At 37.3% G+C, this 132,420-nt stretch overlaps 3 protein-coding genes and 1 long non-coding RNA gene across 4 annotated transcripts; 2 read left to right on the top strand and 2 right to left on the bottom strand.

Annotated features, from left to right (window-relative positions):
• Positions 1-15,165: 15,165 nt before the first annotated feature.
• On the top strand, positions 15,166-35,221 carry ERO1B (endoplasmic reticulum oxidoreductase 1 beta). Its single transcript, XM_034428298.3, has 16 exons — positions 15,166-15,717; positions 19,526-19,645; positions 20,500-20,583; positions 21,182-21,223; positions 21,983-22,065; positions 22,799-22,872; positions 23,810-23,930; positions 24,022-24,068; positions 25,484-25,495; positions 26,154-26,180; positions 28,144-28,236; positions 28,343-28,589; positions 31,567-31,636; positions 32,468-32,554; positions 33,027-33,160; positions 33,950-35,221. Exons 1-16 carry the CDS (start codon positions 15,607-15,609, stop codon positions 34,008-34,010), a joined length of 1,413 nt encoding a protein of 470 aa, XP_034284189.1. The 5' UTR covers positions 15,166-15,606; the 3' UTR covers positions 34,011-35,221.
• Positions 35,222-39,102: 3,881 nt separating this feature from the next.
• On the bottom strand, positions 39,103-59,791 carry GPR137B (G protein-coupled receptor 137B). The gene is made up of 7 exons (XM_060692367.2): positions 58,689-59,791; positions 51,391-51,440; positions 50,357-50,579; positions 47,277-47,430; positions 45,803-45,927; positions 40,900-41,024; positions 39,103-39,827 (listed from the first exon to the last, which is right to left on the bottom strand). Exons 1-7 carry the CDS (start codon positions 59,055-59,057, stop codon positions 39,716-39,718), a joined length of 1,158 nt encoding a protein of 385 aa, XP_060548350.1. The 5' UTR covers positions 59,058-59,791; the 3' UTR covers positions 39,103-39,715.
• Positions 59,792-67,046: 7,255 nt separating this feature from the next.
• Positions 67,047-77,550, bottom strand: LOC148116864 (uncharacterized). The gene is made up of 3 exons (XR_015731456.1): positions 77,431-77,550; positions 73,364-73,564; positions 67,047-68,407 (listed from the first exon to the last, which is right to left on the bottom strand). It is a non-coding gene; the product is annotated as an uncharacterized LOC148116864 (long non-coding RNA).
• On the top strand, positions 77,514-132,111 carry NID1 (nidogen 1). Its single transcript, XM_034428300.3, has 20 exons — positions 77,514-77,807; positions 90,701-91,000; positions 91,736-91,965; positions 92,757-93,172; positions 94,580-94,729; positions 95,412-95,663; positions 96,885-97,085; positions 99,452-99,694; positions 101,505-101,648; positions 102,826-102,954; positions 111,705-111,848; positions 112,714-112,836; positions 114,849-115,064; positions 117,986-118,158; positions 120,197-120,323; positions 123,904-124,075; positions 126,932-127,089; positions 127,809-127,932; positions 128,244-128,356; positions 129,971-132,111. The coding sequence occupies exons 1-20, from the start codon at positions 77,613-77,615 to the stop codon at positions 130,090-130,092; spliced, it is 3,732 nt and encodes a 1,243-aa protein (XP_034284191.2). The 5' UTR covers positions 77,514-77,612; the 3' UTR covers positions 130,093-132,111.
• The last annotated feature ends 309 nt before the right edge of the window (positions 132,112-132,420 follow it).

Raw genomic sequence — 132,420 nt, 5'->3', positions numbered from 1 at the left:
CATTAAGCATAGTATCTCCTTTCTTCAGTATGTAGCTATTTGTCTTGGTTGGTAACACAACCCTAATCCTGATTTCTCCATTAGACATGTCCCAGATGAGTTTTGCATAGGATTGCAACCTAAATGAACTTGTTTGAAAAACATTTATGGAAATTGTTATTACACAATGTAGTCTTCATGAGATAACTGTTTCTGCTCCTGCTTTCTCTATTCAATGAATGCTAAGCCAAAGGAACAAGTTATGGATTTCATTATTATAAATGCCATGTCTTTCATCTTTTTTTTATAACAGCTGCAAATGAAAATGTTTTAATCATTTCTCTATGCACTTTCTAAGTCATGAAGGTGCTCACTGATCTTTATAATTTCCTTTTTTTTAAAAGAGTCATATTTCCTCATTCAATTCATTTACAATGGTAATCTGAATATCTGAGCACTGGAAAACTATAAAACCTCTGAAAGTCAAGAAATCTTTTGAATAGCAGTTCCCACTTTTCACTGTGGTTTGGAGATATCATTTTTCCATCTGCAAAATTATATGATCTGTCCAGGATAGAATTTGTCTTTAGATCAGGGGGCCTCAACCCCTGGTCTGTGGACCGGCACTGGTCCATGGAGTTCCAGAAACCGGGCCCTGCAAACAAGTAAAGCTCCATCCATGGGGTTCAGGCAGCATACGAAACAGCACTCCCTCTGGTCCACAGGAAAACCGCTCTCCATCGAACTGTCCCTTGTGCCCATAAGGTTGGGAGCCACTGCTCTAGATTACTATGGAGCAGCAATCCTATATACCGGTATATTTGCTGGAAAATATGCAGCTCATTGAACCCAGACAGTTTTTCAATATATAGGAAAGGGCTGTGTCTACAGTCTCCAGAATCTTAAAGATGAATTATAAAATGAGAAAAAGTTATAGATCTGATTTAGAATTTTGAAATAAAGTGAGTGAGAAACATGAATAATATCAACAATTTCCGTAAATATTATGCTTAGATTGTCACTGTATAATGCCAAGCCCTCTGTATCAGCAAATAAAACAGTGCCCTCTAGTGATTCTCAATCCAATAATACTGGCAAATATAGAAAATTGTAGTTTTGGGCTTAAAAATAAAAATGTCTTTTAAGATTTATTGTTTCAGATTAATTTTTAAAAATAAAATTAAGCATTCTTTGTAATTAGCCATTATTAGAAGAGTAAGATATAGTATTCTAAATAGTCTGTCAGGCTCAAAGAAGGACACTTGTGTAGTTCATCAGTAGACAAAAATATCGCTCTGCAGTCCCAATCTGGTGGCACAGAGTCTAAAACAATGGGGGCACTGGAAATCCATTCTTGTAGTAATGGTGGATGTTATTCTATGATGCTGCTCACAGTTTTCTATCAGTTTTTGGTGGCACCTGTCTTCAAAATTGGTAGGCACTTCATGGCACAGGGCTCGCTGGCAGGGGTGAAATCCAGCAGGTTCTGACAGGTTCTGGATAACCGGTAGTGGAAATTTTGAGTAGTTTGGAGAACCGGCAAATACCACCTCTGGCTGGCCCCAGAGTGGGGTGGGAATGGAGATTTTGCAGTATCCTTCCCCTGGAATGGGGTGGGAATGGAGATTTTGCAGTATCCTTCCCCTGGAGTAGGATGGGAATGGAGAATTTGCAGTATCCTTCCCCTGCCATGCCCACCAGGCCACGCCCACAGAACCAGTAGTAAAAAAATTTGGATTTCACCACTGCTCGCCAGTATGTTCTGTCTGGAGCTACAGCTTCTAGCTCACTTGGCTGAATGTTAAAAATGGCAAATGGGTTACTTTTAAAGCATCTATGTAATGCTTGCATGGTCAGCCTTGAGGTTACTTGCCAGACTCCAATGCACTGTAAAAGCAACTGGTGAGCGATCATCCGGCGCCCCGATATAGTCAGCAGGTGCCATCGTTGACTATTGGGGGTGAATCTTTGCCCCCCACGGAGAGGGCTCGCAATCTGGGTGTCCTCCTGGACGCGCGGCTGTCTTTAGAAGAGCATATGACGGCCGTGGCCAGGGGGGCCTTTTATCAGGTTCACCTGATTCGCCAATTGCAGCCCTTTCTGGATCGGGACGCCCTGCGCACGGTCACTCATGCCCTTGTTACTTCCCGGTTGGACTATTGTAATGCTCTCTACATGGGGCTCCCCTTGAAGAGCACTCGGAGGCTCCAACTGGTCCAGAATGCGGCCGCGCAGGTGGTTATGGGCGCAACCCGATGTGCCCATGTGACACCCCTCCTGCGCGAGCTGCACTGGCTCCCAGTGGACTTCTGGGTGCGATTCAAGGTGTTGGTTACCACCTTTAAAGCGCTCCATGGCATAGGACCCGGGTACCTCCGAGACCGTCTTCTGCCACCAATAGCCTCCCACCGACCAGTTCGCTCCCACAGAGAGGGTCTCCTCAGGGTGCCATCGGCCAAGTTATGTCGGCTGGCGACACCCAGGGGGAGGGCCTTCTCTGTGGGAGCCCCAGCCCTGTGGAACGAACTGCCCCCGGAAATTCGTAAGATCTCCGACCTCCGGGTGTTTCGCTGCACACTGAAGACCCTGTTGTTCCGCCAGGCCGGACTATCAACACAATAGTTTTAAATTGGGGTATTTAAATTTTTTGGGGTTTTAAATCTGAGCCAATTTATTTAATTATTTTAAATTTTACATTGTTGTTTTGTCTGTGTTTTAAATAGGCTGTACACCGCCCTGAGTCCTTCGGGAGAAGGGCGGTATAGAAATAAAATTATTATTATTATTATTATTATTATTATTATCCATTCCGATGACATGTCCCACCCATCTCACCTAAGTTCTGATAATCAGGCACTCAATGCTGGTGGACTCTATATGATCCAAAATCTCCAGGTTGGAACACAGTCATGCCAACAAATGCCAAAGATGTAAAGGAGAGCACACATGTGAAATTTCTTCAGTTGATTGATGTGCCTCCGATACAGAGTCCAGAAATCACATTCCAATAGGAGGGGTGGGATGACCATAGCTCTGTAGAATTTTAGCTTTGTGGAGATATTGATGTTTTGTTGATGAGCACTCCAGTATACAGCCACTCGTGTGCCTTGCTGGCCTTGCTAATCTGAGAGTCAATTTCTTTGTCCAAAGACCATCACCCAAGATGATGTTTCCCAAGTATTTGAAGCTGTTTACATTTTAGTTAAGTGTTGTCAACAGTCATCAGCTTCTAACCAATGACATTGTAAGAATTTTCTTCAATTAAAACATGAGACTAGTTCTGCTGGATCAAGCCAAAGCTTTCTATGATCCCTGGTTGTCTCTTTCTGCATCTTTTCAGTTCTTATTGTGATTTTCAAATGTGAAGCCTAAACTGTGTATGGTAGATAGTATTGCAATCACAGAGGTATCTGTTTATTTAAGAGCTTTATACTGTTAGCAATTTTAAAGGTCTTTCCAAATGATCCATACTATGGAATTTGCCTTTTCACAGCAGCCATGCACTGAATCAAATAAGCTATCTACTATCATCGCTAAATCTTTTTCTTGTTTACTTACAGTATATAGAACTTAGTCTCTCTTAATCTATATGTACAGTAGTTTTTGCTCAATATGTATTACTTTATATTTAAATTGAACCACATTTATTTCCAGTTTGAGAACTTTATGGATGTCTTTACAATCATCCTTGGTTTTTACTATTCCAAAATGTTTAGCACCATCCAAGCCTCGGCTAGCTCCCTGCTTACTTGTAACTCAAGATCCTATGTAAGTACATTCAAAAGCACTGGTCCAAAATCAATTTTTTGAAGAAATCCACTTCTTATAACTATCTATTCAGAATGTTGTCCATTTATTCCAATTGGCTTCAATTTTTAAACCAGTTCCAATCCATAAAAATATTTTATCTTATTTAATAAATTTTGACAAGGAATTTTGTCAAAGACTTTTTGAAATTCAAAGTTTACACTGTCAGCAAGATATTCTCCAGTCATGGGTCAGCTAACATTCTTGAAAAGCTTTAAAAGATTGATGAGGAGGGTTAATCTTTGCAAAATCTATCCTGATTTTTCCTTTAGAAGGAAAAAAATGCTTATGTATTTTTAAATTATTATTTATTTCAACATGCTTGGGATAAATTAAGCAGACCAGCTAATAATTTCTGGGAGTGCCAGTCATTGATGCCAATGAGGACTATTATCATCATCTTCCTAGCATTATCGAGCACTTTAAATTGCATCTGGAAGTCTATTGGTAACCAGTGTAGAACTCATAGTAGAGGTCTAAAGTAAGGCTATCAACAAGCTAACATATAAGCACTGCACTTTGAACCAACTGCAGTTTTCAAGTGATCGTTAAAGGCAGCCCTTTAAGAGTGCATTACCAATCTATGTGGTAATGACAAGGTCAGAGTTATAGCAAGATCCTCTTGCCCCAGATAAGATCTCTGGAAGATGAAGTGGGCAGAAGCAATGCCTTTACAGAAGTAACTACAACTATCTGAACTGTTTTAAAATTCTTATTGAAAATATAAAGCATTCTGTGTTACTTTATTATTTGTAAAATCAACATAATCAACAATTACAGGGCAGATCTAGAAATCTGATTGTATCTTACAAAACAAATCTTAAAAAGTAATTTTATTGTGCATAAACACTTTAAACAATGCAATAATTGGGGTAAAGCATACAGATAATTAAAATAATGAATTGTTTTACAAGGGGGAAAAGCAATTTACAATTATTTAAAGCAAACTCTAATGATTGAATTATTAAATGACTAAAGGAAATTGGGGAAAATCTTAAAATGGTAAATTAGGTTTGTTTTATGCCTGGTACTTGAAGATAATTCACTAAAGAAAAAAAAGCTATCTATTAAATCTGCCTATAAATTGTAACAGTGAACATTTGCAGAAAAGTAACATCCTACCTTAGCTCTATTTGTGCATCAGTATACTCTTCATCCAGCACTTGGAAATAACATCCAATGACACTTTCTGCATTGGAAACTATAGAAATACTACTTTCCCCCCAAAATTATTTTGCCTGTTTTCATTTACAAAAAGCCTGCTCAAGATTTTGCCTCTTCGGGAAGCAAAGGGATTGTGGATCACATAGAGGTATGCCAAGTCCCCTTGTTAAATATTTTGTAACCAACCATCCAGCCATAGGGGAAGGACTTAAGCCTCAGTCCTATACCAGTATAGACTTGTCATAAGCATCTTTTAAAACGTACATTCATGCATGCCAGGCAGAAAAATGCAGAAACTGAATTTAAATTCTGTGAGGTAGGATAACAATAAAGATAGTGTTCCTTTGGTCCTGTGATATCCTGCAAGTAATGAATAAGAGCAGGTTCTAAACAAGGGTCTTGCCCCTTGAAAAATGCTGGGAAGTGCAGACAAAAACAGTTGAAGGAACTTTTTCAATAGCAATTGCATTTCTAAAAATTGAAACATTGAGAGACACAATATTTCCCCCCTTTGGACTATTATATTTAATCACTCTTAAAATACAGGTGTATTAGTCAATCCAATATATTATTCCTATATTAAAAATGAAATATATGTATCTCATAAAGATATGCTGTGTTCCCACTATCTTTTTGTTTTTATTTTACTTGGATGAATTATTTTTATTTGGATTATTAATAGTTATTTTTATATTTAATATATTTCCCATATTCTGAACAAAATTGTCCTCAATGTGTTATCCATCAGAGGTATTAGACTGCATTTCTTATACCATCTGCAGCCAACTTGATTATACAAGATGGAAGTTGTGGTTAACACAACTGAAGGCACTAATCTGTACATAATGTTTCAGCATGTCTTCTTCTATACTTTCGTATTTTCTCTTTCTGCAAAGTCCATTTCTGTAGCAAGATCTTTTCCAATGAAACATTTACATCATGATGCAGTTTAAAATTATCATTGTGGGCAGCAAGATGTTATCACACAGAACATAATGTTGCTTAATGTTTAAATGATCATTGCACTCCTACTAATGATTAGTCAGCATGGAAAGAGGAATTAGATCTATTGATTTACATTGTTTATTCAGTTAACTTTAAAAATAAATACTATATTTTAAGTACTGGTTTAAAATCCTTTTACACTTTAGGTTTTCAAACTATGTGTACTATTAACCGCTTCAAACACCTATTGCCTTGTTCCTAAAAAACTTAATAATATTAAAGTAATAAAGTGACATGCACTGGAATAATGTTCCTAGTTTAAGAAAAATAGTTTATTGCCATGATGAAAATGAAGTACTGCTTAACATAAAAATCTATACTGGAGGCACAGAATGTAACTTTATGTTCTGTTCTTTTGGGTATCATTCAAAACTCAGGATATTTTTTCCACTGGGAGGAAAAATTAAGTTGCAGAAGGCTGCCCCATCTACTACATACCAGTTAACCTATATAATAAAGCTAAATCAAGTATTATTACTCTCAAGGAGTTTCATATTTGGAAAAAATAAAAACACCAGCCAAACAATATTGTTATAGTTTATTACAGCTGGATTGAGTAAATGGCTACTTTAGGTGCACTCATAGTTATGTCTGCATTTTTATTTCTAATTAAAAGTTAAATAATTTACAAATGTTTCATAAATAATTTTCTTGTAAATGACCATGTCCCTACACACAATAGTGCTTCCTATGGGCTTCAAAAAGTTAGAGAGTAACTGGATAACTACAAACCAGGAATAAATTCTAATCTTTTAATGCTATGTAGTATTTATTTAGATTTCTGCTAGCCAGATAAAGTAACTGTATACACATACACACAAATACCAAAGGGAAAGAAAGAAATCAACCGTGAATTTCCATTTCCAACCCTATTATTTTTTAAGTATCTGGATAAATATTGCAGTCCTTGTTTTCAATTGTATAGTAAACTCCTCAAATCTCATAAAATGAAAAAAAGATTACACATTAAGGAAACATACACATTAAGGAAACATAACATAATACAAAAATATTTTGTATTATGTTAATCAGAAGCAAGTGAATGCCTTATTTTGAGTATCTGAGTATCTGAATAGTGACTATATATATAGTCTATATATATCTATATTCTGAATACTTTGACATTTTGTAGAAAATTTTTGATTTGACAGCATAAAAATGTCTGTTTTCATTATAATGGAAATTTCAACTTAACTAAAAGTGATGTTAACACCTGAGATTATTTTAATTTACTAGTATAAATGTTTCTGAAATGTAAAGACAATGCTTAATATAGTGATATAAAGAAATAGTTAATTTGAGATTTAAAATATTGTTTCAAAGGTGCTTTTTCAAAAGGCACCTGGATTTTTGTTTTTCCTTGAAGACATTTTGCTTCTCATCCAAGTAGCTTCTTCAGTTAAAAAGCACCTTTGGGACAACTGTGAACTGGATGACTGAGAATCTCAATAAATATTGAGATTAAAATATTCCATCCATTTGTCATAAAAGTACTGTTTTAAATGAGTCTATCCTGCTTTGATTGGGCCATATGACTCCTGAGTTTGCTCCTTTCCCATTTAATTTTCATTGGAGCCAAACAAATTAAAAAGTACTGCATGGAAGAGCACTTAATGGTGAAGGATTAAAATAGTCTATTTAATATTCATAGAGGTATATCACAAGTGAATGAGTTTTAACTAAGCGACATAGCCATTAAAGAGAGCTTCACTGCTGAACTATATGTAATAAAATGTAAGCAACTGCACCCTCCAGGAATTGCAGCAAGTAAGAAGTTGTTTGCATCCCATTATATGGATTCTACACCATTAGATTCACATGATGTGCTGAACATATTTACAGGTTACCTTAAGTTATTCAAGTTGTTTAATAGGGATGCACATCCACCATTATTTTACTCTCTGTCCCATATAACTTTTTAACCAGTAACTGGCTTTTCTAACAAAAAGGTATAACTATGGCTGTTCTCTTTTGCATGTACACACTGTGTTTGAGATTTGCTATACAAAGCAAAAAAAATGAGCTTTATATACTTTAGCAAATATCAGATGGATAGTTAAGAGAGAAAGAGAGATCAAATAAGTAGTTTACTTTTGCTTTATTTATCACAGCAAAGTTTTTGTGGTTGGGACAAAATGTTAAAACATTGAGTGCTTGTAAAATTTGACATTATTTTTCATTAGAAATGGACCCTTTAGAGCTCTGTTCCAGGAGTAGGCTATTCCACTATTTAATAGCATTTATGATCAGGAAATTCTTCATTATTTGCATTTGGATCTCTCTCTGTACAGCTTTCATATTTTTTTTTACTCTTAGGCACTATGCAAAACCTTCTGTGATATTTAATGTTTAATGAAGCAAGAGGAAGAGGAGGAAAAGATAGAAAGTTAATTCTAAATTTAAGAGTTACACGGTCTCTTAACTTCTGAGAATTAACAGCCAGAGAAACCTAAAAATAAACAATTGATATAGTTGTATAAACACTCTTTTCCAACAACTCAAGAGACAGCTCTACACATGGACATCACCAGATGGTCAACACAGAAATCAGATTGACTATGTGCTCTGCAGCCAAAGATGGAGAAGCTCTAAACAGTCAGTAAAAACAAGACCAGGAGCTGACTATGGCTCAGATCATGAGCTTCTCATTGCAAAATTTAGGCTTAAATTGAAGAAAGTAGGGAAAAGCACTAGGCCACTCAGGTATGAACTAAATCATATCCCTGATGAATATACAGTAGAGATGACAAACAGATTTAAGGAATTAGATCTGATAGACAGAGTGCCTGAAGAACTATGGACAGAGGTTTGCAACATTGTACAAGAGGTAGCAAAACCATCCCAAAGAAAAAGAAATACAAGAAAGCAAATGGCTGTCTGAGGAAGCTTTGCAAATAGCTGAGGAAAGAAGGGACGCGAAAGGCAAGGGAGAAAGAGAAAGATACACCCAATTGAATACAGAATTCCAGAGAATAGCTAGAAGAGATAAGAATGCCTTCTTAAATGAACAGTGCAAAGAAATAGAAGAAAACAATAGAATAGGGAGGACCAGAAATCTCTTCAAGAAATTGGAGATATGAAGGGAACGTTTCATGCAAAGATGGGCATGATAAAGGACCAAAATGGCAGGGATTTAACACAGGCAAAAGAGATTAAGAAGAGGTGGTAAAATTACACAGAAGAACTATACAAAAACAAGCTTAACTTCCCTAATAACCACAATGGGGTGGTCACTGACCTTGAGCCAGACATCCTAGAAGTCAAATGGGCCTTAGGAAATCTGAGCAAGAAAGCTAGTGGAGGTGACAGTATTCCAGCTGAGCTATTCAAATCTTAAAAGACAATGCAATAAAAGTGCTACAGTCAATTTGCCAGCAAATTTGGAAAACTCAACAATGGCCAATGGATAGGAAAAGGTCAGTTTACATTCCAATTCCAAAGAAAGGCAATGCCAAAGAATGTTCAAACTATCGCACCATTGCACTCATTTCACATGCTAGTAAAATTATGCTTAAAATCCTACAAGGTAGGCTCCACCAGTATGTGGATCGAGAACTACCAGAAGTATAGGCAGGATTTCGAAGAGGCAGAGGAACTAGAGATCAAATTGCCAAAATGCGCTGGATCATGGAGAAAGCTAGAGAGTTCCAGAAAAACATCTACTTCTGCTTCATTGACTATGCTAAAGCCTTTGATTGTGTGGATCACAACAAATTACGGTAAGTTCTTAAAGAGATGGGAGTACCAGACCATCTTATTTGTGTCTTGAGAAACTTACATGTAGGTCAAGAAGCAACAGTGAGAACTGGACATGGAACCACTGATTGGTTCACAATTCTGAAAGGAGTTCGGCAAGGCTGTATACTGTCACCTTGCCTATTTAACTTATATGCAGAGCACATCACGAGAAAGGCGGAGATAGATGAATCAAAAGTTGGAAATTAAGATTGGCGGGAGAAATATCAACAACCTCAGATATTTAGATGATACCACTCTAATGGCAGAAAGCGAAGAGGAATAAAGAGCCTCTTGATGTGGGTAAAAAAGGAGAGTGCAAAAGTTGGCTTGAAATTCAACATCAAGAAAATTAAGATTATGGCCCTCTCAATTCCTGGCAAATAGATGGGGAAAAAATGGAGGTAGTGACAGATTTTATTTTCCTGGGCTCCAAGATCACCGCAGATGAAGACTGTAGCCAAAAAATTAAAAGACACTTGCTCCTGGGGAGGAAAGCTATGGCAAATCTAGACAGCATTCTAGATTTGTCATAGTTTTGTTGACAGAGACATCACCTGCCAACAAAAGTGCGTATAGTCAGGGCTATGGTGTTCCCAGTTGCAATGTATGGCTGTGAAAGTTGGACCATAAGAAAAGCTGAGTGCCAAAGAATTGAGGCCTTTGAACTATGGTGCTGGAAAAAGACTCCTGAGTCCCTTGGACTGCAAGGTGATCAAACTGGTCAGTCCTAGAGGAGATCAACCCTGACTGCTTTTTAGAAGGCCAGATCCTGAAGATGAAACTCAAATACTTTGGCCACCTCAGAGAGGGTTCGCAACTTGGGTGTTCTCCTGGATGCACGGCTGTCTTTCGAAGATCATATGACGGCCATGGCCAGGGGAGCTTTTTATCAGGTTTGCCTGATACGCCAGTTGCGTCCCTTTCTGGACTGGGATGCCTTGTGCACGGTCATTCATGCCCTCGTCACGTCACATCTGGACAACTGTAACACTCTCTACATGGGGCTACCCTTGAAGAGCACTCGGAGGCTCCAACTGGTCCAGAATGCGGCCGCGTGGGTGATTATGGGGACGACACGTCGCACCCATGTAACACCTTTCCTGCACGAGCTGCACTGGCTCCCGGTGGTCTTCCGGGTGCAATTCAAGGTGTTGGTTACCACCTTTAAAGTGCTCCATGGCTTAGGACCTGGGTATATACGAGATCGCCTTCTGCCACCGATAGCCTCCCACCGGCCAATATGCTCCCACAGAGAGGGACTCCTCAGGGTGCCGTCAGCCAAACAATGTCGACTGGCGACACCCAGGGAGAGAGCCTTCTCTGTGGGGGCACCTGCCCTCTGGAATGAGTTTTTTTAAATCGGGTGTTTGTTAGCTTTTAACCTTGTGGGCCAAATTTTATATATTTGTTTTAAATTGTTTTTAAATTTTGTGAGTTTATATGTGTTTTAATATGGCTGAACACCGCCCTGAGTCCTTTGGGAGAAGGGCGGTATAGAAGTTTAATAAATTCAAATTCAATTCAATTCACCTAATGAGAAGGAAGGACTCACTGGAGAAGAACCTAATGCTGGGAAAGATTGAAGGCAAAAGAAGAATGGGATGACAGAGAATGCTGCCATGGAGAATGCTGGATGGAATCACTGAAGCAGTCGGCGCTTAAATAGACTCCAGAGGATAGTAGAAAATAGGAAGGCCTGGAGGAACATTGTCCATGGGGTCGCAATGGGTCAGACATGACTTTGCAACTAATAACATGGTTGTATACTCCCCCACTTGGCCAGTCAACATTTTGCTCTATTAAAGAGATAATCATAAACATCCCACAGTAGTCTACATTCTAGAATTCAAGAAAATAAGAATTTTGGATCCACATGCAATAGAGAAAAAGGGTAATAAATGCCTGAATTATGAGAGAAGACACAGAATACACACACATGCGTGCGCACACACACACACACATAGTACTTGCCATGGCCAATGTGCTAGAGCAACCTTTTTCGGACCGAGTGCCTAAAGCGTGTGCGCATATGCGAATGCGTGCACGCGCCCCTGGACCCCCAAATACTATATGCATGCAGCCCCAGACATGTGCTCCACCCCCCATGCATGCAGGTGCGGTATGTCTAATTTAATGAAAGAAAGGACTAGGAGTGACATGATAGCAGTATTCCAATATCTCAGGGGCTGCTACAAAGAAGAGGGAGTCAAGCTATTCTTCAAAGCACCAGGACAAGAAGCAATGGATGGACACTAATCAAGGAGAGAAACAACCTAGAACTAAGAAGAAATTTCCTGACAGAACAATTAATCAGTGGAACAACTTGCGTTCAGAAGTTATGAATGTTCCAATACTGGAAGTTTTTAAGAAGATATTGGATAACCATTTGTCTGAAGTGATGTAGGGTTTCCTGCCTAAGCAGGGGGTTGGACTAGAAGACCTCCAAGCAGGGATGAGATTCAGCCAAATACTAATTTTACATCTGGTTTGCCGAACCGGTAGTTGCAAAGACTGGTTAGCCTCGCCCTTCCCAGGAGTCTCCACATGGCCTGTTTTGGATGCCAGGTAAGTGCAGGGCCTGTGCAGAGGCTCTGGGAGGGCGAAAAACGGGCCTCCCAGAAGTTCCAGAAGTCTAGAAATGGGCCTATTTCTGGCCTCCAAAGGGCATCCAGAGCCAGGGGAGGCCATTTTTGCCTCCCAGAGGCTCAAGAAAAGCCTCTGGAGCCTGGGAAGGGCAAAAAAGGGGCCTCTGGGAAGTTCCAGAAGTCCGGAAACAGGCCCATTTCTGGCCTCCGGAGGGCCTCCGGAGCCCAGGGAAGACCGTTTTCGCCTTCCCAGAGCCTGGAAGAAAGCCTCCGGAGCTGGGGGAGGGTGAAAAGGCCCCTCCCACCATGGTGCAGGCTGAGTAGGCCACACACACCATGGCCACACCCACCCAGCAATCAGGTTGCTAAAAGTTTTGAATCCCACCCAATTCCAAGGTCCCTTCCAACTCAGTTATTCTGTTTTCTGTTACTATATATCTGAGATATTAACTACTCTATTCTCTGCTGGGTAAGTGATTATTAAGTAGGAAAAAGAGGGAAGTCATTCTGAAATGATCTACCCTTGACTTAGAATCAGGGGTGTCAAACTGGCGGCCCACAGGCCAAATATATCACGCACAAGCCATGCCTACCCCAGCTCCACAAAGGGAAAAAAGTTGCGAAATGTCACATCATGGCAATGTGATGCTGCAAGTTTGACACCCGTAACTTAAATTGTATTGTTATCTGTATCATCTATTTTTAAAGTGTAGTTGCAAAGAAGAATCAGTATGGTTTTGTACTTAAGACTGGACTTTGAAGAAACAGAACAGAAAGTCTATTGACACCTTTGAATATCGGTGTGAAAGAAGTCTTCAAATAATTCCAGGGTTAGCAAACAAAACAAATAAATGGATCATCAAAGAAATCAACTCAGGGTTCTCATTGGAAGCAGAAATTTATTTTTCACATTTTTGTATTGCCGCTCTCCCTCAAAGATTATACTTTAAACACTTATATGAAGACAGAACTTTCTTGACAAATTTGTAATGCCAGGAAAGGTGGAAGAAAAGAGGACAACATTAGCATTAACTCAGCTGTAGCACTAATGCATGCACCATTGGAAAACCCAAAGGACCAATAGGAAGAGCCTTGGTGGCGCAGCAGACTAAATCACTGTTAAGTAACACCAGCTGCCTGCAATTACTGCAAGTTCAAATCTCACCAGGCTCAAGGTTGACTCAGCCTTCCATCCTTTCGAGGTAGGTAAAATGAGGACCCGGTTTGTGGGGGCAATAAGCTGATTTTGTATAAAAAAGAACACCGCTGGGGGGGGGGGGCAAAGCCCTACTAAGCAGGTATATACAAAAGTATGAAGGCTATTGCTTAACGTATTGTAAGCCGCTCTGAATCTCCGGAAAAGGGCGGCATATAAATCGAACCAATGAATAAATAAATATGGTGACAAATTCTCATGAAAAAATTATATTTAGCTGCTAAGAATTAACATTGATTCAGAGCATAATCAATTAATGTTTAATGGTAGACTAGCAGTAAGGAAACCCAGATGAAAGACTTAACAGCATAAGAATAGGCTGAGAAAAATGTGTTTCAGGGTTAAATACATATAGAATAGCAGAGAAAAGGGAGACTATTAGAATGATAACTTGTCTGGAAATATTTATGTATAATAGGGAAAGTAACAGGTGCAAAAATATGAAGTTACCTTTAAAACTATCAAAATCAAGCAAACAATAAATTTAGAAATTCACCATGGCATTTGTCCAACACAAATGCTCAGGTTCACTAAGAAAAGGGATGGAAAAGAACATCTATGAAAAGCTTTTTCTTTTTAAAAATACAAAAGATTTGCTTTTTCTCCATAAATGAATCAAACACCAAATAGGGTTCTAACCCATGTTAAGGCTGCTTCAGGATATAAACTTTATTTAGTATTATGTGGCAGCTTCTGGAGCTGCACACCATCATCTACACCAATTGTAGGTAGTCATCAACTTAAGACCACAATTAAGTCCAAAATTTCTGTTGTGAGCAAAACAAGTTGTTAGGTGAATTTTGCCCCATTTTATGACCTTTCTTGCCACAGTTGCTAAGTGAATTACAGAAGTTAGTAACACAGTTATTAAGTGATTCTAGTTTCACCATTGCCTTTCCTTGTCAGAAGGTTGCAAAAGGTGACCACATGACCCCATCATAAATATATACTAGGCATCCAAATTTTGATCACATGATCATGAGGATGATGCAATGCTCATGTGAAAAATGGTCATAAATCACATTTTTCAGTGCCTAAGTTGTAAATTGAGGACTACTGGCATTTTATTAATTTATATTCCACCCTCACAAGTGGGAAGTTCATAAGGAGGTATTTCCACATATTTGATTATCCTCCTTAAGCACACTAACTTGTGTTTGGTTGTTGTGCACACATGAACTTTAAAAACTGCAGAATTCCAGAATTGCAACAGAATTTCCATCTTTGATGTGATATTATTCCAGTGTTTTGTAACCACAAAATAATCACAAAAGCTCTTTTATTTTATCAGTATTCTAAAATTAAATCGAATGTCTGTTAATAGAATCCCTAATATTGGGAAAAATAATTTAATAGAATATGTAAATATTCCTAAAGAGCCATGAGAAGGAAATCATCTATATAAGCTAGTGACATATTACATACTGATGCCAAAGAATGTTTTACAGAAATAGGCAGGAGGATCGTATTGCACAAAAAACGTTTCCCCAAAGATAATGACTACCTAGCCTTTCCCGCGAGAGCAAACCCCACCCCCGCCCCCCAAAAAATCCCTCTAGACTGGAGACCTTTTACCTTCTGTTGACGGTTATAAACTGCCTCCTCTTGTTTTGAAGGTGCGCGTGGTTCTTTCCTATTGGCCACTCTCTCCGCCCCTCCTTTTTCGTCATTCGAGTACACTACTGTGGAGACCGAAACATAAGCCGACGTGAAGAGAGATGGTTGGTGTACTACGTTTCCCAAAAAGCTTTGCGCGGACGAAACTCTGTGATTGCTGCTGCTTACTGCTCCTCCTCCTCCTCCTCCTATGTAAAGGAAAGCGCTTGCAGGGGAAGCGCGCGTCTACTCTCCTTTCGCAGTGTGTGTGTGTGTGTGAGAGAGAGAGGGCTGGCACCGGGAAAGGAGCTAGGGCGGCGGCGGCGGCGGCGGCTGGAGGAGGTGAGCGCATCGACCCGCTCGCCTGACAGGTCCCTTTCCCGGCAGAGTAGGGGATCGGGACTTGGAAGGCATCCCCGCCAGTGGTGCTGGCGGACATTCCGTACTCCTGGCTGCCCAAAGGCGGCGGCGCGGGGCACGGGCCCCCCAGGACCTCCGGCAAACGGTTTCTGCAGCATGAGCAGCAGTGGAATCGTCCGGAGAACTGCAGCGGAGAAGGATCGGGCGGCGCAGTTCTTGCTGGCAGCGGTGATTCTTGGCTGCCTTTGGTGTGCGATAGAGGCCCAGGTGAGCGGAGTCGCCCGTTGGGGAAGGGAGTTCGTGGGGTGTGTGTGTGTAGGAAACAGCCATAGGGGGGGATTTGGAGTGCCTTGGGGTGTCGGAAACCTTCCGGCTGGAGTTGTGATCGGAGAGTTGCGAGAGAGAGTGGATTCGTCCTCTGCTCGCTCGCTGAGACCTCCTGGAAATCTTCTCTTCCGGGGAGGGGGGGGATTCTTTGCTCTAGGTTAGCAGGTGTTTAATGCTGATTTGTAATTATGTCAGCCAGGATTATATTGTACCCTGTAAGGAAAGGAGCAGAAAGAGGGAGTAGGAAGGACCTTTATGTGAAAGGGGTTGGCTGTATTTCTGTGTGAATGAGGTGCAAAGCTTGCTCAATAGAGGAAGGAGAGCTTTGAGTGCTTAAATGTTTATTATCTTGTTAAAAGTTCAATGGGTTTTGTAGAAACTCCAGATTATGTCACGAAAAGGTCTGTTTAAAAGTCAAGGGAGCAAAGAGCTAGGTGGTGAGAGCAGCCCCATCTTTCTGGCTGTTTGATCCAGTTCACTCTTTGGGGAAACAGATGCTTCTAAGAAAGCTCAGCTCTCCAAGTCAGGCAGACGTAAGGTGAAGGATGCTTGCTTAAAATGCAATATTTTTACATAAAGCCCCCTGGCCCTGCTCAAACTATTGAGAATGTTATTGAGAAACTTATTTTTAACCATGCTTTCCTATTAGAAATACTTTGTGGATGGGGAGGGCTCTTGAAATGTAGCATATGAATTCCCAAAACAGGTTAAAGTATGAATAGTATTGCACAGTCTGTTCATTGTCTAGAGACGATCTCCCTCCTGAATGTAACCTGTGTGACATGCAGATTTATAAACACAGTTTTTATAATAGCTGCTTAAAACAGCACAGGAGTCATTGTGTGAAGGGCACTTTAAATTTGCCTTTAGTTTTGTTGTATAGAATACATCAATTTTTTCATGAAACTGTCTTCAGAAGCATATGCAGCTTACTTGAAAAGCTGATAAGTGAATATCTTCATGGTAAATCATGCTAATCACAGTGGGGATTTTTTTCCTCCAGAACATAAGAGCTGTGGTGGACCACCCAAAGGCCTATCTACCACACAAAGACCATTCCTTTGTCACAATTCAATCTGTGTATCAGTAGGGAGACCACAAGCAAACCTTGAGTGCAATATTCTCTGTTTTATTCTCTGGCTACTCTTGTTGAAGGCAACAAGAGTAGCCTTCATTAATATGTCTCCTTTTTTAAAGCAGTTCAAGTTCATTACTGCAAGTATATCTTGCAGATGCCAATATAATATGCGTTATATAATATGTATAATATAATATAATATATGAGATATTGACTTTTTATCTATTTTGAGTCTAGTCAGTGAATAATTGGAAGTGAGTCATTTTTTTTCTTGTAAAAAGGCTACGTTTCCTTGCTTTGAAGGAATGTGGTTATTTCTTATTGGTTGTTCATTAAAGCACCTTAGGGTTTTAGCTCAATCTGCCCATATACTCAATAGAGCTGGAAATATTCTGGGAACTTCTACCAAATTCATACCTGCCAACCTTACACAGAGCTAAAGAGATTGTTGGACTAGCATTTCTCAAACTTTTTGCCATCATGAAATGTTTGGAAAATGTAATTAAATTAAACAATAAAAAACGTGAGTGAGTCCTAGGTCCCCATAATTAAATGCTGCCATCTTGTGGGACCTAGGAAGTGTGCCCTCTGTTGTGGCCACTACCCTCTGAATAGTATTTATGATTTCATCATTTCAAAACAAGATGGGTGGCAAATACATTTAATAAATAATAAATAAAATTTTATATATCACATACAAGCAACACCTCTAAGCAAAAACATGCTCATCATTCCTGAAATCCCATTTTCAGTTATTCCTCAATGTATTTCCTGCTTACATTTGCAAAAACTTCATCTCATGTAGCACAGAGGATGAGCACTTACAGTTAGTAACCACACTTAGGATCTGTTTAGTATTGACTGCTGTATGTATGTTAATACTCACATTATTACTTGGGTTATGACTCTTCAAAGAACCAGTTTTCAGTCACTGATCCATTCCCATGAACCAGCTGGCCGTGGGCACAGGAAGACAAGTCTGAGACAGCAAGTGGCTTTGTTTAGCTTACTGTCGACATATGAGAGGGGAAGGAGTGAGGCAATGAGCCTCACTCATCCCAGAGATGAGAACTGAGGCAATGAATGGGCTTTGACCTGGGCCACCAGATGGACTTCTGCAGACAGTTGCGACTGCCGAAAATCATTTAAGTACTATAAAACTTACAGATTAGAGATGAAAGAAGGCTTGGAAGATCTATTTTTTTCTTTACTTATTTCCTAATATTTACCCAACAGGATCATTCTAAAGCAACAGCATACACCTTTATTTGAGAATTTGAAGTATTGAATGAATAATCCTTCCCCACATAATACACTGTTCCTTAAAGCTATCTATATTACTATCACAATGTTATGCTTTGCGTAACATGTCAGGGGTCATTTTGTTGCTAGGCAAAAGGAGTTATTTTCCTATTTGCAAATTAATGAGAGATCAAACAGTAGATCCACATTTGTTTTCATGCCAGCTCTGTAGATATTCATCAACTTTGGCAGTCAAAATGGTGGCTACAACGGGCAACACATCCAAAATGGCTCAGTCACATAGATGTAACCACTATTTCAACCTTTTTGACACCTGTAAATGCCCCTGGTCTCAGCCATGATATTCTTCTTGAGTACAGTTTCCACTTAAGCTTTAGCATTTAAAATTTCATGTGATAATAATAATAATAATCATGTGATAACTGGAGATTGTTGAAGTATTTCCATACATATTGGAAATATTTTTGTCTAATTAGCTCATACCAACTGATATCTAATAAGTGCTTTATTCTTTTAATGTTTGGGGTACAAGAACAGGACAAATGTTTCAAATATTTTAACATAATACTGCTTATTTCAAATTTAGCTACATTTTGAATTCATTTCTTATAGTTAAACATTGTATAAAATATTAATCTACATACTACTAAAACTCTCATTGTCATGACCTTTAACTGGGAGAAAGAGTGTATCATAGGGCAACAATTTTTGAACCAAGCTACTTCAAAATGGACTAACTTACAATATGTGTCCAAAATCCAAGATTTCTGATTCCCAGCAGAATCAAATTTGGGAAATTATGGTTGCTTCAGTACTACTGACTGCTGCTGGACTGATGCCATGGTCACACGTTCTTCATTTTCAGTGTTGTGTAACAGTTTCCCAGCCACTGGCAATCCCTCCTTCCCTCCCTCCCCCACCCAGCAGCAGCAAGCCATTTGATGCTCCCTCCCAGATTACCATTAGGAAATTCAATGGGAAAAATGGCAGGATATCGGAAGTGACTCCTGCACCCACTCCTGCACTGCTTTTTTGCCTGCCCTTGGTCATTCTGTTTCTCTAGGTAAGGAAATTTCTTTGAAACGATGACCTAACAGCTACTAATTAGTTACTGTGGTTTAGTACTGTGGATAGTTTACACAAATAAAGACAGGTTTCATTTGACAGATGCGTTGTAATGAAGAAAGGGAAGACCAATTGTGAAACATTTTCTTTTTATTTAAAAGTAAAGAGACCAAACTATGTAGCTTCCCTTTTTTTAGTTTTAGATTTTATAATTTAACCGAATCAGTTAAAATAAATTCCTACCTAAATTGCTAATACCTCTTACTATTTTTAATTCTTTCTTCTTGCAGCCTAAATCTCTAGCATAAATAACATTTCTAGCTGTTTTTTTTCTTTTCATAGGTAACAGGATTACTTGATGACTGCTTATGTGACATAGAAAGCATAGATGACTTCAACAATTTTAAGATCTTTCCAAAAATACAGAAACTTCAAGAACGAGACTACTTCAGGTATTACAAGGTAAAGTAAAAATGGCATATTATTATAAAGCTGATTGAAAGCTAGCTTTAATTCTCCAAAGAAAGGAATGAAATAAGGAGTAAGATGTAAAGAAATGAGCATTTTTTTAAATATTTAAAAAAATGAGGTCCAGGCAGTGGGGAAAGAGAGGACTAGGGCTATGCAACACATTTGCTAGTGCTCTCCTTAGGCAGCAGCTGCATCCCCTGGAAGGTTCCTTGGAGCTGTTTCCAAGTTTTGTGGGTGTGCATGAACAGATGACCCTTTGGGGCAGCCAACAAAATACTATAAAGTGGCTGTGTGTAAATGTGCCCAAAGCGATAGGCAGGAAAAACCTTCAAAGCAGCTGCATGAAGCTTGTGAACAAATGCAGCTGCCTAACACATTCTGGAAGATTACTTCATTTGTGGCAATGAAAATCCATTGAGGGTGAAATCGATAATATTTGGAAACATTACACTCAAGGCAAGATATTTTCAAAAGTTGCTTAAAGGTAACTGCTAACTAGTTTGAAACCTATAACTAGTTTAAAAATTATATTGTTTTTCTTAGTGAATTAATGAAATACACCGTGTATATAACTGAAGGACTGAAGGGAAACACAACAATAAGTAGCAGTTTGTTGCTGGAGATTATAACTCTCAAATTTTAAATGGATATGATAATGCATTCATAACTATGAGGAACTAGATCTTTGGCATGAGCTGCATTTCTTCCTCTGTTACAAATGAGCTCTCAGAAAATCTAATTATTTCCAATGACCTTTTCCCTTTTTGTTCAGCTTGTTTAGTCTCATAATTTTAAAACACTTCTTAAATGAATATGAATGAGATTTTAAAAAATTGTTTTTTAAGGTTAATCTGAAAAGACCATGTCCATTCTGGGCTGATGATGGCCATTGCTCTATCAGAGATTGCCATGTAGAGCCTTGCCCTGAGGTAAGTTTCAAAACAAAGGAGAAACCTGAAACAAGCTATTCTCTATCACTGGTGATGATATCTAGGTAGGTAATGAAACATCTATAAGCAAACAACCAGGCTCAGAGAGTATGAAGAACTCCACAGTTCAATCCTGAGCTACATATATTCTCTTCTATTAGATTAACTATTCTGCTGACAACATAATGTTTATTGTTACTATGGGGATTTTATATAAGTGGATGTCAGTGACAGAATGATGATTTAAATGCACATTCTCTTGCATAAATGCTGTGTAGACTTTGGCTATAGTATAGGTATTCCTAATATAAATGTTAATTGGATTTATCATTTTTTCTTAAGCATTTTATAGGGAAGTATCTTTGCCTTTGGTTGAATTTGACTCCCTTAAAATAAGCATGCAGACATCAAAACCTGTCAGATCATAAATGAAAGTTTCTTAAGAGTCAGTTTATTTGTCTGGGGAATTAATGCACAACTAGTCTTCCTGACTGTTTGGCTCCAATTCTGAATTTTCTTTAGTTCATTTATTTTGAGGGTTGAAAATTGCTTGAGAAAAAATAAAGATAAATGCTTACATTACTTGTATTTATTTTAGAGTAAAGTTCCAGTTGGAATTAAAGCTGAAAGTGCTAACAAAGTAAGTAATTTCTTTCAAAATAATCTGATCCGCCCTCTCATATATGGCAAATAGTAAATGTATAAAACCTAGAGTTTGCTGTCTCATGACACTCCTAAATTCTTATGTAACATTGTGCTATGTTACTCAGTGGTGCAAAACTAGTGCCAGCATTTTTCTTGCTGTTTGTATATTGCTTTTCTTTTCTAATAGAGAAGAAGTTGTAGCTGGCAGTAATATATTTCATTATGCTTCCTTGTCCTAGAAGCAGAGTTGATATTTTTGTTCTCCTTCCACCCGCACCTGCCTCTCTTTTTTTCTGTTTTCAAAGGTAACAAGAGACTAAATAGAACTATTGTAAATAGAACAGGATAGGATAGGAAACTGCTTGAAAGATAACGTGATGTAATTTTTAGCTTATAAGCACTGGAGTAATTATATTATTCTATGCTATGTTAGTCTCTTGAAGTAAATATTGCAAACAGTTTTGCAGTGCTTTAAAAACTCAGGGAATTCCTTGTATAATCTTCATTTTTTTAAAAAAAATACATTCATGTCTGGGACTTATGGGACTAAGAGTTTTATGATAATTCTTTAGTACAATGAGGGATTTGGGGGAACACATGCAACAGAAAGTTCAGGATTTGGAAGAGAAGATAGTAATGTATTGAAAAATTAAGTACTATTTTGAATCCAGTAATACTTTAGATAAATAACTGGCAAGTATTTATCTAAAATATTGGAATTGGAGATATAAAGATTACATATTTTGTCTTTCAGTATTCAAAGATAGCAAACCATACCAAAGAACGTGAAGACTGTGAACAGGCTAACAAACTGGGTGCAATTAATAGTACATTAAGGTAATTATGCTTTCAATATTAGTGGAAGACATAATTCTTATTTAATGGTTCTCTATATTTTTTATTCCTTATGTTCTGAGGAAACAAAATAGTTTCATATTTGATGTACCTTTTGTTTGAAACATTTGTATCAGTTCAATTTAAATTATACATGGGATGAATACATGCATCAGATAGCTGATAGTTTCTACAAAATGACTGCCTCTTAATTTCTTAAAACTACTCTGGTGTTATATATGATAATGAACTTCAATATCACTTTGACTCATAACCTCCTTATTACCTTTGGTCAGATGGTTCTAGTTTTAGATATAAACTTTCTTAATTTTATTAGTTCAGAAAAAAATTATAGAACAACAATAATGAGAAATCAGTTATTTATTGCAACAGATGTAGCATGAATATGTAATCTAATTCTGCTGCATCTGTACAGTAACTATGCAATTCTAATGGTTATTGCAAATAGTTATAAGAAAGTGGTTGCTGGCTTTGTTGCTACATGGAAAATAATATAGGTGTTTATGCTGTTCCTATTATCTTGTCTTCATCTATTTAATTTTAATCATTACTGTTTTTACGAGCTTCTGTGAAAGCTTGTTGGGACTATAATAGATACTTTTTTCAGGCTCATCTTAATAATTTTATCTCTGATTTCTATGTAGTTTGAGAGTGATATAAAAATAAATGCATTCAGTCTATAGCTAATATTTTTTTCTATCTCTCTTTCATATAGTAACCAAACTAAAGAAGCTTTCATTGACTGGGCCAGATATGATGATTCCCAGGACCATTTTTGTGAATTGGATGGTAAAATTTGAGCCATATTTTCTTTACTGTGTAACTAAGTAAACAAAGTTAGAATAAATACCCATACACTTTAAAAACAGAATGTGTTAAACACTCTTACAAATAGTTTCATGTGTAATAATCCTCCAAATGTAAATAAACCTTGAGCTTAATGTCTCTTATTGTTTTCTTGGCTAATGTTAAGTATAACGTTAATTGCAAACACTACTAATCCAGTATGTTAATCTAAGGGGAACCTGGTTGGCAGAATAATTAAGAGAATGGAAAGCTAGCTTGGAAATTATATTCAAAGTGATCATCAATGAGTCTTCATAAAATTGAAGTAAGGTATTAAATGGGCTGCTATAAGATACAACCAAAGATGCATATTCTTCAACATTTTAATGAATACTTACAAAAGTACTTACAGAAAAAGTACATACAGAAACATTTCAGATGCTTGGCAACTTACTCATATTTATGACAGTTGCATTGTCTTGGAGGGTCACATGATCACCTTTTGTGACCTTCTGACAAACAAAATTACTGGGGCAGCCAGATTAACTTAATTATGTTACTATGGCAAGAAAGTTCATAAAATGGAGCAAAATGTATTTAACAAATGTCTCGCTAAGCAACAGAAATTTAGGGGGTCAATTGTGGTCGTAAGTTGAGGACCATCTGTACTTTGTTCAATTGTATATAAAAATTAAAATAAAATAAAAATATCTCATATTTAAAAATATTTACATATTTACCTTTAATATCAATTTTATTTACAATACACATTTGAAATGTAAAAATATAAAATGCACAATGTTAATTTTTTCATAAATGCTTTTATACGCTATTGCTGTAATTTGCTCTTTTACATCAAAACAGCTCCTTATACTGAATGTGTTGGCAAGTTGCATGTTCCAGTTCATAATTAAGCAGCACGGTTTTTCTTTGTTATTAGATGAGAGATCACCTGATGCACAATATGTGGATTTGCTCTTGAATCCAGAACGATACACTGGATATAAAGGGCCCTCCGCATGGAGAGTATGGAACAGTATCTATGAAGAAAATTGCTTTAAGTAAGTGAAAATAGAGGGCAAAATTATTTTGTATTGAAATTTAAAATTCCTTAAATTGACAAATCATAAATTACCATATTTTTCTCATTAGGCCACGATCTGTATATCGCCCTCTAAATCCACTGGCACCAACCAAGGGTGAGTCATTAAATCCTTTGTAATTGTAATATATCAATTCTGAATATTAGTTGTTAAATAAAACATTATTGTGGTTTGTTGCACAATCAGCCAAATATTTAGACTGAATTTTGCATTTTTATCCAGCTAAATTCTTCCCAAGGACCTGGAGTAGGCTGATGTTGTTGTTTGAAGGTATTGGAGATATTGTCACTAACATTTTTATTACTATCCAAGCTTTTTATTTTTTAATTTGATTTATATGCCACCCTTCTCCGAAGACTCAGGACGGCTTACAATGCGTTAAGCAATAGCCTTCATACTTTTGTATATTTATACAAAGTCAGCTTATTGCCCCCACAATCTGGGTCCTCATTTTACCTACCTTAGAAAGGATGGAAGGCTGAGTCAACCTTGAGCCTGGTGAAATTTGAACTTGCAGTAATTGCAGGCAGCTGATGTTAATAACAGTGCTTTAGTCTGCTGCGCTACCAGGGCAGCAGATTAATGTCTATTTCAGGGGTGTCAAACTCAATTTCATTGGGGGCTGCATCAGGGTTGTGTTTGACCTGGGGTGTGGGGTGTGCGTGGCCAACTTGATGTCACTTGTGTCGGGGTCATCTGTGGTAGCCCAAGTGCTCTGCCAGCGAAAACAAGTTCCCAAGCTCCGTTTTCGGCTGCAACAGCCTCCTGCAACCCTCTGCCAGCAAAAATGGAGCTTGGGCTCCGTTTTTACTGGCAGAGGCCCTGCGGGCCAGTTCTTCACTATTTCCAGGGCAGCCCGTGGGCCAGATCTAAGCACCCCGGGAAGCACACCCAGGCCGCCGGCCTTGAGTTTGATACCCCTGGTCTATTTGTTTAACTCAACTTGACAAATATACTTTCATCAGTTAATGAAACACATTGAGACCTAGCTATATAGAATAGCTGTGCATAATCAGCAATTACATCTGAAACCACAGTTCTGCAAACAATAATTCCGATTTGAATGGAAAGGCATTTCTTTATAAGAAATCTGTTCCATTTTTCAGTTAAATAAATGTATCCGAAATAATGCAACTAGTCTGATTTAGTAAAAAATAATTACATCCAATCATCTGTTCTCAATTCATGTTGTTTAATTGGATATTTTTATTCTGGGATGTGTGAAACACATTCTTTTAAAGTGACCTATAACTTGTAACAAAAAGCAAGAAGAAATAACACATTTTTAAAAATTGAGATCCTTTACAATCTTGTGCCAGTATTTTCCCATTTTGTTATGGATGGCAAATATATCATTATTTTAATCTTTAACTCTTGAGAAAAATAGTGTTGGCATTAATTACAATCAGAAAGTTCTGATCATTTTAACAGACACAGTATATTTTTGATACTCTGTGCAAAAATAAAGATGGAATAAATTATAATACTTATCTTTTATAACTTTTTTTCAGGAGAGGATGATGGTAAGTTTTTGTGACATAATATTCTTTCACTGTATTATTTAAGATTCTGGAAAAAAACTTAATGAATGGGAAATCCCCCAGGATTTCCCATCACCCTACTGTACCTAATGAATAAATTTTAGTGAGAGATATAAAGTAGGGAAGAGAAAAAAAAAGTTTAACAAAAGTTTATTGGTTATATTGGAACACAAATGTTATCTAGGACTACTATTCCTTTTCTCATGATTAATAGATGCTACTAATAATTGGTGATATGCATAAACAATTGCCATTAATTCTGTTATTGTCTAGGAATCATTATTAAACTTGTGAGGTCCAGCAAACTAGATTAAAATGATGATTAGGTTTTCTGATGTTCTGTTACATTCCAGGGATCTTTACATAAATTCTATTACTATGCCTTGCTTTGAAATAAGCATAAATCAGATTTAAAACACCTGAACCCTGTTTTCAACTTGAAAAATAAATATTTAAGAATGTTAAATGAGCAGCGGTGAAGTGATACATCAAGATTCAGTTTATCACAAATTTTTAGATGGAAGGGCTAGATAAGTTTGATAATGTATTTTGGAATATGCTGCAAATTTAGATTTTCAAAGTATTTATTGATTAGATATGTCTAGGCCTTGTTTGAAATTAATTATTTCTATGTTCACAGGAGAATCTTTTTATACATGGCTAGAAGGTAAATTCAGTATTGTATCAAAATTCTAATGAAAAACTGCAAACTCTCTGTGCAATAAGAAAGTTCTGTGAAATTTAAAGATTAAGTAATGCATTCAAGGAAAAAAATGTAACAGTCAACCTTTTAGCTAAAAAAAAAACTTGTTGATTTTGCAAGACAATGCTTTCAATGATGAAATTAATATGTACCATTACTTTGGGCTCTGCAAAACATTTAAAAGACATGCCTTGCAAATCATGTTAATTGAAGAAAAAACATCTCTCTTCAAAGTCTTAAAGCAACCATGGCAGCCAGCGCAGTTCTTTTGAAGGCTGTTCCCAGTTCTCTGCATGTATCTGCCAGGATAGCATTTGAAATAATGCTTTCAAGTTTCAGCCTTTAAAAGGATATGGCTGGCTGGATGTTTCCAGCAGTGTTTCACTCAATCTAATAAGGTTTGCAAAGCACCTTCTTTGCAAATCACCTGTTTTGAATGCTTTGTGCAGCTGTTTTTTTTAACCTCCAAGCTCTAGGTCAGGGCTGTCAAACTCCCAGCGTGCGGGCCGGAGGCATCACATGCTGGCCACGCCCACACCCATTTTAGTGAAGGGGGGGAAAGTCCCGATATGTCACGTGATGCCACCGTGACTGTGAGTTTGACATCCCTGCTCTAGTTCAATTTTGCATAGGAGCCACATATCACACTCACATATAAATGGAAAAAAATAGTAAAGTGATTACTACACTTCTGAATGAAATATAATAGTACTGATTTTATTATTCAAATCAAATAAATATTATCTAAAATATTACAATATCTCCTATACTTAAGGTATGTCTTATCAGTGGATTGCTTTGATCAATTTCTCTAATCTGGCAATGTTCACCCACTTTGGATCCATCTTGTTGTGTGGTTTAAATATAAAACAAAACTATTGTTTTCCATTATGTGACAGAACTCTAATGAACCTTAGATCTGGCCACTACCCATTTCTGGTCTTTGCATGCTAAAGAAAAAGATCCACTAGCATTTTTAACACAATGTGCTTTCCATAAGATGTTCTAACTTGGAAAATGATTAGTGGGAATAAGGCAGAATTTGAAATAATGCTTTATTCTCTAATTTTTCAGGTTAGCTTTGAATGAATGAAAAATATTTTGCCAGTCATAGAAAGCTTTTGATCTGCTAGAGCAGTGGTTCTTTTTCTTCACTATTGACCCCCTTTAAATACCTTTTGTGGCCAGACTTAACTAAAAATTTAAATAATCTTCAAGCTTTCACAGACCCCCTGTGATAACATCACAGACCCCCCAGGGGACCACAGACCACAGGTTGAGAACCAGCATGCTAGGGGATCCAATTAGTAGAAATGGACAGAGGAAATCTTTACTGATTCTTCCTGCAATTATCTGTGCTGTTCTAGATAATCCTCATCAGTTCTCCAGAACTCATCTCCATAAATTGCAAAAGTTGAAGGGACCAAAATTTCCCTTTTGTATCTATCCCAGTGGGATATTGCCAGTCTCAAAAAGCAAAACTTCAGATTTCTTCAAGAATTTCCAAAGGTGGAATTATTACAGGTAGTTCTCAATTTACGACCACAGTTGAGCCCAAATTTTTTGTTGTTAAGTGAGACATTTGTTAAGTGAGTTTTACCCCATTTTACGACCTTTCTTGCTACAATTGAAAATCACTGCAGCTGAAACTCACAAAAGGTAGCACATGACCTTGGAACACAGCGATGGTCATAAATATGAGTCAGTTGCCAAGCATCTGAATTTTAATCACATGATCATGAGGATGCTACAAAGGTCGTAACTCTGAAAAATGGTCACAAGTCACATTTTTCAGTACCATTGCAACTTTGAACGGTCACTAATGAACTGTTGTAAGTTGAGGACTACTTATATAGCAAAATACTTTCTAACTGGATTATTGAATTATTTTCTAATTCAGTTTTAACAATATTTTTATCTCATCTAGGGCTTTGTCTTGAAAAACGTGTATTCTATAAACTTATTTCAGGACTTCATGCAAGTATCAACTTACATCTTTGTGCAAACTATTTACTTGAAGGTAAATTGCCACCTCTCTTTTTATTATTGTGGGAAGTTAATTTTTCCACTATTCCCATAAAAATAATTTCAATATTTACTTTAAAGCATTGCTTTTCTTTGTTCAGAAACATGGGGAAGACCTCGTTGGGGATCTAATGTCAAAGAATTTGCCCATCGTTTTGACCCTACTGAAACAAAAAGTGAAGGACCAAGACGACTAAAAAATTTATATTTCCTATACTTGGTGGAACTGCGTGCATTGTCAAAGGTTGCATCCTACTTTGAGCGTTCAATTGTGGACCTTTATACTGGAAATTCACAGGAGGATACAGAAACCAAGTCTCTCTTGTTAGAAATCTTCCAAGATACAAAGTAAGTGTACTTTTCTTCTCCGCCTTTATTATGTATTCAGATACAGACAACTGAATAAAGTTGATTTCAGAAGATGTTTAGGGAATTGCAGGTAAATGAAGTTATTAAAACAGACCTAAAAATAAGGTTGAATTCACATGTCAGATTAAACTATTGTTTAATCATAATTTATTAAATCAGCCCTAGTTGGCTGGGTTTCTTTGTATCCAGCTCCAGTTTAAATTGTGCAAATAATTAATACCTGTTTTCTTTGAATCCAAAAGGAAAAGGGAACATAAGGCTTTAAGTATTGATCTTGTCTTAAATCACATAGTCAAATGTATTGAAGCAGATAGCCAAGTCATCAGGATTATGACAGATACTGGAAGAAATGCAGGTGGCCAAAAAGGGCCAAATGAAACATTATGCTGAAATCACACATGTGGTTAACACATACAGGAAATTAGTTTCAGGTTCCTGACAAACTGGCTGGTGATAAACTCAGCCAATATATAAGAATATTCACTATTTTATCCTTTGGCATTTTTTGATTCTTCCTTTGAATTAGTTAATCCCAAAGATGGAGTATTTGGATTAGAAAAGTCAAATTATTGAGAAGGGTGCCATGTCAAGTGAATTCAGTGAACTAGTAATCTGTTATACTATATTGTTTTTGTGGACAACTGCTGCATCTTAGAATGCTGAGCCGTTTGGGTTACAGGATGTTGGGGTCAGAGAGAACAATAGCTCAGTGGAAAAAGCTAGAAGGTCTGGGTGAACTTCAGTAGGAGCCATGATGGCGCAGTGGTTAGAATGCAGTATTGCAAACTAACTCTGCCCACAGCCAGGAGTTCAATCCTGACTAGATCAAGGTTGACTCAGCCTTCCACCTTTCCGAGTTTGGTAAAATGAGGACCCAGATTGTTGGGGGCAATATACTGACATTTGTAAACTGCTCAGAGTACTGTAAAGCACTATGGAGCAGTATATAAGTCTAAATCAGGGATGTCAAAGTCAAGGCCTATGAGCCGGATTCAGGGTGGGCCATGGGCCGGAACCATGGGGTGCTTAAATCTGGCCCAGGAGGCTGGCCTGGAAATATCAAAGGCCGGCAGAGGCCAAATATTTGGTATTTCCAAATACTACTGGCCAAATATTGCTGGCCAAAACAGGCCACAGGGGAAGCATGTGGTTTTTGGCCTCTCGTGCCTCCAACAGCACTCTGCCAGCCAAAAATGGGCAGCGCAAGGCCCCGCAGGGCCTTTGCACGGCCTGTTTTCGGCCGGCAGAATGCTGTAAAAGGACTGGATTGGACTGGATAACAATTATATGGCCTCAAGTAAGTGCCTGATCTGGATAGAAAACAAACAACATTCTATGTTAATACTACAGTTTAATGCCAGATTTTACATATTGTAGGTCCATTTAATCTACAATCAACAATCTATAATTGAGCCTGTGTCAAACGCCCACCATGACCACGCCCACTATGCAACACCCACACACCCACACACACACACGGCCCTCAGAGGTTGAGAAATCCTCTCAAACAAGCACATCCCTAATTTACACAAAGATAAAGTAAGGGAGGACAAAATACGATCAGACTTGCAAGTTTCTATTACTGTACCTATTACAATAAAACAGGTGTCAGACTCTATTTCATTGAGGGCCACATCAGGGTTGTGTTTGAGCTCAGGGGGGCTGGGGTGAGTGTGGCTGGCTCAATGTCACTTGTGTGGGGTGCCTGTGGCAGCCCGAGCACTCTGCCAGAAAAAACAGGCCCCTGAATTCTGTTTTTGGCTGTGACAGCCTCTTGCAAGTCTCTGTCAGCGAAAACAGAGCTCAAGAGGGCCCCCGTGACTGTCGCATGCTCCATTTTCAGCTGCAATGGCCTCCTGCAACCCTCTGCCAGTGGAAATGGAGCTCAGGAAGGCTGCCCTTAGGCCAGGTCTAAGCACCCTGTGGGCCGGATCCAACCCCCAGGCCTTGAGTTTGACACCCCTGCAATAAAAGCAGTTCTAACCTCTATAACAGGGGTGTCAAACTCAATTTCATTGAGGGCCACATCAGAGTTATGTTTGACCTCAGGGGGGCAGAGTGGGCATGGCCAGCTCGACATCACTAATGTCGGGGGCACCTGTGGTGGCCCGACAGCTCTGCCAGAGAAAACGGGCTCCTGAGCTCTGTTCTCGGCTGTGACGGCCTCCTGCAACCCTCTGCCAGCAAAAACGGAGCTTGTGGACCTCCTGAGCTCCATTTTCACTGACAGAGACACTGTGGGCCAGTCCTTTGCTGTTTCCAGGGTGGCCCCACGAGCTAGATCTAAGCACCCTGTAGGTCAGATCTGGCCTCCAGGTCTTGAGTTTGACACCCCTGCTCTATAGGATTGGTTTCTTAGTCAAATCTACTCTGTTAGACTAACAAATTCATTCTGGGGACAATAGCTATAAATAGCAGAGTTGTTAAAAGACCTGTCAGATATCATGATGTACATACAGTATGTAGTTTTGGATGAAGTTCTCTCTATGTCTTTTGAATAATAATATTCTCTATTGTCAGAAAGTTAATTTATAATTGTTTGTTTATTTCTATTTAGCAAGGGGAAGGATATAGTGACATACTACAAAACCCACAAGACATTACATCCAGATAAGAAAAGGAAGAGTTTTATAAAAGAGTTGGCAAGAAAGACAAAATTGAGAATTGTGGCTAAAACTGCTATGTAATGAAGTGTTTCATGTTATTATTTCTTTTGGGATATTTATTAAGAATCCTTTGAGAAAAAAAACATAAAAATAACATTTCTGCATTGCTTATAGAGTTGGACAAACCATGTAACTAGGAATGCCTGTAATATATATTTTGGCTCTTGAACTATATTGTAAACATTTTAGGTACTGTAGATATTTCAAGTAATTTTAGAAAGTGGAGCATTATTAGTAGTATCCAAACAGTTTTGTTAAATAAGTCTAATTCATTATCAAAATTTATCTAGGTCCTTTCCTATGCATTTTGATGAAAAGTCCATGTTTTCTGGAAACAAAAAGGAGGCCAGATCTTTAAAGGTAAACATAGTTTTTACATTGACAATTTATATGTACAAATGAAAGACATTTTCAATTAGATTAAATCATGTTTCTTTGTTTTTGTGTGTGCATTTGATTATTTTGCTTTATATCTGAGGCAACATCATCAGTAAACATCAAGCTACTTTTAAGTTCTTACGAGTAATATTTCAGAAGAGTAGCAAGCAAGTCATTAGAATGTGAGATATTGGATTAATGTAAGATACATTAATCAGAATCTCTTGTCATGCTATCTACTTGCATAATGTTGAGCCATCTTTGTATTTCTACTGTTGGTTTACAGCTATACTTTATAGCTTTATGTTAAATGCCAATTCATAAGCTACTTTACTACATGAAAAAAATGAAACTTTTTCTTTTTATGAGAATATGAAAGAAACACCAGGAGCAGAAGCATCCAGGGGCGGAGATCAAATGATGGAACAAGTTATGTCATTCCAGTGCATATTCCACCTCTTTTTTAGATATGTTGTTGCACACATGTACAAAAGGTGCAGAATTTCACCACTGCAATGTTCATTTCATCCTTTTGACAAGATATCTTTTTCAAAGCCAATAGTACTTAGTGAAACTGACATAGAATTTATAGAATAACTATGGATACATTCAGTCAGCTTGCCATCAGATTAAAAGTGGTTGCAAACTATGGTTTGAACTAATTAGTTTGAAGAATTGGTTACCTCTAAAATGAAAACGATGCAGAAAATTAGGAAGTAGAGAAACACTGAGAGAAGAGAGTGTTGGCCCATCATCTTTAGAATCACTAATGCCATTATAAAAAGTTTTAAATATGTTTTTCTGTATTGGTAGGAAGAATTCAGATTGCATTTCAAGAACATATCTCGCATAATGGATTGTGTTGGATGTGATAAATGTCGGTTATGGGGAAAATTACAGGTATGTGATTTTTTTTTTCATGTTTTAAGGCTAACATTCTTACATAGCAAAACAATTTCTCACACCAGGTAAACTATTTCCTATACTTTGCATCTCTAAGGCCAGTTAATATCAATATGATAAATTTTAGCTTTACTACAAAGGCAGATATTTCACATTTGCTATATTATGACAATCAAGCTATTCAAATTGTACATGTCATTTCACCAATTATAGAATACAATTTCTGTATAGTAAGAATACATACCCTAATATGCAAATATTATTCAATATTTATATTAAAATACTGTATAGCAATAGCACTTACTTATACCGTGTTTCCCCCCAAATTAGACCTAACCAGAAAATAAGCCCTAGCCTGATTTTTAAGTGTGCTCCTAATATAAGGTCTACCCAAAAATAAACGTAGAAATGCCCAAAGCTGTTAATGTATATTGTACTCTTGCTATTTAATATATTGGTTCTCTTTCAGACTCAAGGTTTAGGAACTGCTTTGAAAATCTTATTCTCCGAAAAAGAAATAAAGAATCTTTCTGAGAACAGTCCATTCAAAGGTTTTCAATTGACACGGCAAGAAATAGTTGCTCTTCTGAATGCATTTGGAAGGTAAATTACACTTGAAATTTGTTATAGCTATGTAGCGATAGGCTGGGCTTTTTCTTCATGTGATATGGACTTTAAAAATATGTATGTACAAGTAGTCCTCAGCTTATGACAGCAATTAAGTCCAGAATTCTGGTCACAAATCATTGCAATTATTAATTTGATTCAATTTTATGATAATCTTTATGACAGTTGTTAAGCTAATCTCCATGGTTGTTAAGCGAATCATGTGGTCATTTAGCAAATCCAGCATATCAATGGGTGTTTTTTGTTGTTTTCTGCTGAAATCCATAAAAGTTGTTGCAAATCAGAGTCACGTGACTGTGGTATGCTGGAAATGGTGGTAGCCAAATATCTAAAACACAGTCATGTGACAATGGGGGGGGTTAGTACCTCAGTCGCAACTTTGAAAACAAGTTTGTAACTGTTTTTCAGTCTATTGTAGCTTCAAGCAATTGTTAAGATGCCAGTTGTTAAGTCAGGACTACCTGTATTTTCTCTAAAAGCTATAATGTCCTCTCACAGTAACTTACACAGTGCCAACATTCACGATAAAAGGGAATCTAGTCCACTTTAGTCAAATTAAATAATTCTAGACTTTAAGTTCATCAGACACACACATAGTGTTGAAGGTGGATGAGATAATTATTTTAATGAACTGTAGTACTAAGTTTTCAATCAAATTGCTGATTTGATCTAAAATTCAAGTTGGTGTTTCATGCAGGAAGAGCTTCCTTCTTTTAATACTGAACTTCTGTAGACTTGATCCTTCTTCCCTTCTCTTCTTCACAGACTTTCTACAAGTATACGAGAGCTACAGAATTTCAAAGTCTTACTGCAACAAAAAAGTTAACGACGGCTTTGTACCTACTGGTAGAAGAAGCCACTAATTTAACACCAGGCAAAAGGAATCTTCATACAAGACTGTTCTAGAAAGGCAAGAATATATATAATTCCAACTTGAATATTTAAAATAGAAAAGGTTACATTGGACAAAATATTTATGGATAAAATACCTGGCTTTAATTATGTAAATTATGTTTGTTTTCAACTGTTTCACTATTCTTAGTCTCTACTACTTTTGTTTCATCATCATTCAAAAGAACTGTTGCCTCTCTTGCTTTACATCACCATGCAGGAACCTCATCCAGCCTGCATTGCTCACATGGAAAAGATTCTTCTAAAAAATACCTGGTGGAAATGCGGCTTTTTAATGTTTATTTGGAGAAATTGATATGTAAGAAAAATGTTTTCTTGCATTTGTATTTCATTTGTTTGTTACAGTCTCTGTCATGGCCAGTAAATATTTTACTAAAATAAGCCCCTTGGCATCCAGGGGAACTAGTTATTGGGGAATCTCAAGTTATTTTTATTATTTTTGCCTCCTTGCCCTCTTCTCTTCTCCTTTCCTTTTTTATTTCATTTTTCTACAGCACATTTTCTTTTCTGTGAGGAGACAAAACTGGATTAAATTACTTTTATCAGTTTTTATTCTGAGTGGATAATGAAAGGCTTTTCCCATTAACTGCTGCTAGCTTAAAAAATTCAGCTCAAACTTTAGAGTCATAGACCTTAATCTTCCATTTCAAAAACCTTACAAATTCCTCTTATTCTGGTGCTCTTCTAGTCAAATACAATAAAAAATAAAACTAAATATTTTCACAGACAAATGTCCACTTTTTTAAAAAGAAAAAGTCACTTCCAGAATTCAACAGAGCACATTCTATCTATGCAATCTCTAATTACACCGTTAAAAATATAGTCTCTAATAAAATGGATATTCTATACATTTGTTCCTAAATCTTTATCTACAAAGGGGGATCTAGTTATCAGAGAACTGTTGCGGGTAATAAACATTTAAATTCTTAATCTGCAGTAGGAAGAAGTCTATAAATTGTAAAGGAGCACCTTATTTAAAAACTGTTTGTAATGTAATATTTGTATTCTGTGAGGGAATGAATGTCAGTTTAAGTACAATATACAGATTTGTACATATTTTGCTTTGCTTTGATAAGTAAAACAGTCTTTACAAAATTAAAGTGCTCTTAAAATCTTCTAATTTAAGACATGTCTGCTGCTGTTGTGTGTGTGTATGTATTTATACTGCATGCTTTACGCAACATAATTCCATAACTTTGCGGTTTAAGTTTTTAAAAATGAAGATTCTCAGCTATATATTTTTCCACATATGTGAAAGTCTCCAGTGATAACTAAATGAGAAAAACTGTAATGTTTTGTCCTTATAATTTAAGACTTCATTGTTTATTGAAATCAATAGATAATGGGCCTTATTCTAAAGATTGCATTCAGTTCAGAGCTTAACAAATATGATAGAAAGGAATAGTCTTGTGGTAACAGATTCTGAAACTAAGGAAACTGCTATGGGCCGTATAATTTAATGTTACTGGCAAGATCTGTTACTTGTTAAGATCTGTTTCTTATCAATTAGCTTTATTGCATCCAATTTGTAACGAATCAGACATAAGATTTTGTCCAATGGAATGGAGATTATTTTTGTGAATTCATCCATTTCTCATGCCTTTTCCCAATAACTAATCCAAAGGATAATGGATAGCTAATCCAAAGAAAAATTCAAAATAGTCTAGTGTGCTGCCATTGCAGGAGTAAATAAATGGCCCCCATTCTCAAAATGCTGAAGGAGATTTGAATAGACTAAGAGCTTCAGAATTTGTGGGCAAATTTTTAAAGCATGTGATCTGTAATTTTTCTATTTTTAATGTCTTTTGAATGGAAATTGATGTTCCAAATGGTAAATAATGCTGAGTTAGCATGGAACCCATATGCAAGGTTCTTATAACTTCAGTTCTTCCTTGGTGTGTGCTTCCTGAAACTCAAGTCACATGGACATGAATCCTTTCAGCTTTTTTTAAATCACTCCCTTTAAAAAAAGGCCAAGGTAAGCAAAATATTTTCTCTCTCTTTATGCTAAATATAAGTTTAATGAAATATCTATTTTAGAAGTATTACTTTGTCTTGTTCACTAACTTATGCTGATATTTTTATGGAAGAAGCCAGCAGACTTCACTTCATGTGTATCTTGTGCTAAGGTAGATGTTGATTCTAAGTCAAGATCCTATGAATAAGGTTACAGGAGTACATTACTCAGGACGTTTGTGTACATGCAAGATTGTGAAGGCTACTATTTATTTAATTGGTTAAAAATACAGAAATGAACTACCAAAAAACAGAAATGAAATTATAAGTAGAAAATAATTTTGTTGTTGTAGTCATTAGTTTTCAGACTTCTTGACTATTGAATTGCTTTCATATTGAATAAGGAATTTAATTGCTAAAATGTGGCCAAAACACAAGAAGTGCTACAATTACCTCTGGAATTCTGAGTCTCATTTGAGAGTTCAAAGCATCTCTTTAGTTATGTCTTTGTCAGCTCAGCTGTTCTTTTTGTTGAAAGAAATAATGCAGTTTTTCAAAAATAGCTAGTTGTATGTAATAGACAACATGAGTTTTTATTCAGTAGTATACAGATTTGAAAGAAGTCCTTGAATTTGCCATATAGAAACAAGAATTTCCAAGCCGCTGAATTCAGCCGCAATTAAGATTGTTGCTTTCTGTTACTCTTATTATTCTGATTAACAATAGAAAGAAACGGACAAAAGAAGTTTCTTTCCATTCCATTTAACTTAACTGAGGAACAATAATAGTCATAACTTTAGATGCTACACTTTCTAAACTTGATTGTCCCCATTCCTGCTAATGTAAAGGCCACCAAGGCTGCTCCCTCGGTGGGCCAGGTGGGCCAATCAAAAAGAATTCTTGTCACTTTTGCTTCCATTGCAATCCTTTCCTCTCCAGCCAGTATAAACCAACGCAATTTCTTCTTAGCAAAAGACTTAGCAAAAGAAAAAAAAAAAGCGTAAAGCTAGAGCTGGCGGCACTGAAAAGAAACCATGCCTACTTTGATTCATTGCAAGCCTGTCCTCTCCAGCCACTATAAACTAGCTTTATGCTAGTCACACTCTGGGGAAGCTAAGAAGAAATCATAGTGGTTTATGCAGGCTGGAGAGGAAAGGATTGCAATGGAAGCAAAAGTGACAAGATTTCTTCTTCTTGATTGTGCCATGTGACCCAGTGAGGGAGCAGCCTTCTCTACCCTGATTTCTTGAGCTTGTCAAAAGGTAAGTAAGCGAATGGAGATAGGGGAGTGGGGATGGGGAGGAGTGCATGTAACCCAGTATGATGGCAAAACAGGCCCAGTGCCTCTTAGGACCTAGCAAGGCAAGATGGGAGAATAATAGGTGGGTAGGTGGCAGTGTCTCTGCTGTCGGTCATAAGGGCAAATTTTATTAAATACAATCCTTAACTACAATTTTATTTGGGACAGGAAATGAGAAATTTATATAATACAAAATCAACAATACAGTATAATTTGTTATCAAATATCTAGATTAGTTTTCTAGCCCAGCAAAGACTTGATAATCCTGTGTTGACTAATTCCTTTTGGGCTGTGGAACTATACAATAATTAGAATTAGTAACATTGTCGAGTATCTGTGGAATGACAAGATGCAGCACAGTCATCTATGAATGTCTTTAGATGCTATGGAGTATGGGATGTCCACAGGTTTTCCAGAGGGTTCTAAACAATGAAGCCTATCAGGTTCCAGTTAGAATACCATTTGCAAAGAACTCTTTAAAGCTGGTCATATGTACAACATGATACACTAAAATACTTCCTGTGTGACTGAGGGCAATAAAGAGAATTTCTTTTAAAGGTAGTCCTCAATTTACAACCACAATAGACTCTGAAATTTCAGTCCTAAGTCATTGTAGTCTTCAGTAAAGTATTGTTTCTGATATGTGTGTGTGTGTGTGTGTGTGTGTGTGTGTGTGTGTGTGTGTGTGTGTGTGTTTTATTTGTTAGATTTTGTTTTGGGTTTCATGTCGTCTGCCCTGGGAACTATTCTTTTACAACTTTCAGCAACTTGTTACAAGAAATTTGCAGAGCATTTTGAGATGCAGTTTGCTACCCAGACACTTGTGGTGGTTTGTCCTATCGTTTGTTGTCTTGCCTCTTTCCCATCATGGCTACTTTAAATTAGCTTAAAAGGATTAACTGATGGGTTCAAGGTTGGGGGAAAGCTTCTTTGCATTAGGACATGCTCCTGGTTGTCCTTAAAGAGGTCACAATTTAACCCCACCAGGAAAAGGCTTTCTTGGATCTGGGAGATTGCAATTGTCATCTAGGATTGAACACATGGGCAAGTATTTCTGCCTTTAGGCTTTGGAAATTTTAAAATAAATAATATACAGGAAATCCCCAAAATTTCCATTGCTAAGCAAGACAGGTGAGTTTTGCCACATTTTATGACCTTTCTTGCATAGTTATTAAATGAATCGCTGCAGTTGTTCAGTTAGTAAAACTGTTATTAAGTGAATCTGGCTTTCTCACTGTCTTTGCAAAAAGTGATCACATGACTGTGGGACACTGCAGCCGTCACAAATAAATGCCAGTTGTCCAGGGTCCAAATTTTGATTACATGACCATTTTGATCACATGAGATGCTGCAATGGTCATAAAGCGCAAAAAACAATCATAATCACTTTTCTTCAGTGCCATTGAAATTTTAAATGATCAGTAAATGAATGGTTGAAAGTTGAGGACCACCTGTATAAACATTTTTCATAAAATATTTAGATTTGCATACACATTACATATGGCATGTGCACAAAGGTGTGTTTTGTTGGATGAGTCACAAGCTTGTAGACTGACTATGGGAGGAGAGAAAGTAGTAAGTACACACTTAGCTCTATTTTGAAAAAGAATAGATAGTTTGGATTGTTTTTCCTTACAAATGAATGTCCAAAGTGAAGAAAATTCAGAAATGTAGTCTGGAATCAAAGTACGCATGCAAATAAAAATTTTACGTACACTGTTTTAGAGAAAATCTGGCCATGACAAGTCAATACTGTAAATTCCAATTTATTATATGGACTGCTGAAGCTGACACAACTATAAACTGTATCTCAGGGCAAATTCTTCTTTGTTTTTTAAAGTTAGTAGCTTCCTGGTATAATCAAAGAGGACAGGAAGTCGAAATAAAACATAGATAATCTTAGTGGGACAAAACAGTTCTTTCAATCTGTTTGTCACCCTCACTCATGCATGAGTAAATGCATACAAAATTATTTTAATGACCAATTTACTAAAACTAATAATATATTTTAAATAGTTAAATTTGCATGTTAATACAGGTCAAAAACTCCTATCAACATACGTTTCACTGGGCATTATATTGTACAATTAAATTAAAATTTTAAACACTACCAGGTCTATACATATTCACATTTTAAATATTTGACTTTTTTCAAAATTTAGAGTTTTTCAAACCATTTTTCTAAATTGTAAATATAGAAAACAAGATTTTTTTCAGCAACTCAAATCTTTAAAACTCAAATATTTTTAACAATATAAACTCAGACTCAGTTCTTTTGTACATAATTTAAGTATGTAAGTCCTTGCAAAACAACCCTTCTTACTAAAGTTGAATAAAGGGGAGGGAGTATCATTGGTCTGTTGTTATATTGGACTTCGTCGCTGAGAATCTGATATGAAATCATGTTGCAGGGATCCAACTTGAACCATTAAGCTGTTATTTAGATATCCCCAGTCATAGGATTCAGGAGAGAAGCTAGAAGATAAAAACAATGGACTTTGTGAAAAAAAAGTGAAAGTTTAGCAGTGTTTCAAGTTATGCAATTTTATAAAGCTCTTCAGATGCATTTTACTGCTCATATTCTGACTACGTAGACCTGTTTGCTTTAGTCCTGTTCCTGGAATAAATTCTAAGTGCATCTGACTAGACATTTGCTTGGCCTAAATTTTATACATAGCTGTTAATCCAGGACACGAAAAATTTCACTTTAAGAATTTTCAATTATGTACAGTTTTTATTTATACAAAAGGCATTTTTATTAACAAAGAAGGAATAGTACCAAAGGTATTTTGCTTATTGATGATGTATGTTTGCAACATTCAGTAAGAGCCTGTAGTACAGTGGACTAAAACACTGTTATTAACATCTGCTGCTTGCACTTATTGCAAGTTCAAATCTCACCAGGCTAAAGGTTGACTCAGCCTTCCATCCTTTCAAAGGTAGGTGAAATGAGGACCCAGATTGTGGGGGCAATAAACTGACTTTGTATAAATATACAAAAGTGTGAAGGCTATTACTTAACGCATTGTAAGCCGCCCTGAGTCTCCGGAGAAGGGCGGCATATAAATTAAAGCAAAAAAAAAAAAATCATAACCTGTAAGGTTGAAGACTTTTCAGTTCTTTGTGTAGATTGGTTCATTGGTGAAGTAATTCATTTTCTTCTTCTAAATTGTATGATTTATTGATGGAAAGTGTAAACCCTTCCCCCCAAGATTTTTCTGTGGCATACACATACAAGGTTAAAGTTATATAAACCTAAGGAAAGTATACTGTGCTGCATATAATATGTTATGGTAATTGACTGTAAGATATGCATGATTATTGTAAACAAAATATCAGTCTGTGTCACAAGTCTGTTTACTTGGTGTAATTGATTAGTCCACTCGTAATGGGATTTTTTAAACAATGTGGTTATCCGTTTCACCAGTTGTTCTAGTCAAAACACTACCTGCCTACTTTTTTTTTTTTGCATTTTTCTAGGACCCTGAAGCTCTTTGTAAAGTTATGCCATTCTTTTGCAAGATCTATACACATATGTTTGTCCTACCTGCCATATATGCCATGTGGTGATATGCTCCATGCCAAATCATCATCACTGTCATATCTGCGAGGATTGTCAAAGAAATAAGTTCTTGGGTTAAAAGCATGGGTTGGTACTATTCCTGGATTTGTCTGGAGAAAAAAGAAAAGTTATTTATAATTGAAGCTATTTGTTGTTGTAGAAATTTGTACTTTGATTTCTTTTAAAAAAGAAAAATGTAAATACTTAGAATCATATATTAGAAGGGGACATTTAGATCATCAAGTTCAACCCCAATCAGTACAAAAATCCAAACTGAAGCATCCTTGACAGATGGTTATTGTTTTCCCATGAATTATCCATAGTTTGGAAGTCCATGATCCCTCTGGGTTACTGGTTCTACTGTTGCTCTTATGGTTATCCCCTAATATTCAGTTGAATTCTGCCTTTCTGTAACTTAAACCCATTCGTTTATCCTGCATTCTGGAATAAGAAAGTACAGGCCTTGATTTTCTAATCTGACTTTTTTTTAGATGTTGGAATAAAACGATCATATCACCATTTAGGTTTTTTCAATGCTAAACATACCAACTCCCTCAACCTCTCTTCCTAGAACTTCATTTCTAATCATTTGTATATCCTGATTACCTTATCTACACCTGGTTGTAATTTTTTCTGTATCTTTTTAAAAGTTTGTACCTAGACTTGATACCGAAATTTGAAGTCAGGTCTTGCCAAAGAAGAATACAGTAAAACATTAATTCCCGTGACTTGGGGGTTACACTTCTGTCAATGCAGAAATATAAGTCTGAAATTACATTTTCCTTTTTTTGTAGGAATCTCATACAGCTGCTGTGCAATCAATTATTTTTCCAAGAACTTTTTCACAAGTAGTGTTTTATAGCCTGTGCATATAATGATTGTTTCATAAGTGATGATCTTTCTACTTGCCTTCTGTTATATTTTACTGTTACTTTCAGCCTGCAAGCTATCAAACTAATGTTGAATGATAATCTGGTCTTCCGGTATATTAGCTACCCTCTATAATACCCTTCGGATATTATCAGAAGATTTAATATGCATACCATCTGCTTCAAACAAGCAATTATTTAAAAAAAACTAAGAGGACCCAGGACTGGTTTTTGTGGCATTCCTTTTGATAACTGTCAGCAGTATGATAAATCCTTGAGTTTACTCTGAATATAATTTTCACACTAGGCCACTTATTGTCATGCCATACACCACATATACCAAACAGCCTTACTAATCAGCATGACATGTGGGACTTTATCAAATATTTTGCTAATGTTAAGATAGGCTAACAATCTTACAGAAGTTATATAGTCAACAGCAAGATCAGATTGTTCTGGCAAGACTCTTGACAAATCTGTGTTTATTTCTGATAACTATCACATTGTTCTAAGATAGTAACAGATAATCCCTTTAACATTTGCTCTAGAGTTCTCCTAGTATCAACGTCAGACTGACTAGTCTATAGTTTGAATTTTTTTTTTTTTCAAGGCAAAAGGAGGATAAGGAACTCTTGCTATTCTGAGAGTAATTTTTAAGATCCAGCAGGATTTTTAAAGCTATCTCTAAACAGCTACAAGTAACAAAATGTTTTAGGGGTCCTGTACATTATGCTTTACATATAAATGATCAATTATTCTTCCCGTAGTAGAAAATATTTTATGTTTGGAAGGAACCTTTCCAATTTTTTTCTTAGTAATTCAATTGCTTTGACTGTTCAACTCCTCAAATAAAATTTTCTACCAGTCAGTTTGAGGAATGGTCTGATTTACATTGAATTTCAAAATAATCACTTCCTCTTTTTCACGGATATATTTTTTCTTCATTTCATTTGTCATTAGATCTATCAATCACTTGCTGTTAGACTTCTGATGTTACAAATTGAATATATAACTTCAAATAAAAATCCACATCCGTGATTAGTTCATGCATAATATCAATAAAATCCTTTATCTGTCCCATATACAAAATTATATATAACAGTGTATCTTTTCAGTGACATTCTGGTATGTTGGTTAGTTTAAGATTATCTTATTTTGTTTTTAGATAAAACTTTGATTCAATGTATATTTAGCTTTCTTTAGAATGTGTTACTAATGGTGAGGTTTATGTTATTTGCAGATGAAACTTTGACAGATTTATGGGGATAGCAAAACAGAATAATGAAAAAAAACCCTCAGTGAAAATTGTTTCCGTTGCAAAGTTACATTGATAGAAATCAAACATTAGCCTACATCATCTATTAATTTAAAGATTTTTTTCCTTTCCCATATAAACATTTGTTTATGCAGATAAGTATTCTTTTAAACTATTACACCTTCTGGTAGCTTACTGCCAGAATATGTAATATTGCTAATTTAAGAAAACTGGAGAAGAATTTTCTGTTGACAGTTGGTTTTCTGGTAGTAAAACACAGCATGTTGAGATTGCATAGATATCTCCATATATTTATACAGTATGTACATCCCTAATGTTTTGTTTCTGACAAATCGTACAAACAATATTGTGCAACAGAGATTGTACAAATAATATAAGTTAGATAGTTTCTAGAGCTCAAGTTCCCTAAGTAATCAAGGAAAATTAACAAAAATTAGGAGCGAGGTTGAACTGAAGAAAAATACAAGGGAGAAATGTCAAAGAAGCTATGAATTACTACATCCTCAATTATGAGAAGTGAAAGAAACATTTTTGTATAGCTGCTAATTATAAAGAGTTTGCCTTGAGAATTGCTGATTATTAATTGCTGCTGAGTAAACAGAAACAGATGAATGGAATGGAAAACTAATGAATATAAATTCAATGAATACAGAGGCTGATGAATATGAATGAGCGAGCAAATGGAAAATGGGAATTTTACAGAAGAGCTATAAAAGAATTTTAGCTGCAATTTTTTTTACAGTCCTTCTAACTGAAGCTGAAAATGGACAGAGTTTAGTTACCTCACAGTTTACCAGCAATGCTTCTGATATGTTTGTATCCTTGGCAGAAAATAAAGCATGCATGTGCAACTTTACTACAATGCTAGGGAAAAAAAGAGGTAGAGGATTAGAGCAGTGAGTGGCTGTATTCCAACTCAGAAAAGATAAAAACTTTTCTTAGATTAAGCAAAAGTGGCAGCAAGAAATGACATGGGGGTGGGGGTGATATGCCAAAAGCAAAGGAGTGAAGGGGACCTTACTCTGTAGAAAACACTGATGAACCAGAAGCAAGATGTTCTGTGCTGATAGAATTTAAGAAGAGCTTTAAGACCATCAAGAATGCTGTTACAGTGGGAGACCATGATGAACAATATATGAGAGATAGGAGCACTTCAGAGCAGAACAAATGGAATTGATACCTGCAAATGGATAAAGAGAATTGTAATTGTTTGTGATTAGCTATGACAAAGAACCAAAGGTAATGGGCACTAGATGAATAGGATGCCTTTTAAAATGTATTATTTTAGAGTCATAGAATCAAAGGATTGGAAGGGATCTTGGAAGACTTCTAGTCAAATTCCCAAATCTTCCAGAAGCACAGATTAGGAATGTAATGGTGCACTGCCAAAATTCATCATACAGGAACAAATGACGCTGCTATGAGTGGCTTCAACTTCTTTTTTTCCCTTGTTACAATAAATCTTGATATAATGTATTATTTCAATATAATGATTTTTCTATAATATACTTAAATATTATTGACATTCTATTCTTTAGATAACAATATAGAAAATAGAGAAGAAAAGAAGGTATTCAATCCAATATTAATTACAGTTTAGGATATCTGCATTACAATTTTATATAAAGTTGAATATAACATTTTAAAAAATCAGTGACTTGCATCAACACTATCTTAAAAGGTTTTGATCTTAAATTAATTATTTAATATTAAAGTCTTATTGCAAATGGAGCAAATTGAACAAGAACTAAAATACCAATACAGGTAGTCCTTGACTTATAACAGTTCATTTAGTGACTGTTCAAAGTTACAACAGCATTGAAAAAAGTGATTTATGACCATTGCAGCACCCCCATAGTCACATGATCAAAATTCAGATGCTTGGCAACTGACCCATATATATGACGATTGCAATGTCATGTGGTCATGTGATCATCTTTTGTGATCTGACAAGCAAAGTCAATGGAGAAGCCAGATTCACTTATCAACCATCTTACTAACTTAATAACTGCAGTGATTCACTTAACAACTGTGGCAAGAAGGTCATAAAATAGGGCAAAACTCACTTAATAACTATCTCATTTAGCAAAAGAAATTTTGGGCTGAATTGTCATAAGTCAAGGATTACTTGTAATTAGAAAAAGAGAAAAAAGAAAAAAAATTAACCAAAAGCTGAATGAAAGTTTGAAAATTATATACACACAAAGTGCAATCAGAGACAAATCACCAAGAAAGATATAATATGTGTTGCCTAGATTTTAAAGTTGGCATTGGAAAAGTTCAAACTGATGTTAGAGATAAATACTAACACACACACACACAAGCTTGTTCAGATATGTTCATAATAAGAGAAGAAGAAATAATATATTAGCTTATTGAAGGTGGCAAACAGTAACAAAAAAGAAAATGAATAATTATTCAATTCCCATTTTGAGTCACTTTTCTCTGAGAAGAGCATGTAAGCTTCCCTAGGCAATTGTATGAAAGAATAGGCTTCTAGCTTGAGTTTGATAGAAAATTGGCAGGTAGGAAATACTTATTTCACAGGGTGGGAGTGATGCAATAAATAAATCTCTAAGAATTTATTGACTCGCAGACTACTATTTATTAAGGTGTTATGACCACAATGATATTTTAAAAGCAAATTAAAAAATGCTGACTTAGGTTTTGCAACAGTTAATTTATTCTTAGAAAAGTCATTTCCTTTATAATAAGTAAATATTAAGACATAGGTATAACTTACTAGGTCTTTTGTAGGATTTCGAACACGGAAGAAAAACACCACCAAGGAAGTGGGGAGAAGTTCCCACACAAACAAGATTATTCCAAATACTATATAGCCAGCATCACCCAACTGGCATTTCAGATCTGCCTGTTGCAAAATTAAAGGGGAAACGGTTTAATATAGTCAAGTATTAAATGTTTGTAAGCAGATAGTGAGATGAAACCTTATCTGACAAGCAATTTTATAAGATTTGTGCAGCTTCCAAATCTAGATATTTTCCAAATTTTCTCGGCCTAAATAAACTACAGTAAAATGCATCTATCTGAACTATTAATACTTATTGTTGAGCACATTCTTCTTGTCAGAACATATCAATTAGTGGATTCTTACTGAATTGTATCAATACTACAATCTGTATTAGAGATATGTACCCAAGCAGAAGGATACATTCTGAAAACAGCTTCAAAGTGTTCAACTGTAGCCTGAATCAATCATGGATACATTGATTTAATCCAGAATCAATCAGATTGACTAACACATAGGTAATCTACATATGAATCACTTGAAAGCATGCCACATTTAAATGCATTTTAAAATAAATAACAGGATTAACTCTTCTTGTTACACAATCCCCTTTCTTCTAATCTGTTAATCCAGATTAGGAAATGTTCCCATTGGTTTATCTGATATATTGTAAAATTTTCATCACAAAGCTAAACTGAATGAAATTTAAAATTCTCCTTGGCTAAAGTATTGTTGGCATACAATACCCCATTAAAATTACAATAAGGCTAACATTCAATTCCGCCCATTACGATTTTCTCAAAGTAAATCATTATTTTTTTTGCAAAGGGCAAAGTGACTTATGGCTTCCCTGGTTTTAACATACTCCAGACTATGACTAATAGGGATGTGGTGGCTCAGTGGCTAAGATGCTGAGCTTGTCGATTGAAAGGTTGGCAGTTCAGCGGTTCGAATCCCTAGTGTTGCGTAACGGGGAGAGCTCCCATTACTTGTCCCAGCTTCTGCCAACCTAGCAGTTCGAAAGCACGTAAAAAATGCAAGTAGAAAAATAGGGACCACCTTTGGTGGGAAGGTAACAGCGTTCTGTGCACCTTTGGCGTTTAGTCATGCCGGCCACATGACAGCGCTGGCTCTTTGGCTTTGAAACAGAGATGAGCACCGCTCCCTAGAGTTGGGAACAACTAGCACATATGTGCGAGAGGAACTTTACCTTTACCTTTTAGACTATGACTGTTCAGTCACATATAAACATTTCCTTCAATTCTCCACTGAAGGTTCCATTCTCATTTTTATGAAAATGATGCCAAGTAGTCTTGTAATTTTTTTTTCTTGACATATGTAATTAAAAGATCTTGAGTTGGTAACTGCAATGATGTGGGAGCGGGGAGGAAGGATGCTTACTTTTACACCCTTAAGTATTGGTATCTAAACAAACATTGTATTGTCAGAAGAAATTGCTACATAGTACTTGCCTGATCAGATACATTGTACCAATCATAATCAAAAGAGTTCATTGCCTTATTTTGAGAAAATGATAAAATAACCAGGTTGTAACAGGCTCTTGAGGTATACAGTAGTATAACAGTTGCTCCTATTGTTGTTAACTGGCATACTGATGATCCCTAGAGAAGATATTAAAACACAGATATTAAAACACACTTGTCTACTGATCACTAAAATGTTCAAGGTTCTAGTTTGAGAGAAAATTTGTAGTCAAATCTCAAGTCATTTTGGACCATCCTAAGCATTGTGCTGGAATCTAAAAAGTGCTGATACCTTACAATATATTTCCTTGGAAAAGAGAAAGCCATGTTTTTTTGGTGGGGCAGGGTAGAAGGAAAAAAACAATAAAAGATTGTCTATTTAATGTTCCACAATGGGAAAAAATATATCACATCATAGTGGAAAAAGAAGTTACGTAATTCAGAAAAAATTTTATGGTCTGAAAATAATTCAGTCTGCATTTTCTAAAGCAGGAGAATAGATATGATATTAACCTGCTAGTCAGGAATTATACAAGTTATTATGCATATCTGTTGGACACCTGGAAAATGTTCAGCATCTTTTTTAAATGTAATTTATAAAATACAACAGATGCAATCTTACAAATCATTACACTGTCCAACAAGGTAATCATAACAGTTGCAAAATCGTGTTCATAAAACAGTTGCAGTAGAACTACCAATAGGGCATAAATTAGAGCATTTCTAATAACAGAATACTACAATATAAAGGATAGGGAGATAACTTAAAGGAATTTATTTATTTTTTTGCTTTAATTTATATGCCGCCCTTCTCCGGAGACTCAGGGCGGCTTACAATGCGTTAAGCAATAGCCTTCATACTTTTGTATATTTATACAAAGTCAGCTTATTGCCCCCACAATCTGGGTCCTCATTTTACCTACCTTTGAAAGGATGGAAGGCTGAGTCAACCTTGAGCCTGGTGAGATTTGAACTTGCAGTAATTGCAAGCAGCAGATGTTAATAACAGTGCTTTAGTCCACTGTACTACAGGCTCCTTTGATTAAATTTCCTTAATCAAAGACAATTAGCTCCTATATCATCCCTGGAGAGGGAGGGGAAAAAACCCCTATAAAATAAAAGGAACCAAGGTTTCTTTGAAAAAAAGACACTTTTTTCTCTATCTTTATAAAACCATTTGGAAAGAATAAAATCTCAAAGAATAAACAATAGCACTCTTAGTGTTAAAAGAGAAAGAGCCTGACTTCACTCCAAGTAAGAATATAAGCAGTCTGCTTAATCAGTTTTAAAGCCTCTTTTGTCCACTTATTCCTTCATTAAATTTTCAGTGATGGAAATGAGAAAGATAATACAGTCTTTGGTTACAGCTGCTGAGAAGGGACAGATGGAAGTTCATTATTGTTCCAAGTCTTAGACTGTGGTCCTCCAGTCATCTGACTGGATAGAGGATATTGAAAATGCCAGATCATGGCATCTGAAATACCAGTATATGCTGCCCACTGACAAAATTGCTGAAAAGTTGAGACATATGCAGATCTCATAAAATCTCTCTACATTCTAGATTTGGGGCATTCGGAATGTTTAAAACATTTTTAACATGAAAAATGTTCTATCTTTTGCTTCCTTAATGTAATGAAAAATCAAATGATAATGCCACCAACTTTAAAAGATTGCTGACTTCTGAGCTAGGTCTTTGGAATGATTTAGTACGATTCTTTTTATTTTGGCAGCTTTGATTACATTGCATTGATTTACTATGATAGACAAATTGGTGATTTTTTAAAAAGCAAATACTATACAAATTGGTATGGAAGATGCAGTTTGTCAATATTGGACAAAGTGAAGTTTATAATTCAAAGAATAAATTTCCTGATTACTATTCATGTTTATATGTTGTTTCAGAACAATCTAAGCAGAACATATTCTCAAGAAAGTATCCACAGGAAAACAGTTGCTCTTTCAGATAATTTTTTTTTCAATACAGGTAGTCCTCGATTTACAACAGTTCATTTAGTGACCATTCAGTTACAATGGCACTGATAAAGTGACTTATGACCATTTTTCACATTTCGGACCTTTGCAGCATTTCAATGATCATGTGATCAAAATTCAAATGCTTGACAATTGGTTCATACATAAAACCATTACTGTGTCCCAAGGTCATGTGATCACTTTTTGTGACCCGACAAGCAAAGCTAGATTCGCTTTACAACCATGTTACTAGCTTAACAGCTACAATGATTCACTTAACTGTGGTAAGAAAGTTCATAAAATGGGACAAAACTCACTTAACAAATGTCTCACATAACAAGAGCAATTTTGGGCTCAGTTGTGGTTGTAAGTCGAGGACTACCTGTACATGTTGTGTGTTGAATATGCTTAAGTTTGCTTGCGAAGAATTTGAGATAACACAGTGTTGTCCTGGATATTCCTATGTCAATCTGGTTTTGGAGAAAACCATTATGAAAATGCTGTTAGATACCCAACTGAAAAAAAAATTCTGATATTTTACAATAAGCTGAAATTTAGAAGGTCATAATATCCCATTATTTAACAACAACTAAGTTTGCTTTTTCCTTAGATCTAGATAATAGAACAAGACTATTGGCAATGAAGCCCTTCTTTTGTTAAAGTTTAAAAGAGGGTTTATTTTTACTCAGGACATTTAGAGGTTTTCAGAGTTGTTTAAATGGAATGTAATAATTTTAGCTGATTAGGTAAAACCTGTAATTGATTGATTTCAGATTGATATGTGCATCTGTGTGTCATCAAGTTGGTCGGGATCCCTGGCAAATACATAGACAAGTCCATTCAGGTTTTTTTTACAATGTTTTCAGAGGTGGTTTGCTACTGCCTTTAAACTGATTACAAACATAAATTTTATAACTTTATAAAGAAATAGAATAAACTATCAATTGGATTCACCCCCACTAATTTGATTAGACACTGAAGAAAAATCCTGCTATTCTTGAACAAGATATCATTCACTTATTTGCATTGGAATGATTTCCCCATACTAAACAAAAACACATACACAACACAAAAAAACTAAGATGTACTTTACCTTGGATTCCAAGTAAATATTTGCTAAGGTCATTTTGGAAATCTTGTAGAGACAAATGGAGAGTGAGATGGCACAGAGTACAAACAGAGTGTCATTTATAGCAACCCTGACCAATACAATTATCCTCCTTTCTGAATTTTCTAATTTCACAAGCACAGCACATGTTAAATTCACCAGCAGGAAAAGTAGACTGACCACGAAAGACACCAAGTAGAGGGGCAACCTAAGCAAGGAGAGGGAAAATAGTATTAATTTTTGCAATTATTATTTTTAGCAAATATTAATACAATACTAAATCAGTCTTCCCCAAATTGGTGTCTTCCAGGTCTGTTGGGATTCCAGGCTGCTTGAAAAAGGTTTTGCTCAGTTTTTCCCAGAAATGCATAATATGCCCTCTATTATAAAATAATATATAACCCAAATTTCCCATCACTGAATTTTCAGGAATACATTGGACTGTATCTTGTCATTTCTAAAGTGACTAATCACAGTAGCTTGCACAAACCAAGTCACTGTATCTGAATTTTAACTAAATTTTCTCAGAAAATTAGTAGAAATTAAATATAATTGTAATTTTTAAAAGTAATTAAGCTTTCTTAGTCATGGTGCCTATCAAGGAGCAGCCTCTCCCCCCTCCCCCGCCCCCAGATCTGGAAGGCCCAAACCCACTTAATCTTCCTGAAGGCTATGAATACCTGACTCTTCCTGCAGGTAGTTGACTAGGATGGTAATGAGCCCAATATAAGTGTAAGTTTCTTATGGTGCCCAGCTATTGTATTTCATCTATTTTTAACTTGGTTTGTATTTGTGTTTTGAGGTCTTATTATGTATTTTAGGGTATCTGTTGTTAGCTGCCCAGGGTTATGCATATACAGTATGGGCAGCTTTGTAAATTCTCTAAATAAATTAATAAAAGTAATTATTTCTCAGAAATACATGGGCATGTTTTGTATTCCTAGAAATAAAATAAAACATGTCCCAATAGTATGCAACTGCTTTTTTTTCCTTCATTCATGGTGGAAATATGTTTTTACCTGTATTTAAGTAATTCTGGTGAGTATTTAGATTTAGCTTTGAAAATCACCTGTAAGAAAACGAGACTGTGTTATTAAACATTCAATGCATAGTAGGGCTGGCACTGTCTTGTACTGTGAGTTCATTATATTTCAAATGGATGACTTGGCCACATACGTAGCAAAACCATTGCGCAGCTCCTGCACTCTTGCTTTCAGATTTGCAAATGGACAATTTTCTATGTGGCAGTAAAATTTTATTCATCAGTGTATTTACAGGAAATATGTATCTTATCCTAGACAAAAAAAAAAACCCTGCAGAAGCTAAAGTAGTTTTGTATACAATCAGAGAAACCAAGCAAAAAGAATAACTATGATCATCCATTCAAGGGCAGGTTCTTTTGAAAGGAAACAATTCTGTAGTAGTGCTTCTGTTCTACTCCAGAGTTCCTCAACCTTTCCAGTTTTGCAGACTGGTGTGGGGGAGGGGGGAGAGAGGATGGTTCTGGACAAGTGATGGGCAAGCACATGGGTGCACATGCTCACCAAGTGCTCGCACAAGGGGGAATGCACATGTGCAAGCGCTCACCTGCCACTTTGGGCGGCCCACTTTTCAATACCTCACAGCCTGGTAGGGGGCTGGGCCCAGGGGTTGGGGACTCCTGTTCTACCTTATCTATTAGTTTTGTGGTGATCTGATTGTTTATGCTCCAAGATTAAAATAGGAAACTCTGTCTCAGATTGAGTTCATGTTGTAGGAACTGCCTGGATTCAGCCATTTAATTTCTTGCTATTTTTGGCACTTATCTTCCTCTGGAGTGCTTTTCAACTTTCCAGTCCAGCCCACCACCCTGGGATTGCTTGATGATCTCTCAGACCAGGTGCTGTCCCACGTTAAGATCAGAGAAATGGCCAATGGGGCAAATGAGGCTCATGCAGGTCAGAAAAACACCAATGCTTGCTTTCATGATTGTCATCGACCCTTCCCGACTACTGCCTAGGACTTCGCTATCTTTAGCTTTTTGCTTGTAGATTGCTTTATTATTATTATTATTAGAGGAGATTCTGTTAGTCACAGGCAGATGGGTACTCTCTTGTTCATTTCTTTTTAAATAAAGGAAATATTTCACCTTTCCTTAAAAATAACCCCTCAAAGGCATCATAATCTTTTTTCAGAGTTGCATTATATAACATAGAAAAAGTAGGAGCAGGGCATATTCAAATAGGCCACATATACAACTTTGGCACTACAAGAGTAATGATGTAATTTTATTTATTTCCCATGTTCAATTTATTCTCAGAAATTGCAGTTTCCCTTCCATGTATCTTTGTAGCACAAGCTTCCTCAAACTGGTCTCACTTCAGGTTTGTAGCTTTCAGCTACTAGAAATCTCATCAATGATTGAGGAAGTTTTAGAGTTGAAGTCTACATATCTTGAAACTACTTAGATCTGTCATGAATTTCAGAAGCAAACAGTCAATCTATTACTCATAATTATTAATCATGCTTAATAAGAACGTTCAGAGTGATATAGAAAACACTTTTTCTCAAAATCCTTGAATGCTAAATCTGGAGCTGACATCCCCCCCAGTTAGTAAAAGAACTAAATAATTCTCCCCCCCCCCCAGATGAGATCTGCACCTTCATTCTGGGTTTGAAGCCCTGACACTTCCACATGGCCAGGAACTCCAAAGGGGAGGGGAGGCACATGGATTTGTCAGACCCTACCTCCTTCCCATACCCACCTTGCTCCTTTCCTTTTCATCTGGTTAACTGAATTTTAACTTTAAATGTATGATTCTTATTTTTAATGTTTTACATGATATTTTAATTGTATGACTAAAACCACCTAGAGTGGCCTCAATGAGATGGGCAGCATAGAAGTATAATAATAAATACATAAAAATAAAATATTTCCAAGTTCACAACTTACTAAGAATCAAACAAAGAGAAGTCACAAATGTTCAGTTCTTTTTTAATATTATATGATGGGTCACATAATCTTTACAATCTTGGGCCAATCTTTACAATCAGTTGGCTTGGCTTGGAGTGTTCTGATCCGCCTTTATTGCATGTGTGTTCTTCTCAACCCATCTCCGTTATACTATTTTCCTGAATATCCCCTTCCCTTCCCCAGCTGTTTTTAGGATGGTTCTTTGGGGAAATTATAGCTTCTATAGCTATCATGCACAATTGATTGTTGAACACTTCTGAATCCTGGCAACATTTTCAGAAACAATCTGAAGATGAGCCATGATTATCTTCACTTCTTGATGGGTGGCTGAGAATAAGAAGGAAAAATCTCATCCCTCTCCTGCTACAAGCTTTGTAGCAACAGAAATCCCCACCCTCTCACTCCACATCTTGGGAGCTGATACTGCTGAGATGTAGAGAAAGAAAACTGAAATGACAGTAATTGGCGCTACAGTTACAATACTATAAGCAGTAAAACATCTGTAACCCTTCAAATAACTTATCTTCCTTCATTCACAACACACAAATTTCATAATGGAGTAGTATTATTCCTTGCCATATGCCAAAGAAACAGCAATTCCTTTTCCTTTAAATACCACCATCAAACATGTATCTCACAAACCTAAGCAACTTAATTTACCAGAAACTTCAGCCTTATGGATGTGTTAGCAACTCATCTTACATCTCTCCTCAAAACCACTTGAAAACTGAAGAAATATTCACCAAGCAGAGGCATTTCTAGATATGGATGAGTGGAAATTCATGCTAGCCTATCAATCCTATTGGTGATCTGATTTTCCAGAAGATTTCTTCAGTATGAATTTAGCCTAAGACTGAGTCATAGGAAAAGTCAGTTTGAGATGGGATGTATAGTCATGTAGATTTTGGCCTAGCTATGTCTATGATTCTTTGTCCAGGGGTAGAGCCTAGCAACGGTAGGAAGGCTGAGCCATAAATAGTATTATTGGATTTGATAAACATCCCTCACAATCATGGAAAAAACATTTATTTCAAGTGAAAGATCCTTTAAAAGGGACTAGCATATTCTGCATCTTTCTCTAAATATATTTTGTTCCATTGCCTCCTAATCTTTTCCAAATGTATCATATGTTCCAATTCAGTAATCATACTGTCCAATATTTTTATTGTCCTCTAAATCTCCATTTGTTTCTACTAATCTAAAAATGGAGATTAAACTATAATTAGTATCTCCCAACTTTGCACAGGAAACTCTTCAAAAGTGATATGCTTAAGGATGATGAGAGTTGTAGTCCAGTACAACTAGGGATAATGCCATGGAGGGCACTTCTTTACAGGCAGTCCTTGACTTACAACCACAATTGAGCCCAACATTTCTGTTCTTAAGTGAGACATTTGTTAAGTGAGCTTTGCCCCATTTTATGACTTTTCTTGCTATAGTTGTTAAGTGAATCACTGTAGTTTTAAGTTAGTAATACGGTTCTTTAGTGAATCTGGCTTCCCCACTGACATTGCTTGTTAGAAGGTTGCAAAAGGGGATCACATGACCCCAGGACACTGCAATGGTCATAAGTATGAATCATTTGCCAAGCATCTGAATTTTGATCACATGACCCACGGTGATACCACAATGGTCATAAGTTTGAATCAGTTGCCAAGCATCTGAATTTTGATCACATGACCACGGTAATACCACAATGGTCATAAGTTTATAACTTTTTTCACTGCTAGTGTATCTTTGAACAGTCACTAAACAGGCTGCTGTAAGTTGAGGACTACTTGTACGTTATGATCCAATTTCTATATGCTGTAGTCAAGCAAGACCTGATGTATAACACAACCAATTATTATTATTTTTGGCTGCACATATCATGTTCAAATCAGACTTAACTGAACAGTTTTATCTGGATGCTTTAAAGAAAAGGATAAAAACACAGAATAACATTCATGTACAAACATATACGGAACGAAGGGCTTTGATAAAACAGTATTCATTTAAAGGTCAAAACATTCTCAGATTAATCTTGATTGATGCAGTTTTCCTGGCAATAATCCAGAAGTAAGTTGCCATTGCTTTTTTCCAGGATGTTTTTTCAATCTCTCAACCTAGCCTACAGCCCTGATATTCCCTGTTGATCTCCTATCCAAGGACAGATAGTCCTTGATTTAGGAGGGTATTTGAACCTGGAATTATGGTCATAAATTATTGCAGTCATAAGTCTGCATGTGGCCGGATGTGATTTTTCAATATTTTTGTGGTGGTCATTAAGTGAATGCAGTGCTGGTTAAACAAATCCATTTTCTCCAATGGGGGTGGGGGGGTTGCCCAGAAACTAGAAGTAAACACCAGAAATCAGCAAAAACATCACAAATCCTTGTCACATGATCACAGGACACTGCAAACAGCCATAAAAGTGAGTTGTTTGCCAAGCATCAAAATTTAACCATATGATTTGCATAGATGACAGAGAGAGTGTTCTCACCCTTCATTTTCTATTAGACTGTATACAAAAGACAAAAAAGGATAATAGAACAGAGACAATACAATGCATGCTACAAAATGTGCAATACGTTGGATAACAGAAATCCTGATATAGGTGGAAAAACATGTAAACTAAATTCTAGTCCTAAAGTAGAACGGATATGGGTATGAATACAGAAGTGAACTGAGCCAGTGTTTTGAAACAGGTTTATGCTTCCTCGGTATTTTGTTGGCGAGGGACTTTATTGAATTTATTTAAAATACAATGCTTCCAAGTAGATCTACATTATATGTAATACACACAGGATTTTTTAATATATTGTCCACTTCTTCAGTCAGTCAGTTTTGTCTGTTTGCCTGAAATGGTATAGAATCCCCTGCTTGAGCTAGGACTAGAAAACCTCCAAGGCCCCTTCCTTCTATTATTCTGTTAATCTGTTATTATGAGAAAAGAGCAAGATTCAAAAAGGATACAATTCAGTCTTCCACTACTTTTTTCCTACAACTTCTTCCTCCTAAGCTTTGCCCATCATGGCTCAAAATCTAAAAATAAACCCAACTAAGATAAACAGTCATAGAGGCAGAGATTGCAAGAAAGAGTTGAAAGGCAAGAACATAGTAAAGCCTTTCTTCATTCCTTCCTTCCTTACCACACTTCCATTACCATTGTCTCAATAGATTGTAGCACTTCACCAATCTTGTCTAGACATGGGGGCTAAGCAGGTCAGCCCTAGTTAGTATTGGAAGGGAAGACTATCACGGCAGCCCAGAAACTGTAGGCTAGAATGGGAAGTTGAAAAGTGCTGTGAAAGAATGAGATGGCAAACCATTTCCAATATCATTGCCAAGAAAAGTACCGTACATAGATGTGTCCATAAAGTCACAGGAGTCAATCGAGAATGACTAATATTCCGTTTTAAACTTGTATAATAATTATGGGATTTGAAATCCAACACATCAGGAGCACCACATTGGAAAAGTCTATAGATAGTCCATAGTACTATAGATTGAAAGAAAGACTCGGCCTCTTTTTCTGCCAATTAACTATTTGTTAATTATTCATCTTTCTTAGCATAATTTCAGTGACTCTTTTAAAGTATTTCTTCTGTCATATTAACGAACAGTGTGTATAGAGAGAATTCTTAGCAGTTTTGCAAGTATTTCCTAAGTTTTATTAACACTTAGTAACTTGTTCACACCAAGCAGGCTGGATTTAAGGCACACTGAGGCACAACCTGTCTTTCCATTTGGATAAAGATTGCCTCTGGACTGAGTGTGTGTTCCTCGCCTGCCTTTTACACTTGCCCATGCATGTCTGATGTGACAATGTAGGTGTAAATAGTTAAAGGGGTACTCTGTGGCAACAGGCAGACTTACAAGCCAAACTTGTCACCTGATGTTTATCTGAATCTCTTGACTATAGTTAAGTGGAATGAAATCTTAAACATGTTTACCTTGAATCACAATTTTAAATGTGCTTCTCTGAATCAATTCCCATTATATTCAGTGGGAATTATTTAGAGTGAAATAAACATGCAAGAACAGCAGTTTGACATAGTACTATAGATTTTGGCAATTGTTCTACCTTAAATACTTGTTACTTATTCACTAAACAGTAGCCAAACTATTTGTTAATGCAATGTGTGAACCTGACTATATTCTTTCAATTTAGCCTCTAAGAAATAAAATATGCCAAAACTTAAATGGTTTCTATGTAATACTTTTGCAAGTCCTTGTTTACTATTTCAATACAATAGTATTAAAATAGTAGTAAAACTTTATCTCATTTGCATGTAATGAAAGACTGATATATTTGTGAATATTAAATCATTTTTAATGAGTGGTTCTGGTCCAAGTTCACAATCACAATAAAAGTTATAAATCATTATAATATGAAGCACTGAAGCTAAACTTCAATCAACCTTCTATTAAGCTGAAAAAACACTGAAGTCAATGAGACCCCTCCCTACTTCCTATTTTAAAATAATGTTCTGCTTAACTTCTTTAAAATTTCATTAAATCTTTTTTTCTTCTCGTTTCTAAAAAAAAAAAATCTCAGTAAAGCCTGTTTATTACTAAAGACTAAATTTAACATCAATATTCCTTAACATTTATTTGATGTATTTCAAACATTAAAAGTGTATAATATGCATTTCTTTCAGAAATGTTTCCAATTATTCACAGACCACTGCAAAACAGGGTTGCTGCCTCTCTGAGCATGTTGTTAACTGAAGGATCCTTAAGAATAGTTTGAGACTTCCTATCTCCCTGATCCCATTTAAAAATTTTGCACCCGTGTCCAAGAAAAGATTTGCTTTGCATGTAAAATCATTGAAAAGATTTGCTTTGCATGTGAAATCATCACTACTCACTTAACAACAAGAAAATAAAATTAAAGAGATCCATTTGTGAACCATGTAATTTTTGGTGAGGAGAAAGAGGAAGGAGTTATTCCCAAGTGGATAAAACAAAGCTTGATGGAAATCTTGCTTGAAAGTAAATGGCCAAAAATCTTGGATTTATTTTATTTTTCCTCTCCCTCCTAAGAGCAACTGAGATCCAGATTTCCTGCTGCATTATGCTGTATTGTGAAACCTTGTAAAATCAGCTGGTCTGTCCAATTGGCTGAGTAAGAAGTTTTTTTGTTATTGCTACTGTCTCTGTCTACAAATTAGGGCTCCTCCTCCAAATGTCCACTTTTACGGGCCGGTATTACCCTCATAGCTTCGATAAACGGGGGTTCTAACTAACATACGAACCCGCCTGACATTGTCTAAAGTAAGATATTCGCACAACATCGCGGCTGTGCGATCTGTTGCCGTAGCACCACGCCAGTCCGGCCACCCGAGCGCGGGAACGGCCGTCCGTCCGTCCCTCCCTTACCTGGGTGAAGTAAAGGTTCATAAGCGTCAGGGTGAAAAACTGGAGGCACACCGGGAAACAATAGAGGAGCCAAAAGGCGAAGGGGCTGAGGGAATTGGCGGCGACAAAGTCCTTGAAATAAAAGGAGAAAAGCACCGTCCGAAGAGAAGCCCAGAGCAGGCACAGAAATAAAAAGACCGTCTGATAGCTAAACCGCTTGTGCCGGTAGTGCAGGACCAGCCAGAGCTGGATGTAAATGAACAGGAAGAGGAGCGAATAAAAGACGGTGTAGGCGACGGTGAGACCCAGCTTCACGTACGGGGGCACAGCCGGGCTCAGAGTAGGCAGGAAGCTGCCGTTCCTCAGCGCGTCCCATTCCAGGGCCTCCATCGGCGCCCGGGATTCGGGCTGGCGGAGCTCGGGCTTAACTTTGCCGACAGTGGCTCCTGTTGTTGTTGCTCCTGCCGCCGCCGCCGCCGCCGCCGCCTTTCATCTTCGTCAGGAGAGGAACCGAGCGAACGAAAACAAGCCGCACTTCCTCTTTGGCAGCGCACTGGTGGCTGGAAGCACATGATCTCGGGACGGAGGGATTCATTGGCGCGTCCTCCGTCAGCAGTTGGCCGGGAGCAGCGCGGGGAGAGAGAGCCGCTGTTTGGGGACGCCCCCTTCGCTGGCTCTCGGACAGGGAAGGGTGTCCCGTCCCCCTCCCGCTCTCCGTCTTCGGCCGCTCCCCGGTTTTCAGCACAGCTTTGTTCTTCAGCAAGGGGCCTGCTGAGCGAGAGCTTTCAGCCCATTCCAACGCAGTCCAAGATGCCAGGCCGCCTTTTAATTTGGCGGTCTCCTTAAGCATCTCATTACATTTCCCCAAATCCCCAAAACTTTAACCTTAGGCTGTCTACTCTAGACCTCACCTCATTCCTAAGAGGTCTGTAAGGGGCGGGCCTGTCCTAATGTTTTCTTTTATTCGTATCCTTTACATGTATTTATAATTATGTTTACACTTGTATCTGTCATAAAATGCGTGCTTGACGAAATAAATAAAATAAAATAAAAATCCTCCTCCTCAGTTGTGGGTCTCTCTCTCTCTCTCTCTCTCTCTCTCTCTCTCTCTCTCTCTCTCTCTCTCTCTCTCTCTCTCTCCTGGGGATGCTAATTGTTCTGAAGGGGGAAATGGATGACTCGTCTTGTTCGTGTTGAATTTCCACCTGAGGCAAGGCAGAGCCTCGATCGAATAACTTTGCAGAATCCCCGTTACTATACTTGGGAGCCCCAGTTTGTTGAAGAAAATAACGTTTTTCAAGTAAAAATATTACATTGGGCATTATAGTTGCACCTATTCCTTGATTGTGATGTATTTTTAGTTGCTAAATTTGCACTTCCTGTCAATTTGTCTTTACTAATTGCGTTAATGAATTTGTCTCTAACAGATTGAGTGTTGGATGTTGGTTGGAGAAACCTGGAAGGCAAAACAATTTTCTATCTTCAATATCCTGTATTAAGCCGAATCAGATCCTTAAGGAGGAATCTGTTCTTTGTCAGAACTGCCAGAGACATAGGTGTAGGGATTTCAGTCCTGTTATGACAAACCTGGAGGTTTTGTTGTATTTGTCAACTGGATTTGGGAGAAATATAGAATAAAAGTTTATATTTCAGATCTTAGGGATCCTTCTGAGAACAAAAGTGGTTGTCCTATAACCCCATCAAACTGAGGATGAAATTACACTCCCTTAAATTTCATGCCTTGGGTGGAGAAGTGCTGCAGTAGGAGGGATACTGTTTTAAAGATATCAAAACAATTGTAGATCAGAGATTTTTCCCAGCAAAGACTGGAAAGAAACACCTAAAACTAGAGCCAGGTTATCAGAGATAAAGATGAGTGTATTACCTTTAAATAGATTAGCAACTCCTCCTTTTATATTATCTACCTTTAGTGATAGAATTTTGTTTCAGTATAGGAGATCTCCCAAAGGAATCTAGTTTTTATAAATATGTTTTCTTATAAACAAGAAATGAGAAAGGAAAAATAAACCCATTATTTTTTTTAGAAGACTAAGAACCAATGGGAGAAATTTTAGTGGCAGTGGACTGATAAGCGTATTTGGGGAAATCCAAAAGTAAGTTTCAAATTGTCCTCCTCACTTAGTTTCTGAATAGATAAAAGATAAGATAGGGGTAGGAATGCAATTGTCAGAAAATCCTGGGGAAAAATTTGTCTGTTGGGATTCAAATTACTTTTAATCTGATTTATTGCAGAATACTAGGTATGTTATAAGGGGCATAAAAACAAACAAAGCTTTACTATTGTATATAAAGCAACAAAATGTCCCAATAAATATAAGTCAGAATAACAAAATAGCAACCCAATGAAGCATGCCTTCAGTTTACAGTGCTTGGACAAATAAGGAAATTCTCACTGTTTGTTTTTTTTATTGATTCATATGGCCACCCATCTAATGAGTGTACAATAAAACTATAAAACAGTAATATGTTTGTAAAAACAATTATTTTCCATAAAATTTTAAAAATCATGGTTAAAGGCTAAGGGAGAGCAGCAGATGTCAACAGTATTGGAGCAACCTCAATACCTGACTGGCCCATGGTTTCTCCAGGCGTGATGGCATGACCAGATTTTGAGGGACTTCAAAAAATCAGTAGGAATGGAAACAGTCTCACTTCATGCAGGATGATGTTCTATAACAGGCGTGTCAAACTGGCAGCTTGTGGGCCAGATGTGTCACACGCAAGCCACGGCCACCCCAGCTCCGTGAAGGGAAAAAACATCATGAAACATCATGTGAAGGCAACGTGACATCATGAGTTTGACATCCATGTTCTATAAAGTGGGCATTATGGCAGCAAAGGCATGCCTTCTGGGTCCCACTGGCTCCCTGTGGTAGAATGTAGTCAGGATTCTGCTCTTTGAGCAGGAGTTGCAAATCCTGGAGAACCCCCCACACATTATGCACTGGGTTTGTTTGAGCACCAAAGATGGTAAAGACCCAGATCTGGAAGGCCCTAAAACCCAAGGTGAGTAAATAATTCAATGGCTAATATACTAGAGTGGATCAGGAAGACCCAGATTTAAGTCTTCTATTCAACCAGAAGGTCATAGGATGAGCTTGGAACAACCTCTTTGATCAATCTTTTTCCTTGGGTTGTTCTGTGGATAAAATGAGATAGGAATGTGGGATGTATGTTTATAAAAGAAAAATGGGATAAAAATAAAAGTTCCACTATAATATGTGACTCGCTATGTCCAACAGTATATATGCAATAAATAGTCCATCTTTAGAATCACTTCAGCAAAATGCCACTGCTGGTGACATCAAAAGACAGTGAGATATCAAAATACAAACCAGTGGTGAAATGTAAAATTTGTTACTAACGGTTCTGTGGGCGTGGCTTGGTGGGGGGTAATGTGACTGGATGGGCATGGCCAACCTTTTTTAAAAAAACTTTTAAAAGCATTTTTTTCTACAACCTCTTCGGCCGAAGAAATTGTAGAAAAGATGCTTTTAAAAGTAAAAAAAACAGCCTATGATGATCAGCTGGGCATGGGGGGGCAGAGGGATTTTTGCTACCGGTTCTCCGAATCACCTGCCACCATTGCTACCGGATCGGACGATCCGGTCCAAACCGGGAGCATTTCACCCCTGATACAAACCACTTCACAAACACATAGGAGAACAAACCAATCAGGACAAGATTCAGAAATCCATCTGCTTTTGAAAGACAAAGGTCATTATTTTGAAGACAGCAAAGTCCACATTCTGGACAGAGAGAACCACTGGCTTGAAAGAGAATCAAAGAGGCCATCTACATTAAGAATGAACATTCGTCTTCAACAGGGATATAACACCACCCATATCCTGTTTACAACACAGTCCTTTCAGCAGTTCCAAGAAGGTTCCACATCCATTTGCACTATTCAGGTGACCTTGAAGGCACAGATAAACCTCCAAAGAGCCTCAAGGACTGTCAGAAGAGTGCTAACAACCAGATGACTGCAAGGAATTTAAATCCTTCCATCCTCCACTATTCAGTCAGAACTGAAGAAGCTTCTTGGATGAGAAGTGAAACAACTTCAAGGAAAAACAAAGTCCAGTTGCCTTTTGAAAAAGTACCTTTAGGACAACCATGGATGAGTGAAAATCTCCATAGGCAAAATACAAGCCACCTATTAGGTCCCTTAGCTTGCTGTTAAAAACCAAGGCAGATAAGAGTAAAAGGATAAAAAAGAAAGACTAAAATATGCCATTGAACATCTGAGCTCCTATAAACAAGATACCTATACTTTACACTCAAACAACTAAAACTAGACCAGATAATGTAGTGTGGACCTTCACAGAGATTGCAGAATAGCAGTGATTTCACCCTTAAAATATTTTGGAAGATTGTCGCAACAGACCTCAGAGGGCTTCAGCTTTTTCAATTACAGCCCAATTGTAAAATCCTGGGTGTATTTTATTCTTACATAACGTATTGATTCCAAAGTCTAAGATATCTCATTTTCCTTTTGTTACTTAAGCTAAGCCACCATTTGTTTAATAGTAGTTTGTTAATTTAACTACAACTGGCTAGGGTCACACAATACTGTATGCTGTTATATGTTCATATACCAGAAGTACAAATCACATGTCGCATTAGTGAAATGTGTGAATGTTAATTAGCAAAAACAACAACAACAACCCTTTACTATCCAAGAATCCTTGTGACTAAAGTGATTGCTTCTTATTTTTGGATCAATTGTTTTTATCTAATATACGATATATTGCATCTCTTATGCAATATATTAGCTGGGTTCTTTTCAATATGGGAAGACTGTATAAATTTGGAGGTGAAATTATAATTAGACATGTTCCTGAAGTTAGTGTAAACATTAACATCTCTTGAGCTATGCTCACATGACATATAATCACAAATTAGCGTGTTGGGTGAACTCAACAGGTATAAATGCTGTGCTGTATAAGCCTAGAAAGTTGGGTTAATTGAATAAGTCATAGCTAGATTAATCACAGGTAAGCTCATCATGTGAACTCAGCCTTTTCACCTAGAAGTTCCAAATAACATCCCAAAATACTTAAGAATGGGAGGTTGACTTCAATTTTCCAGCAGCATGTTTGATATCAGACACAGGGCAGTAGTCTGACTGAGAAGAACCAGCCCCTGAACCTTGTAAGGTGCTGTGTCAAGATGGAAACCTGTGATCACATAAATTCTACTTATACTTTGCTTCAATGTCATGTATGTATAAGCAGGGCAGCTTAAAAACATTTCTTATTTTATGTGTGTGTGTGTGAACAGGGAGTGAAAATGAATCTTCAGAGTTTTCACACATCAAAAATGTGTCAGGATTAAACCTCAGGGCACTAGCACCCTGAAGTACTGGAACTGTACCAATTGGTACCAAATATAACCAGTGGTTGTATTTTCTATTTTCAAAACAATCTTGCTTTTCCTGCCTCCACTGTCTGAACCTGCAGCTCTCTACAGTAGCAGGTTTCATGGGTTATCTTTTTAGCAAACTACATCATCTTAATGCTTAATTTCTCAGTTTCAACAACTTTAAAATGTAGGGATTTCAACTTCCAGAATTCTCCAGCTGGCCTCAGATGAAGTCCATACATCTTAAAGTTGCTGAGATTGAGAATATATGAAACAGGAAATATACCAAATGATTGGCTAAAGTCAACCTTTGTGACAATCCCCCCAAAAATAAATGCAAAAAAGTGTACCGAATACAGAACAATAAGCTTAATGAGTCATGCCCTGAAAATATTCCTGAGAACAATTCACACAAGAATATACAACAAAATTGAGGAGCGTCTAAGTAACACACAATTTGATTTCAGAAACAATCTTGGTACATGAGATGCTCTATTCAGCATTCAAGTTCTTGTACAGCATTGTAGAGATGTCAATCACAATGTTTATATGTGCTTCATTGATTTTGAAAAAGCATTTGATAAAATAAGACACAGCAAACTGTTAAAAACCCTGAAACAAGTGGGACTATATGACAAAGACATACAAATAATAAAGAATCTATATTGGCATCAGGTAGCAAATGTGAGACTAGGCCAAAAATACTCAAAGGATGCAGAAATACAAAGAGGGGTCAGAAAGGGCTGTATTCTGTCTCTGCTGTTGTTTAATATCTATTCTGAGTCAATTTTCAATGAAGCACTGAAAAACATCAATGCTGGCTTCAAAGTAAACGGTGTTTGGATCAACAATTTAAAATATGCTGATGATACATTTCTGCTTGCCAGTAAGTATGAAGACCTTCAGCTCCTCATCAAAAGAGTCAAAGATATATTTGAAAAATACGGCTTGAAGCTTAACACTTCAAAAATCAAATCATGGTCATCAGCAAACAACCCATTAATTTACCACCGATAACTTTGGAAGGAATACCACTAGAAAAAGACAAAAGAATCACCTACCTCAGTTCTAATTTGCATGAAAGCTGAGACATAACCACTGAAGTAAAGACAAGGATAGAGAAAGCTTGAACAGCATTCTTCAAAGTGAAAAAGGTCTTCTGCAGTCACAACATTAACCTAAGATTGAATTTTTTTTTTTAATTTGATTTATATGCCGCCCTTCTCCGAAGACTCAGGGCGGCTTACAATGTGCTCAGCAATAAATAAAAATCAGGCTTGTCAGCTGCTATGTCTTTCCTATCCTGCTCTACGGAGTGGAGAGTTGGTCTCTGACAGAAAGCCACTTGAAGAGACTAGAAGAATTTGAAATGTGGATTTACAGACTCCTGTTACATATAAACTGGGTTGACAAAATCAGAAATGAGATGATAAGCCACCTGGGAAAGCCAAGGGAAATCATCAAAACCATAAAAAAGTTAAAGTTAGAATATTTTGGACATGTGATGTGATTCCCGGAAAAATACAGCATCCTTCACTTAATCCTCCAGGGAAAAATTGAAGGCAAACAAGGTCCAGGCAGAAGAAGAACATCATGGCTTCAAAATCTAAGGAACTGGTTTGGACAAAACTCTGCAGCACTTTTTTGTGTGGCTGTTGATAAAAATAGGATCGCCAACATGATCGCCAATGTCCGATGACGGATATGGCACAAGAAGAAGAAGAAGTCAAAGTATATATATATATATATATATATATATATATATATATATATATATATATATATATATATATATATATATATATATATATATATTATTGGCCAAGTGTGATTGGACACACAAGGAATTTGTCTTGGTGCATATGCTCTCAGTGTACATAAAAGAAAAGATACCTTCATCAAGAATCATAAGGTACAACACTTAATGATAGCCATAGGGTACAAATAAGCAATCAGGAAACAATCAGTATAAATCGTAAGGATACAGAAACAAAGTTACAGTCATACAGTCATAAGTGGAAGGAGATGGGTGGTGGGAATGACGAGAAGCTTAATAGTAGTGCAGACTTAGCACATAGTTTGACAGTGTTGAGGGAATTATTTGTTTAGCAGAGTAATGGCGTTCGGGAAAAAACTGTTTTTGTGTCTAGTTGTTCTGGTGTGCAGTGCTCTATAGCGTCGTTTTGAGGGTAGGAGTTGAAACAGTTTATGTCCAGGATGCGCGGGGTCTGTAAATATGTTCACAGCCCTCTTTTTGACTCGTGCAGTATACAGGTCCTCAATGGAAGGCAGGTTGGTAGCAATTGTTTTTTTCTGCAGTTTTAATTATCCTCTGAAGTCTGTGTCTGGTTGGGTGGTTGAAAGTGATTTAATATTAATTGAGAGTGGTTTAATAATCGGAACCAGTAGGTGTCTCTCTAGAGTTTCTTTTTTCTGCACTGGAAAACCATGGGGGAGGACAATGTTTCACATTTTAGGCATTGTGTGATACGTATGGAGTTTTTTTAAATATGTCCTGCGGAAATCTGCAAATGAATAGCAGGGTTTTTTTTCCCAAACATTTTATTCTAAAATTCCTGATCTTTAGGGATATGATGCAGCTGATGCAGCAGAACTCTAAATGGCCTCAATATTTCCGTCTTGTGCAGAAACAGGATGTGTAAAGAGCTTTCAGTTCCTGTGTAACAACATTGAACGTAAATACTGCCTATTTAGTGATATGTAGCACATAGTTCCAATATCAGATTAATTCAAATATATGCCTTATGCTGTCAGCAAAGGTAAAAATGGGAAGACATTTAAGTAACTCTTATAAATTTCTGAATGAATCCAAACACAGTTTGTTTATCCTGTGTTTGGATTCTTATCCTTAATTGGTCTGCTTGCCTCAGATTTTGTAATGTTTGTTGATGTTTCTTTTGGATCTCCTCAAGCTCCCTGGTCCGCATGACTTGATTTATTTTAGATTTTCTAATTAATAAATGGAAAGCTAGCTTGTCAAAAGGGAAAGCTTTTATTTCACTTTTATTTCCCAGATGGCTTATATGAAATCTTTTAAACTAAAAATGCTAGTTTATTTTCATAAACCATGAAAAGCATGTTGACCCATGCTTGGTGAGGTGGTATTGGGATTTGTCCACTTGCCCAGAAAAAATGACCCATGCTGCAACATAGAGGAAAATATATTGGTGGAAAGAAAAAGCGGAATAAAGAAAGGTCTTTGCAGTTTGCCTTTTGGTAAGTGGGCATTTACCATTATGGCCTTATTTCCCATGATAAATATTTTGTGAAAACACCTGTGACACTCTCAGAATTCCAAAGGCATCCATTGTCCTCTGAAGGACCTTCTTTCTCTCAGCTCAGCCTATTTCACTTTTCTGTGCCAGTTTCATTCCTCTCTGCTGCCCTTACATTCTTGAAGGATTATAATGGCAGCATATAAATACATAAATGCAATTCTAAAGACAAGCAAGGTTAGGATGGCATACAATGCATCTAGGTTTGCACTTCAGGACATTACAAACAAACATAACGCGGGTCTGCTTCACTAACCTATCCAAATAGTTTTCACTTAGGGTATCCTGATGTCAAATAAAGCACATTTTGATTTAAGAAAGAAGAAAAGATAGGTATGGACAAAATGAATGAAAGTAAAGCAATGCAAGAATCATTTACACTTTTACAGAAGTCTGCATCTCTATTCTTGGTATGTCTATGAACTCCATCTGTGGGGAAGGGGGAACAGACAAAAATATTAAATATCAGTTAATGCTAAAGGGCGACATCATCTGGACATCCTATGTATTATCCCAATTAACCTCATCAATATACAGTACATGACTGCCCAAGAAATCAACATGACAAAAATTTTACTGTTAATGCACTGTCTATTTTCTAACAGTAATGCAAGTCAATAACAGCTTCTAGTTGACCTTGGTTGACTTTAAAAGAAAAATAAGCAAAGTGATGGAAGACCATGAGGAAATTCCAAGGATGCAGACTGGTGAGTTGAAAAAACATTCTTGGAAGAAGATAAAGTAAATCCCTTCCAGATTGTTTGTAAGAAAACAGTATGGACATGTAGTCATCAGGAATTCCGTCTAATGAGGGAGTCTTTATGGATCTCTTCCAGATATGAAAAAATAGTAAATTGCTCTGACTCACAGAGCCGCGTTGGTGCAGTGGTTAGAATGCAGTACTGCAGCTAATTCTGCTGACTGCTGGCTGCCAGCAGTTTGACAGTTCCACTCTCACTGGTTCAAGGTTGACTCAGCCTTCCATCTTCCAAGGTTGGTAAAATGAGGACCCAGATTGCTGGAGGCAATATGCTGACTCTGTAAACTGCTTAGAGAGGGCTGGAAAGCAATGCGAAGTGGTATATAAGTCTAAGTGCTATTGCTAATTAAATGCCCATCCACCCCCATCTTCACAGATTTTGCCACTTTGTAATTCCAAACATTCAATTGTTTAAAGGCAATTGTAAACTTTCCACAAAACCTGTGGAGCAATTATATTTTGAAACCTGTTTTCGTAGGTCTGTTCAGCCAGATATGTAAGCACAGATACATGCATGCAATACTGTTCACAGATCAGTCCTTCCTCAACAAATTCACTATTTGCACATATCTGTGATCCTAATTTAGAGGAGCACTTCATTTAAAAAGCAGACCTCTCTCTTAGCAGGAATGTTTTATTTCTTTCCAATATGTTATTTTTAATCCAATATTTTGTTTTGTTGACTTCAACTGGAAAAAAAATCACAGTAGTTATGAAGCAAGAAACACAGAGGGTATACCTCAGGGGTGAAATCTAAAATTTGTTACTACCGGTTCTGTGGCTTGGTGTGTGGAGTAATGTGACTGGGTGGGCGTGGCCAACATTAAGAGGTTGCAGAAAAAAATGCTTTTAAAAGCCTCTGATGATCAGGCAACTCAGCTGGGATTGTCAGAGGTTTTTAAAGGCATTTTTTTTCCTACAACCTCTTTGGCCGAAGAGGTTGTAGAAAAAATGCTTTTAAAAGCCTCTGATGATCCCAGCTGAGCCGCGCAATCATCAGAGGCTTTTTTTTGTTACTTTTAAAAGCATTTTTTCGGCCGAAGAGGTTGTAGAAAAAATGCTTTAAAAGTAAAAAAAAAAAAAACAGCCTCTGATGATTGCGCAACTCAGCAGGGCATGGGCCGGGGACAGGGATTTTTGCTACCAGTTCTCCGAACCATCCACCGCCATCGCTACCGGGTCGGGCGATCCGGTCCGAATCGGGAGCATTTCACCCCTGGTATACCTGAAAGCATATATATTTTAGTACCAAAAAATATGAGCAAAGAATGACTTGGGTTGCAAGCTATTCTGCTGTTGCTTCCCACAGCTGACCTACATAGTTAAGTTGCATTAAAATGAGTTGAATTACTTTAGTAATATAAGAACAAAAATCTCACAAGTGTGCAACCACTCCCATCTTCTCAATCTATTACTCATGTTTCAAAGGTACTGAACTAAAACTTCCTCTTTGCTATGCCCTCCCCACCCCCTATGGAGGCTGAAAGAATTGGCTTTTGGATAATCTGTTGTGTTGATCAGATAGAATAGAAAATGCTTCCTTGGAAAAGACTGTTCAAACACATTATTTCTGCTTTTTGAAATCTGGATAACAGATTAACAGAGTTGGAAGGGACCTTATAGGTCATCTAGTCCAACTCTCTGCTCAAGCAGGAGACCCTACACCATTTCTGACAAATGGCAGTCCAATCTGTGCACAGTGCTCATACATTATTTAAAAACCTATAATTTATAAGAGTGTCAGGCTTTCACAATTCTAGCTTCTGTAGTTTTCCCACCAATAAACAGCAAGCTTACAGGGGGACGTAGCTTCAGTCTTGTTTATTGCAAAATCTTGCGTACTTTCTCAGGAGCTGATTGTTGAATAATTGCTTTACAAAGCAGGCCATTGCCTCTAGACAAACGTACACTGTGTATAATGTACAAAAGAATGTCAAGCCATATTTGGAAAAAATGTGTGGGTGTTTGTTTTGATTTGCAACTTCTAAATAGAATGAGCTGCATTATAGCCAAGAAGACTGAGGTCAAGAAGGATAAATAATTGCAATTCATGGAATTATAGTCCCATTCCATGAGTCTGGATAATGTTATACTAAAAGAAATTTTAAAAGTTTACATTTGAGAATACACAATTTTATGTGTATATATATTTAATCTATATTAGCATGCATGCATTTTATTGAAAAGCAAATGATCATTTAACATGTCTTATTGACAAAAATATGATATAATAAAAAATCATTTGCAGGTTTTTTTTTTAAATCTACAGTCTAAATTGAAGGAATACAACATAACATACTGTAAGTTCAGGGATACAGTTGAATACATTATTCCTAGTAAGATTTGCTTGCACAGTTAGATATTAAGTGTTTTGTTCTGAAAAAAATAATCATTTTAGGATATTATAGGTTTTCCCAATCTACTGGCTTCCAAAGTTTGGGGTTTCTGTTCTTTAGCTGATGCTACCCTTGCCTTGTGTTGGCAAAAAAAATCCCACTACTATCAGGAATGTGGGAGTGTGGATCATCACTTCCTTTCTGGCACTTTAACAGCTTGGGGCTGAATTGCACTGCCTTCACTGTATCCTCTACTTTGCCTCCCCTCCCTTCTGGTAGGATCACACTGTCCCTGGGGACAGAAAAATGGGCACTCACCTTAAAAGAAGCTATTTCTGAAAGTTTTGGGTAGTTGCTTTGAAAGCCATGTCTGTCTGTCTGTGTGAACTACTCTGGAAGGGTGGTTCCTGCTAAAGTTCAGGAAGTTTAGAGCAATGTTGAAATTCAATTTTTTTATACTACTGGTTCTATGGGCATGGCTTGGGTGTGATGTGGCTTGGTGGATGTGGCAGGGGAAGGATACTGCAAAATCCCCATTCCTGGGGGAAGAATATTGCAAAATCTCCATTCCCACCCCACTCTGGGGTCAGCCAGAGGTGGTATTTGCCGGTTCTCCAAACTACTCAAAATTTCCGCTACCAGTTCTCCAGAATCTGCTGGATTTCACCCCTGGTTTAGAGATTACCTACAAGGTCTGGCAAGTTGCTAATTCTGTTGATGAATATTCCAACATACTCTTTGGCTACTGACTGGCAATGACCTTTTTCACACTTATCTTGGTCTGTTTCATACAACTATGCAAGAGAGAGAGATACACAGAGAGACAGAGAGAGAAAGAGAAAGCTCAACCAAACAATTGGAGTGGGTGGAATGCACTTTTCTAAAGGAGATTCTGGGATGTGCTCTCAGTAATGACTGCTTTTTTCATAATGTAAATAACGCTCCACAATACATCAAAGGATGAAGAAAGCTTTTCTAGGAATCATTAAGTTATGACACACATGCTCCAAGGACAAGCAATGTATATTTCCCCACTTCTTCTCTTTCTCTGTAAAGAGAAGGAAATAATTAATGAGGCAATGAATCTGAGGCTCCTAAATGGGAAATATCAGAAAATTATCCCAATTTTATGGAGATGTAAGTTCTCAGATCTTGATTTCCTGGCAATACTTCCATGGCAGCTTCTTTCACTGGTTTGAAGAAAGGCTCTGGCCTGAAAACCAGTGAATTAATAAGAGGCAATGGAATGTGGTGACTGTTTCCTGCTCAGTTTATAATGAGCTGTGTTCTATGCATCAAACACAATTCCTCTTTCAGTGAATTGATGCCCAGTTCTATGCAAGCTTTTTTACTTTGTCCAAGTATTATATTTAATTAAATACTTTAAAGCTGGGAGTGGGGAGGGAGAAAGGAAGAGAGGGAGATAGCTGGATTTATTTTTGCAACATTTATATTTTTCAGTCAGCTCAAAAATAAACGCCTTTCCCATTCTCAAGAGAAGTTTCCATTACTGACCAGCAGAGACAGCTGCAAATATACTTAGCAATTTTAAATAATAAACATAATTTGGTTTTTGATCTCCGCAACAATAGTCAAAATATGTGCTCAAACTAATTTCCTGCCAAATATTTTAAAAACAATAACTTGAGAAGTATTTTTTTTTTTCGCCCACTTCATTTTATTAAACTATATATAAAACTAAAAGTGCATGTATTTATTTCTGTGCATGCAGAAGATGGGTGCAGGAAGTGAATCATTTCACTGAGTTAAAAGGACAGGAGTAGGACAGACAGAGGAGACTTCTGTCCACCTGGGATTATCTGATAAACAACTAATTGGGGGCAAAGGAGACTGCAGAAGTCAATAGATAAAGTTTAATCCTTTACTGCATCTGTATTTTGTCTGCTAAACTTTTTCTTAAGTATATAATTGTTGGTAAATCAAAGTATATTTCCATCTTAAACTTAAAGCATTTCAGTTAGCTAAAGGAATAAATATGAATGTAAATGAAAAGAAGGATTTAGGGTGACATCAGAGGTGGTATTCAGCAGTTCTGACCAGTTCTGGAGAACCGGTAGTGGAAATTTTGAGTAGTTTGGAGAACCAGTAAATACCACCTCTGACTGGCCCCACCCCCATCTATTGTCTGCCTACGGAGTCCCAGCTGATCGGGAGGAAATTGGGATTTTGCAGTAATTTTCCCCTGGAGTGAGGAAGGAATGGAGATTTTACAGTATCATTCCCCTGGATTGGGGAGTGGATGGAGATTTTACAGTATCCTTCCCAGTGGTGAAATCTGAATTGGTTTGCTGGCTGCACATGCGAGGTGCGCGCATGCAGTGCACGCCAAAAGGAGGCATGTGGTAAGTAGAACAGCACGCGAGGAGGGGGGGTGATCAGCTGTGGTGCGCAATCTGGTTTTTTTACTTTTAAAAGCATTGCTTTTAAAAGTAAAAAAAAAGCGATTATGCTGCTCAGCTGGGATCGTCAGAGCCTTTTAAAAGCATTTTTTTTACAACCCTTCGGCCGAAGAGGTTGTAGAAAAAATGTTTTAAAAGTAAAAAAAAAGTCTCTGATGATCATGCAGCTCAAGTGGGCACAGGCAGGGGGCAGGGATTTTTGCTACCGGTTCTCTGAACCACCCACCACCATTGCTACCGGATTGGGCGATCTGGTCCGAACCGGGAGCATTTCACCTCTGATCCTTCCCCTGCCACGTCCACCAAGCCATGCCATGCCCACCAAGCCACGCCCACAGAACCAGTAGTAAAAATTTTTGAATCCCACCACTGGGTGACATGATAGCAATGTTTGAGTATCTAAGGTATACACAAAGAAGAGGGAGTCAACCTATTCTCCAAAGCACCTGAAGGCAGGAGAAGAAGCAATGGATAGAAACTAACCAAGGAGAGAACTTACCTTAGAATTAAGGAGAAATTTCCTGACAGAATAATTAATCAGCAGAATGGGTTGCCTCCGGAAGTTGTGAGTGCTCTGGAGGTTTTTAAGAAGGGATTGGACAATCATCTGTCCCTTCCAACTCTGTTATTCTGTTAAATATGGACATGCTTATTTGGTCTGTACATGGCTTTTCAATTTGAAATGAACACCAAAGGTGAGCTGCAGTTTAAAATAAAATATAGATAAAAATAATTAAAATAAGCATCTTTAAATAAAAATGATTGCTATTTAAAGGCTTAACTTAAGAGGTATGTCTTCTGTTCTGGATGGGGAGAAACAGGCTTTGACTCAACCCTTTCAAGACTGAGTGGCTGTGGCTGCCGGTGTCCCGGTATAGCCAGATGGTGCCATCGTGGTTATTGGGGGCGAATCACTGGCCCCCACGGAAAGGGCCCGCAACTTGGGCGTCCTCCTGGATGCATGGCTGTCTTTAGAAGAGCATATGATGGCCGTGGCCAGGGGGTCTTTCTATCAGGTTCGCCTGATACGCCAGTTGCGCCCCTTTCTAGATCAGGACTCCTTACGCACGGTCACTCAAGTACTCGCCACTTCTCGTCTGGACTATTGTAACACTCTCTACTATTGTAACAATCTCTGGGGCTCCCCCTGGGGTGCACCCGGAGACTCCAACTGGTGCAAAATGCGGCCTCACAGGGGATTATGGGAGCGACGGGGCGCTCCCACGTGACACCTCTCCTGCGCAAGCTGCATTGGCTTCCGGTGGACTTCTGGGTGCGCTTCAAGGTGTTGGTGACCACCTTTAAAGCGCTCCATGGCTTAGGGCTGGGGTACTTACGGGACCGCCTTCTGCCACCAATTGCCTCCCTCCAGCCGGTTCGCTCCCACAGAGAGGGCCTCCTCAGGGTGCTGTCAGCCAGACAATGTCGGCTGGCAACCCCCAGGGGGAGAGCCTTCTCTGTGGTAGCACCTACCCTCTGGAACGATCTACCCCTAGAGATACGAGTGATCCCAGACCTCCGGACTTTTCGTCGGGCCCTAAAAACCTACTTTTTCCAGTTAGCTGGGCTGGCCTGATTCCATGTTGGTTTTAACGTTTGATACTGATTTTTAATTGAAATGTTTTAAATTATGGGCCAAATTTCATTTAATTATTTTTAAAAATTACTGTAACTTTTGTGTACAAATGTTTTTATTTTGGCTGTTCACCGCCCTGAGTCTGAAAGGAGAAGGGCAGTATACAAATCTAATAAAAGATAAAGATAAAGATTAGACAGAGTACAGAGTATCAAAGAGAATGCATTATCAGAGAGACTCAGGAGAAGATGCATTGGATGAGGTTTTGTGAGAGTGGACATCTTTAAGGGCCTCCCTGTTATTGCAGATCTCCCTTCCTGAGATCCCTAACAGGAGTGGCGATTCTTCAAACAATGAAGTTATTTAAGGTTTCAGAGGTCAGATCAATACTTTATGATGCTCAAACAGCATTTGGCAAGCTGTTAATTGTTTAGAACTCATTAGAAGCTTAGACTTTGCACTAGGTGAAACTTCCAAGCACTTTCAAGGGAAAACCCTTAAAAACACCCTATAATAACCAAGACAGGATTCAACTAAACATGAATAACTATTGTCAAATCCAGTTGACTTGATATACTAGGATTAGCTGTAGAAATAATAACCTCCTTGTTACAACCACCACTGCTGGTTCCAAAATTTTGCAAATATTGATGACCATTAGATAGTAGCATGATCTGACATCTAATAGTGACTCTGTTTCTCAGGTCTGGAGGTTAGGTAAACCCATCAAATGTTTTCTTTTATTATTTAAGTTGTGCTTGTTTTTTGTCACCATTACTGTTTTAATTTTTGTTGTGCATCTTTAATGTTATACCTATGTATAACACTATGCTGCACAGAGTCACAATTGTCAGATAAGTGGCTATGTAAATTGTTTTGATTTAATTAATGTATCTTTCCACATATTTATAGAGGACGGTATTGAATATAAAATCATTTAGTAAATGACTTGCTGTATGGTGTTTATACTGTATATTCATTTCACTGGATGGTGCTGAAAGTGGTTAATAAATTAAAATAATGTGATTCAAACACAAAGATTAAACACATAAAATAACTGATTTCCTTCCTCTTTATAAACAATATAAGGGTATTTAAAACTGTATGTTTAAAGCATTTTTTAGAGTTTTGTTATTTTGGGAAGACAGTTTACTGTCATACTATAACAAAGAAATGTACAGGATCTCAGGGTTACATAGTCAAAGTTGTTCTTTCCTTGAGTCATAGATCTTTGTAGTTTATGGTAGAAATAGTTTTCAGATTTGTCTTATTGGAGCTAGAATTCCCCAGCCAGGATGTTCGTTAGAAAATTCTGGAAGCTGAAGTCCTGAGATTTAGTTATTAAGATTAAAAAACACTACATAGAGCTAAAATTTCTTTTAGATCCTATTTTCCTATTCAATTTTGTTGCTTATTTTTGTGTATATACATATAGTACAATACATACAAAACAGTTACTGTATTTCCAGCCTTAACACTTTAAGTATTTTCTTTGAATTTAGGGAGTTCTGATTCCCAGTTTTTTTTAAGGACAATAACCACATGATTTCCATCAATTACACTGTTGAAATAACAAAGACTGGAATAAAATTTACTACATATTTCTTGCAAAAAAAGTCATAAGCTCTGGTCAGTTTTTGGTATGCAAAACATAGGTCTGGCTGGAAATTCTTTAATTTCAAGGGCATGTCTTAGTTAGTAGATAGCAGAGTAGATTTCTCTCATGACTCAAGTAACCTAACCAATATGTGCCATCTAAGATGATGGAAGTCCCTTTATCTTCTTTCATGAAAGTTTCCTACACCACTCAAAAATCACCGACACAGGATAAATCCTGTCATCTCTGTTTCTCTATGAACCAATACAGTACATTTCTGGCTATATGAGGTACACACACAGAGACAGAAATTTTCTACAGTACTTGTACAATGAATGTTTTGCAGCTTATGGACGCTGTTTACACTATGAGTGGAAGTTGCCTCATCTTTGTTCTAAATAACTAAATTTTCTCCCTGTGGTTTTAGAGATTCAGCCATAGAGCTTTGACATCTTACATTTCTCCCCTTTATAAATAAAAGCTACGTGTGCAAGGGGGAAAATTACCCGGATATGCAGCCTGCATGAACTGAAGCTTGAGGGGAGACCAGAAAGTGAATGTCTGTCAGCTGGAAGGAAGAAAGGATTTGCTTGTCCTGTTTTTCATTTGTCTTTAGATTGGTGGCAAAGGGGACTGTACCTTGGCTTCAAACCACCGATCAGGCTTTATTATGAAACCCATGTCAGATGACAGTAATTCTGTGTAGTGTACACAGCACTTAATTAAACAAACAATACTGTCAAATACTTTTCAAATGCAACACTGTATTGTTGTCAAAATGCCTCAAGTCAAAGAGGAGCATTTGGCCCCGAGCACTTTTTCTAGTGTGAGATGCTTTTCCGAAAAAGAAAGAAAGAAAGAAAGAAAGAAAGAAAGAAAGAAAGAAAGAAAGAAAGAAAGAAAGAGATGAAGCAAATCCACAAAGAATAAGCGATTCTCCTAACCCGAGCCATTAAATGATGACAAGACGTTCATAATAGGGACAGACAGTTACTGTTGCAAAAATTCAGTACGCTCAAAACTATCCTAAACGCCCGGCGAATACGAAACGGAGTTTTTCTGGTTACAATTTGATCAACTCTAACGTAAATCCCAGCCGGGCAGTTCCTCCGGCAAAAAAAAAAAAAAAAAAAGACACATTTCTCGTTCAGTTTTTTTTTTTTTTTTTTTTAAATATGCAACCATTCACGCGAGTAGGCGAGCTAAGAAACAGAAGAGCTCATCTTACAGAAAGTGACCATAGGAGCTCGTGGAAGAAGGCGGGAAAGGGGAGGAAGCAAAACGATCCCACGCTTCGAGTCTTTCTTTTATGGCTTGTGGGGTGGGTCGGGGGGGAGGGAGTCGTGGGGTGGGGGGTGGGTGGGTGGGGAGGGAAGCCCAGGCAAGTCCTCGCCTTGCGATAGGGTAGCTTTTTTCTCAATCATCTATTGATTGGTCGCTTCCCCATTCTAGCGAACGCGTCCCCCTCCTCTCTTTTCCTTCGCAGCCCCGGCGGGGTTTAAAACTTGTAGCGCGTCTCGCCGCCTCGCCCTTGGAGGCGACTGGAAGGGGGGGTGAAAAAAAAAGCGCGGGATCATGAGGGGGCTGAGTTTGTGGGCGCTGCTGCTGCTGCTGGCGCTGGGGAGCTGCTCCCCTGGCGAGGGGATCCTCTTCCCTTACGGCTTGGGTCGGGGCGACGAGGCGTTGGAAGCGGGGGACGATGTCAGCTCCGCGCCTCTCTCGCTCGACACGCCGCTTCACTTCTACGGCTCAAGCGTCCGCTCCCTCTATGTAAGTGCCCGGGAGGCGAAAGGGAAGGGAAGGGGATAAGGCTGGAGAGAGACAGAGAGAGAGAGCTGGGAAGAGGAAGGGAAGGAGGGGCCGTGGCGAGTGGATTCGGGCCGAGGACGAGGTCCTGAACGGTGAGGGGGGGGGAGGCGAGGGGGGGAAGGCAGGGTCCCGGAATGCGATTTCCAAAGAAGGAGCGCGTGAGGATGGAGAAGTGGGGTGGGGGGGGGAGAAAGGGGGAAGCGGGGTTGCTGTCACTGCGGGTGGAAGAGGCTGCTGCTGCTGCTGCTGCTGCTCGGGCCTCCAGCCAAGGAGGAGGAAGTTTGCTCTGATGGAGCGGCTGCTTCATCCCTAAAAGGGAGAGAGAGGATGGCTGGCTTTGGTGAAGGCATCAGGGTAGAAACCAGGAATCGTGAGTTCTTGTCCCCGGCTTTAGGCCCGAAGACAACTGGGTGACCCTGGACCAGTCACCTTCTCTCAACCCTACCAAGCAGACAATGTCCACTTCTGGGGGGGGGGAAACCCCTTCCTCAGAAAACAGCAGGGACAAGTTTCCAAGAGTAAAAAAAACCTGACTTGTAACAGTAACAGAGTTGGAAGGGACCTTGGAGGTCATCTAGTCCACCCCTCCTGCTCACAAAGGAGACCTATACTAGGGATTTGAAACTCCCCCCCCACCTTTCTGATTGACAAGCTCAGTGTCTTAGCCACTGAGCCACCTAACCAGGCTTGAAATGACTTGAAATCGAAAGTCTGGGAAACTGAAATCTTCCATGTGAATCGTCCATAAAGCTAGGTAGATGTCTATCTCAACTCAAGAGAGACTTTTCCTTGGCTTGTTCTTTGAGTTGAGAATCTCTTGTCCCTATTGCAGAGGCATGACTACAGTTGGGTTGTGTCTTGGGCAAGGCGCCGCTCATGCCTATGTTCAGGGCAATGTTATCCTTCCGTCTGAATTTATTTATTTATTTATTTATTGGTTCGATTTATATGCCGCCCTTCTCCGGAGACTCAAGGCGGCTTACAATGCGTTAAGTAATAGCCTTCATACTTTTGTATATACCTGCTTAGTAGGGCTTTTGGCCCCTCCTAAGCGGTGTTCTTTTTTTATACAAAGTCACCTTATTTCCCCCACAATCCGGGTCCTCATTTTACCTACCTCGAAAGGATGGAAAGCTGAGTCAACCTTGAGCCTGGTGAGATTTGAATTTGCACTAATTGCAAGTAGCTGGTGCTACTTAACAGCACTTTAGTCTGCTGCGCCACCAAGGCTCTAGAATTGATTGTAATTCTACATGAGTCCATGTAGCTTGCAGTTAAGTCTCATAATTAAAAACTGATTCCCCCGGTCAAAACCTGGAATATGGATTTGTAAATCAGCATTCCTAATCAAGAAGAAACTCCTATGTTCTTTGTAGCTATCCTCCATCAGGCTATTCTAAACCGAATGGTGTCCCTTGAATTTCTGCGAATCTGGGGTGATTTGATATAAGTAGAATCTTTTCAATAAAATGTCAATGCTTGAGAAATTGCACGGGATATCGGAAGAAGAAATTATGCAGGAGGAAAGCAAGAAGATGTTTTGGGTGCGGTGGGAAGGATTTGTTCAGAGTTGTTTTGGCAATTAGGATAGACTTTTGCTAATTCCAAACAAAATAGAAAGCAGATGTCCTTTGTTTTTTCCTCAAGATTTACAATACTAACTAGAAAAGGCATTGTTACTATCATTTCAGCAGTTGAATCCACTGAAGTTGCAGGTCATGCAAATAAAATAATGCTCATGCATGTCAGCACAAAAAAGCAGACCCTGTTCTGTTCTAAATATTTACATTCCTTTCTTAGTACGGTTCAAGCCACAGATCTAATCCATGATTATTCTTTCACGCTAATTATTGGTTTGAATTTATCTGATCTTGGTTTTTCTCAGCATGGTGAGGATTGGAACAATGATAGGGTTAGGTCATCTTGCTTTTTCTTCCTGTACTTAAAATTGAAAGTTTTCAGAATATGTGGGTTTGTTATATTCAGGCACATTCTGATCTCGTTCAAACAGCCAAATCCACATAAAATGCTTTCACATGTGTGGTAGCACCTAGTTGACTGTGACTGTTCTTGAAAAAGTTAAGCAGAGATGCACCTGGTTAATACAGGTAGTCCTTGACTTACGACCACAATTGATCCCACAATTTCTGTTGTTAAGCGAGACATTTGTTAAGTAAGTTTTGCCCCGGTTTACGAGCTTTCTTGCCATGATTGTTAAATGAATCACTGCAGTTGATAAATTAGTAACATGGTTGTTAAGTGAATTTGTCTTCCACATTGATTTTACTTGTCAAACGATTGCAAAAGGTAATCACATGACCTTGGGACACAGCAACTGTCATAAGTATGAACCAGTTGCCAAGCATCTGAATTTTGATTACACGATAATGGGAATGCTACAAAGGTCAGAAGTGTGAAAAATGGTCATAAATCACTTTTTTCAGTGCCGTTGTAACTTTGAACGGTCACTAAATGAACTGTTGTAAGTTGAGGATTACTTGTATTTGGATGGGAAGTCATTAGGAAATCCTTGGTTTGTAGGCTGGAGCTGAAAAAAAATTGTAGAGGTAGTTAAGCTCTTTCCATATTGCTGCCATGTGGATGTATTGCTGAAGTCACCAGAAATTCAGCTTGATGATAAGGAAATCTTACAGTAGCAAGGAATGAAAGGCATTTATTTAGAGGTTGTGTATGTCATTTTCATAAAGCTGTGTCATTCATTCATTCACTCATTCATTTTTGGACTAAATCTTCAGGAAATCCAAGGTTTACACCAGAAGTGTCCAACGCTGGCAACTTTAAGATTTGTATATTTATATTTATAAATGGAATATTTATAAATATTCAGCATATCTCATAAAATTAGTGACTCAAATAACCAAGAATAATGTAGGAATATGAAGCAGCATGAAAATATGGAATAACATAAAGCCTCAACATTTGAAATGTACAGCAAAGAAAAATTCTTCATCTGATGGCATATAAAAGACAGTTACCATGTCTTTTGTGAGCAACTCCATTCTGGTTGGGGAATTCTGGAAGTTGAAGTCCACAAGTCATAAAGTTGCCAAGGTTAGACACCCTTGGTTACACTATTCTTCAAAGTAGTTTGGTAGACCTAGGTATTGAAGGGATGATTGTCTTCCATTCAACATGCCTGTATATAAGTTCAATGTATCAGCCCCTGTAAATCTTCCCAGTAGAAGAGGGGCTGGTATATTATATATACCAGTCAAGAGCCGGAAAAGATTTGGTTTTTTAGGTTAATGTTTTTTTTTTTTTTAATTTGATTTATATGCCGCCCTTCTCCGGAGACTCAGGGCGGCTTACAGTGCGTTAAGCAATAGCCTTCATACTTTTGTATATTTATACAAAGTCAGCTTATTGCCCCCACAAACTGGGTCCTCATTTAACCTACCTTAGAAAGGATGGAAGGCTGAGTCAACCTTGAGCCTTGGAGAGATTCGAACCAGCAGTAAATTGCAGGCAGCTGTGTTAATAACAGGGTGCTTTAAACCACTGTAGTACCAAGGCTCTTTATGTTTATGATAGTGGTTGTATTGCAGTTGAAGAATTATCTGCCAGAATTTGCTCATCAGTCATCTTCACTACTGCCTTTTATATGCCATCAAATGAAAAATTCTTCTTTGCCATACATTTCAACTGTTGAGGCTTTATGTTATTCCATATTTTTGTGCTGCCTCATATTCCTACATTATTCTTGGTTATTTGAGTTACTAATTTTATGAAATATGCTGAACATTTATAAATCTGGTTTTTTTTAATCTAGAAAAATTAGAAAAATCATATAAAATTATTGCAGGTCATAGCATTGCTGTAAAGCTCTCAATAACTACTAGACAATGTAAATACTTTATTAACATACAATGAAGCTGCTGGAAATTGCAATTAATGGTTCCTGGGGCAGAAGCGACCTTATGTGCACATGCAACAGCTGTTTGGCTTTAAGACCATGGAGCACTTTGCCAAGATCCATTAATTCCAAAAGACAGAAGGAAGGAATAACAAGTTTAGGGGTATACAAATCATTTACATATTTTTCCTGATAGTAAAGTATCAGCTGTTGTGTGCAGCCTCATTCTTGTTTCAACAAAGATTCTAATCTAGCTAAACTGTGTTTTAGAGTCTTCTGCTGAGTGTGGACAAGCTAAATCTTGAAAGTATCAGGGGTGTGATTTACTGTTGATACTAGTTGGGGAGTCTCATAAAATGTTCTCCTGGTGTTTACTGGGAAACACAAGCAGGATAATGCTGTTGAACTTGTAAGACCTACTTGGGAGTTTCTATAGCATGTGATTGATAATTTTGGGCCACACAATGCTGGGCTAGAGAGACCTGTCATCTGATTGAATATTTATTGATTGATTGATTCAATTTATATGCCGCCCTTCTCCGGAGATTCAGGGTGGCTTACAATGCGTTAAGCAATAGCCTTCATACTTTTGTATATACCTGCTTAATAGGGCTTTCGCCTCCCCCCCAAGTTGTGTTATTTTTTATACAAAGTCAGCTTATTGCCCCCACAATCTGGGTCCTCATTTTACCTACCTCGAAAGGATGGAAGGCTGAGTCAACTATACTTCTGATGTTTGTGAGTAATGATTTTCAATCCGCATGTAAGCAGACAGCCATAATTAAAATCTCAGCTTTGGGTTTCTCTCCGGGTGTTCTACTTAGCATGTGATACAATCAGGCCAAAGCATTTATTAAGCAGAGTATAGCAGACACAGTGGACCAAGTGGACCTAGTTAGGATCCCAAATGTTATTGCCAGTTAATCCAACAAGGACTATGTCTCCTTTATGGCATACTTGATTAAACTCAAAATACCTAAACACTGAAGGGCCTTTACTCTGCCACAATGTCATGCCCTTCCCTCAAGATGTTGTCAAAGACCAATACATAAAAATTCCTTACCCAGAGAGACAATACCCCTAAGACTCTGGACACACAGAAACAACAGAGCATGTGCTTCTCCAGTGCCTGTATTGCAAAGACATTCATACTAGCTTCATCTCACCACTGCATAAATACCTAGGGTGTATGGGGCAATTTTATCCCATCCTGCTGCTTTCAGCGCCTGCCTACCTAGCAGTTTGAAAGCTAACAAATGCAAGTAGATTAATAGGTATCACTTTGGTGGTAAAGTAACAGAGTTCCATGTATATTTGGCGTATAGCAATACTGGTCACATGACCATAGAAATTGTCTTCGGGCAACGCTGATTCCCTCAGCCAAGAAACAGAGATGGGCATCGTGCCTTAGAGTCAGACATGACTGACAGGGAAACTTTTACTTTTACCTTGGATAAAATGTTGAAAGGGTCTGTGCAGTATTGCTCAAAATTCATTGGATGATAACCTGTGCTATAAACTAGATTTAATGAGCACCTAGTTGTCCATGTTAGAGTACTTTGTAGCCTGAAAACCACATTTTAAGAATCACTGTGCTACAACTGCAAGATGCATGTATAGAGGAACAGTGCTGAACTAATTACTGTAATCACAGTAGCCAATCAAGGATCCTGTTCTACGTCTCTCAAAGTCCAACGCCAACAAGATTTGGCCAACTCTGGTGGATGATCCTTCAAGAATATAATGCAGGAGATAATGTAAGAAAGAAAGAAATCTCTCCTTTGCAGGACCTGTGGAAGTCCACCATTTAATTCTCCTTGTGTTCGCTAGCTAGAGCCACAACTACCATCTGTCTATGCCCACTTAACAGTCAACTAGCCAGAGTCTGTTCACCACCTCACCTCTGTGGTAGTTTTGCTCTGATCTTCAGAGAATGTTTGTTTGGCTCCATGGCTGCTAAGTTGCTGCTTCCATAATGTTATATGACACTTAGTTCATCAGGTGTCATCAGTACTGAATTCCCTCCCTATCCAAGAGATCCAGGAGTCACTGTTGTGTGTTATGAGCTGGCTCTGAACCAGTAATGTGGAGCTGACCCCTGCAAAGAGGGTTTCTGTGAATTAGTGCTTCCCAGGTATTGATATTGAGTAAATATCCTGCTCTGAATGGTATTGCATTCTTATTGAGGACAAGTAGAAGGGAATTTTACTTGATTCATCTTTATTGGAGGTTCCCAGACAGGAATAATATGGCTATACTAATTTTTCCTAATTAAGAGCCTCTATTTTAATAGTAGTGATAATAAAATTAACAATAATTTTTCTTCTAGATTATTGGAATGTGCTTTATGTGAAACTGCACTTGAAGATTACATCAGGAGTAGCTAGAGCAGAATACAGCAGCTGGGTACTCTCAAGATTAACTCATAAAACATAAATTCTAAAGGACTTGGCCAGGACTGCAGCAAGTTCAGGATTTCACAAATGGCATGTAAAGCACTGCATGAATTATGTGCTGGATTCTTGAGAGAGTGCAATTCTCTCTCTGCACATATCTGTCCTGCTCCCTCCTACATTAAGATGTTTTGAAGAGGCTCATTTCTGTGGACCACTGTTGGGAATCATAAATTACACAGGGACATAGGAAAATAAGATATGGAAGATATGGAATATATTTGCTCTGAGTAAATCTTTATTCCTATGCATCACTAATGTAAAGTACAATTTTCTAGAATCCTTCCTTGGAAATCACTCTGTTGAAAACTTCTTGGGATCACTTACTGTATTTTTCGGAGTATAAGATGCACCAGAGTATAAGACGCACCTTAGTTTTTGGGGAGGAAAATAAGAAAAAAGCTGATTGGCGGGTGGGTTGGCCTCCCGGAATATCCCCAATCAGCTATTCCCAGAGGTGAATTTTAGCAACAGATTCATTGGTTGTGAGCTCTGTGCCTTGCTTTTTTTTTTTGCTTTTTTTTCTCCCTCTGAAACTTCTGAAACTCTGTTTCAGAAAAAACTTTTTTTCTGTCTCTGAAAGCCTCCAAAATAGAGCTTCAGAAAAAAAAGCTTCTGAAGCTCTGTTTCTGAGGCTTCTTTTCTGAAGCTCTGTTTGGAGGCTTTTTTCCTGAAGTTCTGTTTGGAGGCTTTTTTCCTGAAGCTTCATTTCTGATGCTTTTTTCAGCCTCTGAAACCTCTGTTTGAGAGGCTGGGCAGGGCTACATTTGGAGTATAAGACGCACCTAGATTTTCACCCTCTTTTTGGTGGGAAAAGGATGCATCTTATACTCCGAAAAATATGGTATATTTTCTACAAAAGTAATACAGTATATTAGAATTGGTCTTTGGGACAATAGATTTTGGAAAATCTATTCAGAGTAATTGTTTCTCATTGTCATTGGAATTAAGTGGGACAATAGATATCAGAACAAACAAACATGCATTGCAGAATGAATTGTTAGAATATGGAAATATTTCACTTACTTGTTAATAGATTTGTAAGTGGGTGTCATCAATTACATTTTTGAAAATAATGATCACCTCACACTTAAATCGTTATAACATGGGTTAGTTTGCACAATGTACAAATCTGAGCAAAGTCTCTTGTTCACGCCACACCTACCCATCTGTATAGAAAGCCTCTGCTCTGGAAATGCACTTGTTCATAGAAAATGCAGATGGAGGGGCAGGAGCAGGGGTGAAATGCTCCCGGTTCGGACCGGATCCGGTAGCGATGGAGGCGGGTAGTTCAGAGAACCGCTGGCAAAAATCCCTGCCCCCTCCCCATGACCAGCTGAGCTGCACAATCATCAGAGGCTTTTTTTTACTTTTAAAAGCATTTTTTCTGCAACCTCTTCGGCCGAAAAAATGCTTTTAAAAGTAAAAAAAAAAAGCCTCTCATGATCGTGCGGCTCAGCTGGGATTTTCAAAGCCTTTTAAAAGAAAAAAACCCCTTTTTTTCTTTTAAATGCCTCTGCCGATCAGGCAACTCAGCTTGATCGTCAGAGGTATTTAAAAGGAAAAAACCCTTTTTTTTCTTTTAAATGCCTCTGTCGATCCAAGCTGAGTTGCCTGATCGGCAGAGGCATTTAAAAGAAAAAAAGTCTCTGCCAATCAGGCAACTCAGCTGGGATCGTCAGAGCCTTTTGAAAGCATTTTTCAAAATGGTTTTAAAAGTAAAAAAAAAAAAAAATTGGCGATGCCCACCCAGTCACATTACCCCACCAAGCCATGCCCAGAAAACTGGTAGTAACAAATTTTAGATTTCACCACTGGGCAGGAGTTAATTTCTGTGTTAGAGGGAGAACATCATATTCAACTAAACAGGTTTGGAAAGCCTTGTATATTTTAAAATGTTACCTGCATTTTCAGCTACAATAACATTTTTATACAAATCCATTCATCGTGAAAGCAAACAGGAAACCGCTGTGTCCTGAATGAGATATTTGACCCATATAGTCACTGTTATTTGTTCTGGTAAGCAGTAACTCCTCACAATTTGAGATAAAAACCTCTCCTCACCCTGCCTGCCCTAATTTTTGCAAGCTGTTTAATTGCCAAGTTTTAATTATGAGTTCTGCTGTGTCCCTTCTGTCACAACCGAAATATAGCCTCTTGATATTACAGTAATGGGCTGTGGCTCATGTATATAGTAATGTCCTTCTACTGTGTGATGTGATTGATTGACTGACATTCATACTAACAATGTCATAGTTTGAAACAATGGACATTTTCCTCAAGTCTCTCTTTATCCTCTTGCTGCTTTTTATAAATTCCTCTAGCTAACTATGTGTAGTATATGCAAGAGAAATCTTTACTTACAAATGTAACTTACAATAGTGCTTAAAAGTTTATGAACTCTTTTTGATGTTCAATATTTCTGCATAAATTCAACCTAAAATGTGACTTGTTTTCTACACAAGTCCTAAAGCTAGCATCCAAATGAACAAATAAAAAACCCATCATACTTGTCCATTTAAAACACTGAGGAAAAAGATCCAGAAAACAAGTTGAAGAATAACAGGGTTGGTGCCATATGGACATTAGAGGTAATGTTGTTCCATAAAGCAGAGACATCAACAAATGAGACATGCTTAACATCTATGAACATGACACAGAATGGAATGAGAGAAATATGAACATCTGTAGATCGATTGGCTGTTCATTGAGACGAATCTAAATCTGTTAGGATCAAATCCAATTTATTACTCATCACATCTGTTCGTTCAGGCCAGAAAAAGATGCAGCTGCTTTATTGCTTCAAAAGAAGGCTATCACTTATTAAGAAATATCCCTTTCAAAAATTTTGAAGAGCGTTGGTTTTGAACCTCCATGGCTTCAACATATGTTTATTTATTAAATTTATTGGATGCCCATCTCACTACAGGACAACTTTGGCCAGCTTACAATGTTAAAAAGATAAAACTATAAAACCTATACACAAAACAAATAAAATACTATAAAAATACAAATACTCAATGTTTGTAAGCATATGAGTAATAACTACTAAAATCACAAATGATTCTATCTTAGTGATTGTAAAATCAAGTTTCATTATCTTACTTCTTTTTGTGCTGCAAAATTTGGATTTGTAGCCTGGGCACAGAAATTTTACTTATTTATTTTGGGTGGACCACCATATAAAACAAAATACAGATAACAGCAACAGAAATTCAAAAATACAATAAGAGGAATGACACATAACATTGTGACTTTCTAACATTATAATTGGCCCTTCCTGTGTTCCCCGTGTGAAGAGGAACCTCTTTCCACACCAGTGAATAGTCTATGGAAGAATCAAATGGAGGCATTTGACCAGCAACTTTACTTAGATTTAGACAGATAGAAAACTTTGATAGTTATTTTCTTATCTAAAGCAAAGTCTGGATTAGCTATCTCATTTCAAAGCACAATTATTCTTCTGTGGCTAATCAGTATCTGATGATGAATAGACAGAAGTCTTTAGCTTTTATAAAACATAGTGTTATATTAGTATTTTTTGTTACTCTTGAGTCATATCATCAAAGATATCTGATGAAGAGATGGATGAATAGCATTTTTTTTAGCTATAGTAGTTTACACAATTAGAGCAAATTCTTAAATGTGTATTCAGTGACATAAAACTATCTGTTTTATAATTTATCAAATATTCTATTTTTGAAGTTTTTAGTATTTAATCAACTCGAATAAATTTTGTGATTTTGGATTAAATTGAGGAAGTTATATTTCAGGGAAGATATGATCTTCTGAGGTGGTATGAATAATGGGCAAACCTGATTTTGGAGTTGAGGGATCTATTTATTCCTATCTTCAGTTTGAAGTTAAGAAATCATTGCAAAATTCCCTTATGATGTCACTTCTACAACAATATGACCCCATCATAAATCAGCTAGAAATGTTTAACAACAAATGTTTATGTTACTTACTAAATATTCCTACTCACTGATATTAGTGTGATATCAGAATTTTTTAATAAATATCCTTGAATCAAAACTTCTCGCCTCTGAAAGATGTAGCATTAGTTTTCTTACCAGACAACCTAACTAGTTTTTATCTGTTTGGCATCCTGTATATATTTATCCAGAAGCATTACAGCTGCATCTGTTTGAGACGGTTCTTTTCAGTCCTTCTGGGAAAGTATGAGTATAGCAATTATCTTATCTTGGTAAGGAAATGCCAGAGTTGTAAAGTAAATAGCAAAGATGGAATCTGTTCTGTTTTCTTTTGACATCCTTATAAGGTTTGTGCCTCATAGTCAAATAGCAGAATATTGAAAACACAAGCCTGCTAAATTAGCATCTATAGTGCGATATACATATGAGGCTAAGGAAAATAGTAGGATGGATTGTGCTGGGGGAGGTAGACATAGTGATCAATTATGCTAAGCCAAAATGTGATTTGACTGTGCTTGGCTTATCATGTGCAATGAATTCAGCCATTATTGTCTACAAATCATTGTTTTCGTAGTTTAGCATGAAGTGTAAATCCATCTATTAGTTTATTAATAAACCATACATAACTTATGGTTTAGCATAGGGTGTGAAACTCAACCAGTACAATGATGTCATATCAGGTCACATTCTAAAAGGAGTACTACAAACAAGTATCTTTGGTTGTTGGCATTGTTAATTTAAGTTAGTTAGTTTAATGTCATGGTTCCCAATCAGTTCAGGACTCTGAGACTGTGGCTTTTCTCAAAGATCCATTTTATTGGGTACATCATATTGGCACGTTCAAATGTGAAACCAACTCTAAATATTTCCCACGTTTTGTCATAATAGAAGAAATAGACATCCCCCATCTCCCTAGTGTCACAGGTCACGTTAGCCAACCAGGTAGATGGCAGTCTGCTCAGCTACTCCCTCTGGCCATTGTGAACTCTCATTGAGATGACCTTGATTCCTGCGGGCCTTATCGCTGTTATATCTGGCACATGGGAGGAAAATATCCCATACCCCGTAGTTACCCCTCCCCCCATATATATGAAGTTGTACTAGAACACTGAAGTGGTGGAGCAGACAGTGACATTTCAAGGAAAACATGATATGTAATTTTATTAAATTCATAACTATATTGATTTTTTTAAATGAAAGCAGTTCTTCGTAAATAGAAAAGTAGCACATCAGAGACCAGGATTCCACTCTAACCAACAGGGAAGCATATAAAATAAAAATGTACAACCAGGGCTTTCTGGGAAGAGAAGGGAACAATCACATCACATCAAAGCAAATGAAGGCGAGGATTTGCTTTAGCAGGATGCAGGGTGGATTTGATTTTAAATCGCAATTTAAATCATGATTTAAATCACTAGTAAAAAGGCTTGATTTAAATCAACTTGATTTAAATCATAATTTTTAAAGAGCAACTGTCATCTCTGCTACTCCTTTGACCCACTGTTGACTCACCGATAGTCCCAGTGTTGCAGAATATACAGCCTCATGCTACATAACTAAGCTCCATTTCATGCTGAATAAACTAAATTATTTATGTATCTTAAGTAGAAAACTATCTTACAATAGATTTTTACCCCAAAAGTTTTTTACTAAAATAAATTTGATAAAAATCAAAAAAATCCAATTTAAATAAAAAAAATCCAATTTAAATAAAAAAAATCTGATTTTTTTGATTTTTTAAAAAAGATCATTGATTTTTATCCACCCTGGCAGGATGTGTCAAAAGGTTCTCAATGGTAGGTCAAATAAAGTGCCAGTTGTGTCATGCAGTTGCTTAAAAAGAAATTAAAAATATTTTAGGCTTTGTTAACAGAAACATAGTGTCCATGTCATGAATGCCTAAAAAAATCAAGATAGAATTTCTTAACACATAGACTATATGTCTGAAAAGAGCTGTAGTTCCACTCTGATCAGATCAATGCTGAACTTTGCGGAATACAATTATGAAATTCTACTCTTAATTGCAATTGTATTAAAGGAGTTTATTTAATTTGACTTGGAGTTGTGGAATACTGGTTTCTATTATTTGAGTCTAGTTATATATTTCCTGACTGTTTTATACATTTAATGCTATAAATGAAGTTGCTACCCAAGATGGTATCATACAAAAAAATAAAAGTGTTGAGTGTCGAATGAACTAAATTAAATCCATATTATGATAACCTTATATCTTTAGGCCAACCTGAAGAATACATTAAGATTTATGCTTTTGACTCCTTCATCAAGCTAGATGATAAAAAGAATGTTGCTTGAGTAACATTTGTTATGGCCTTAAGTTTCAATAAGGATTGCAAATAGTCAAGTTAGGCTCTGCCAGTGCTGTGATGGTTTCAGGTTGTATCTTGGACTGCCTTCAGCACTCCTGCACCAATGGCTGATTCCTTCATTTTGGAAAATACACAATCTGCCTATTATTCAGATAAGCAAATACACAATTTTCTTAGATATTTTATATTTTCAAAAAGGGAGGTAAGCATTGTTTGATTGCATTATATCTGAGCATTTGCAACACATACTTTTTCTTCTAACTAGGTTCTTACTAATGGCATCATAGCAGTGAGTAAGCCATCAAGAGAAGATGAATATCTTGGTCAATTTCCTCTTAGTTTTGGAGGTCTTGCTCCCTTTTATGCTGACTTGGATACTACAGGTGGACGTGGAAATGTGTATTACAGGGAAGATTCTTCCCCTGAGATCCTCCAACTTGCTGCCACGTACATCAAAAGGGGCTTTCCAAATACTACCTTTGATCCAGAGAGTGTTGTCATTGTTACCTGGGATTCTGTGGCTCCTTATGTAGGATCTGGACAAGATGCTACTTTAGAAGTGAAGGTAAGCAGGTGACAGCCTACCACTGAAAAAAATTCATTCACTGACTATTTTTTAATGCTGAAAGTGTAGATGATTCTGTGCATGTTTACTGAGAATTAATTCTCACTGAAACTACCTAGGTTTTATCTCCTAGAAATTTAGGAGTACAACTTTAAAGTGGAATTTAATATATATCTCTCAGGAAAAAAAGGCTCTCTTCATCTAAATGTGTTTTAATTAATTTAATTTCAATTACATTTTGTTTTTGCACTTGAATACTGTTTATTATTTCTTCATTGCTTTGAGATATTTTGGATATAGAATAAAACAGTTTAATAAATAAATAATGACTTACGAAAGGGAGTTTGCTCATTTCTGAATTATACAACTTTGTGATGTTCAGTGCTTAGAGAAAAACTTGCTTTGGCATGAACAATTTAATGTTTCTTATAAAAATTCTAAATTTTCTAGCTTTCTTTCTTTAAAATGTTGATTCTGTATTCCAGCTTTTCTTAATTTGGAACTTTCAGATACTCCCAGAATTTCTAGCCTGCATCGTAATATGGAATTCTATGCTAGCTAGGAATTCTGGGAACTTGAAATTGAGTGGAACTGGAGCATGCTAAAATGGGTAAGCTTATTATTGCCTTCTGCAATAAATACTTAAACTGGCTTGTTTTATGAAATGTATATCATTCAGGTGTTTAATTATTATTTTTTAATTTTTTGCAAATGAAATTTAAATCTTCCCCACAGAGAAACACATTCCAGGCTGTTTTAGCGTCTTCTGATTCTAGTTCCTATGCAGTTTTCCTTTATCCAGAAGATGGTCTGCAGTTCTATAGTACACATTCCAAAAATGATAACATACTTGTCCCAGCAACTGTTGGCTTCAGCCAACCTTCTACATATTACTTCTTATGGGAAAAAGCTGGATCATACAATATAATTGCTAATGATGAAGAAATCCTTAGAAACCTGTGCAAGTATGTGGTTTTCATTATTTTTTCCAAAATAATTTTCTAGTAATTCTATAAATCTTGACAGTGTTCTTCTATGAATAAAATTTTACTCTTTAAGTTGCATCACATGAAGGACTCCAAAATTGTAGGTGGAGAGATACCGGTAGCTAAGAATTTATAATGTGCCCAATCCTTTTCCTATTGTAAGAGACAGGTTTTTTTAAAAGAATAGCCTAATGGACAACTAAGACAAAAAGAGGATAGAGGAGGAAGAGGTATGGTGGTATCAGTGTGTGTGAACATATTAGATGTCCCTACATACATTACGTAGAAGTTACAGAACCTGTTCAAAGTTAATAACATGTGAGTAGCATTTCATATTGAAAACTGCAAGGGTATATTCAGAGCTAACCAGAGCTAAAATAGATAACAATTGTAAATTTCCAGCTTTTATTCTGCAGCTTGGAAGGCCTGACTTTGAAATAAAAATATATATTAAACAGAAATGAATTTCCTATCTCTCTAAAATTCTGGTCTGTGGTGTGCTCTCTATATTTGTGTTTACTGTATTTATATATTTACTTTCTCTAAGGTCATAAGTACCCCTTAAATATTATTTAGTCGTCCAATAATTTTTACGCTCAGGCCTCCCCATTTAGGGTTGAACAAAACAGTTCATGAGGATTATCTTACCCCAGCTATATTTGTAATTTGTGGTGTGGAACTTATTTTTTTTAAATATAAAAAAAAATTACAATGCTTGAGCATGCTTTAGTTAATGTATAGTTAGATTTTTGTTGTTGTTTTGTTTTTAGGGCCAGTAATTTGGGACAACCTGGAGTTTGGGCATTTGAGATTGGTGGCTCAAATGATATCCTATCGGCCAAAGGTACTCAGTCTCCTGCCAGTGTAGAATACAGTGACTATGAGCAATTCCAGGAAGTGACCCTAGACCCTTCCATTCTTCAACAAGATCCCATTGAAATAAGCCATCCAGAAGTCTCCTATGATGTTTCTGATAGAGGAGATAATTTTGAGACTGGATACAGCTTACCTCAGCCAGCAATAGAAGATGATTTTCAGCTTCCATACCAAACTTTAACTGATCAGCCTCCAGTTAAACTTCCACTCCCAACAGGGAAAAATCCACCTCTACAGTTTCCAATCCACCAATTTCCCAACCAGCATGCTCAGATTATTGAAGTAGAAGAAGATGATGAAACTGGAATTGGTAAGATCACCTAGAAAAATCTCTATTGATTATCTTACATAAATACAGTACTATAGGCTGTTTCATGAGATACAAAAGTATTTATTTGTCCATTGTATGATGAACAACAAATAGGAAAGAATCCCCCCTCCCAACAGTTTCTAAATATGCATGGGCATAGGAAGTGTTAAAGGTCTCACAGCATATGTCTTTCACTTGCTAACTTTGCATCATATAAAAAAGTCCTCATTTGGGGGTTGTTGATGAACAAAACATGTCTCCAATGTGAGCTGCCTTTAATATACCATTTACTAATTCGGCTAGGAGAGGCAACCTGCAGTTCAAAATTCTTCCTCCTAAACATTAGGAATTTATGCAATGCTATGTTGCCATTGACTTGCCTCTTGTGACCCTTAGCTGCCTAAGAAAATAACCCTTCTCCCAACATTGCAAATTCAAAAGTTGTTCAGGATACAGGGAATGGCTTTGAAGGACGGGATGAAGAACCGCTACCAAGGCAATGATCAGACCTGCTTGAACCCATTCCAAGAAACCAGTTTGAGTAAATGTTTCAGAGAGGCCCCTCTCTAGTTCACAAGAATATAAAGTGGAGGAGGGGGAAGCACATTCAGACTTGCAAGATTCTGTTACTAAGGCTGTTTCAATAAAAGTACTCCTGACCTATATGGTTTTGGTTTTTTAGTTTAGTCTACCTTGTAGAGCTTATAAAAGCTTTGCAATCCTGGTATTAGATAGAGAAAATAGCATTGTTAACTAACTGAAGGGAAAGAGCTGGACTATTTAGTAGTGCACTGTGAATAACTTGTATACTTCTTTGTTATCAAAGTCCATTGAAACAATCCTGACATGAATTGAGGCACATTATAGAGATGTACTCTTGTCAAACATATGTCTTCTAATTTTGGATTATATTTCATTGCTCAATGGAGGCAATAATGAAGATTAAAATTCATAGTAAAAAATACCAGCACCACCTAACAGCTCAAAGTATTGCAAAACATTTTTAAAAGCTTGGAGAGTGGAGGCTAGAGGCAGCTGCTGAGGGAGGACAGTTTGGGAACAATGCAAGAGAAAGTCTGGTGCCAGAAATTTAAAAAAAGCATCTTGCTATCAGTAAGTGAAAAATTGTAAAATTGGACCTTGCCATGGATCTGTTTCTTCTGGCTCTACTAGGCTAAATTTCTATTCTGTTTCACAACCGGCAGAGGTTTGGGTGCTGAAGAACTAAATGTGGCCAATAGTAATTCAGGAGACATTACTTCTACAATAAGAAACATACTTCTATATTATGTGGTTCTGAATTCTGTACATTTTATAGCTAAAAAATGGGGAGATAAAAGACACCATAACTCTTAAAATTCTGCAAGCTTAACCAGTCTTCCACTGTATTTTTTCCTCTATCTACAGTGTTCCGTTACAATACAGATGTCCAGCAAAGCTGTGCAAACAACCGCCATCAATGTTCAGTTCATGCTGTTTGCAAAGACTACCCAAGTGGCTTTTGTTGCAGTTGCATTGTTGGCTATAAAGGAAATGGCAGGCAATGTGTAGCTGAAGGTAAATGTTGGTTTCCAAGTTAAATATCTAAAATATTGCACAGCATTTTTCTGAAGTGTCTTTTCTTTGGCGAATGTAAATGTTATTCTCTTAGAGCCGTCTAGGCACTGTGCAAGATCTTGTCCAAGATCCAGTCCAGGATATAGTAGAGAACTCTGAAATACTTAACTTTCTGAAATGATTAAAGACAATGTTACTACAGGATTTCAAATTAATGCATAATTATTTTTAAAATTGTTAATCTGAAAAAGGAATTAACTCCACATTTTCCTGGTGTTCTTAAAGTTATTATTAAAAGAACACAACTTGCTAGTTGGTTAAAAGCAATAGCAATTAGTGGTATATAGACTTATATACGACAGAGGTCTTCAAACTTGGCAGCTTTAAGACTTGTGGACTTCAACTCCCAGAATTCTGGGAGTTGAAATCCACAAGTCTTAAAGCTGCCAAGTTTGAAGACCTCTGATATACCACTTCATAGTACTTTACAGCACTCTTTACAGTGTTTTACAATGTTTACAATATTTACAATGTCAACATGTTGCCCCCAACAATCTGTATTCTCATTTTATTGATTTCAGAAGGATGGGAAGCTGAGTCAACCTTGAGCCCCATCACATTAACCAAGATCTACAATACTACAGGAATACAATACTTACAGTTTCCTGTTTTATTTTACCAGGTTCTCCTCAGCGAGTCAATGGAAAAGTCAAAGGACGGATCTTTGTTGGAAACAACCCAGTACCAGTTGTATTTGAGAACACCGACCTCCACTCATACGTTGTGATGAACCATGGCCGTGCGTACACGGCCATTAGCACAATTCCAGAAACTCTGGGTTTTTCCTTGCTTCCTCTCGCTTCCATTGGGGGTATCATTGGATGGATGTTTGCCGTGGAACAGGAAGGTTACCAAAATGGATTCAGCGTTACTGGTAATTTCTAACATTTGTTCTCAAAATTATGTATTATATTTAGGTTTTAATATTTGTGATGATTTCTACATTCTCATAGGGGAGACTTTGTAAGGTCGTTATAACTATTTTCAGAAGAAGACAAGCAGCAAAACCACACCATAATATACTGTTTTTTTCTTTCATTAACTATTTTTTCATCATTTCCCCCATCCTATTAATAAAAATATAATAATCATCATCATAACATACTAAAAAAAATTATAAAATACAAAAACTTTCAAATAAAAGTGAAACAACTGTAGCAAAAGAAAGAAAAAAATACTGTCAATAGTAACAGGCCTCTTGGGTGCAGCCCAAAAACATCAGGAGCACTACTTAAACCCCATCAGACTGACAAAATCACCATCAGTCAATTGCAAAAGACAGCTTTACTTTGGAACAGCTTACAGCCTGTGATGAATACCTTTAATAACAACCTCTGCCTATCCCAGGTCCTTGGGAAGGACTCAATAGGTAGATAAAATGCCAAATCCAGTCTAAACATCTGGCTGACTGTGCAACAAGCCATTATAATAATAAAAGCAAGGAGACACCAAAAGCAGAAAGCGAGAATGTGGGTCCAAAGATGGGCAAGAAAAATAGACCTTGGGTTGTGTAGGCAGAATCTAATTCCATAATCACATTAAAACATGATTTGTTTAAACAATTGTTAAATTTTCTTAGAATTCAGACATATAAACTACAGCTTGTTAACAAAGTCACAGTTAGCGGTGTATATACATAAGACTAAATAGTGGTGGCATTCACCAGGTGTAACAACTGGTTCGCTGCATGCGCGCTTCACTCACATACGCACCAAACTCGCGCTTCTGCGCATGCACATTACAACCGAAAGTTACCTTCTAGTGAATCCAGAGTCAGTAAAATAGCTGAGACGCGGCAATCCGCTCTGCCGCGTCTATCAACAAAAGAAATATAGGTAGGTTATAGCGCAGGGGAGAGTGGGTGGGCCCATCTGATCATCGGAGCAAACCGGTTCACTCTCTGCTGATCATTGGAGCTACCAGTACAGCCAAACCGGTGAGAACCGGCTGAATCCCACCCCTGATACTAAACCAAAAGCAAACAATCCACTTAAGGTTTAGCTGGTTAGGTGAACCAAGACTAAAGGTTAATATTTCAACATAGAGAGTGGCTCTTCCAACAGATAAATAAAACATAATGTAATTTATCTTCTAGGTGGCGAGTTTACAAGGCAAGCAGAAGTTACATTCCTCAACAACAATGAAAAGCTGATCATTAAGCAGAAGTTCAGTGGGATTGATGAACATGGGCATCTTACAATCAGCACGGAACTTGAAGGCAAAGTACCTGAGATCCCATTCGGCTCATCTGTCCATATAGAACCTTACACTGAGCTATATCACTCTTCTAGTTCGGGTAAGTTAAATACATTTGCAGGCTTGTTGCTTGGAAAGCTTGCAGCCAAATCTATTAATGCAAGATGAAATCATCTATTCAGTCTCTGGTCTCTCCAGACTGGAACTCTTTTTAATCACAGGAGGTATATCACACCATTTATGAAACTAATTGACATTAAGTGGCTGGAACCCAAATCAACATATGCAAAATACAGGTGTTCAAAGCTAACTTCTCATCCCTTCCCCCTTCAAAGCAGCTCTTTCCTTCAAATAGTCTTAAGGACTATTGAAGAAAGGAGATAACTGATATTGATTAATGACAACCATTTTTGATTCAAAGATTTTCCTAACTAGTCAGGCATTTACTAGTTTCAGAATTCTTGGCAGAGTTGTTGGATTGGGGGAGCTCGGGGGTTGTTGAGAGAAAAGGGGGTAGATAAGTCAGTTTCTGCTAATTCTGCTAAACATGTATTTTGTTCCATTATTTCTCCCCCATATATATGTATTATATCTGCAGGCTAGCACAATGCATCATGTATAATTATATAATTGGTATCGTGTATCTTTGATTTGTAGCAAGACATTGAAGTTATCTAATTTATTGCAGTGTTTTAGCCAACAAATTACCTCTATATTTGGTAACAAAAATTTTGATCAAAATGATTAGTTTCCAGCCATATGCTCAAAATAAAGGATTATCTTGATTGGGAATTTTGAGGGACATGCTAAGAACTACACTCCACAAATACAGTTTATTTTGACACAGTTTGTATTTAATCATTCCCCCCCCCCTCTCAGGAACTCTTCAATCAAAGCTTTGGGAGAGCCACGTTTTTTTTTATTTCCCCAATTTATATTCCAGGAAACCTTATGTGATCATTTATAATTACCAATAAAAAAGATACTTCACATTGTTCTTACTATGTTTAAATGTAAACATCCATTGTGTGGAACATGCTTTACTGAAAAGACTTTGCCAGACAAACCTTTCTGTAATGAAATTGTTCACTACTCAAGTCTTATCAATTTGCACTCATGTAACTGAGGATGTGACCTGCTAGACCCATGATTGCGAACCTATGGCACGTGTGCCACAGGTGGCACGCAGTGCCCTCTCTGTGGGCACACGAGCCATTGCCCCAGTTCAGCTCTGCCCACAAGCGCGCGCACCTCCCGCCAGCCAGCTGGTCATCGCGTCTCTGCCACGCACACACCGGGAGGTGGGGCGTATGCGGGGGGCCTATGTGCACATGTGGGGGTGGGGCATGCACGGGGGGCCATGGTGCATGCACAGGGCATGTGCAGGGGCTGTGCGTACATGTGCAGAGGGTGGGGCACATGTGTTAGGGCCGTGCATGCATTGCATTCGCATGCACACACTTTGGGCACTCAGTCCAGATAAGGTTAGCCATCACTGTGCTAGACTGACCAGATGTGGGCTGCAAAAATCCAGATGACCACTAGATGACAGGAGAGTGTTGAGTTCTCTGTGCCTCAGCTGACAGCTAGTAATTGTCCAGATTTTTATAGTCCAGATCTGTAAGACCTATGATCAGTGCTGTTTACCATTTCATAGATTTTAAGAGCTTGCTCTCAAAAACATCCATTTGTTTGACGGATGGAATTTAAGATTGCAAAACAAGACATAGTACAAAAATTGAATTGTGTGATGCAATGGGAAATATTTCTGCTTTATTATGAAACCTGATGGGAAAAATGGATTATTTTAAGAAGATTCTACTGAAATCTACACAAAGATGCTGAGGTTGGGAAACACTTGTCTCAGGAGATCTACTGCTTTTCTTTAACCCAGTTCAACATTTTGAACAAGTCAGCTGTAGTCTTTAGTTGCGCAATATAAAAAGTTACATTTTGCAACACTGCAAAGTTAATGTCTTTAGTTGAATAAAAGTGAACTGAATATAAATTAAACACAAGCTGATTGATATTGTTGAGCCTTGACTTAAACTATTGCATAAATATATAAAAAAGATAAAATAAACATTAGCCTTTTATAAAGGAATGAATTGGGACACCCCCCCCCCACACACACAATTCATAGTGGAGAAATTAACAGTGAAACAAATTTCTGTTTTTCACATTCCTCCCTGTAAGTCTGAAAAGCTGTTCTGAAGAAGCAAAATAGCAATAAAGCAGCATGAAATGTGACGAAAGAGTGCGGAGGCACGAGAAAATAAATAAGTCCCCCACCCCATTTCCTCTGTCAGTAGGAACAAGATGTCTTTTGGAGTCTTCTGTGAATGAATTATCAAGAGTCGGCCCCATCATTGTAGAGCTAGATTGTTTGTCATAGTTTAATACTCTTATGTTAAATGAAATATATTCAAGTGTCGCTAATTTTTATTAATATGAATTTATTTTCAGTTACCACATCCTCTTCTACCAGAGAGTATACCGTGATGGAGCCAGAAAGAAATGGAGTATCGCCAACATACACAGTTTCTTATCAATGGCGACAAACTATTTCGTTTGATGAATGCATCCATGATGATTCCCATCATTCTGGTTCAGCCACTCAGCAGCTATCAGTGGACAGTGTCTTTGTCTTATATAACAAAGAGGAACAGATTTTGCGATATGCAATGAGCAATTCAATTGGCCCAATTGGTACGTTCGGTGACAGTTAGCCTGGTTCGCTTCCACTGCCTTTGCATAGAAGCCTGTCTTTGATTTTATACTTGTGGGTTTTCAGATGCAACAGTCCATATGAAAGAGCCCTTCTCTTTGCTAATCCACCATCCTGCTTCCCACAGAGTCAAATCAAACATCTCCAGGATGTAATAATTGAAGGCAACAGTCAGCCTCCTGCTGTTCATTTCTAAAATTAGTTTCTGACATATTGCCTTTGATCCTAGAAGTTCCATTAACAGTTCTATTCTTTATGAGTTTCACAGATCTTTGCTTAAAGTAACTTAAGCTAGTGACCATCACTGTATAGTGTGCCAATGAATTCCATATATATTTTAGTGAAGAATTACTTTCTTGTGCCTGCCTTGAACTACCTGTGCCATCCAGTAAGTCCCTGAGTGCTAGTAATATGAGAAAAAAAGTATTCACTATCCATTCCCCATATATAAATTCATAAATTGTTGTTATTTGCTCCTTTAGTGATATTTTTGCTAGTTAGAAAACCCAAACATTCAACCTTTCTTCAAACGAAGAATGTTTTTTCTTCTGCTCTCTGATATTCACTTCAGAATGGGTTGATTCATGAACAGTGCTATTGATTTTCTGATCTTCTAAGAACAGACATAAAAGCAGTTTGTTTTTTTAAAAGGACCTATTACACTGACAATAATATAAATCTATATATGGCTATTCTAAAGTAAGCTTCAGTGATTTCAGTAAGGTTTATTTCCATGTAAGTGCATATGGATTACTTCCTTAAATGAGAAATACCTTACTGTTTGGGTATAGCTAAAGAATATTTTCTTTCTGAATATTCGCTATCTGATTTTTTAACATTCTACCATGAAATTTCGTAAGTAAGATAACTCATTTATTAGATGTCAGTGCTTAAGATCACTTATGAAGTCATTGCATAATGGAATTTGACTACAATGATATATTATTATTAAAATGATTGCATTTTAAAATGATTAAAATTGTTCAGAAGCCAGGCTGAGTTATGACTGGAAGATAGATAGATAGATAGATAGATAGATAGATAGATAGATAGATAGATAGATAGATAGATAGATAGATAGATAGGCAGGCAGGCAGGCAGGCAGGCAGGCAGGCAGACAGACAGATAGATAGATAGATAGATAGATAGCATTCTAAAAGCTGGATTTGATAAACCATCCATGTGGGATAGGTAACAAAATTGGACTGCAGAAAAACTGAGTAGAAATGCAGCATTCTGTTTGTGAATACAGCTATAATTCACTCTATTAAGTCATAGTTATTATTTATTAAACTTATATTTATAGTTATTCTGAACTGAGAGAAATGCTTAGAGTTTCTATATGTAGAAATAATATATGGGCCTAGAACAGTGATGGTGGAAACCCAATGACCAGCCGGCAGGCGCGCATGCGCGCATCAGAAACCCGACAACCAGCTGGCTGAGCTGGGGCAATGACACACGTTCCCACAGAGAGGGCTCTGAATGCCACCTCTGGCACGCATGCCATAGGTTTGCCATCATGGGCCTAGAAGAACTTAGAGCTTCTGTTCATTACCTTTAAGATACATTTCCATAGTTTGTCTTAACCTTTACAAACCTGAGGAGTATAAACATTTTTTTTGCTGAGCATTTAAAAGCTATGCTGTCCAGATTTTACACCCATCGGCATCTTATTGACCTGGAAACCGTTCAATGTTAACTTAAACCACTTTTTCAAGAGCACAAATGTAGAAAGATTATTTTTTCAGATAATCTTCTTTAAAAGTATCTTCTATGGTCTCTTGGCAGATGGTTCGGGTGATGTAAGCCGCAATCCTTGTTACATAGGCACCCATGGTTGTGACATTAATGCAGTTTGTCGTCCAGGAACAGGCAATCAGTTTACCTGTGAATGCTCAGTGGGGTTCCGAGGAGATGGACGGACATGTTATGGTAGGAATTTTATTTTTAATAGGACATATGTAAAATCAATGTGATTTTTCATCACTGTATTCACTTTCAGAATCTAGGTTTTGCTGTTTGCTATTCATTATAAAGTTGCTATACATGACAAATTCTGGTATATTTCCCCCTTGTATATGTGTGTGAACAGAAAGATACCTGATTTCCTCAACAGAAATAGCAATATGATCAAATTGTACTCTATACAATATCTTTTTACAGCATTTCTGCTTATCCTGAAGCCCAATTAGGGCAAATTAAGGCAGAACTATGTGTGAAGTATACACATAGAGGTTATTTGTATAATCTGACCTGTTCCTGCTGGGAGTTTTTTTTAAAGTAGACCCAGATTGGGAATGTAGAACCAAGGAAGAATGTTTAATCCTTTGTTCCGATTGGAAATGGTCTTTTGCCCATATCTATAAGGAATGCAATCCAAATGGGAGCCACAGTAAAAATGCTGAAGATAAAATTCAATTCCTACCTATCATCTGCAAAAATGAGGGGTGGGGGAGGGGGGAACCCGAGTCAATCCATACAATTAATACTGCCTTGACTTTTGCTCGTGGTTTCTCAGGGCCAAACTAAAGGTGATTTGCAATAATAGCTATTGCGCCAATTGTTGTTTTAAGAAAACAAAAATGCTTTCTTGGGAGATTGTGTATCAGAGCTGAGGAGTGGCAGTACAGAATTGCTGCTGTCCTGCTTGAGTTATGTTTAGAATTTTTCACAGCAGCTACACAGCAATCTGAAGATAATTTTGAACAGCATGGTGACTAGGAGAAAAAGGATGGATTAGCCACGTCCCTCCACAATTTATTCATCTTCTGCAAGGCTGCAATCTTCTGAGGTACTTTGGGTTTAAAGATAAATACCCATCCCCTCTTGTGCACACCTTGATGTTGTCATGATATTAAATTACTGTGCTGTAAGAATCAGATGGAATAAAAACACACTGATATTCTAATCTGACAAAATCAGATACTACGTTCTTCATCACTTATGTCTTGACAAGTCTGGCTGGTGCTTCTAATCTCTGTTGTAACAGGTTTGCTTGGAAAACAGAGATGGCCTTTCAGCTGAACTAAAGCTAAACACAGATACATCGTGCTCTTTCTTTAAAGAATTGTGAGTGGCAGTTGAATAATAATGTTACTTTTCTATACAGATGTAAATGAATGCCAGGAGCAGCCAACAGTGTGTGGCAGTAATGCTGTGTGTAATAATCAGCCGGGAACTTTCCGATGTGAATGTTTAGAGGGTTATCAGTTTTCAGATGATGGGCGAACATGCATAGGTAAGTTTATTTCAAAACCTCCTTTGTTGTTTTGGGAAATCCAGACTAGTTAAAGAAAGTACTACAGGTAGTCCATTACTTACAACCATTAGTTTAATGACTGTTTGAAGTTATGATGCCGCAGAAAAAGGGACTTATGACTTGAAGTTGCATTTATGGTGCTTATGGTCACATAATTGCAATTTATTGCAACTGGTTGCAGCATCCGGTGATCACATGATTCTGATTTGCAAACTTTTTGCTAATGGTCAGCAGACAAACATCCACCGGATTCACTTAATGACTACCCGATTCATGCAAAACGACAGCTATAAAAATTGGGTTCAACGACGTACAATAGAAACTCTGGTCCCAATTGTAGTCACTTGGCATTTACAACAGTAGCATGCACTTCAACTCTCCCCAGCACCCTCCATTTCTGCCTTTTTGGCCACCAGGCACTCTGCTGCTGCCTAATCCTGCCACCCCACCTGACCTTCACCATCTTCTTCCGCTGCTGATGAAGTGTGCTTGCGAGGTTTCAGACAGGTCCAGCAGCTGCTACAGCCAGAGGCTCCTCCAATGAGAGGGAGAAGATACCAAAGGTCGGCTGGAAGTGGTGGGTGATGGTAGGGGTAGGTAGTAGAGTGTAGGATGACCAAAAGACAGAAGAGGATAGAGATGGGAGATGGGAGAATTGAAGTGGAGGGGACTACTGCAGAGTAGGAGAAGCATGAGGTCCTCACCTAACAATGGTTTATGTCTACGGAGGTTCTCAGTCATCCAGGAGTCATGGTTGCCCCAAAGGTGCTTTTTCAAGAGGCAACTGGACTTTCTGGTTTTTCTTTGAATATTTTTCGCTTCTTATCCAAGAAGCTGAGAGCGAAACATCTTCAAAGAAAAACCAGAAAGTCCAGTTGCCTCTTGAAAAAGCACCTTTGGGATTAACAACAGTGTGCAATCCCAGCCTATTGGCTAAAACAGGGACTAGTGGAATAGCTGTTGCTAGGCAGTGCAGTCAATTGACATTTTGCCTAATGTCCGCTTTGCTTAGCAATGAAAATTTTAGTCCCTATTAAGTGAGGACTACCTGTACAATAAAAGTAGCCTTCACCTCTATGTCATTGGTTTATTAATCTGGTGTACCTTGTACCTTTCATGATACAATTTCCATCCCGCCACGCTTCCATTTACACAGGTAGATAAGGGGCAGAAATTGTATTGCAAAACATTTTGTTACAATTACATTCCCCTTATTCCTCTCGTGGATGACTATGGTCTTTGTTCTGCTGTTGTTTATGTGTAAAAATATCCCATTCTGCTATGTGGTTCTGGGTCATTCCGGTATTGCTAGAGAAGATGAGAACACTTGGCAAAGAGCACCTGGGAGATTTTAACAGCTAAATAATGGAAAATGGAAGGTGCTCAATCAACAAATGCATGTAAAAAAGTAGAACCAATACCTGTGCTCCTTTTTTAAAAAAAATTAAGTAGGAAAAATTAATACAGTCTCAGATTTCATAACTAATAACATTTGTTCTATCATGGATCCTCTAGTAGAGAAATATACAAAGTGATCCCAGCAGAATTTGTGGTGAAGTGTCTTTTTAACCTTTACTGAATAAATCATTTGCTATATTAAAAATGTCCTAAAGAACCGTATTGAGGAAAGAGGAGACATAAAACTGTGGCTGAGTTAAGATTAAACTTTGAATAAAGGGAGACTGGATAGTTTATAGTGAAGGCATGTAATGTGATATGGTTTCTAAAGTTTTAGTCTGATAAATTTTTTATTGTCTGCCAAGCAGCTATATTAAACATTTCCTTTCTTATATTTTAGTAGCTTCAACATCTGTTTGGAAGAAAGTTTAGTGCTTGGCTGTAGCTAGGCATGTCTTTAATTATTTTTTTCTTTCTCCCTGTCAAATACAATTGTTTAGTTAACTGTATCTTTAGTAAAGGGGAAGGAAGTAAAAAAATATCCTCTGAAATCTGGAGATAGTTTTGGGCTTTAGTGCAGTATAAGACAACTTGTATTTTGTATATACATAGTCCTTGTCTTAAAGACCTTAATTGAGCCTGAAATTACAGTCATAAGTCATTGCAGTTGTTAAGTAACAACTGGCCTTGCCTGATTTTACAACCTTTTTCAGAGTGGCTGTTAAGTGAATCCATCTTATCTAATGACAGTTTTTTGCCAAAAACTGGGACTAAATGCTGGGAACTAGCAGGAAGTGTAGGAAGATATTGTCCTGTGACCACGGGATAATCCAAAGAGCCATAAAGATGAACTGGTTGCCCAGTGCCCAAAATGCAACCATGTGATCTGTGTTTGCAGATGTCGGCACTTCAAAATTGGGTTGTAAGAATCCATTGTAACTTTGAACAATTGCTAAGTGGCCAGTCATAAGTTGAGGACTCCATGTATATATTTAAGGAGGTAGAAAGGGATATAACACCCTAGACAATCAGCCACATTTATGCCTCACACGACCCCAAATAATTTGGGTCTTAAAGTAGCTCAACTTTTGTTATGATCGTTATTTGAGGAGCAACAAATAACTGCAATAGTTTACAAAATACTTCTTGTAAATTGAAGTGTTTTATACTGTCAAGCCCCATTCAGAAGGACATGATCAAGAATTACCAATCAGGAAGTTTAGTATAGGAATTAGGAATTTGATACAGACTCCTAGAAATGCAACAGGAACTTCCAGCCCTCTTCTACCACTAAGGTAGAAGGTAACACTACTTGTTAAAATAAATCCTCTCTTTTGAATATTTTGAATCGTTTCTTCCTGTACCCTGGACTGAACTGTCATTAATTAGATAAACCTCTATTACAACGCATTATCTATTAATTACTGATGTACAGAGTTCCTTCCACTTCTTACTCAGCCTCCTCTCTTCACACATAGTTTTTCCCTTTTCTTTTAAAGTTGATTTGCATTGTTCCCAGAGTTATAGTCATCTATTCTCTAATGGAAAAAATTGTTTTCAGTTTTTCCAGCAGTTATACCAGAAAAGTATGACCTCAAGACTCTACAGCAGGGGTGCCAAACTCAAAGTCCGGGGGGCAGATCCAGCCCATGGAGATTTGGCCCTCAGGGCCACCCTGGGAACAGCGAAGGACTGGCCTACAGTGCATTTGCCAGTGAAAATGGAGGCTCTCCCAAGCTCCGTTTTCACTGGCAGAGAGTTGCAGAAGGCTGTTGCAGGTGAAAATGGAGCTCAGGAGCCCGTTTTCTCTGGCAGAGTGCTCGGACTACCATAGGTGCCCCCAATGTGAGTGATCCCAAGCTGGCCATGCCCACTGTGGCCACATCTACTCCAGCCCCCCGAGGTCAAACACAACCCTGATGCAGCCCTCAATGAAATCAAGATTGACACCCCTGCTCTACAGTCAAAAGATAAGATCAGTATAAGGAACAGATCTGCTATCCTTACTTTATGCAAAAGTGAATCTGAGCAGCTGCATCAAATAATGAAAAAACCAAAGAGGGAAAAATATTTGAAGAGGAAAGGATCCAAGTACCCATCAAAAGATGCTATTGTTATAGTCAGGGAAGAAAAAGAGGACGAAAGCTGTACAATGACTGAATGTAGCATTTTAAAGTATAGACTAGAAAGCACAAGATAATACACCTCAGTTCAGAACTCAAAGGAATAAAAGAAAATAGCTAAAGAGCTAGAGAGCTGTCTTATAACAAAATCAGAAGAAAATTTACAACTAAGACAGGTTTATTAAAGAGAAAGCACAGAAGAAATGAAAAAGAGGCAGATGAATGCAGAAAAAGTAGACGGACAATACTGAAGCCATTTAGAAATAGCTTTACAGAATGACAAAAACATTTCAAGAGACAGTGTGTGAGAGTTCAGAACCTATTCCACTACAAAGTGATTTAATCAGAGGCAGTACCTACTATCATATAGGAAAACCCATGGTGCAAGTGAAAATGCCCATTGAACTGTTTAAAGCTGCAAGGGAAAAGGCAGTTAAAGAGATAACTGTGTCAAAAGATTTCAGAAAAAACTGGATGGCTCTGAGATTGAAAGTAAGAACCTGCAAGAGAATGTGCAAATTAGAATTTTTTACAATTTAGAATTCTTTATTGGCCAAGTGTGATTGGACACACAAGGAATTTGTTTCCAGTGCATAAGCTCTCAGTGTACATACAAGCAACATTTTGCTTAAGATCTTAAAAAGGGAAATAGAACAGTGGTGAAATTCAAAAATTTTCCCTCCCGGTTCTGTGTGCATGGCTTGGTGGCCATGTAACTGGGTGGTCGTGGCTTGGTGGCCGTGGCCGAGAAAACCAACTATCACACTTTACACAAAAATAACACAACTGACTCACACAAAATGCAAAAGCAGCTGGACTTCACACAAAATGGCCCCTGCAACAAGCAGGAACCTCACAGAGTCACAGAGAGCTCAAAAACAAACTATCACACTTTACCCAAAAATATCGGTTCAGGCAATAGGTATAAAAAAAATGCTCTAAAAAGTAAAAGAAAAGTTCCGAGGGCACAGCTGATTATTACAGCTGATCGTTGGAACCTTTTTAAAAAACTTTTTTAAAGCATTTTTTACTACCTATTGCCCGAACCAGTAATAAAAAAATGCTTTAAAAAAGTAAAAAAAAGTTCCGAGGATCAGCTGTGTGACGTGGTTCTTGGAACTTTTTTTTTTTACTTTTTACTTTTTTTACTTTTTAAAGCATTTTTTTACTACTGCTTTGGGCGAATCAATAGCATTTTCACTACCGATGAAATGCTACCGGCGGACCGCCCCAAACCGGTAGCATTTCATCCCTGAAATAGAACCATGTGTAGAACTACTTACCTCTGACCTCATATTGGATAGTTAAAATAAAATAGAGAATAGAGAATATAAGCGAAATAATGATTTAATCTTTATACTTAGCAACAATAAAGAATGAGAATATTGATAGATAGCATCCCGAAGTAAAGTGAGATTAATTATAAGAAGATATGAAAGGTAAAGATATTTTAAGAAAGCAACAAAAACAACAACCCCAAACTTTGAAGCAGTGTTTTTGAGTAGTAAAGAAGGAAGTGCCTCCCACTTGTTAAGGGACCAAAAGTAATGGGACAGAATAATAATCATAAATCAAACTTTCCCTTCTTAATACTTGGCTGCAAATCCTTTGCAGTCAATCACAGCCTGAAGTCTGGAACGCATAGACATCACCAGACGCTGGGTTTCATCCCTGGTGATGCTCTGCCAGGCCTCTACCGCAACTGTCTTCAGTTCCTGCTTGTTCTTGGGGCATTTTCCCTTCAGTTTTGTCTTCAGCAAGTGAAATGCATGCTCAATGGGATTCAGGTCAGGTGATTGACTTGGCCATTGCATAACATTCCACTTCTGTCCCTTCAAAAACTCTTTGGTTGCTTTTGCAGTATGCTTTGGGTCATTGTCCATCTGCACTGTGAAGCGCCGTCCAATGAGTTCTGTAGCATTTGGCTGAATGTGAGCAGATAATATTGCCCGAAACACTTCAGAATTCATCCTGCTGCTTTTGTCAGCAGTCACATCATCAATAAATACAAGAGAACCAGTTCCACTGGCAGCCATACATGCCCACGCCATGACACTACCACCACCATGCTTCTCTGATGAGGTGGTATGCTTAGAATCATGAGCAATTCCTTTCCTTCTCCATACTTTTCTCTTCCCATCACTCTGGTACAAGTTGATCTTGGTCTCATCTGTCCATAGGATCTTGTTCCAGAACTGTGAAGGCTTTGTTAGATGTTGTTTGGCAAACTCTAATCTGGCCTTCCTGTTTTTGAGGCTCACCAATGGTTTACATCTTGTGGTGAACCCTCTGTATTCACTCTGGTGAAGTCTTCTCTTGATTGTTGACTTTGACACACTTACACCTACCTCTTGGAGAGTGTTCTTGATCTGGCCAACTGTTGTGAAGGGTGTTTTCTTCACCAGGGAAAGAATTCTTCGGTCATCCACCACACTTGTTTTCCATGGTCTCCCGGGTCTTTTGGTGTTGCTGAGCTCACCGGTGCATTCCTTCTTTTTGAGAATGTTTCAAACAGTTGTTTTGGCCACGCCTAATGTTCTTGCTATCTCTCTGATGGGTTTGTTTTGTTTCTTCAGCCTAATGATGGCTTGCTTCACTGATAGTGACAGCTCTTTGGATCTCATCTTGAGAGTTGACAGCAACAGATTCCAAATGCAAATAGCACACTTGAAATGAACTCTGGGCCTTTTATCTGCACATTGTAATTGGGGTAATGAGGGAATATCACACACCTGGCCATGGAACAGCTGAGAAGCCAATTGTCCCATTACTTTTGGTCCCTTAACAAGTGGGAGGCACATATACAAACTGCTGTAAATCCTACACCGTTCACCTGAGTTGGATGTACATACCCTCAAATTAAAGCTGACAGTCTGCAGTTAATGCACATTGTGTTTGTTTCATTCCAACTCCATTGTGGTGGTGTATAGAGCCAGAGATGCTAGAATTGTGTCGATGTCCCAATATTTCTGGACCTGACTGTATGTCCCTGAGGTTATTACCATTGGCTACCAAAAGTAGCCAATCAAATGGTCTTGGACTAAATAAAACTGACTGCTTCAAGCAGAAACTCACAGATTTTGGGAGTATGATTTGAGCTGATTGACATAACAAACTATTATGCTTGCTCAAGTTGAGGGAAATAGAGGAAAAGAATCACATGGATTAAAGGATGAGGAAGATCCTCAGATGACCTTGGAAATACTGTGGGCTATAGCTCGATACAAGTGGAGATTGTATCATTTGTCCATCTAGTCACCAGGAATCAGGCCCAATAGATATATAGCTCTGAAGGAAAGGAAAACAGTTAGATATGCTTTGCAGTATTGTATAGGAAACTCAGACAATTTTGTCTTATTTGGAGAATATGTCAGGTTTTACCAGAAGTCATGGAGAATTGCAGGAGGAGAGAAATCTGTGTTATATATGCGCTATATATTTTCCTTGTGTATAGCCAACATTGGACATAGCCTTATTTGTTGCCAGTGTCATACAAAATATTTTGGAAATAATAATTGATGTAATTAATTAATTAATTATAGAATATACTTATTTCATTACTTAATTATTTTAAATGGAAAATTGTTTTCATAGTAGAAAAAATTAAGTAAGGTTCAATGTGCCTTTGGATATTTTACAGTATAGATGAAGATTTTCAGAGTTTAAAAAGAATGTTAATGACATGCTCCTTAAATGTATCATTTTATGAATAGTATAGTTTCTCTCAGATTTTAGAGACAATTTAATTCCCAAATGACCGATGACTATTCAGTTTGGAAATGTTCTGTATTTGTTTAAAACTCATTAATCTGCCAACATTTTTATATCTCACTGAGTTTCAGCTATAGTCAATTGCCAAATTGTAATTCTGGGTCATCGGTGGCTTAAATTTTCGTAAGAGGGTAAATCATTCTTTGTATAAGCAACCAGAGTTTGCAAAGAGCCCTTTCATGGTTTTATTGTTTCTCCACATGGAGCCATCGCTACTCAGCAATTATGTAAAGAAAATGCTGCATTTGAGGTTTTGATTATGTATTGAATTATGCATAGTTGATTAATTTCCAGGATCTTAATGTTGCACGCAATACTGCAGAATTTCAAAAACATATTCTACTCTGTAGCTGCTGTCACAAAATATATTTGAACAAAAGTAGGTTTTAATATTGTGCTATATATTGTGTGCATATCTACAGTATCTGTCTGTCTTCCCCAGGTGCAAAACAGTAACTGGTGGTAAACTCTACTGGAATGATTTTGAATAAATGCTAGTACTGGTACAGACAGACAGATAGACTCTCTCTCTCTCTCTTTCTCTCTTTCTCTAATGGCTATCATCTTTGGTGTTTTTTCTCTTGTTCAAGATACAGATTATTATGTAAGGTACAGCCGACATTCTCCTTTTCCCCCATTCATTTTCAAACAGGAATAGAATACTGTCTGAAAATTCATGTCTAGATGCCATGGGAAAAGGAAGGTGGGAGAGATAATTTAGAAAGTAAGGTGAAAAATTCTTCATAACACATTATGAATAGCAAATGTTGGATTCTCTGAGATCTCCTAGCCCTGTTAATGACAAATCAGCAGGCTAGAAGTATGGGACAAACGAAGTTTGCCACGCTTCTTTTTCTCTACGTCTGGAGAGTGTCACCTTGACTACTGTCTCAAACAGCAAAATGTATGGAATTGTGTTGAATTGTAGAGAAGGGAAACATCAAATAAATTTGTATAACATAATGAACTAAATGATGGAAAAAGCTACCAGGAATGTGAGAATCTGTGCTTGAGAAAAAGCAGAATGCAGGAAATGTGGCAAGGGTTTGGTAAAAAGAAGCAGCTAAACCAAAAGATGACTCTAGCATCTATATATAAACTGCAAGACTGACAGGAAGGAAACCAAAATATATCTGATAAACACTAGCAAATAAATAAATACAGAGTACTGGTGACATGGGTACTAGCTAGATGCCATAACACACTTTACACTTCTATGTAAGAATTTGGCTACCCAGTGTTTTTATTATTTCTCCCAAATTTTGCAACATCTAAGGTATAAAGTTAACAATACCTTGAAATCCCAGTTTGGAAAGATTACTTTAAAAAATTCTACAGTACTCATTTTTTTCTCAGTTTTCATCATCTTCTGAACTATTTTTTTAAAGAAAAAGCTTCAACTTTAATCTTCTTTACATATGCATATCTGATTTACAGCTGTTGACCATGTAGTGAATCATTGTTTGAGAGGTTCACATACATGTGATATCCCCCAACGTGCCCGCTGCATCTACTCCGGTGGATCCTCTTATATCTGTGCATGTATTCAGGGATTTTCTGGAGATGGACGTTTCTGCAAAGGTGAGGGATATCATTGTTCCCTTTCCTCTTTGTCTTTTTTTGGTCTTTATGCAATTCTGTTGTATGGTAATTGTGTTCAATCCTTTTATCATAATAATTTTTACGTGCTGAAGAAAATAACTGAAATGGACCAAAAGAAGCTTTTTTTATTGCTGGGGTCAAGTATTCTACAATCCATATTTTTTAAAAGTTATTTTTATATTAATTTTTTGAAAGCAAATGTGAGGCAGTGCTGTGCAATGACAGTTTATATGAAAATGTTATTAATTACAAATATATCTTCAGAAATTCTAAAAAGGCAGAAATAACCAATTATTAACAGTTGCACTTATCAAAAGTTCACAGATTCCATCTAGAATACTCAGGCTTTGCAGGCAAATAGCAATTGTTAATTTCAATATTAACAGTTATAAAATAATCTGATTGTGAATATTGTGATATTACTACAAATGCATTATTTTATGTTAATGGGGGAAATTAAATGTTTCTCCAATATTTGATTCCCATTGAATTTACTGTGCCATTAACAATTTATTTATTTGTATAGGAGATGCACAGGATACTGGCATATTCAATTTTGTACTTTTTTTCCTCTTTAAAGTATCTTAATTGTTGATTAAGATAGTTACAACTATCTTGGAGCCGTTTAGCATGCCCAAAACCTATGTGCATAAATGTTGTTTCTGAATTATCAAACAAATAGTTTGATATTATTTGACTCAGTAGGCACTGTGCCTTGATTCACTGCACAGAAAAGTCCATGGGATTGCAGACTCAAATATTTTGCAGAGGATTTACAATAAGATATTGCATGGAAGAGCCTTACAGTAAATCCTGTATTATTCTTCTCTTTAAAAAAAAATAGATGTAGATGAATGTCAATCGAACCGTTGCCATCCAGATGCTGTCTGCTACAACAGCCCAGGGTCCTTTAGCTGCCAATGCAAAGCAGGTTATCATGGAGATGGCTTCCACTGTGCACCACAAGGTAAACCTTTGGAATAATATGTAAAACTTTCTTAGAGTGCAAGCGCTAAAGAGTAGTTCCATCAGCGGTGAAATGCTCCCGGTTCGGACCAGATCACCCGATCCAGTAGCGATGGCTGCGGGTGGTTCAGAGAACTGGTAGCAAAAATCCCTGCCGAAGAGGTTGTAGAAAAAAATGTGTTTTTTTTTTAGGCAACTCAGCTGTGATCGTCAGAGGCTTTTAAAAGAAAAAAAAGCCTCTGACGATCAAGCAACTCAGCTGGGATCATCAGAGGCTTTTAAAAGTATTTTTTTTTACAACCTCTTCAGCCGAAATGGTTTTAAAAGTTAAAAAAAAAATTGGCCATGCCCACTCAGTCACATTATCCCCCCACCAAGCCACGCCCACAGAACTGGTAGTAACACATTTTACATTTCATCACTGAGTTCCATGGAATAGTAGATGGGCAGCAATTATGTTTTGCATACTGTTATTAATTAAGCTTTGATTAAGGTATAGTTATTTGATACTGTTTTTTGCTCTTTCTTCAGATCTGTTGTTGTCTGTTCCATCTATTGTTGTTTGATAATTGTTCCTTGTAGTTAAGGAAATGAAAAAACAGCCATCCAGTTCTGATATATATAGCTGTAAGATAGAACTACAAGGTCATATTCAATACTTCTATTACCAATATTTTTTACAGTTTTTCAACAGTATTACAGCTGAAATATTTTAACACAGCTTTCTGCATCTTTAAACTTAAACAAAAGTATTTATTCTACAAGGCAGAAATTGTTTTCATTTAACAAATTCATTCTTTAAAGAAGTTGCAGAATTTTGCATCTCTTCAGGACATATCCAGTTTGCCAGTAAAAAAGGTACTGATGTAAGAGTAGCGCTCTAAAAAGTACTAAGTACTAAGTGTGTCTATAATTCATTATACCCTCACACTCCATTGTTTGATTTCAAAAAGAAACAGCTGTCTGAATTCTGTCACCTCTTTCTCTTCATAGACTTTATTTACCATACAGAAACAAATCCAGACACTGGCTAGAAGCTATTATCACTAAGTACCATTCATCAACTGTAAAGTATGTTATCCTTCACAAAGGAAATGAATTGCTGATTAAAAAATTGCATCAAATTGGTAATTCTTTGTAACAGAGGTAAAACTGAATGGATTTCAATTATAACCTCCTAATATTGAAGTGTTAAAATAATTTTTCTTTGAACTTCTCTTAAGAATATCACTTTAAAATGACATGTTGCTTCCAAGAGCTATCATGAGAAGGATGACTCATTTTACACCAATCTACCTCAACTTGATATCCTCCAGAAGGGTTGGACTACATCTGTAGAATATACAGCTATCCTGCTAGGATCTTTTCATCTAAATACATTTAGGGCACACATAGTTAAGAACATAGGAACAGCCTTACTGGATCTCTATCTCTCTTGAGTATCTTTGTAGTCTAATATTCAGATGTTTTCTGCATTTAATTTATTCAAATATATTATTTACAGCTGTGGAAAAAATAACAATTGGTTTGATTCTGCTCCGCTCCCCTAAAATCCAAAAGAAAACAATGATAGTTACTTAGAAACACTATTCCTCCAGAAAAAGAGAAAGAATAAAGACATAAGCAAGGTACTGCTGGATTGGCTCTATGGCCTCTGGTCTATTCTTACAGTGGCCAAATAACTCCATAAGTAAGCCAGCAGATGGCCTTCAGAAACTGTCACACTACGACGAAAGCTAATAACCATTGACCCCCCTCATGACTTCCTAGTGTAGTGAATCCAAAGTTTAAATGCATATTGTGTAAAGAAAAAAAAATAAGTTTGTATCTTTTCACTGCAATTATAAACAGCGAGTAGTCTAAATGACAGATCATCAGCCATTTCTGATGTGATCTATATGGATTCCAGCTGACTTTGAAGAACTTGTGTGGGTAGGGTATGGGCTTAGGTAACCCACCTAATAGAAATAAAATTAAAAGAATTTTTACATTTTCTTCTTCTTTTTATTACAGAAGTAGAGAAGACCAAATGTCAAAGAGAACAAGAACAAATTCTGGCTTTGGGCCCAAGAGGACCTAGGCCAATTGGCCAATTTATTCCCCAGTGTGATATCTATGGGAATTACTTGCCAACCCAGTGCCATCCTAGCACTGGTTACTGCTGGTGTGTGGACAGAGATGGTAATGAGATGGATGGTACTAGAAGTGGCCCAGGTATCCAACCTCCATGTAAGTTGCTTCTAAGTTAATAAGTTAGTGCAATAATTTTCTTCATTTAGATTTTGCCTATTCTTACTTTCAATTTAACTAAGAAGATTGATATGTATGAATTCGAGATATTTGCAGTTATTTGTATATCAAAGTTCTGTGATTAAGTGAAAGGTACATTTATACTATATATGTGATTTGAATTATTTGGTTGTATTTTATAATTAGATTTGTATTTCCAATAATAGAAACTGCAGAAGAAAATGTAAAATATTGTTAGCATGAAACGTTTTGGATAAGTTTTCCAGTCAATACTGCATTTTACCTTGGTTCAGTGTTTCTCAACCTTAGCAACTTTAAGATGCGTGGACTTCAACTATCAGAATTCCTCTTGGAGTCAAAGTCCACATATCTGAAAGTTGCCAAGGTTGAAAAACACTGCCGTAGTAGGTAACAGAAAGTTAAATCATAGGTCCCTGGTACAATGATGAAACATATATTGACACATCACATATCAAACTTTGATACTTTGGACTTGCTTCCTGATGTCAGACATAAACATGTAACTCATGTGGTTTGTATTGAGGTATCATAATGCACATTTCATCAGTTGATTCCTGTGTTTCTCCCATGGATGTCTGAGGAGTGGACATTAATTGGGGAAGCGCATCCTTCTTGGTTTTTCTGAATTGTCCAATGTTTTTAATATTGTTAGTAATGCATGATTGGGATCACGGGAATGTAACTTCAGACCTAAAGTATGTACATATGTACATATATATATATATTTGTTTTCTGAGGTTTTCGCGGGTGTTTGTATGTAGGTCTTTGGTTATTCGGGTTTTCTCCCGCATAAAATTGGAGGTTTCTTGGCGACGTTTCGACGAAGTCTCATTCGTCATCTTCAGGCTGGTGTTCTCGGCTTCGTGCTTCCAGGAGCAATGTGAGATCGCAGCTGTCTCTTCCTTTTAACTGCTAGTGGGGGTGTGAGCTGATTGGGTGGGAACTTGGCTGTGTTCTGATTGGGTGGAGGTGTGTTCTGATTGGTTAGGGGCTTGGCTGTGCTCTGATTGGCTGGGGGGTTGGTTGTGCTCTGATTGGCTGGGGGTGTGTTCTGTTTGGGTGGGGGCTTGGTTGTGCTCAGCTTAGTCTGAGTTGCAGGGGGATTTGAACTGGTGAGCTGTGTTGTTGTTGTTTGGCTTCGTGTTTGTGGCCGTGCGAGCTCTTCATGGTGGGTGTCAGTCTGCTTCATGTATGGATTGGAGGGGTTTAAAGTGGCTAATGATGCAGCTGCGGTCTGGCTTCTGGTCCTTGGTCGTGGCTCATTATCAGTGTGGGTTTGAGTCTGCTTTCTGCATGGATGTGTGGTGGTGACATCCTGTGTGGCTCTTGTGAGTGTGGGTCTGGTGTCATTCATCGTGTTAGGGACTCGTTTGTCAATAAGGGCGGGTTTCCAAATGGCTGGTAGGCGGGAGGTATCGTCTCGTTTGTTCATGCTGTGTGGGCGTTTTTCTATCTCGATGGCTTCTCTGATTATTCTGTTGTTAAAGTGTTCAGTTTTGGCGATAGTTCTGGTCTTTTTAAAGTCCATATCATGTCCTGTGGCTTTAAGGTGTTGGACCAGGGAAGAAGTTGGTTCCTCTTTTCTGACTGAGTTCTTGTGTTCTTCTATGCGTGCACTTATTCGTCTGTTGGTTTGTCCGATGTATGTGGTGGGGCAGGCGGTGCATGGGATTTCATATACTCCTTGATTTTCTAACTCAATTTTGTCTTTGGGGTTCCTTAGGATGGTGGATATTTTTTGGTTTGTGCAGAATGCTGTCTTGATGTTATGTTTGTGGAGGATTTTGCTTATTCTGTCTGTGGTGCCTTTTATGTATGGGAGGAGGGCTTTGCCGTTTTCTTGTTCTCTGTCTTGGATTTTAGTGGGGGTTTCTTTTTGGATTAGGTTGGTGATCTTATTTCTTTGGAATCCATTGGATGTTAGTACATTGGTGAGAGTGTGTAGTTCGGTTTTTAAGTGTTGTTCGTCAGCTAAGCGTTTTGTTCTGGAAATGAGTGTCTTGGCTACAGAGTTGATCTGGGCAGGGTGGTGGTGTGAGAGTGCGTGCAGATAGCGGTTTGTGTGTGTTTTCTTCTGGTAGATAGTGTGTCCTAGGGAGCCATTGGATTTTCTGTAGACTAAGACATCCAGGAAGGGAAGTTGGTTGTTCGCTTCTGTTTCCATGGTGAACTGTATTTTGGGGTGTAGGCTGTTGAGGTGTGTGAGGAAGTTGTCCAGTTTTTCTTTCCCATGTGGGAAAGAAATATATATATATATATAGATGCATATATTTGCATATATATATATATGCAAAAAATTAAACACCCGAGATTTTAATTTTTTGCATATGCACACCCGCGAAAACTTAAGAAGACACACACACACACATACACACACACACACACACACACACACACATATATATATATATATATACACACATATGTATAAATAAATCATCAACTGTAAGAGAAATAAAATAAGTTTTCAGTATTGCACATGAATGTGTGGATTGGCTATCTTTGTTTTTTAATGACTGCATCTCTTAAGCAAGAAGTGTAGCATGCAATGAACATTTATATGCTATAGGTTTGTATGTGTGCAAGTTTGATGATGCACGCATACAGTGGTGTAATCATGATGAAGTTTTGCATTTAGAATTTGATCACTTTTTGTGGTAGAGACATGCATTGCAATCTGAGACTAGGGCAGCTAAGGTCATTGGACCAAATCTCAAATAACAATGCACCAAATTGCAATTTCCTATGCATGTATTGTAGCAATAGCTTAAATGTGCTAAATTGCCAGGCTTGTGTAGTATCAGTAAGTTTACCTGGCCTTGTAGATATGGCAAGTCTTGTCTTTGAGTAATATGTGTTTTATATTATTGGTCAATAAGGTCTGGGCACAGTTGCTCCTCCTGTTACAATTGGACCTTCAGTAAAACCAGATGCAATTCCCCTGCCTCCAGGAAGCCACTTACTCATTGCACAGAGTGGGAAGATTGACCATGTCCCTCTGGAGGGGAATGTTATGAAGAAATCAGATGCAAAAGCTTTGCTGTATGTGCCAGTAAGTATACCATGAACATGATACATCTATCTATCTATCTATCTATCTATCTATCTATCTATCTATCTATCTATCTATCTTTATTTGTTTATCAACAAGTATAAGGAAACAACAGTATAAACATAGACATGGACACATGAAAAAAATTGGCACAAACAAAAGGGTATAAATAGGCAAAACATAGCCATAAACACATAGAATGGTTACATATAAATGGGGACAGTAGGACAGGGACGGTAGGCATGCTGGTGCGCTTCTGCACGCCCCCTTAGGGACCTCTTAAGAAACATGAAAGGTCCGCGGTAGACAGTTTACGGTGAAAGGTATGGGGATTAGAGAGACTAACAACAGGATCAGGTAGAATGTTCCAGACATTTACTACTCTATTGCAGAAATCATATTTCCTACAATCAAGATTACCGTGTTTCCCCAAAAATAAGACCCTGTCTTATATTTTTTTAACCCTGAAATAAGCACTTGGCCTTATTTTTGGGGAGGTCTTATTATTTTGGGGTGTGTGGAGCAAGATGGGGCTCCTCTTGCCATCTTACCTGATTTCCAGCTCTCTGTTTAAATATTTTCGGGGAGGGCTTATTTTCGGTGGGAGGCTTATTTTAGCGCATGCGCTCAAAAGCCCGATTGGGCTTATTATCAGGGGATGTCTTATTTTCAGGGAAACAGGGTAGAGCGAATTACATTGAGTTTGAATCTATTGATAGCCCTTGTGTTATTATGGTTGAAATTAAAGTACTCATTTACAGGTAGGACTTTTTGGTAAATAATCTTATAAACTAAGCCTAGGTCGGAGCCTGATGGTATAGGGAATTTTATATCAAGCCTGGTGGTATAGGGAATTTTATTTTGAGCAGAAGATTTAAGTACTCTTCTAGTAAAATGTCTCTGAACCCTCTCTAATGTATTGATGTCTGAAATACAATTTCTTTTCTTTCTTTAAAAAATTCTCTATAATCTATTGTTTTTATTCTAATTTTTAAAACCATATATCCTTTTTTCCCGTTTTCCACAAAAAATCAATGAGTTTCCCATCATCCTTAAATTTAGACAATGTCCTATCTCTAATTAAAGCAGTCATCTCAGCAAGTTCTATCATCTTTGTTATCCATTTCTCTATTTCTATGCCTTGAAAAATGCTAGCATTATATTTTTTTGAAAAGGTAATAGAAACAATTGATCCTGCACGTTCAACCAAAGATGCATTTTTCCTTCATTCCCAGTACTCATGCCATATTTGTACGTATCTTTTTTTCCCCCAAAGTTGAGAGGCTAATTAAACAGTGCCAGGAAATTTAGTTGATTGCAGTATTGTTTCAATGACAACAGGTGTTAGAATGATAAATTTGAATATGGAGAAGAGAAGACAAGAAATATAAAGATAATAACTTCCGGGCAGATAAAGGATAGAGGGAAACTAGAATTTTATCAAGCACAAAGATTGAGGGGAATCGATTTTTATGCTCAAATTAATATTAATTAGAATAGTTATTCTTTCGTGACTGTGTAATCTATTCTGATTCTTCCAGAAGCCTAATCTATCTATAATTGGTATTTGGCACTTAAATATAGGAACCTGCCTTATAGAAGGTCAGACAATTGACTTCACACATTCTGGCAGATGGCGACATCCTAAGGTCTCATCATGAGATTTTTTATTTGCAATTATCAAATTGGGAAAGACTGAAATAATAAGGTAGAGTAGTCCTACTGTCCTGTCACTTCAGTTTTTTAGCTGGGCTTACAGGGGTCCCAAGATTTAGGTGACACAACCTATTCCTTTTCTATTCCTGCAATACAATTTGTTTCTGATCTTGGGTATTGCCTTAAGCCAGAAGGCAGCACTTAACCCACCTGGACTGATTCCTAAATTTGATTTGGACTAGGATATAAGGCTTTAACCTTTGAATTTCCTCACTAGTCTCTTACTATTCATTGTGGAATTTTCAAGCCACTAAATTCTTATCCATTTCTTTAGCATTACAAATGGGATATAATGGTTTAAAATGGTTTGTCTAAAATGCAGGATAAAGTTGTTATTGGAGTTGCTTATGACTGCTTGGAGAAGATGGTTTATTGGACAGATATCAGCAGCCCATCTATCAGTAGAGCAAGCCTTGGTGGAGGAGAGCCAATATCCATCATAAAGACAGGTAGGAATTATAGATTTCCTTCCTCACCATATCAAACTGAACCCAATGTATATTTTCAAAGATGGAAGATGATTTTCTGCAGTTAACACTGAAGTCCTCAGCATAACCTCTCACAATATTTTGATAAAACATTTAGCCCAGGGGTGGGTTCTACTTACCTTTACTACCAGTTTGCAATGGGATCATGCTTCCCTCATGCACGCGCCTTGCTTCTGCGCATGCACCTTGCTTCTGCGCATGCGCAGATCACCGATGAAGACATCTGGGGTGGTGGGCGGGGCCTCCCATCGGTTTTACTACCAGTTCTTGTGAACCGGTCCGAACCGGGGGCAACCCACCACTGATTTAGCCCTATGGGGTAACTTTGAAATTAATGCACAGATAGAGAATTGCAATACTTGTCTTTTTTTGCTGACAAATTGCTCAACATTCTGCTACATCAAAAAGCTTTTTAGTTGCAGAAAAATACCTAATCAATTATTTCTAAACTCTAGATTCACTTAGTCTATTACTATTACTACTATTATCCAAGTTCTCATACAAGCAACCAGGTCCAGGAAACTTAACAAAGATACTTTAGTGTAGAATGGTACTAATTCTACTCTGTTCAAAGAATCCATTGATTGTTATATTTATTGGGTACAGCCAAGAACTTTGAAAAATTGTGTAGATTTGAATTGACATGTTGATAATGTTGATAAACCAGACTGATGGTACCGATTAATGTTGGGATAACTTTGTTCCCAAATCAGTAAATACTGATTTGATTTGCTATTTTTAAAAATGTTTTGGAATAAAACACTATTATGTATTGCATTTTTAACATATCGTATAATTATATGTAATTTATTTCTTTAAAGTGATGTGTATTAAGCTAATTTTGTTATAATATTTTGCATGTCATTTTGATTGCATCTATTCCTACAGGGGCTTATTCTAGTATCCCTAATTTGTATGTACAGTGCAGTCCCTTTATATATAACTCAGAAGTAAATATCCCCGAGCTCAGTGAGAGTTATTGCCTAGAATGGAGGTTTCCATCTCAGTAAGAACAAATAACCTACTGACTGTTTAGAAGAATTCTTTAAAATGTATGTAAGGGACGTGTGCCAACTTGGATGGAACTCTTCTGGCTGCTTATATCTCTCAAGGCCACAGAGCAATAGCACAGCTGTCTCTGTGAAAGAGTTTTCACAGGGAAGTCTGCATTAACCCCTTCCTAATGAGTAGAAGTGGCTTTGCATATGTGAAATCCCATTAAAACCTATATTCCATGTCAGCTGAGTAGCCTATGATCTTTATAATCATCTGTTCAAGTTATTAGCTGCAGAAGCTACCACATGGGGAGAAATGCGGCATAGTGCCCTGAACCTTCAACTCCTTTCCATTCTTGGATTATGCCTGACTGATTGTGAGGTGGTCTGATAATCAAACAGCAATCCAATTTTGTAACAGTATTTGAAGAGTTACATACTGTAATAAGTTATTTTAAAATGGTTACATCCATTTCACTACCTATGTGGGCAGAGTCAAATAACTTAGTGGCTTTTGCTCACTTGAATCAACTAGAAACTTTTCATCACAAAACATAGGTTTGAAAACCTGAAAAAAGAAAAGAAAAGAAAAAGTTCAGTACTCTTTTTATCTTATTTAAAATAAGAAATGGAATAGGGAGCGGGAGTGTCCTGGGGGTTTATACATAAAGGATAGTGTTAACATTTTTAATAGGCAGAATGCAGTATACTTTTTTTTAAAAAAAAAACAAAAGTTGTATAACATTAATTTAAAAACAGAATGTGCTTACAGTCTTGGCCTGAATTATCGTCAGTCTCTCTTGAATAGAACAAAACCCTTTTTGAGCAGAAAAAAATCCAGCACAGTTGAATGAATGTTGAACTTTTAAAAAGATGTCTATACTCAATCTGTGTTTGTGATCAGTCCTTGGAACCAGTGTAGAGGTTATCATCTGCTATTTCCTGTTGCCTTGGGCCTGGTTGCTGTCCAAGAAAAACTAGTTGCATACATTTTTAGGAGTTCTTCTAAAGCTGAAATCTCTTTTCCAAAACAATTAGCTGTTTAGAGCTCTAAATTTTCCTCTGATGACTAAAAACCAATTGATTTTAAAAAATTCTCAAAATGGGTACTTCTCTATTTGTTTTTCAGTCAATAATTTAGCATCATGGTATTGTATCTCTATCAGAAAAGTGTGTATCTTTTATTGACAATACTTAAGTATTTATAGGTTTGCCCCAATTTTGTTTCTTTTACTAAAAAACAATACAGACTTTGTCATATTTGTGAAATTATACAGTCATCCAGTGTAGATATTTCCTTGTAGATGTCTATATGGAATGAACCTACAGTATTTGTTTTAATTAGAATGTTAAAAGTCACAATATGAAAAGTACTATGTGTATAGTGACTTATACTGTACCACAATATATTATACCTCTATAATTTAGGGTTAGGGGAGACCTATATTTAAAGCCTCACTGAACCTTGGAGTTTACTAGGTAACTTTGGGCCAGTGATACTCTTTAGTTCAACCTATTCAACAGGGAAGTTTTGAGAGAGCAATTGTGTTATTCACTACCATGAGCTCCTGAGGAAATGCAGAACAAAATTGTATCAGTCAATTAACAAAAGAAACATTCTTCTCAACATTGTATTTATACTACTCTGTTTCCCCGAAAATAAGACATCCCTGACAATAAGCCCAATCGGGCTTTTGAGCGCATGCACTAAAATAAGCCCCCCCCCCGAAAATAAGCCCTCCCCAAAAATATTTAAATGCATCCACAGCTGGTCCCTGTCATTTCCTCTGGTTAGGGTTAGGGAGACAGAGCTGGAAATCAGGTAAGACAGCAAGAGGAGCCCCGTCTTGCTCCACACGACCCAAAATAATAAGACCTCCCTGAAAATAAGGCCAAGCGCTTATTTCGGGGCTCAAAAAATATAAGACAGGGTCTTATTTTGGGGGAAACATGGTACTTATAGTAATTAACTTGAAGATTAGGGCAAGTGTTCCAACAATTATTGTAAATCCATAACTAAGAAATTTTATATTGAAATAACAGTTGAAATCCACCAGTGCTAGTTAACTTTTACCTTCTCTTCAACAGAATGGATATTTTTGTTTCATAATTTCTCCCATGTAGTTTCTCGATATCTTTAAGCATATCGTCTGCCTTTGCCTTACCACTAAAGAGTTATTACTGTGATTTTTAGCAAATCCTATTCACAACCAACATATACTTTCCTTGAATTTGCCTGGAGCAAGATGAGATATTCCACTCCAGAGGAAATTGGTTCAAAATTTTCAATACCCACACTGGATATACATAAAAATATGGCACTAGGTCTCAGCATTTTGCTTATTAGGGACCCCTGCATTTTTGGTGTTTGAGGTACTGTATTACCGTTGTAACATTAGATGCCTCAAGCCCTTTTTAGAAGTTTGAGATCAAATGTGGAAGGGAGATCTCCTGAACAAAATAAACGTCCTCAAAACTCAGGCATGGCTTTGAATGTTAGTCATGCCCTTTGATTGATGTTTTCTCTTTATATCTCTTTCTTCAAGATTTGGAAAGTCCTGAAGGAATAGCACTGGATCACCTTGGTCGTACCATCTTCTGGACTGATTCTCAGCTTGACAGAATAGAGGTAGCCAAAGTAGATGGCACCCATCGGCGTGTGTTGTTTGATACTGAGCTGGTGAATCCTCGAGCCATTGTTGCAGATCCTGTGAAGGGGTAGGGATGTATAAATATCCTGTTATTTTATTTCTCATCTATTTCCTATTCCTATAGCCCATGCTGTTTCAGTACCTATATCAGGTTCTTTTCCCATGCTAAAACTATCAGTCCATAACATGTTATAGCCAAATAAATAAACTGTCAGGGTTCCAAGTAACACCCCCAACGAAATCAAATTCCAAGGTTTGAAATTCCTCAAAGCTAACTTTTATTAGCTTTTTTATTAACTTTTATCAGAGATGTCATATTGGCAAATCTGGGAAAACCCGAATCTGAAAGCTTCCACCCACAAGAAAGTTCAAGACCTTGCCCACATCTCCCACATGTCACACAACTCCAATCAGTTCTCTTCCAAACAGACATTCTCCAATTTCTTCTTTGCACAGCTGCCGGACACCATGGCCTTGAACTTCTCTTAGAAAAGTTTGTTATGGCTATCTCTACTCCACTCATTCAATCTCCCCTCCCAACTTCCCACGGTATGATTGTGGCAGGCCTGGATCCTCAAGGCACACAGGCAGTGGTGGGATTCAAGTAATTTAACAACCGGTTCTCTGCCCTAATGATTTCTTCCAAAAACCAGTTTGCCAAACTGCTCAGAAAATTAACAACCGATTCTCCCGAACTGGTGCGAACTGACTGAATCCCACCACTGTACACAGGTAATATGGCTTCCAGGCATGACATAAACTGTATTGCAGCTTAATATGATGCATGAATCACACAACCTAGTAAGACAAGGGTAAGATCTGATAACAACCTGACTACAAATTATCCAATCCATTATAGTTTAGTCTAATATGTTGTGTGAACCCAGCCTCTGAATGTTGAATTTCTTTCAGTTTAGAGAGCAGCTTGGAGATTTCCTGTTATATTCTTTTATTTTAATTATGTGCCACACATCTCGTCTAGAGATGACCCTGGGCAACTGGCAAAAATTAATATTGTATACAAGCTGAAGCTGCCAGTATGAGATCATGTTTTCTTTGCAAATGATCTTAATTTGGAATCCAGCAGTAACTCAAGACTAGAAAAGGTGGGAAGGGTATCTCACATCAGGTACAAGCTGATGAAACTGAACTAGTGTTGCATGGAACAATATAGAAATCAAATTGACTATATTAATGGTACAAGAAGTGGAAGAGGTCAGTTATAATAGCAAAGGCATGGCCAGGGGCTGATTGGGGAACAGATCACAAACTGCTCATGTGCAAGCTCCAAGTCAAGCTAAAGTGGAAGAACAAAGCCAAGTAGTTTCCACAATCTTGACCCCACTTGCAGCATTTTCAAGAAGATCAGGAATTGCTTCAAAGTCCCAAACCTCATTGAGAGAGAACCAAATGAACTGTGTAATGAAATAGAATAAGTCGTTAAGGATGAATGTGAAAAACAACTGCCAAAGACTAAGAAAAACAAGAATCTAAAGGGAATGTCAGAACAGATGATGGAGTTTGCCAAGAGAAGAGAAGCCAATGTTGAGAAATAATGATTTAAAGAAGGAATTTAACAATAACAACAACAAAAACCCTCTGAGAGATATTTAAGAAACATTGGTTATAGAAAGGCATTCAGTTGTGTGGACTATGCCAAACAGTGGAATGTCCTTAGGAAAATAGGAATCCCAGGTGGAACCTATATACAGGACAGGATGAAACATGAGAAAACAGACTGGCTCCAGATCAGCGAAGGGATGAGACTTGTCTTTATTCATTCAAACTATATGCTAAATATATATTAAGGGAGGCTGTGCATACACTAATATTAACTGTGCATGTGCCAGCCTCACACTAACTGAATTTTGGCTCATGTTAAACATACCTAATATCAATTTATAAATTGCACTAAATTGAATATCACACAACAGTACTTGAACTCACACTAATCACAACCTACCTTATACAGCACACCAGTAAAATATTCTGAATTCATGAATTCAAATGAAAGCCTAAATTGAAAACAGGGGCAACAGTCTTAGTCCCATAGCATGCTACAAACCTAACTGTAATTCTGGTGCAAAAAAAAAAGAGGATTAAGCTATAAAACTGGAAAAAAAATGTAGAATGGAAGCAGTATGCTAAATTAACAAATAAGAAGCAGTATAATATTTTTACTGCTTGGTATTTAGTGCCTAGAATTTTATAGCTACTGCAAAAACTTTCCATGTGTTTTAGTAACAAGTGATTTTTTTTAAAAGGTCTGACCTTTTTTCCTTGGGAATAAAAGCTGTATTCACACGAAAAGCTCACTGACCATTCACTGAGCCATGGGTTTACCCCAAATTTTAGTTTCCCACAACATACTGGCTGAGATCATGCAACATACTAAACAGGCTAAAATTTAAACCTGAATTAATATCACACAACTGGCTAAATATAATATGCTATGTCCTATTTTTCTTTTCAAAAAAGATGTGATGGCTTAAGTTGTTCACTCAGTATGCTGACATAATAGCTGTTTCCTTAGGTGATGCTGAACTATAAATTACCCAACTTCATTCAGATTCAATGTATAAACTAACTACCTGACTTGAGTTTGCACAGTGCCTTAGATTAAAAAGTGATTGGAGGTTCACTATGTTATGTAAATAGCAGGTAAATCTTGAATTTTATAATATCAATGATCAAATTATTATCAAACTAAAATGAAGAGGGGAATACTGTGCAAAGGTACATCTTCCCCAAGTCAAGCTTGACTCTTGGTGCCTTAATGGAAATATCCATGTAATTTTATTAGAAATAATACTACATAATACCAATACCCTCCTTATGCACAATTATGTTTGTTTGTTTGTTTGTTTGTTTGTTTGTTTGTTTGTTTGTTTGTTTGTTTATGTGTCTTTATCAATACACTCAGAAACCTTTACTGGACAGACTGGAACAGAGAAGCTCCTAAAATTGAAACCTCCTATATGGATGGCACCAATAGAAGAATTCTTGTTAAGGATGATTTGGGACTGCCAAATGGGCTGACATTTGACGCCTATTCTTCATTGCTGTGCTGGGTAGATGCAGGTAAAGCCTTACACTGTAGAATAAACGAAACTGATGAAATAAATGAGCAGCTGGATGCTAAAAATACTAAGGTGTAATCATGATGGTGCTACTTCTCAGTACTCAACAATTATGCCATTTGTCTTTTTCTTTTCTGTTTCAAAATAGCAGTGGTTTAGAGGTGACCCCTAACCTCTCATCATAGTCCAGTTTTAATTTCTCAGGTCTGAAGGCACAGCTGTGGAAGTCTGCTATCTGAAATTCTCAGGACTGTCAATTGTTACAAAAAGTATTATGTTAAATTACCCATGATGGGTAATGGGTAATGGTTAGCTCTAGAATAGCTCAAGCATACAAAAAGGGGCAAGGAAAGCAAATGTTAAGAATTGTTGTTTTATTTACATTGATCTTTGAGTGTCCAAAACAAAACTGTTTGGCGGCAGCAAGGAAACTTTGTAATTAATATTTTCAAAATGAATGTCTGGAAAAGATGTGGACAGCTTTTGATATGGGCTAATACAGAAGAATGGAAAAGGAAGCCACAATAGTATATACACTGTATTTATCCAAAAGGGAAAAAAATCCTCAAATAATCATGTCCAAATTATATGTGGAGAAGTTATTTTCTTTAACCGAGAATATATATTAAATTAATACTAATTTAGTAAATACTAAATTTTCTTACTAAGAAAAGGGTCATCAGTTTTTTGCAAAGTCTAGCTTATTTTTTTCACATGCAGGGACCAAAAGAGTAGAATGTATGGATCTCAACCAGCATAGCCGTCGAAAGATCCTTGAAGGAATCCAATATCCTTTTAGCATTACAAGCTATGGGAAGAATTTATTTTACACTGACTGGAGAAGGTATGATTTACCTATTTTTTGTTTGTTTTATATTATTTACAAAAAAGCTTGTACTTTACTCATAGTCTCCACTCCCCTACCCCCAAGCCTCATATAAGTGGTAAAGACTTCAAATATTGTTAGGGAAAATCTGTATATTAAAAACTGCTACATCCACTGCAGGCAGATAACTTAGATACATTTCCTGAGGTCTATGTGTGGGTGCTTGCATGCACACCAACAAGTTTTGGTTTATTAAGGTCTAATTTTTTCTCTCTCCTTCTTTCTCCATTATCTCGTATTTTATTTATGTCACTATTTTATGTCCATAGAGATGCTGTGGTAGCAGTGGATCGCACAATCTCTAAAGAGAATGACAACTTCCAACCCTATAAGCGCACTCGTCTTTATGGAATAACAACAGCCTTGGCTCAATGTCCAGCAGGTAATGGTGCAAACTTATAATGAACTAGAGGCTGAAATAGGAAAGAAGATACACCATGGATTTTAGAAAATTCTCTGGAGAAATTCCACTACCAATAAAAATCAGCCTAATTCCTAATAGTACAAATTTAATTAACTTATTGCATTTCTTTCTTTTGATTGCTTTAGAAGAGTTAAAACAAACAGAAAATATTATCTTTTCCTGCTTGGTAATATATTTTAGTAGAGTATCCTTTTTCAATTCAGTCAGTTTTCATGACGGATCAGTGCCATCAAGAATTTAGCGCTATCAAGAATAAAAGGCGTTTGCATGCTTTCTGCTGAAATTAGAAATAAAGAAAGATCTTAACGTATTCCTTGCTTATCTTACTGTGTTTCCCCAAAACTAAGACTGGGTCTTATATTAATTTGTGCTGCAAAAGACACATTAATGTTTATTTTCTGGTTAGGCCTTATTTTTGGAGAAATGCTATAGTAAAATCTGTCTGTCTGACTGACGATCTTAACTGGGGTTTATTTTGGGGGTAGGGTTCAGGATTACGAGCATCCTGAAAAATCATGCTAGAGCTTATTTTCCAGTTGGGTCTTATTTTTCGGGGAAACATGGCATTTCTTACCTTTGTGCAATTGTTAAATAGGCAAAAGAGCTAAAATAGAAGGTGGATTGAATGAAGTAAATTATTATAGAAGCAAATACGAAGCCCTCGGTTAATATTTGGGAAATTTGAGTATTGGTTACAGCTTATGTGACTAAAATGCCATTTCAGAGCTGACAAATAGAGTTTTGGCAAGTATTATTCAAGACCACTGAAAAGAATTCTAGGAAGGAACTACCCAAGTTAGTTATCCTTCCCTGTGATATGTGACTCACTAACCAAATACACAGATTTTCCAATCCATTATTATTATAGTTTGTCACACAGTTTATGAGATATTTAGACTGGATTCTCTGAAAGAACCAAGTTCCTTACTTTTGTATGCAAAAGATGGACAGTAAAGGAAATGCATGATTCATCCTAAGGTACATTGTGGCTTACATATCCAAGCTGGTTTAATATTTGTTTTGCCAAAAACCGTTTAAAGGATGGAGGTTTGTTCTCCAAGATTGTGGGTTGGTTTCCAAATGTTTTCTTACCAGGCTAGGTAACAACTTCAGTAGAGTTTAGGCAGTGGTGGAATTCAATTTTTTTTTTTACTATTGGTTCTGTGGGCGTGGCAGGGGAAGGATACTGCAAAATCCCCATTCCCTCCCCACTCGTGGGGGAAGGATATTGCAAAATCTCCATTCCCACCCCTCTCTGGGGCCAGCCAGAGGTGATATTTGGCGGTTATCACTTCAAAATTTCCACTACTGGTTCTCCAGAACCTGCTGAATAGCACCCCTGAGTTTAGGGGATGTCAGTGTCAGTGTTCCTCTGTTTATAAGGACCTAAACTCCACTGAAGTTGTTACCTAACCTGTTAATGAAACGTTTCGAAACAAATCCACAAGCTTGGAGAATGAACCTCCACCCTCATCCTCCACCTGAGCTACAGATATTTGCCACCATTGTTAAAAGGTTTTATTTAATAAATAAAGCACTTGGATTCATTAAGCTGGCATATATATTTTGCAGGACATAACTACTGTTCCGTGAATAATGGAGGCTGTACTCATCTATGTCTGGCTACCCCAGGAGGCCGTTCTTGCCGATGCCCAGATAACATCATTGGAGTGGATTGTATAGAAAGGAACTGAAAACTGTAGCTCCCACCCTGGGGAACTACACTGCCACTAAGTAAGCAGCAAGTTTCCTTAAGATAATGGAAAGATTCCTAAGATAATCACTGCTCTTTCTTGGAGCTGGAAGCACATTGCAATCGAATATTGGCACTTCTCTGCAGCCACTTGTTATACATTCCTTTTTTAAAAGAAACAGAAGAACACAAAATATAACAACTACCTGTAACTGTGCCAGTTAAATAAAACCGTCTAAACCAGTTATTGTATGAATTATGGTAACAGGCTGTTACAAAAGGCAAGAGAATCAAATATTAAATATCCATGTTTATTTAGTATGGAATCATATTTTGGCAATTCATGTATAACTAATACAACTGAATGCTGGGCAGTAAAACACCAAGAAGGAATTTAATGAAATGACTTGAAGCCCAAAATGTAGGAGTTTATTTGTAATGATAATCAGCTACCTAAGCCAAAGAGAATCTCATGTTTTTATGCCAAATACCTTAAGTACAATCACTTTTCCACAGAAATCTTGAGAATAAAAATAATATTAGATGCTCTATTAAGAAGGATTAAAACAGGGTGATATTAAAAATTGACAACATCTCTTAATGCTATCTTTTCCCCAACTTAATTTTCCAGAATGCAATAGGGGAAGTAAAAAGATATATATGAGTTATTTGTCTAATTTCAGTAGAAGAATAAACAGCCTTTAGCAAATGATTGCAGAATTCCTTTGCTCTTTGGTATGGCCTTGTGGATGTCTACACTGAACAGCAAAAAGTTTAAACAGTGGGAAAAATGATTTCAGGTGAAAATTTGTCAAATATACTTAATAAATTTTATATCCATTTTTTCTAGTAGAGGTAGTCATTGTTTAGCAACTGTCTTGGATGGCGATTGTTCATAAATATGATTGTAACAAATGGTAATTAAAAATCATTTTCCAACCAATGCATGCATTTATGACAAAAAAAAACCCCTTTAGTCTAGAAACTGATTAAAGTCTAGTCAGTTTCAGGCAGCAACTGCCAGTATTGGATGGAATGTTAACGTGGGGTTAGCACTTTTTAGGGAAGTGCTGGGCTGTGGAGAAAAGCAACTCAGTAATAACTCATTTAAGCAATCTCTCTGCAAGAGGGAAAAAGAAGAAAGTCAGGCACAGGGCACTGTATGAGGCAGCCTTTCTGAAGGAGAAGGCTGCGACCTTTGCAGTGTCTTTCTCTTCTTTCTGTCATATGTCCACTTGTTGTTTATTTCACTTAACAACTGAGTCATTGGAACCAATTGCAGTCACTAAATGAGGACTACTTGTAATTTCTTTGTGTCCAGTTTAGATTGCTTTTTAATTACATATGGCAAGAGCAATTGCTATTGTGAAACAATCCACTAGGTAGATTACTTATTTTCTTTAGTCACTGTGTTTATTCTATGATTTCCTTGATATTAAGAAAAAAAGGAGTAGATTTTCTGTGCCTCTTGCTGGCCTTCAAATTAACAAAATAGAGTCTTATATCCCACAATCTGTGGGTTAATAAAAATATTTCCAAATGGTTTAGGAAGGTTTGCTGCTGCGGTAAAGTATATCTACAGTCCAACAAGCAAATCAAATTTGTCAAGATAGCTGTTCTAAAAGGCAGCAATTTATTTTTTTAAGAAAATAAAATATGCATCAGAAATCATAGCCCACCAGACTTCCATGTAAGGAAAGCAGAGCCGATATTAAGTCTCTGATTACATTTTCATGTTATATTTATCATTGAAATATAAAATACTATATTAAATGTTTAAATTTGATATAACTTTTGTATAACTTTAATACATTTAATTTTTTTTTCATTCTGTTAGAAATATCTGAAACTGTAAATCAAAAAACAACAACTGCTGAAACAAACAAAAGGTGCTTCTTAAAAAACAGTAACCAGTGTTATTTCAAGTTCAGGTGACAAAAAAGTTTACACTGTACTCAAATAATTTTTACGCTGCCAATAAAATAATTTTTGTAAAAAAAACATTGCCTTTGAAATACAACACTTTGTCTGGATATTCTTTTTTATAAGAAAGATTTAGATTTATTTTTTTCAAATCATCTATTACTTTTGTTTCCATATAGTTGAGATCTCTGTCTCTGTTTATAATTTTCTACCAATCCTATTAACAAACAGAAAGTTTCTTCAACAAGAGATTTATACACTAAAGATAGTCCTCAATTTACAGCAGTTCTCCTTAGTGACTGTTCAAACTTACAACAGCACTGAAAAAAGTGACTTATGACCATTTTTCACGCTTACCTACATTGCAGCATCCCCATAGTCACATGATCAAAATTCAGACATTTTG

This window comes from Pantherophis guttatus, chromosome 1 (assembly GCF_059756535.1).
Source record: "Pantherophis guttatus breed Tessera chromosome 1, ASM5975653v1, whole genome shotgun sequence".
NCBI lineage: Eukaryota > Metazoa > Chordata > Lepidosauria > Squamata > Colubridae > Pantherophis > Pantherophis guttatus.
This window is presented reverse-complemented; position numbering and strand designations above follow the sequence as displayed.

Coding starts and splice junctions, on each gene's coding strand:
- ERO1B (XM_034428298.3), top strand. CDS start 15,607: ATGAGCAGCAGTGGAATCGTCCGGAGAACTGCAGCGGAGAAGGATCGG. Junction 22,873..23,809: donor CCATTTTTGTGAATTGGATG/GTAAAATTTGAG, acceptor CTTTGTTATTAG/ATGAGAGATCACCTGATGCA. Junction 28,590..31,566: donor GAAATCTTCCAAGATACAAA/GTAAGTGTACTT, acceptor AAATTTATCTAG/GTCCTTTCCTATGCATTTTG.
- GPR137B (XM_060692367.2), bottom strand. CDS start 59,057: ATGGAGGCCCTGGAATGGGACGCGCTGAGGAACGGCAGCTTCCTGCCT. Junction 50,580..51,390: donor CCAGAATTACTTAAATACAG/GTAAAAACATAT, acceptor CTCCTTGCTTAG/GTTGCCCCTCTACTTGGTGT. Junction 45,928..47,276: donor CAATGTATCTGATCAGGCAA/GTACTATGTAGC, acceptor TGCAACAGGCAG/ATCTGAAATGCCAGTTGGGT.
- NID1 (XM_034428300.3), top strand. CDS start 77,613: ATGAGGGGGCTGAGTTTGTGGGCGCTGCTGCTGCTGCTGGCGCTGGGG. Junction 97,086..99,451: donor ATATCACTCTTCTAGTTCGG/GTAAGTTAAATA, acceptor ATTTATTTTCAG/TTACCACATCCTCTTCTACC. Junction 118,159..120,196: donor AAGCTTTGCTGTATGTGCCA/GTAAGTATACCA, acceptor TCTAAAATGCAG/GATAAAGTTGTTATTGGAGT.